This window comes from Nelumbo nucifera, chromosome 2 (assembly GCF_055504915.1).
Source record: "Nelumbo nucifera cultivar China Antique chromosome 2, China Antique-T2T, whole genome shotgun sequence".
Classification (NCBI taxonomy): domain Eukaryota; kingdom Viridiplantae; phylum Streptophyta; class Magnoliopsida; order Proteales; family Nelumbonaceae; genus Nelumbo; species Nelumbo nucifera.
In genome coordinates, this window is record NC_142650.1 from 103,465,215 (window position 1) to 103,574,588 (window position 109,374).

Genomic DNA, 109,374 nt, shown 5'->3' on the forward strand with positions numbered 1-109,374 from the left:
TAAACCCAAGTTAAAAAGAAAATTTTCAATTTTCACATGTGGCAAACCTTCCAAATGTAATAAATCACAACTTTTTTATGATAAAATATTGTTATTAATAGCTTTTCTAGCATCGGCAATAAATATTGTTAATCATCATTGTTTGCCTTTGCGTGCTTTCTACTTGTAACTTCACTATTTTATCAACAATATAAAAGAATGGCAAATTAGTGTCAATCTTATTACTTGTACATATTGTCAACTTTTTACTTTATTAAGACGGAAGGAGGGTCAGTACAAGAAAATAGAGTTCTAGCGGCAGTTTTCGACCCGGCTGTTTGGCGACTGCCGCTACAATTGACGCCTCTCCCGCTGAAAATATTCACGCCTCTCCCGCCCTTCTCTCTCTCTCTCTCTCTGAATCATCCCTCTCTCGCTCTGTCTCTCACTCAGTCGTCTCTCTCCTTTTCTCTCTCTCTTAGTCTGAATCATTCCTCTCGCGCTCTCTCTCGCTCTCAGTCGTCTCTCTATTTCTCTCCCTCAGTCGTCTCTCTTTCTCCCGCTCTCTCTCGCTAAGTTCTCTCTCTCTTGCACTCGTGCTCGCTCTATCTCTATCTCTCTCACACACGATTGGACATCAGCGATTCTCTCTGTCTCTCACGGTCTCTCTCTCAGATACATCCACAGCATTTGATTCACAAGTAATTCCTATATATGTTGTTTTTTTTTTCTCTATTTGTTAGGATTTCTTCATTATTTCCACCACTTATGCTCTGTATTCTTTGATAAATGCTAGTTTAGTCTAAGTACTGAGGAACTCTAAAGGACAGCTTCGATTTGCCAAGGAGGTACTAAACTTCTCTCTTGCCGTCTCAGTCGCATTCCTCTATTTTTTTTATTTTGTTCATCTATTTTGATTGAAAATTATACTAGCTGTTATTTTGTTCCTAGTCAGCCAACTACATGTGCGATGGCAATAATTTGGTAAACCTAGCTTGGTGGTAATAATTTGGTAAACCTTTGTTATTGTTATTGTTATTCAATGTATATAAAGTGGCTTGCAACTAACAGAGCACCACTGCCTTATCAACATAATTCTTGTTTCGTAGTTGCTGTTGGAACCCTGTTTTCTGAATTAATTCTTGACAAATTTTCAATTAAATTACGTATTCTGAAAGACAAAACCCTTATTACTGTAGTATTTTTTAATATTTTTGGGAATTTGTGACACTAATCGATTCAGTGAAGTTACCGGTACAAGAATAGTCTTGTACATGGGGTTGGTACCATGTCCATGGATGATTTCTGATACACAAATCTTCTAAACAAATATGTAAGCAAAATCCTTGCTGTTTTCTTTTCTGAAGAAAAGAGGGGGATGACAATATATAGAACCAGTGGAACCACCGCTATATAAATGTGCCTTCAGATCACACAACAAAGATTTTTGGAACCATCCATTGCAGCTTTGTTCATGATTAAAAAATGAGGGAAAGAAGTCTTTCTGAAGTTTCTAACAAGAACAGGTAAAGAATTACTCCAAATATTGATTGCTCTATGAAACCTGCGGTAATGATGTTCCACACAAAAGGAACGGTCCTGCATACAGAAGAAAACAATGAATTCACATGGCCACACTCACACACAAAAATGAAAATTACTAGACTTTAAAGTAGATACTATCATAGGATCGGTGGTGGCTGCTGCCATGGCGGCATCCCCTCCACACAAAAGGAACGGTCCTGCATACAGAAGAAAACAATGAATTCACATGGCCACACTCACACACAAAAATGAAAATTACTAGACTTTAAAGTAGATCCTATCATAGGATCGGTGGTGGCTGCTGCCATGGCGGCATCCCCTCTAATGCAAAATGCTGATTTTGCTCTTCGAGAAGAGGATGCTGTGAAGTCTGGAATAGAGGAAATCAAGAAGAAATTGGGGATTTTTGTCAAGAGCATTGAGGATCTGGGTGAGCATGCTGACAAGTGCAGCAGGGATATAAGAAGGGCAAGAACAGTAGTCCTGCAGAGGATTATTAAGAATCCCAGCAACTGATACAGATTTTTGGTATGCTCTATTGATTTCAAGCTAAATACATGTTAAGTTCTGGATCTTGGATCTAAACTTGGATGGTTTCCAACTTTCATCTCTTCATGTCTAAATGTATTTATTGTTTTAACATTAATATTGTTCTTTGATTCACAAAATTGTGGATGGTGAGTGTTACATTCTTTTACAACCATGTTTATTACTGTTTTTGGTTTGATTCAAGCCTAAAGAATTTATTTGACTGCCATGCAGATGTGAGGTACCTGGCTATAGATCAATAAATGATTAAATCCCTAGAATATGTTATTCCTTCTGTTTATCAACATATCGTTGAAGTTGGAGAAACTTATTGGAAGAAAGCATCCAATCCAATTTCTTAAGTAGTAATTCTCTATGACTTGTATGACAACAAAAGGATTATGAAATGCACTAAATCCATTAAGTGGGACTCTTATTATCATACAACTGCCTAGGCATCTATTCTACATAGCTGAACTCTTAAGTTTGATGAAAAATAGCAAGGAGATTGAAACAGTATGGGCAATTTATTTATGGAAGTGTCATGCCTCAATGCTTGTTCTTCTTGCATTATCATGGAATAAGGAAAAATAGTAGATAATAAAAGAAAAGTAGTGATGATAAAGACAAAACAGTTATAGTAATAATAAGACAAGATTGTCATTCAAATGGTTTCAGAAGCTATCCCTTCTACTTATCTCCAAGTGAATTGGAATGAGAAAAAGAGCTTTAAGACAAGGTTGTATTGATTGTACTATAGGATCATTTGTAGTATGTTCATGATTTGTGATTGCCTAAGTATATCCTAGACCATTGATGGTAGAAAGGTACCCAGTTCCAACTTGATGGTGGCGTTGAGTAGGAGAATAAATGGTCTCTCCAATGGTCAAATAAATGTTGAAGTTAGATACTTAAATTCAGGACTGATGTTAGTTCATTTAACATCTTAGATTCAAGGTCTTTTTCAATAAACCACATGCTACCCAGGAGGCCAATGACCTAGTAGTCGAGATGGTTGCATGGAAAGCCCTCCATTTAGAAGGCACGGAATCAAACCAGCGGATACACAGGCTCTCTGTGCTATGGCCAGTGGGCCTCAAGTGCACCCTGCTCTGCCCCACCCCCAATTCCTCTTCACCAAAATAAATACTACTAAGGAGGAAAAATTATCCCTAATAAATGCAGGTAACTTATAGTCGTGGATAATTGTTTGATTGAATTCATTTAATCCAAGACAATGCCTGATGAGATGATTTCAGTCTCCAAGCTCCTTGACATATAAGTTCACAGAATTCATAAATGAAATGTACCAAAGTCATTATTTTTTTTCCTTTATAAGTGAGGGTGACAAGTCCAATACAGTGGCTTTTACAACTATCAGAAGCATTGGAGAAAAGAAACTTATATTTTCTTATATTTATTGGACCAATAGCTGTCTGAACTTAGCAAGAAGTTCAGATACATGTGTTTATTCAACACAATGACACAAAAGTTGAACAAACGTAAATAATCACGAGAAGAATATTCAAAATCTGTATTTAGCATGTTACATGGAAAAGACTTCTAGTTTACAATACCTCCCAGTATTATAGTCATTTTACTGTTCTTTACAGTCGTATGTCACAGTTTAGTGATTTAATATGTTAAATTTTACAAGGGTCAATCTTTCTCAAAGAAGAAAGAAAATCAACGAGGATACACCAAGCAGATGGACACAGAAAAATGCAGTCAAGAAGCAATATTCCTTCCAAAGATGTGGCCAATAGAGCCACATACACCATGAATTGATAGACACCAGAGTTTGTAAGAACAAAGGCCTGAGAAAGATGGCATTGCAATACGTAACAGTGATGTCTAATAGGAATCATGAGCCATTAAACATTACCTCATCCTCCAGAAAAAAAAAATGCCAATAGACCAGGAAATTGTATGGTTGAAATCACTGTGGCCTTGGCCTTGGTACTTCTAGTGGCAGCTGTAGACCTGTAGTCAAAGAAGGTCTGATCCAGCTGTTGTTTCTGCAATTATTAATGAATGTCTATCTAAAGAGATCAGAGAAGAAACCAAGTGCCAAAAACATTGCTTGGGGGGGGGGGAGAGAGAGAGAGAGAAAGAGAGAGAAATTATAAGCAAACTCACAACTGAATTATTCATAGTTGGATCTTTGACTGGTATTGCTTTCTTTCTATGGTTTTTCTTCCTCTGATCAGTGGAATTCTGCAATACAGGCTTTGTAGCATGTACTGACTTAGGATCTTGAACAGTACTTTGTTGGAGTAGAACCTGCTTCTTTGTGATGATCAACTCAGTTTCAGGTTTTATCAACTTTGCAAAGGTTGATTTGGCCTGGTTTTGACCAGTATGTTCTAAACATTACTGAATTTGTCAAAAAAAAAAGTTTAATATTAACAACCCAGTAAACAAATGACTGATCAAATGGTTCAATGATTTGACCAGTTGGGTCACCAGGCTGTTGACTTAACATCACTGGAAGCTCTTCGCAGGCCTCACTAGTCAGTACCTGGGAGCTAATTCTGTATTTGTCACATCGTTCATAGACCTTGGTATTGAATATTAGCCACTTGCTCTGCAACCAACAAATTGCCAGCAGTCACATCATTCAAATGGTTTTACACTTTTTTTATTGATGTCTATATCATACATCTTATATTTTGTTTCTTTTTGTTTTACGACTTTTATCTTTTTGTCTTTATGAGTTGTGAAAAAGTTCTTTACATTGTGCAGCTTTGGGATGGGTTCACACTTTTTATATTGATATCATTCTTGTTCATTTGTTATTTTGTATTCTTTCTCATACTATTAATCCAATGCCTCGGATTGTTACCATTAAAAATTTTATGTTTCTTACCTAGATTTTATAAGTATTTGAGATGTTTTACTTTCATGTTATAGACATGCCAAAGGTTGATCAATCTATATGCTTGTTGTAACATGATTTGTTTATTAGTTTCAAAGAGTTCATGTAACACAGCTGAGGGGGTCTATAACCAGAGGCTTCAGAATTTGGCTCTTACTCTTGGTAAGGTGCTTACCTTTCTATTTTTACTTAAGAGGGAGGTTCTCTCTCTCTCTCTCTCTCTCTCTCTCTCTCTCTCTCTCTCTCTCTCCCCCCCCCCCCCCCATTGCTTGTCTTTCATTGTGATCTGAATTTTATTGATATGATTAAGTTATTAAATTCTGGGATCAATTTGGCCTTCTTCTGAATGTAATTCATGTTAATAGGTAAGGTATGTAATGAGAAGTGTATTTGGTGACCCAAATAAAGCTCCACCCCCACTGGAGAAGCTTAGTCCTGAAGCAGTAGTTTCAGTCCTATGGAAAGGGGAAGGATCACTTGTTGAAGAGTTAGTCCGGTGCATGGCTCCTCATATGGAAGAGGGCTTGCTAGATGACTTAAAAGAGAAGATTTGAGAGCATGACCCTTCTGGATCTGTAGATCTCCAGAGAGAACTGCAGAAATCTTTATTATGGTAAGCAGTGTGGTTTACTGTCTCTTACAGCCGATGTTTATAATGATTTATGATTGTCACTCATTACTTCCCACCCCCCTTCTTTTACAAGGTTGAAGGATGAGGTTCGTACATACAAGTGTCGGCATGATGCAGCTGCTGATTTGATCCACCTTTATGCTTATACAAAATATTATTTTAGAGTTTGGGTTAGTTGAAATTTCGTAGCAGTGTTCTCCTGTATTTGATTAATATGGAGGTGATTTTCTTTGCTTTGACTAAAAAGAGTTCTTCACATGCATGCATACAGGACTGTAACTTCTCCTCCTGTATACATTAGTCCTCTAGACTTGGGCCCCAAGTATACTGATAAGTTGGGGTCAGGTTTCCAGGAGTATTGCAAGACATATGGTGAAAATTATTGTTTGGGGCAGTTGATTTATTGGCATAACCAAGCTAATGCTGATCCAGATTGCAGCCTAGGGAGGGCGAGAAGGGGCTGTTTGTTGTTGCCTGATAGTGCCTCCTTCTATGCCAAGGTTCAGAAGCCATTGCATCGTCAACGTGTCTATGGCCCAAGAACCTCAGATTTATGCTTGCAAGAATTCCTGATGGAAATCATGCAAAAGATCCTGATGGAAAGATCCCTCATAAATTCCATATATAAGACCTTACACTTGTGGTATGTGGATATTGATAAAATAACACTTATCCATTGAGCCACAAACTTGGGTCCCTATTCTTGAGTCTTTTGTTTTTTGGGGCAAAGCTGAAAACTTTATTCACATGAAGAAGGGTCATATAGATCTACCACTGGGAATACCTATAATGTCAGGCAATATCTGTAGTACTTTGGGAGGGCTCATCCGGGAAGCCCAAAGTAAACAAAAAAGATTCATTTACATCATTGAAAAGCTTAGATAAAAGATTGTTAGCCTTATTGGATTCCCTTGATATGTATTCCATTATTCATATATAGTTCAAAACATTATTTTCTCTTCTAGATTCTGGTCTTTGAGTTTGAGCCAGCCAAATTTCTTGGAGACTCAATGCTTTTACCATTTATTCTAAAGGCTGGCAGATAAATAATTGATTCTTAATTTTTGTATAGGAACTTACATTCTTATAATTACTTCTCGTAAGGAAGTTGGCAGCTATCTTGGTTTTCCCGTTTACCGGGTGATGTCTATGAGGTTTCTATCGTGCAATGATGCTTTGCAGCTTTCAACTGCTCAAGAAGTAAGGGTTTCTTTTGCCAATTTCCCTGGAACTAGAATCTACAAGTTTTCCTTGTAAAGATTGAATTGCATTTGTTTGGGCTTCATATGCAGAGAATGTGCATATATGATTTTGAAAATCCAGAAGGCTGTTGCAAGGGGACCATTGAAAGTAACATATGAAAAATACTTGCATCCTGATCAAAGTAGTGTTGCAGCAATAGAAGCAAATGACAGGCTTCCTCCGTGACATCAAGTCCTATGGGAGCTCAGATTATGTCACAATACGGTACAATGAGGACATGAAATTCAGGAAGATGGCATTAGGCAGGCAGGAGTACACAAGACTTTCTTTCCCTCATAAGAATATATGGATCTTGAGTTTATAAGAAGAGAGAAAGTGCGAAGAAAAGTTTCACTTGCAGATCAAATCCGGGCTTCCAAAAGCAAAAGAGTGGAATGTGTAGCAGTCACAAACTCTTTGGTTCAGACCCTATTGAATTTTTGTACAAACCAAGAAATTATCAAATTGAAAATACGATGTATTTGTGATTCAAATTGTTTGAATGGAGAATGTCTTTTTAAAATTTATTGTAATTGATGCTTTTTCATCTTTTGTATTTTATTTCAGTTTAAATGAATATATAGAGAAAACAGGTAATTTGAAGAAAATTAAATATAAATAGGTCATTTGGAAAACAACCTTTAGCAATAGTCGCCGCTAAAAGTAGTTTTTAGCGACAGTCGCGAAAACTACTGCTAGAACGTCTAGCGACAGTTCTTTTAGCGATAGTTTGCCGGTTGTTGCGAAAACTGCCTCTAAAAGTCTTTTTTTTTTTGTAGTGGGCTAAGGGTTCACACATGTATATGTATGTGACTATAATTGGGTCGTTTCAGTTTTGATCGGTTTATACACGATTGTTAGCACTCGATTTTTGCTCGGTCCCTTCTTTGGCCCATCTCCCACATTTTGGATGCTCGATCGAACCACACCAGTCACTTTAAAACATGCCAAAACCCTAAGAAGCCAAATTTTAGCCCAAATGCCCATAAATCCATCGTTAAATCTACATTATTCCCTTTCGATGGTCTTGATTATGCCACATCACCAAACTTCATCCCCGATCGAACTCCATCACCTAAAACAAAATCCTCAGACAACCAATCACGCAAAGTTTCAACCCTAAATTCCTGGATCTAGCCGATCATTCAACAGAGATCCAATTTTGATGCATATAACACTATGACGCTCCTCAAACCTAAAACCCGTGATCTACACATACCCCACACGATCAAACCCTTCTAACAACCTCATAATCCCAATCCATACCTACCCACCAAATTTTATCCCAAAATTCCCTTGTTTGACCCAACACCAAGCCTGGATTCTATTTTGACGAATCTTATTAAACAAAAGCTCACCTGTCATGAATCTCCATCATCCAAGCCTTATTTGAACAATCAGACCCCGCCACCATGCTCAAGGACCCAAAGAACCCCAGTACATTAAATTTCACGACCAAACACTTCTATTTGACCATTGAAAAAACAAGATTCCATTTCAGACACTCTTAATGATTAGAAAACCATAAGCTAAGATCGTGATTTGAACTAGAAACCAGTCAATCTACACTTCCGATCAAAGATTCATCATTTCCATCAGATTCGAGATGTTCAAAACGGCCTACCCACCAAATTTCATCCCAAAATTCCCCCATTTGACCCTTCATCAAACAAAGATTCTATTTCAGTAAATCTTATTGATTTTAACGTGTCAGTCGTAAATCTCAATTATCTCGACCCTATTTGTCCGATCAGACCTGACCATTGTGTTCAAAGACCCAAAAAACCCCCAACACGCCAAATCTCATGACCAAATTCATCCATTTGATCGTTAAACTAAAGAAATACCATCTTGACGCACCAGATTGAATTACCACATCAGCTTTCCAGCTTAGAATCTTAAGAGGGTGGGGACTGACGTAAGCTCCTTACTTAACCCCATTAAAACAACTAGACCAATGGATTTGAGCCTAATAGGCTTAAAAGGCTCAAAATACCAAACAAGCCCCCACTTAAAATTAAGAAAGGACAAAACCTCATTTAAAATTTCATCAAATTTACGTTTTTTGCCACTATTAGCCCCAAATAAGGGGCTGCAATGTCTGACACGCCCCAATCCCTCATTGGATGCACAAAATCCATGAGAAACCACCCAAAATCGAGAAAATTTGTTGCACAAAGAAGGTATGGTCAACTACAGTTTCTTCTTTCTCAAAATCCTTGCCTATTTCAGTAAAAAAAAAAACTCTACTAAATCATAGACATTGTAGCTGGATGAGTTTCAAACCCACCTCCCTCCATTTTCTCTATAAATAGAGGCCCAACTTGAGCTTAAAGGAGAGGGGGTAGTTTTCCCAGCTTCTGTGATACACCCATCTTGCTTGAAATCCCGAAATCTCTAAAATGAAGCTCAAGTCTCATCCCCTGTTTTCCAACTTAACACCAGAAAGGCTCAGCCCAACTCTTGCCTTGCTCAAGTTTCCTTTCAACTCCTTTTAGTTGCTAGAAAGTTTCCTTCAATGTTGTACATGAGAGGTATGACTCTTATTCCACCATCTCTTTGCTTTTAGTTTAGTTTCATATTACTTAAAACCCTAAAATACTAGGAAACTTGCATTCCCAGATTCCTCCAGATTGAGAAAAAGAGGTAGAGTGGCGATGGTCTTAGGGAAACCAATACCTAAGACCCAATAACATCATCTCAAATCAATTTTGTATGAAGTTGGGAACATTTTCGCCATATTTCATGAGCTTTAAGCAATCCTGTTAATTAGTGTTTTGCCAGAATTTGAGCCTGAACTTCTCCCATTTTGGGCTACTACAGCAGCTTGAGAGAGGGGTGCCTAAAACCTTCCCTCTCCTAATCCTTTAAATCCAAAATCTCTCGGTTAAGTGCTTTCCTTGGTGAAGCACGGAATCACTATCAAAGACTCAATTCGAATCTTTCAATCCTGAAAATGAAGGCCCATTTCCTCTAAAAAATGGGTGGCGACTCCAACTCTTTGAGTTGACCATGAGTTTCCTAGAGCTCACAACGATCAAACTGAAACTAACCCAATCTATTGGGTTTTCTTAATTTAGATACCAAAATTGACCGACACTATTTGAAAACTGGCCAATTCAAATTGAATTGGGTCAGATTGATCGGTTTAATCATTTTCATGAACAACCCTAATTGTTTTGCATTTGATGTGGAAAGGTAGAAGAAAGATAAAATCTATATCTATACTACTTTAAAAAGCATGAATGACCTCAAAAATATTTCTCGATTTTTTTAGGACAAAATTTACCTCTCTATATTTAAATTTATTGATAAAAATGAGAGCAAATAGGGTAATTGGTTATTGATATTAAATGAGTTGAAAAAAAGGTAATTTTAAGATATTCAATGTATTTAATTCCCTCTATTTAAATCCAACATTTAAGTTATTAACTTGCATTCATGTTCATTGAATCATATATTTAAAACATTTTTGTTTCTTTTCATCATTAAGTTCTATTAATTAAATTCATACTTAATAAATTAATAATTTCAATAACATAAAAGCTTATACTTTTAAATTCTACCTAGAAAAAATAGTGTTTTCATCTAAGTGGTGGTAAGAAATTAAACCATTTTTAATATATGGGTCAATCCATGTTGCCACGATTAAATAATGAAAAAAAATATAAATAAAAAAAATTGGAATTATTTTTAACATACATATTAAACAATAATAAATATGATAAATAAGAAATGTTTTTATTAATGATGGAAATGGAATGTTGTTGCCATGATTAAATAATAAAATTAAAAAAATTGATAAAATGAAAAAAAATGGAAACATTTTTAAAATACATATTAAACAATAATAAGTATGATAAAGAAAAACGTTTTTATTAATGATGGAAATGGAATGTAAAATTTAAAACAAATTGGATAAAAATGTTTTCTTATTCTCTTTCATTAAAATCTATATTTAAAATATATTTTTCTCATCATTAAATTCTTGTAATTAAATCCATAATATTACTTTTAATAGTATAAAAATAAATATTTTGAAAAGTAATTTGCAAACAAAACCATTTCCTTCCCTCCTAGTGGTAGGCAAGCAATTCGACCATTTGGGGTCAAATGGATAAATAAATAATGTCATAATTAAATAATAAAAGATAAAATAAATGAGTATGAAATGTAAGAAGCGTTTTTATTAATGATGAAAATGAAATGCCAAATTTAAAATCTACCTAGAAATGAAATGGCGCCATTGTCAAATAATAAAATTTGTAAAAATAGAAAATACAAAGAATCACAAAAAAAAAAAAGATAGAGAAAATTTTGGGCACATATCTAATGTTATATATTTATAAAAATAAAATATTGAGTACATCTCTAATATTATGCGTTCATTATATTGAACAAAAATAAGTAGTATACATAAGAAAAAATTTTATCAATATTGGAAATGTAATACAAAATTTATTGTCAAACTAGAAATCAAACTATTTTTGTGGTGGGTTAGTGGTTTGGGTTAAATGATATCATAAACAAACAAAAATTATTTTATAAAATATAAATGAAATATATAATTTAAATGGAAAATTATAGTTAAAGTCAATTGTACATTTTAAATTAGGTTGTAGGTTGGTCCAGAAACCAACAAAACTTTGACAACCAGCTCTACATTTCAAATTATAAAAACCCCCGCCATGTCATCGAAGGCTTATGTGGCTATTTCCAACATGGGACTCTTAATCCATGTTAGACACAACAAAAAGCCTATACTGAAAATAGGTTTTCAGTTTCTCTCACACTCCCTCTGTCTTTTGATCTCCCTCCCTTCTCTCTCACTCTCATAGTCATCTCTTGATCTCTCGTTCCCTTTATCTCTCCCACTCTCAGATTCAATATGTAGCCAAATCAAAACCTCTCTCTCTCTCTCTCAGTGTATCGTTCTCTCTTAGTCTTTCTCCCACTCCCTCTTTTTCCCTTTCTTTATTTTTCTTACAAATTTATACAATATTAATAAGATCGTATATAAGAACTAGAGTGACCAACCACTTGTACAATCAAGTTATAATTTCTATCAAGTTGGTGTAAATTTCATAGCCAAGAGTTTCTTGTGAATTTTTATCAAATTGGTGTAATGATTTTTTAACCATACAAAATTGGTCCCATGCTCTTTTATACGATCTAATTAATACCATATAAGTGTGTAATTAAAATAAAAAAAAAAGAATGAGAAAGGGAGCATGAGAGAAAGAGATTGAGGGAGAACAATCAGTAGAGAGAGAATAAGAGAATTTGATAAAAAGAATGTAAATACAGAAACCAAAAGATCATTTTTATATATTTTCAAATCACATTGTCGTTGAGGACAAAGAGACGACTCTAAGAATGAGAAAGAGAGAGAGGGGGAGAGAGAGAGAGAAAGAGAGACTAAAAACCTTTTTTCTTAATTTTTCAATTGCCCAACATTAAAGGGCAATTTCAATATAAGCTTTTTGTTGTGTCAAACATGGATAAAGTCCCATATTGGCAACAACCACATAAGCCTTCAATAACATGACGGGGGTTTTTACAATTTGAAATGTAAAGTCAGTTGTTAGAGTTTTGTTGGTTTTTCAACCAACCTGTAACCTAATTTTAAATGTACAACTGGCTCTAACTATAATTATCCCTAATTTAAAACTAATTCGAAAGCAAAGCTAATTTCTTATCTAGATGGTGGGTCAACAATCCAACTTTTCAAAGAAACTCTTGATGTCATAATTAAATATTAAATATAAAAAAAAGATAGAACACAAAAAATGAAGATATACAAAATTTTGTCGAAAACATTTGAGAACATTTCTAATGTTATGTATTCATTATATTAAATAAAAATAATTGTTAAAATAAAAGTTATTTTTATTTATGATAGAAATGGAATACAAATTTAATAATAATAATAATAATAATAATAATAATAATAATAATAATAATAATAATAATAATAATAACAATTGTTACTTGCTATAAGCATTTAAGTTTATTTTGAATTATATTTTACTTTTGTTAATTTTCAATTTCTATATTAACTATGGTGTATCTAAAATTCAATTCATTAATATGAAAAAAATTTCACATGTGCAACGCATGTGCTTAATTACTAGTAGCATAAAAAGAGGCATTTTCATAAAGCAGAATTGAACTAAAATGATATTGATGTTGCTCGATCCGAGGTAGTGCACGAACCAAGGAAGGTAGTCAGATAGTCCTTGCCAATAGGGTGGTGCCGAGGTGGAAGGACAAGGTCGCGATTCAAGACCTGTGATCAAGAAAGGAAGTCAGAGGCTTGAGGAGTTGTCCCCAGGTAGGCACTCCGACGCTCAAGTCAATAGAAGGTAGTGGATGGTCAGGCCGAGCAATAAGGGTGCTGGTCTGAGCAGAGTAACAGTATGGGTCTCAGAAATTGGATCCCTTACTTTGAGCGGGGAATACCTCTTTATAGCCGAAGATCTGTGTCCTGATCGGATTAAGCTTCCAGGGTTGCCGGGATGAGGTTAATCGCCGAGGTCCTTGGGATAGAGTCCTATTCCCCAGTAGAGTTGTCATCCTCTCTCCTCTTATCCGTAGTTGTGCTTATCTGCGTGACGTGTTGCTGATGTGGTTGAGAGGATAAGATGGGGGGTCACAGTAATAGCGTAGCTTGGTCGAGGCCACAGAGCCAGTGTGTATCGTGGAGTTGGTCAAGCTATGACGATGTGGCCGGGATGACCAGGCGATGACTGGGCAGCCACGAGTCTCTTAAGACCAACTCGGCCATGACCCGAACACCACTCCCCCAGTTCTGAAGTCAAGGAATAAAGTGTTTGGCCGAGGTGTAGCACGACAGGATGCTTTGTTCCTCGGTTGAGGAACTTCCAAGTTGAAGTCTGATTGAGCATCTGGTCCCCTTGGTGTTCCTCAGTGCTTGCCAAAATTTGGGATCCGTACAATGTGGGTTGTGGTCGAGGAGTCTTTCAATTGTTGGATGCGGAACTCCAAGAATTCTAATTTCAGAATCCGAACACCATTCCCCTAGTTCTGGAGCCGAGGAGGGGGAGTGCTCGGTCGAGGTATTGCGCAGTCATTTAGCCTGGCCGAGCACTGAGGTCTTGAGTTGAGTTTTGAGGTCTGGGTCTCCCTGATGCTTGGTGGTGTTGTGTCGAGGTGTTGAGTTGAGCATTGAAGTCTGGGCCTCTCTAATGCTCGGCAATGCTGCACCGAGGAAGGTGTCGAGGTGTTGAGTTGAGCTCCGAAGTCTAGGCCTCTTTGATGATCGGTAGTGTTGTGTCAAGGAAGATGCCAAGGTGTTGAGTTGAGCTCAGAATCCTGGGCCTCTCTAATGCTCGGCAACGCTGCACCGAGGAAGGGCTCTCTGTTTTTCGGCTGAGGAACTTGTTCTTGAAATTTCAGAATCCGAACACCACTCTCCCAGTTCTGAAAGTCGAAGAGTAGAGTGCCCGATTGGGGTGCAGCGCGACCTCCTTTGGTCGGCGTTCGTTGTTGGGCGTCCTGAGGAGACCTGAGAAGTTAATCAGACCGATGGTCCTGGGCGGACCTCGGGCATCTGCATTGCTGGTTGAATCGGCGCTTTAGGGCGGACTAGGGCAATTAATGCCCTTACCGCTGTTTGTCAAGATCATCGCTTCGGTTCCCGAGGCCTCGCATGTATGGTGACATTTGCATTGATTGTTCTCGAGCTTTGTCAAAGCAGTGCTTAATCTCCGTCGATCTAGCTTCGGTTCGCGCTCCTAGGGGTTATAAGAGTGGGTGGACGGGCTTTTCTCCTTTGCCATTTGTGAGAGGAACTGCTTAGATAGCTCGACGAAGGGTTGTCACGTTGCTCAACTTTCGTTTTTTATTCTACGGCTTCAAGTTCGGTAAGATATCTTCCCCATCTTTCTATTCCTCTTCTTCCTCTTCTGGTTCCTCTTCTAGTTCTAGTGGCTCTGATTATGAGTCTGAGGTCGGGGAATTTGAGGCTACCGAGGTTGGTCCTTCTAGAGTAGAGGTAGAGCGTTCCTTGCGGACTGGTCGTCGATTTGGGACCACCCCCTACGTTTTGACCCCTGGGGACATGGCTCGGATCCGGGCTATGTACGACATCCCCGAGGAGTTCAGGATGAGGTGTCCACAACCCAACAAGATGCCAATGGATGCTCGGTTGGGCGAAGTATGCATGTACGAGAGCAGCTTTGGAGGCCAGGTTGAGGTTTCCTCTGAATGAAGGGGTCGTCGGGGTGTTTGGATGGTACCGAGTGTTTTTTTGTGCAGCTGATGCCGAATTCCTTTAGATTTTTGTTCAGACTTATGTCTTATTGTGCGGTCTGTGACATCGAGTTGACCTTGGTATGGTGAGCTTCCTCCTCCAATTGAAACATCACTAGCAGGGCTACTATTATTTCTTGACTAGGAAGAACACCAAGTTGTTGGTTGGGGCCCCCTCTTCTATGAAGCATTGGAAGGAGACCTTCTTTGTGCATTGTGGCCTCCCCTTCCCGGTTGTGCTGCAGCTGCCGAGGACGAAGGTGTCACAGCCCTAGTGGTCTATGCTCACCTAGGAGGAGAGGTTGGCCCTGAGCATGATTGGTGAGATAGACGTAGCGGTGTACACCTGCTTTGAGATGTTGATGCACAGGGTGGCCGGTCAATTTTTCATCACTTCGGTTTACTTGTCGAAACATCTTTTTCCTCTTCTCTTTTTTTTTATATCTCCTGCTTACTGTTGCAATTCCGTGGTGCAAGTGTAGAGATGGTAAGCGAGGAGGAGATTGTCCACCTGATGAAGGAAAATCGGTAGAGGCAGAACTGGGTTGGTGCACAGTCGTAGGCTCGTCCGGAGGTGGTTCCCCCGTCGAGGTCCTCTGATAGGGCGTCTCGTCGCCAGAAGTTGGATTTGACAGCGGGGCAAGGATGACGAGGACGTGGTGGTGATGGACTCAAAAGAAGTTCACCGGGATGCCATTCATCCGCAGACTAAAGTCAGGGGCAGTAGCTCAGGCATACACATGTCGCGGTGGTCAGTCCATAGCGAGGATGGCCTTGAGACGCCTGGGGTTCCCGAGCAGCTGCTCCGCAGAATGCTGACGGCGTCCATTGCTTAGGAAGGCAGGGGCACTAACAGCGGCGCCCTAGAATGCTCACTCATCCGGGCTTCGGCTGAAGTAAGTTTGTACTTGTTTCCTTTGTCTTAAGTAGTTTTTTTCTTGTGCTAACATCGTTCCTTGTCTGCAGAATGCATGCCCGGCGATTGCTTTGGTTGACCGACTCTGAGACCTATGGGGGATGTACGAGAGAGAGCACTCCGAGTATCTGAGCTTGAAGGCTCAACTGGCCGAGCTTCGGGCGGCTGGGAAGTGAACAACAGCATTGGAAGCGGAGGTGGCCGAGCTAAAGGCCCAGATAGCCGAGTAGGCGAATGTCGTGCGCAGCCTGAAGCAACAAATTACCGAGCTAAAGGCAGAGAGGGACCAGCTAAAACAAGAGGCCGTTGAAGCAGTAGTGATGCAGTACAAGGGCTCGGTAGAATATCGACAGGAGGTCAATATGCCTCGAGATCCTACAAGGCAGGGTTCAACGTCTTCCGGTGGAGAGCACTATGCCATTGTCCCGAGATGGCCGAGGTTGCGCAAATCTGGGATGCTTATGATGACAAGATGCCTCCCGCCTCAGACAACCTTGTTGATGAGGAGTGCAATGGGTACGAGGATGGTGAGGAGGGGGATGAGGGCGTTGGTCCTCCCACCAAGGATTGAGTTGTTGCAGGGTTGCTTTTGTTTCTTTGTTCTCCTTGTAACGGCCCGGTATGTCGAGCCTTGGATTATGTACCGAGCATGCTTAACTTAATGAAAATTTGCTCTTTTTGTTCTGAACTTGTGTACCACTTCTTTCTCTCCTTTATTTTCTTTATTGGGTTTCTCAGTCTTGTTGTGGCCCAGGTTTGGGGTTGGCCGAGATCTTCAGTCTCCGGTTAACGATGCCGGAGTATGCTCCGAGCTCTCATCTTTTGAGTACTCGGTTATGGTCTCGAGAGCTTTTTGGCTCTTTAAGGGCTAACCGTTGCTCGGCTAGCTCTAACTGAGTATTAGTCAGTGGGTGTGTGGAGTTTAATGACCGCCCTCAGGCCTTGATGGGCAGGGGCGTTCTTCTCCATCTTAGGCTCGGGCCATCGATAGCCAAGTTGATTTACTTGGTCGGCGATATGCTGCCGATCTATGCGTCATTGGCTTAGGCCGTTCGAAGATCAGTCGAGTCAATGAGGTGTGTCGAGTTACGCATGCACTGCGCGGTATGTGTTGTGAGATGTGTGTTGCGCGACATGTGTTGTGTAGTGTGCGTTGCACGGTTTGCATGATGTGTGTGCAGTGTCGCGCCGTATAGGGTGTGTGTGCGTGCGGTGTGTCGAGCAATCAACATATAGCTTGAATAAGGTACTCTTCTTTAACATCAAATCATTAATAGTACATTCAAAGGTTTCCTGTGTTCTAACTCTGTAGTATTGGTCGGCCATCAAGGTCTTCAAGTCTGTAGGTGCCCGGTCCAAGAACTCTGGTGACTCTGTATGGTCCTTCCTAGTTTGGTCCGAGTTTTCCTTCTCCTTGCGCGGTTACACTGACTTTGCGGAGGACGAGGTCACATGTCTTGAACTCGCGTCTTTGAACTTTGTAGTTGTAGTATTTCACCATCCTCGGCTGCTGTGCTACTATCTTGACATGTTTTCGGTCCCGAGCTTCTTCTACCAGGTTTAGCTCTGCGCGGAGGTCTTTGTCGTTTTGGTCTTCATCATAAAGCTTGGTCTAGAGAGTTAAGGAGCCTATTTTTACGGGTACCATGCCTCGGCCCCATAGGTCAGGCTAAAGGGTGTCTCTTCGATAGCCATCCGTAGAGTAGTCATGTATGCCTACAGTATGCTCGGTAGTTCCTCGACCCACCTTCCCTTGGCCAAGTCCAACTGGGTTTTCAGGACGTGAAATAAGGTTTGGTTGGTCACCTCGGCCTGCCCATTGCTCTGGGGTTGATATATGGCGGTGGTTCAGTGGTCAATCCTTAAGTTGGTGTAGAGAGCCTCAAACTTTCAGTTGGTGAACTACGTCCCATTGTCTATGATGAGGACTCGTGGAATACCAAACCGACAGACAATACCTTGCCAGAGAATGTTTCAGGCACTGTGCGCGGTAATGCGTACTAGTGCTTCGGTTTCCACCCATTTGGTGAAGTAGTCCACTGCAACTAAGAGGAAATTCTTTTGTGCAACCGCGGTGGGACAGTGACCGAGGATGTCCATGCCCCATTGTGTGAATGGCCACGGGCTAGTATTGGCTTCAAGGGGACTGCAGGCTGATAATGGAGGTTGGAATGTCGCTGACAACTGTTGTATTTCCGAACAAGTTGGGCTGCGTCTTGCTTCATCGTCAACCAGAAGTAACCTTGTCGAGTGCCTTATGTGCCAGGGTGTGCGCGCCGGGGTGGTCTCTGCAAATGCCTTCATGGATATCCTTGAGGAGAGACACTCCAGGTAGGGGAGAGTATGCAAGCAACGGTAGAGCTGACCTTGGATAAGGCAGTACTAGACTGATCTATGCTGGAGTCTCTTTGCTTCTATTCGATCTTCAAGAAGTGTGTCTTCCCGAAGATACTGCGTGATGGGGTCCATCCAAGATGGACCGTGCTATACCGAGAGGATGAGGAGGGTCGTTAGTGCGATGCTTGGCTAAGCCAGCGTGTCTATCCGCACCATTGTGTCGAGGTTATTTTTTGGGGAGCTAGCTAGCTTTGACAACGCATCGGCTCATATGTTTTTGGCTTGAGGAATCTACTGGATGTTGAAATGCTCAAGCCGGTGAATGAGCTCTTTTACCTTCTGTAGATAGTTCGCCATCATAGGCGTCCACGTCTCGAACTGGTTGAGGATCTGGTTGACTACCAGTTGGGAGTCGCTGAAGGCTTCAATTCTCTGAGCTCCCAGGTCTAGGGCGAGGCGAAGTCCAGCGATCAAGATCTCATACTCAACCTCGTTGTTGGATGCTTTAAACTCGAACCTGAGGGCATGCTCTAACACCATTCTAGGCCGAGGGGGATGAGGCCGGCTCCGTTGCCTTGCTGATTTTATGAGCTATCCACATGCATAGTCCATACTTGTGGCGGCGAGGCCGGGTCCTCAGTGGTGAATGTTCATTCGACGTTAAAGTGGGTCAGGGACTAAGCCTTGATCACGGGCCGGGTGTGTACTTGATGTTGAACTCACTCAGCTCTATGCTCCACTTGATTAGGCGGTCAGATGCTTCCGGCCTCTGGAGGACTTGCTTGAGGGGTTGGTCAGTGAGCACTCGAATACTGTGGGCCTAGAAGTATAACCTGAACTTTCTGACTGAGGTGACTAGTGCCAGGGCCATTTTTTTCCGAGTTGGAGTATCGGGTTTCCGTGCTGCTGAGGACCTTGTTGGTATGGTATATCAGCCTCTATACCTAGTCTTCCTCTTTAACCAGCACCAAGCTGACGACCTCATCCCCAGTCGAGTGGTAGAGCAGTAGCTCGTCCCCTGGGCTCGGTTTGGTGAGGAGAGGTGGCAACTTCAGGTACTGTTTTAGTTCTTGAAAGGATCGTTCGCTTTCTTCGGTCCACTAGAAGTCCTTTAGTGGCTTAAGGGCTTTGAAGAAGGGCAGGCACCGGTCTGCGGATTTGGACATGAACCTACTGAGGGCGCCTGCTCTACCAGTGATGCGTTGCACTTCTTTGTGAGTCTAGGGTGATTGCATGTTGAGGATGGCCTATATTTTCTCTAGATTGGCTTCAATCCCCCTCTATGTCACCATGAACCCCAGGAATTTACTGGAGCCAACCCCGAAGGCACATTTGGTTGGGTTCAACTTCATCTTATATTTCTTGAGGGTACCGAAGACTTCCTTTAGGTCAGCAAGTTGGTGCTTGGCCTTCTTACTTTTCACGAGCATATCGTTGACATATGCTTCCACATTTCGACCGAGTTGATCCTTGAACATTCACCAGCCGCTGATAGGTAGCGCCGACGTTCTTAAGGCCGAAGGGCATCACCTTGTAGCAGTATAGGCCACAGTCGGTGATGAAAGCCATTTTCTCCTGGTCATCAGGGTGCATTCAAATCTGGTTGTACCTCGAGAAGGCATCCATGAAACTCAAGAGTTCATGCCCTACTGTTGCATCGACGAGTTGGTCGATCCTTGGTAGAGGGAAGCTGTCTTTGGGGCAAACTTTGTTTAGGTCGGTGAAGTTGATGCATATCCTCTACTTCCCATTGGCCTTCTCCATCATCACCACATTGGCTAGCCAGTCGGGGTATTTGACTTCTTGAATGACATCAACGACGAGCAACTTTTGCACCTCATTAGTGATCACTTGCCACCACTCTGTAGCGAAGCTTCTCTTCTTATGCTTGATAGGTCAGTAGTGAGGGTCGGCATTCAAGCGGTGTGTGATGACTTCGGGGTCAATCCCCGGCATATCTATCGCCGACCAAGTGAACACGTTAGCGTGATCCCTTAACAGCTGCGCTCGTTCTTCCCGGAGGTGGTCATCTAGGAGAGAGCCAACCTGGACCATCCCCTCGAGGTCTTCCTTGTTGAGCGGCACCTGGATGAGGTCTTCGATAGGTTGGCTGCGCTGCGTTTTCACCTCATCTCCAGATCATAGGGTTCAACCATCAATGTTTTCGCAGCCGAGCGCGGTCCTTGGCAAGAGAGCAAATAGCACTGTCGTGCAGTTCTTTGGTCTCTACATGCTACACCTATGTCGTACTCGGTGGGAATGTGGAGACCGTAGCCTATAGAGCATTAAGGGCCGGCCTGCCAAGGATGGCGTTGTAAGATGAGGGCAACGGACCACAATGAAATTCACCATGGTCATCGTAGTGCTATCGCTGTCTCCAATAAGGAGGGGAAGGGTTATCCTCCTAGTGGGCAAGAGGGACTCCCTGAAGAAGCCCATCAGGGGAGTGTTGATGGGGTGAGGTGCTCTTTGTCGATGTCGAGCTTCTCGAATGCGTCCTCGAAGAGCACATTAGTGGAGCTACCTTATCAACCATAATTCGCCACATCTTGAAGTTGGCAACCTCGGCTATGATCACCAAGGCAGCATAGTGTGGGGTTCGAACCCCTCGAGGGTCGTCTTCGGTGAAAGTGATTGATTGGTTGCACTTCATCTTGTGTCCCCGGTTGTCGATCTCGCACATCCATATGTACTTTTTGCGCCCCGAGTTGCTCTCCCCTCCTGCGGTGATCCCTCCTGATATCACACGGATCACACCGACAGGAGGAACTCGAGGCAGCGACCGAGCATTCTCTGCGCACGGTTCTTCTTATGCCAGCTTCTCATTTTTGTTGATGAATCTACTGAGGTACCCACACCTGATCAGGTCCTCGATGTGGTTGTGGAGGTCAAAGCAGTTCTCCGTGTCGTGGCCGTGGTCCCTGTGGAATTCACAATACTTGTTGTGGTTCCTCTTGTTGCCTTGTGTTTTCATCTTCTCGAGCAACCGGATGTAGCTGCGGTCACGAATTTGCATCAGAACTTCAGACCGGGGTGTATTCAACGGTGTGAAGTTCTGATAGGTCGGTGGTCCCGATCTGATCTTTTTGACTTCAGCTCCTCGGTGTCTCTCCTCTTCTTGTCAGGCCTTTCTTCTTCATCCCGCAGTTGTGCTTGTGCTTCTTCTGCATTGATGTATTTTTGCGCATGGCTTATCAGTATAGTTAGGGTCTGCGGAGGGTTCTTGGAGATGGAGAAGTTGAATGGTGAGGGGCGAAGGTCGTGTTGAATAGTGGTGATAGCCACAGACTGGTTCAAGTTTCTAACCTGTAGTGCTTCTTTGTTGAATCTCGCCAGGTAGTCTCTGAGAGATTCTGTCTTCCTCTACCGTACTTGCATAAGGCTGGCCGAGATTTTCAAGTTCTTCTAGCTCGCCGTGAATTATGAGCGGAATTGGGTTTCCAGCTACTCCCACGACGCTATGAAACGTGGAGACAGAGAGGAATACCAAGTTAGGGTTGGACTTGTGAGGGTGGCCACTAGGGATTTGTATATCAGACCCTCAAAGGCTCCATGCAACATCAGCTGGGCCTTTAACGCTTTGATGTGGTCAGCGGGATCAGTATTCTCGTCATACTTGTTGAGCTGAGGTGCCTGTGGTAGGCACCTCGTCCACAATCTCTTGGGTGAATGGTGATTCCTTGGCGGCTGGTGCAACTGGCTGATCTATAGCAAGTGTCGTGCTTCTCTAGCCTTGGCTGCGCTCCAACTCTTCCAAACGTTGCCGAATGTCTCGGATTTTTGCATCCCTGTTATTCGGGACCGTGGTACGCACAACTTTCTCCTTCTTGGGCTGTGCTGAACGATCTTTCACCTAGCTGGACTCGACGAGACCACGCGAGGTGGCGTCCGCCTGCTGAGCCTCTCTTGGGCGGGGATCCACGGGGTTTGGTGCATCCTACTGCAGTTGTCGGGCTCGCGAGAGCGGGCCGTGGAGGCGGACTTCCTCGTCGTGTCTTGCTTCTCATGGTCGGACCACGCTCCCCTATTTTTCGGCCGACACGTTTTGGGGTCCTCGGGGTGAGGATCGTCCTTTGTACGCATCGGAGTGTGAGGGGGGACGGCCCGGTTGGGTGGTGTCGCGGATCCTAGCGTCTGCATCATCTCGAAGATCTTATCGACCTTCTCTTGCATTGCTCAGAACTCTGCAAGATCAACCGCAGCTGGAGGCTGCAGGATTTCTTGGTGTCGAGGGTTGCGATGCCGAGATTCCCGAGATGGGGATCAACTTGTTGATCATTCGGACTGGTTCTTGGGCATCTTGATCATTTTCTTGATTGCACGGTGAGGAAGGAAAGATTTTGGGAAATTTCCCAGAGACGGCGCCAATCTGATGCTATTCGATCCGAGGTAGTGCACAAACCAAGGAAGGCAGTCGGATAGTCCTTGCCAACAGGGCGGTGTCGAGGTGGAAGGACGAGGCCACGATTCAAGACCTGTGATCAAGAAAGGAAGTCAGAGGCTCGAGGATTTGTCCTCGGGTAGGCACTCCGACACTCAAGTCAATGGAAGGTAGTGGACGGTTGGGCCGAGCAATAAGGGTGCTAGTCCGAGAAGAGTAACAGTATGGGTCTCAGAAATTGGATCCCTTAGCTTGAGCGGGGAAATACCTCTTTATAGTCGAAGATCCGTGTCCTGGTCGGATTGGGCTTCCGAGGTTGCTAGGATGAGGTTAACTACCAAGGTCCTTGGGATAGGGTCCTATTCCCCGATGGAGTTGTCTTCCTCTCTCCTCTTATCCGCAATTGTGCTTATCCACGTGATGTGTGGTTGATGTGGCTGAAAGGATAAGATGGGGGGACACAGTAATAACGTAGCCTGGTCGAGGCCACGAAGTCAGTGTGTATCACAGAGTTTGCCGAGCTATGCCGACGTGGTCGGGATGACTGGGCGGCTATATGTCTCTTAAGACCATCTCAGCCATGAGTCGACAGATACTATCCTAAATTACATGGTACTTATCACAATTTACCTTTCTTATAAAATATAGGGTAAATTACAAAGACCTCCCTATACTATGGAGCTTGTGACAAGGACCCCCCTATACTTTGTTTGCGACAAAGACCCCCCTTGTATTATGACCGTGAGACAAAGACCCCCTTCCGTTAGCTTTCTGTTGAAATCCACCATTGCAATATTTTTTAATCCCCATACTACCCTTATAATAACAATTGGGAGAAAAACATTATTCATCTTCCCCGACCTCAAGATACACAAACAACAGCGGCAGTAATCCCTTCTACCTCATATTCCTTCACATTTCTCCCTCTCTCTCTCCCCCTGATCTCTCTTCTTCTCCTTCCCCTTTCTCTCCTCCCCTTTCTTCTTCTTGCTTTCCTCTGTTTTCTGTTCCTCTCGTCCGTAGAAGAAATTACAATTCTTCCCCTTTTCTCTTCTTTTTCTTTTTTAAATTATTTAGTTTTAATCTATCTTTGGTTTAGAGAGAGAGAGACTTGCAGAACTGAAATCCCCGAGAGCCAGGGTGAATGGAATTTTCTCCTTTAGACAGAATAAGTGGTGATCTGTGTGATCTATTCTCAGCTTGGTAGGAGTTTATCAGTTTAGACTAGGCGTTGGTGCATGGCAATCGCCATCCATCCATGTCGGGTCTAACAAGGTTGCCCTGACCTCTCTATCTACTTTTCATGCCGCCGCTGTTGTTCATGTATTACGAAGTCGGGGAAGATGAATTGGTTTTTCTCCCAATTGTCAATGGTTATTACAAGGATAGGGATTAAAAAATAAAGCCAACTTGTCTCACGTCATAGTAAGTGGGGTCTTTATCACAAAAGAAAGGGAGGTCTTTATAATTTACCTGAAATGAAAGCTCCCGGCGAGGATCGAACTCGCGACCTTTCGCTTACGAAGCGAACGCACTACCACTATGCTACGGAAGCAATTGTCTTTGTTAGGCCTTTGTGGGTTTTCATGTTGGTGGCTCAACCTGGGCAAAACAGAATTTACATGGGCTTCGGGCTTTCCACCTACATGCACATCCAATCGTGTATTTGGAACATTTTCGTCACAAATACGGAAGATATTTCCGATACACGGTTGGATGTGTATGTAGGGCGCGTTTTGTGGGGAGCCGGAACTCGGCAAAACATAACTCTTGTTACTTGTTAGATCATGGCCAAGATGGATTTCCGATTCCCACAAGTTCATATTCCCTTTCCTACCGAAAATGCCCTCGATAAGTCGATATTGCCTCGGTGGTGCAACCGTGCGACATTTTTGGTCTTTCCCTCCCGTCCTCACTTCCTTCCTTTAGCCCTCACTCTCCTCTTTGCCTATCGCTCTGCTGAACAAACAATGGCCAGGAAAACAACAGAAGAAGATAAAGAAGAAGAAGAAGAAGAAGAGGAAGAAACCATAAAAGCAGAGGCTCTGAAACTGAAAACCCTAGCAGATGAGAAGTACCAGCTCTCCAACCCCAAGTCCGCGCTAAAATACGCCAGGAGAGCCCAGCGCCTCTGTCCTCACCTCAACGGCATCGACGAAATGATCACCGCTTTACAAATTCTCCGCGTCGTCTCCTCCAAGAAAGCCTCCGACGACGACGACGACGACGACGAAGCTCCCCCTGTCGACTGGTACAGGATCCTCCAGGTAGAGCCTTTCTCTCACATTAACTCAATTAAGAAACAGTACAAGAAGCTCGCCCTAATTTTGCATCCCGACAAGAGTTCATGCATTGCCTCCGAAGAGGCCTTCAAACGTGTTGGCGAAGCCTTTCGTGTCCTCTCCGACAAAGTTAAGCGAAAGGAGTACGATCTTAAGCTTCGCATGGCGTTACAGTTGCGGGAGGCCGCAGCGACGACGGAAGCAGCGGCAACGGAGAAGACAGTTGGGACTTTCTGGACTGCTTGCTCCACTTGCAGGTTGTTTCATCAATTCGAGAGGCGGTATGTTGGGCATAGTCTTGTTTGCCCTAGCTGTAGGAAGAGCTTTTTGGCTGTTGAAGTTACTCCTGTTGGTGAAGCGGAGGAAGATGTGGAAGTCGACGCTAGTAGGGTTAGGACTAGGACTAGTGCCAGGGTTTCTTCTTCACAGAAGCAGAAGAAAGAGAAGGAGATTGAGAGGAAGGTTTCTTCTGAAAGGGTGGGACGCGGAAGTGAGAAGCGGAAAATTAGTGTTGGCGATAAAATACTAGAGTCTCCCAGTCCTAAAAAACCAAAAACCAGGGGCGAAATGACTTTGGCGGAAATGCAATTGGTGGTTAAGAGGAAAACCCAAGAGGAAAGGATGAAGTTGAAGGACAAGTCAGAGGAGAAGGATAACAACGTGAAAGGCAGGGCTGCGGGGTCAAGGAATACAGATTTGGAAATGCTAAAAACAGAGCAATCGGATTTCTCTGATATTGAACTTAGTGCTATGAAACGGAAAGCCCATATAGAAAAGTTGAAGTTGGAGGGAAAGACACAGAGGAAAGATAAGAAGGAGAAAGAGCAGACCAAGGCGAAGGAGAAAGAGACAGAGAAGGATAAGTCAGAGGAGAAGGAGAAAGAGAAGAATTGGACAAAAGGGAAGGGAAAAGATGTGGGTTCAAAGGGTAGTGATCTGGAAATTATAACACAAGTCGATTCTGATTCCTATGATATTCAAACCAGATCGAAGCGGAAAGTCCATGAGGAGAACATGAAGAAAAATGAGAAAGACAAGGAAGAGAATGCAAAGGCAAAGGTGAGAAGCATGTCTTTAAAGAGTGGTGCTTTGGAAAGTATGACACCAGAGGATTCTCATACTTGTGATATTGAAACTAGGACAAAGCGGAAAGTTCATGAAGAGAACATGAAGAAAAAAGAGAAAGACAAGAAGGAGAAAGCAAAGGCAAAGGTGAGAAGCATGTCTTTGAGTAGTGGTGCTTCAGAAAGTACAACACCAGAGGATTCTCATACTCGTGGTATTGAAACTAGAACAAAGCGAAAAGTACATGGTGAAAAGATGAAGACAAAGGGAAAGACCAAAAATAAAGATAAGGAGGACAATGCAAAAGCAAAGAGTAGATCTTTGTGCTTGAAGAGCAGCAATTTGGAAATAATGGCAGTGGATGATTCAGATTTCTATGATTTTGACAAGGACAGGACAGAGCGCAGTTTTAAAAAAGGTCAGGTATGGGCTGTTTATGATGACGATGATGGAATGCCTCGACATTATGGCCTGATTGATGAAGTTGTGTCAGTGAATCCTTTTGAGGTAAAGATGAGTTGGTTAGATCTGCAGAGTAATGGAGATGGAGCTTTGAATTGTTGGGGGAAATTGGATTTCCATACCTCATGTGGAAGATTCAAGGTTTCCAGGAAGGATTCCATTGGTTCTGTGAATATCTTTTCTCATCTTGTGGAGTGCGAAAGAGCGGCAAAGGAAATTTACAGGATATACCCTAAAAAGGGTTCAATATGGGCAGTTTATAATGATGGAGTTTTTGGTGGGAGTGAAGGGAACATGTTGCCTTTGGACAAGCGATATTACAGCATTGTTATATTTCTCACAAGTTACAGTGAGATGCATGGGCTGAGCATGGCCTACCTTGAAAAGGTTGAAGGGTTTAAGACAATCTTTAAGAGGCGAGAGATTGGGTGTCATGCCATTAGATGGCTTGAGAAAGATGATATCCATTTGTTCTCGCACCAGATTCCAGCAAGGAAGATTTCAGGTAAGGAGTCCCCAGACCTACCAAAAGACTGTTGGGAGCTTGATCCTGCTTCACTTCCTTCAGATTTGCTTAGCAGTGAGGGAGAAAATTTTTTATTGGAGAACTGTGGTTTACCTTAGTATCACTGCTTTTTTAGTCAATGGATGGAAAAAGAAACATAAACTTGTTTGGAATGCATACAATTTTGTCCATTGTGTAACAAAAACTAAAGGTGGTTTTCCTCAATTCTCATAAAATTGTCAATTTTTCCGTTTATGATTTTACTTTTTATAGTATCTGATCGTCGATTGATCTTTGATGATTAATATATACTGCTTCTTTGTAAGCTTTTGTCAATGATATTAACGTATCTTTTTTTCATGCTTTGTTCTTTATGCATTTCTTTATCTGTGTTTCTGATTCAATGGGACTATGGCAGTATGTTTTTTTTTCCTTTTATGAAATTCTTGTTTGTAATTTGCTGATTTTTTCAATTAATATATTTATTTTTTCTATGAATAAAATAGAGAAGGTAATAAACTAGTCTGGCGACCCTATGAGTAGTATTATTAGATTGCTCCAGTTGATCCTTAACTTCTTAATCAACTAAGAAACAAAACTTGGACATGTAAGATTGCTGTTCTGAATATATTTAGCAATAGACAACTATTAGCTAGGTCTGAATCATTTCACTGAACTTGGACCATTTCTGTTGAAGCTCCTATTACAATAATCTATAGTTTGCCTTAAGTTGGTATATCAGAAAAAAAAAGTTCAGTAATCTGAGAGTATGTATTGAAGTGGAAGATTCATATGACCATTATCAGGAATGTTGTGGTTGAGGTTGTGCATTGGGTCAAGACATTGGATATGCTTGCACCCTTCTCTACGGATGATATTTTGAGAAGATGACCGGGGGGCTAACACATCTACAGCAAGAAGAGGTCAAATTCAACGGTACCACCAAGAAGAAACCAAACTAAGTTGAACTTTGAAGAATGAGAAATCCTAGCACTCAGGGCCAATCGATCATGAGAATTCTGTTAGAGCTGAATTATTGGCATCATTGCAAGGATTGTGATTGGGGAGGTCATTGGGATTTAAGAGTGTAGTGGTAGAAGGGGATTCCAAGTTGGTGGTGGGGTGGGTGAAAGGAAATAGTGAAGGACTTTGGCGCATTATCGACATGTCACGAGGGAGGTAAAGCACTTAGCCAGCAGAAATGGAAGAGGCTTTTCATTGGTTCTTCGATTTGGCCAAGCAAGTGGTGATCATATCTCAACTATTGGACACAAGTGTAATGTAATTAAATCTGGGGGTAGGTTAGTCCTACATTTTATTATGATGCTTGGCATACTCTGTATATAATTTGTTCTTCGATTTCTTAATAAAATGTTGCAGTTAATCATAAGAAAAAGATTTGTATGACTATTATTGAAAGGAAAAGATTCATGTGACCATTCAGCATAGTTTTCAAGGTGCCAAGGAGAGGCTAGGCGACAGGGGGTTGCCTTGTCACCTAGTCGCCTAGGCGATGGATTTTTTTTTTTTATGTAGAAAACATAGATACTAGGGTAGTTCCCTAGGTACCATAATCATATTTCCTTAATAATTATTCATAATTTTTATAAGAAAAGTATAGAGTTCATGTTAAAGTATAGAAAATCAACATATTAATGAGAAGAAAAAAAAGAAGGAAAAGAAAATTAAAAAAAAATATAGGGGCTGAACCCTTATTTTTGTTATAGGAAAAGAAGAAAAGAAAAAGCAGTAGTAGTAGAAAATGTGTTGATTAAACAAAATTTTAAGTTCTTATTGGTTCTGGTTTTAAAGTCTTTGTGGGTTCAATACAGCATTTAACAATGTTTGTATTGATTAAAGCCTAACAAATAAGAAAATAATAAAAAGAAATTAGTATATAAACATACAAAATGAATATTTTAGTTTAATAGTGCCTATTTTGTAATTATAATGTCAAAAAATAAAGAATAAAAAAGTATTAATACATAGTACAAAACTGCTTGGTGATTAGGTGAGGCAAGCCTCAAAGGGTGCCTTGTCGCCTTGACAACTATGCCATTCAGCAAGCTCCTAAGCCTTCAACTTCTTGGGCTTGAATCATCATGATCATGTTAAACTGCCATCTATAAGGAACCATGAGGGTTTAGAATTTTGTACTCTTTATCTCTTGGTCTCAAATTTGTTCAGTTATTTGCAAATTTCTTCAAGAGAAAAGTTGTCCACAGCCCTTCAAAAGCGATGAAAATGCCATGTATAGGTTAGGGGCGAGCACTATTTGGTTAAAACCAAAAAACCAAACAAAAAATTTTGGTTTTCGGTTTTTGGTTAAATCGGTTCGGTTAATTCGGTTTTTAGAATTAGAAATTCGGTTAACCAAATTAACTGAACTTTCTATTTTTATATATAATATGTAAGATATAACATATAATAGAGTATATATTATTAAAATTCAGTTTTAACCGAAAACTTTGGTTTTTCTATAATTAGGTTTTGGTTCAGTTTTTAGGTTCTTTAGTTTGGTTTTTAAAATTTTGGTTTATTTGGTTCGGTTTTTAACCAAATAAACCGAATTCTCACCCCTGTAGGTGCAAGTTTGCAAGATGTGTGTGGTTTGGATGTTCTCTTAGTCTCAAATTGGTGGAATTCTCAAATCAGAATGTGGTTAATTGAATAAAGGGGTGGTTAGATATAGAATGGGCAAATAAACCTTCCAAGGTTGAAGAACTATCCCTTTAAAATGAAAGTTCTTGGCAAATATTACAGGCTTGTAATAATAAGATCTTCAACCAGGTTGTTTCTAACCTTTGTTATATGTAATGCTTGCAAGATTTTTCAGGAAACAGGAAAAATAATATTGTGACAAGAATTGCTAAACTATGACAAAACATCCAAGGGTAGGTAGAAGAACAGTTTTTTTGCAAGCCAATTGTGTAAAGATTTTGACCCTTTTTGGCAAGTCTTTTCGGAAGATATAGTGAGCTTTCAGAAGCCCACTAGCTCAAACAATGGCCTTTTCCCATTTGGCTCATGAAATCTCAATAGACCAGAATATGATACATAAAAAGAGACTTTAAAAGCCCAAAGTAGTCTAAATCCGAGAAGCTTCAAGTGAAGCTTATGGTCTATTCGGTCCTTCTCAGCTTCCTGATACGTGTGCAAAGAGCCACACGTTTGGTAAAACAATTCAAAAAGGGGTTGATTGAAACCCCCTTCATTCTCCACTTTTGACTGAGAGAAACTCTGCTCCCAGTGATCAAGAAGCATCGACATAGGTATTTTGTTCTCCTTTTCTTCCTTCCATTTTTCTTCATCATTCCATGTATTTCTTCTCTCTTCAAAGGTATTAATTGAGATTTTTGTCTTGTAGGAGATTAAATACTCGTTGTTCTTCACTGTGTTCAGGTACAATCAATTGCCATTGCTCATTTTTTTTTTCATATTCCATTGATGTAGGGTTTTAAATGTCTATTTCTTCCTGCCCAAATAGTTCCTTACGGTTGTTAATGTTCCAAGAGGTCTGGCTTGATAGTCAACCCTGCAACATAAAACATAAATGGAGTGCAAAGATTTAAATCACACTATGTTTCCAATTTCCATCTTGAACAGTAGAGATACATTAAACTCCCGAGGAAATACTTTTTTTTTGAAGAATCAGAATAAAAAAATTTCATTAAAAGAAAAAAGATTCATACAACCCGGGGAGTGTTAAGATGACACTGACACCCAGTCACAGCCTTACACACATATGTAGTTTACACTACAATAATTCAATCAAGATACAAGGAACTGATAAAGATTACAAGCATGTAACTCAGGCTGAGTTTGGAAGGAGTACAAATGCAAATATGCAGAGTGCAAAACCTTCCAAACTGAGCCTCAAGAAAATTCCAAAAATTCTTCCCCAACTCTGCTCTGATAATCTGATGGAAGTCTGGATGCACCAGAATCCAATCGGACACCAAATTTTCAACCATAGCTAACATCATGGTTTTTAAAACCAAACTGGAGACTGAACCGGTCCGGGGTCCGGTTACCAGGTCAAACGGTTGGCCCGTTCTGACAAAATAAATAAAAAAAAATAGAAAAAAATGAAAACCGGTCAAAACCGTTCAAACGGTTAACTGCCTGGGTCAGCGGTTTGCTGTCCAAAATCAATGTTTTTTATGGAAAATCTGGTTTTGAGGAAAACCGGAACCGGTCACCTGACCAGTTCCCGGTTTTTCCGGTCTGACCGTCCGGTCCGGTCCGGTTTTGAAAACCATGGCTAACATCCTTCTGATGTTCTTCTGTTTGTTCTCAAATAGTCTTCTATTTCTCTCATTCCATAAAATCCAGCAGACTGCAAAAGGGATGCAGCTGCACAAGATTTTTGCTTTCTTGCTCCCATTAAATCTTGGCCAAGAGGGGAATGTCATAGTCCTTTACTCCTCTATGAACTTTACGTTTTCCCAATGAGAAATTTCTATCTTTCTCACCAATTATTGAGCAACCACAAAGGGTTGATTATTCTCAAAATGAGCAACTATAGGTGAATATGAGAAGGGAAGATGATTCTCATAGGGTCCATATCTGATCTCTGAACCTACAAGCTTGGTGTTATGAATTTTTGTATAAAATTTATATCTTGCATTAGTCAGTACAACACTGAGTGACTAGACTTGGTTTCATAAGGAGATTGATAGTAAGCACCATCTTGGAACATGACAAGCTGTGCATCAGCCTGGGTAATCTCCTCAGGGAATGGTTGCAACGAATGGGTTAACACAGCCAAAATGTCCAAAGTGAATCTTTCCTTCTTACCCAATCCCTTGGGTAAAGTCACTGAGTACAGAGTCAAAGCTGGAGGCATTCCTTCAGGATGGACAATTTTAACAGAGCCTAGCAGAAGTTTTGGATCTCCCTTTTCCTTCATTAGCTGCTACTTTTAAATATGCCAAGTTTTTGGCCTTGTAATCAGGAAATGCCAATAGAACCTCTGATACAACATCATTGCTCATGTTCTCAACCTAGAAAATCAAAAGAACTTCAGAAGACACAAAGCACTTTTCATGCAAAAGAAAATTCATGAATGGTATTAGATTTTCAAGTTAATATATTCACAAGAGTGTGACAAGCAAAAGCATCATTTACAGCACTCACACCTAGGAGTTTTTCCCAGACATACAAGTCATTCAAATTTGTGAATCTTTTAATTTAAAAATGTTCACAAATAAAGGCTTATATTTAACATGTGACAAGGTTTTCATGGACTGGAACCCAAAACATAGTGATCTACAAGAGGGTGGTTGTCAGTTCTAGCTCTAGCTGGGGCTTCGGCTCCTCTGCTTCCATTTTAAGAGAATTCAGCAGGACTTTTCCATGATATTCTATGACATGATTCCATTCTCGCAGGTTGTCTTCACCATCAACTGGGATCTGTACAAATCATTTTGTACGCTTTGAGAAGTGCAAATGGAAGAAGGGCATTGCTTTTACAAAGCCAAAACTAAAAGGAAATAACTACCTAGTCTTATTTACAATATATAGAGAAAACTATGAAGTTATAAACAAGTTCAAAGTCTTAGTTGCAATAGTTGCAATCTATAAAAGCTGAGATGCTACAGGCAGGAAAATTGCAAAGGAACTATATTATTAAACCACCATTTTATTGGTCCCATTTAAGATATCTTTTAGCAGGAGCCAAATAGCTTTTCAACTCCACCCTCTGATTTCATAAGTTTGAACTTCAAAGCATAGGATATTGCTTCCAATTATCTACATGCTAATCCTGGGAGAGTGGGAGGTCTATAGTTCATACTTGAAGCATAGAAAACTTTCTCTGATTTCATAAATATTGATTCTGTCTAGTATTTACAATGGAGGAATATGTTGTTCATGGTACCTTCTACTGACAATGACAGGCTGCAAGAGATATAGATGCAACATATAGGCTACCCACTACCTAAGCATGATATTTTGTCGTGCAGGCTACATACATGTATGAACACTTCAGCAGTACCTTAAATAAGCTCATACTGAATGTATGTGTGTGTGAGAGAGATTTTTCTTACTTGGTTTCATAGTGTTTAAATAATAATCTAATATCTACCAGTTAGTAATTGCTTCAGTTATTTGCAGATGGTAGTGATATATTATTAATTACTTAAGCAGCTATTTCTATTATGACATGTATGAACACTTCAAACACACCAAAGACCTCCAAATGCAGGAGGCAAAAACCTTGAGACTTAAAGCATCAAGATCATCATGAACCATCAATTTTTTTTTAACTGTAGAGTTCAACAGAAAACTCAAACTCATATCTACCAAAGAAAAATATATAAATCTATCCAATCATCATAAAAAATAAAACTAAGACAAGGAAAATCCCTTAATTAACACATTGGCCTTTTTCTGGAGTGTAACCTCAACTAAGGCCCCCTTCGCATTTTGGTAAGCTACTTACCTAGGTAAATACACTTACCCAGGTAATTGTTTTCTAGGAAAGATTTATCCCGGTAAGTGCATTTACTCATTTTTTTATTTTCCATGTAAATAAAGGAATGGCCATTTTATCCATAAAAATTCATTATTATAAGGAGTATTTTTGTCCCTTTCAAGTGTTGGCAACTTTTTCCTAAGGTGAGAAAGTTATTTATTTGCCTTGGAATAAGTGATACCCAGGAAAATAAACTTTATCCGTCTTCACATAAATCTAAAAAAGTAATATGGAATTCTTGGTCAATGGAATCAAAATCTTATTGACCAGCTTTTCTTCTCTCAAAATCCAGAAAAAAAAACGCCCCAAGTTATAATGTTTATTTGCGTGTAGAAAGCGATTATATTTGGAATCAGTCTATCAGACTATCAGTTCATATCAAAATGTCATAAAAAGATCCGCTACTCGGTGTGTATTCTCATTTTACTTTTACTCTTTGTAGATTCATGATTGGGATATGGGACATGCTACGTAGCCATTAAATCTCATCTAAGTTTTTGTTTTTGCATTGGTCAAGTCCCATCTGACACCAGTTCACTCATTATAACAACTTTTCTTGTGAAGGATTCCTTACTAAATTGCAGCCCAAGTACAATAGCTCTTTTACGAGTTCGCATCTCCGCCCCACAAACGCTGGAACGCCCCCAAACAACGTTTTACTGTCACATGTCCAATCACACGCGGTGGGGTTCCCTGTGGGGCTAATGGGACGGCTGTTAGTGAACTCTATGATTTCCTTCTATGGCTAATCTTTCGTGTAATGAGAAAGTTTCTCTGTAACAGGTGTCACTTTCTTAATGGATGGACACCATGGCTGATAACAGTTGTCTCTCTTTCATTAAAAAGAAATCGTGGCAGATGAAAGAGCATTTTGTCGTCCCTTTGTCTTCCCATTTTCCAACTTTCTTTCTTCACCTCTGGCGTCAAGCACCCTCCGGTGTTGTCTCTTTTCTATCCCTACTTCGTCCTCACTTCATTCCTTTCATTGCCGACGCCATCATCTTCTTTGGCCATGGCCACAGGACGCAGTTCCACCCATTCTTTCCTCCTGTTGCTACCTTTCCCATTATTTTTCTCTCTATTTCCCTATTCTCTCTGCTATCTTTTGCTCATAGTCACTCCACGCCTCTTTTTTCTACTCCGTTCATCTCCACCAACCAAACTGGTCCCGTTACCATCTCGACCATTCTTACTCTCTCTCTAATGAACTACTTATTCTCCATCTCTCCGGTTGCTATTCTCTGCCTCAACCGGCACCGTCGCAATTACACCTTCTTCTCCCCTACTGTCCATCATTCGCCACCTTCAGTCACTCCCCATTTCTCTCTCCCTCTCTCCCCTATATTCTTGTAGGTTGCATAATGCTTGCTACAATTGTCTCCATTTTCCATCACCACCTATCCTTACTGTAGCCCACCATTTTCTCAATCTACAACCATGCAAACATAGAGTTGTCGTCCCTTGCAACTTCTTCATTTCCACCCTTGTCAACCCTTCTCCCACCATGCAGTGTTATCTCTCACCGCAACCACCACCGCTGCTGTTCACCAATGTAGTTATACTAGAACACCATTGAACCACTGTTAACCCACCACTCTGATCACCAAAGGCTTAGTTTGGAAAGAGTACAAATGCAAATATGTACAATATAAATACATACAAAATAATACAAAATAGAAGGTTTTGCACTCTACATATTTGCATTTGTACCAAGGTTTTTAAAACCGACTCAAGCGAACCCAGTTAGGGATTCGGTTCTCAAGTCGAATGGTTAGTTTGTTCTAACAAAAAAATAAAAACAGTCAAAACGGTTCGAATGGTTAATCGCCCGGGTCGGCAATTTGCTGACCAAAATCAACAATTTTTAGAAAAAATCCAGTTTTTTTTGGAAAAATGAAACCGGTCACCTAACTAGTTCTTGGTTTTTCTGGTTCGCCCGTCTGGTTCAGTCCGGTTTTAAAAACCATGATTTGTACTCCTTCCAAACGTAGCCGAACATTAATGATGGAGTCACCTTCCACCAATCAATCAACTACAATGGAGAAGCTGAAAGTGATGAACAGAATTGTTACCCAATTGTCATCTCTCACTGTAATCATCAATTCTTATATTAAACAATTCTTCTGTTCGTTGGTCTGTCAAGTAAGGGATTAAAAGGGGTCGATTTTTAAAACGTTGATTTGAGGTTGTGGGGGCGGAAATATAGGAAAAAAGAGGTTTGGGCTTGTTTTGGGCTAACGGGATGAGTTAACGGCCGTCCCATTAACCCCGCATGTAGAAACACCCCACCATGTGCGATTGAACATGTGGCAGTCGCACATTGTGTGGGGCGGAGATGCGGACTCATCTTTTACCATCAAGTTTTGTCATGAGAACCATATGAAATCAAGTATTGTTGGACCACTGAGGTTGAGGAATAGTGATTTTTTTTTATAATTGTTGAGGAATAGTGATTAGTTGACGTAAATTTTCATTGGTCATAATTGGAAATGTTTATGGTAATGTTCATTATTAACTATTTGTCCAAAATAGTTAATAAATCATCCATTCATTCATTCATCCAATCAAAAAATGGATTGATTGATAACTACAAGTACTAGGAAATTGATGTCTTGGCTTCTAGCTCTGTCATGAAGACATCGAGAAGTGTAGAATTTGAAACTCTAGGTATTTCCTTGAAGGTATCCACCATGAAGGTATCCATGAAAGAATCCGTGAACTTCATGGCCTTCTTTTAAACCGCAAAAAAATTAACAGCATCTGGATTCAACTTGCAGGATTTAAGGAACAACAAAATTAACAACATTAAAAACAGAGCTACTTTCTAGTTTCCACTCTACTATTTACAATATGCTTAAGGCATTCCACTACCACTTCCAATCTTGGGGCCCTTGGATCTAGCAGACTTGGGCAATTTGCTCTTTGAGTCTTCTACGCCTTTGGCATCACTTTTGCTTGCTTTGCCTTTTGGCTTTTTCATTCTTAGTCTTCTAGATTCTTTCCTTGATTTCTTAAAGAACAACCTCATGGTTTTAAAAAATGACCTGGAAGTGGAATCGTTTTGGCCACCGATTTTTGGGTTGACGGTTCGAATGAACGGCCATCTGACAACAAAATTAAAAAAATAAAAATTAATTAAAAATAAAAAATGATCAAAAACCATTGAATTGGTTGACAGTTCAATCGCCTGGGTCAATAAATCGTTGATCGATTCAATGATTTTTTTGCCAGGAATTGAGTTTGGGATAAAACGGACCAGTTGTTTGAACGGTTCCCAGGCTGAACAGTCTGATCATCCGGGTCAACGACGATTTAAAAACATTGAACAACCTCCTTTAGCAGCATCTCGAACGTTAACTTTCTCAGTTCTCTTCTGAATCACCTCCAAGCAACTGCAATTTAACATTCAGTAATGTTTTTTAGTAGTTTAATGCCTCTTCTTTATATTCACAACGCCCTTATTATGCTACTTTCCATACACGGCTATCCAGGGATCACTTCAATCGCTTGTAGAAATATCACTTACACTTTGCAAGGAGATTAAATTCAGTCCTCACAAACTTTGTCCTCGCACGTCTTTACAACACATGCCGACATGCATTTTGGAACATCTGGTACTATTATTTTTTTAATGATGGGTGATGTTCCCAATGTAGGGCTTTAAATGTTGTGAGGACCGAATCAATATTCCTTTGGAACAGCTGAAGCGGCAGAGAATTTAATATGAACTTTACTACGTACTGTTGTGAAGGCCGAACCTAGATTCCTTTGGAACCGCTGAAGCGGATATGAACTTTACCACTGTAAAGGTTCTAAATATCAATATATTCGATACGTCGGTAGAGATGTATCGAACTCAGAGGGCTGGGTTAAGATTCTTTCATCTCCTGAACCGGTTAAAATTCTGATACACATTTTGTACGGGTATATCAGGATGTTCTCGATATAATATGTATCAACCGATATATAATAATTTTTTGAACCTTGGTTGATGCTCTACTCCACCTGTCCGAACAACTCTATGAACTTTATGGCCTCGATAGATAAAATTCCTTGATTTGGCCATAAAGACCACAAATAATGGAGATTTTGTTTCCTGCAACCATCGTCCACAAACCCGAGACCCCCGGTGATTTTTAACCATGCCAGTGTTTGGACCAGTTTGATTAAAACAGTGGCGTGTTCAAAAATCAATGGGGTCTCGGGTTTGTCATGCAACGATGTGGTATCCAAAATTCCAAATAATACACCCACACCACCTTGAATTTCTCTTGGTAATTTATAAAATCTCAATCAACTCCTTTGTTTGAAAGATCCTAACAAAGTTGATTGATACCATTAGTGGTGTAAATGGGGTCGGGACCGGCCTGGCATGGCATGGCACGATCGCATGTGGGTCATGTCAGTCCCGACATGATGGTCTGGGCCATGCTAGGCCTGAGTTTTTAGGTCAATAGGCCGGCATGACATGCACAGTCCAGCCTGTGGCCTGCGGGCCCATAGCAGGCTGTGCTTGGCCCACCCGATGAATTATCCCTCCCCCCCCCCAACAGTTAGTTTCAGCTTTTTGGGTTTTATTTATTTTTTATAGAAATACCCCTCCAACAACTATAAACAGCTATATAGGGGGGTATTTATGAATTTTGGTTTTGGGGGGAGAACGAATGACACAAATGCCCCCCAATAGTCATATAACTAGTTTAGGGGGCATTTTGGGTAAAGTGATAAATAACTTTATAATGACCAAAATACCCTAACAACTAAAAACGACTAGGCTTTAGGGTATTTTGGGCAATTGAATTATTTTCAATTCCTATAAATAGCCCTATCCTCCACTATTCTCATCACACTAATTCAACAATTCTTTTAATCTCTTCTATAATTCTCATATTCTCTCAAGTCTCAATCTCTTAATTTCTCATACATTTTTTTATTCTCCAATTCTCAACTTTATTGAAGTTTCAATAGGAAGGCTTGCTCAACAGCTCAAGTATCTCAAGCTAATAACTTGGGAGGCTTGGATTCTTGGAGTTGAAAGGCTTCAACTGTTAAAATCAAGTTGGGATTCTGAACCGACAGTCCGAGTAAGTGAAATTAAATTAATTTTTATTTTTTAGAACTTAAAAAATGGTCAACTCCTCCCTAAATCAATTCCCCAACATGTTCAATATTGATGCTATTAATATTGACGAAACTTCCACCCCTAGTACTGATACTAGGGGAAAGAAAAAGAAAGCCACTAAGTTGATTAGCCCGATTTGGAAAATATTTAAAGTAGAGGGGGTTCAAGGGAAGGAAAAAGAGTTGTTTGCCAAAATGTAGGAAAAACTTTAGTAGCAAGGGTGGTACTGGCCATTTGGGCAAACTAGAGAAACAACACAAACACAAGTTGGGCGGGGGGTTTTGGTACTTTTAAATATTCTCAAGAAAAATGAGACAAGAATTAGCAAAATACATTGTACACGATGAACAACCATTTTTATTAGTTGAAAATAGTAAACTTGAAAAGTGGTTGCGTAATTTTGTAAATCCACCATTTAAAAAAGTTTATAGGAATACTATTAGATCAGTTGCTTTAAAAATTTTTTATTCATATAAACAAAATTTAATTTATATGTTATCAAATCTTAATTCTAAAGTTGCAATTACTTCTGATATTTGGACTTCTAAATTTAACATAAGTTATATTCGTGTTGCCATTCATTTTATTGATGAAAATTGGCTTTTAAATTAAAGAATTTTAAGTTTTACTAGGATTGAATGGCCACATATTGGCTCAACTATTGCCACAAGTATTTTAAATACTTTATATGCTTATGGAATTGATAATAAATTATTTTCTTTTAATTTTGATAATGCTACTAATAATGATTCAACAATAAATATTTTAAAATCTCAATTAAAACCATGTTTAAATGGTAAATTATTTCATATTAGATGTGCATGCCACATCTTAAATTTATATATTCAGGATGCTTTAAATATTATTTCTACTCGTATTTCTAAAATTAGAAATTGTATTATATATATTAAAAGTTATGGAGCAAGAAAACAAGAATTTAAATATTTATGTCAAAATTATGGTTTAAAATATAAACATTTATATTAGATGTTAAACATAGATGAAATTCTACCTATGCTATGTATTTCTCACAAACAAATTCTTTAGTGATTTTTGTAATGCAAAAATGCCTACTGATATTATATCTGAGGAAAATTGGGAAATGACAATTTGTATAAGAGAGAACTCGTGCAAATCTTTTATTCTTTTCAATATGATCACTGCCTCACTTTGAGTGGTGAAGCGACCTTCTTTGAAGCCACAATTGGAGGAACCATGGTTTTTTAACTGTCATTAACCTTGATGATCGGACCATTCAGCTCGAGACCATCTATGCAACCGGATCTATTTTACTCCAAACATGGTCCTTGGTCAAAACTTGTTGAATCAGTCAACGATCCATTGATCTGGGTGGTCGAACTGTCAATCCATTCAACGGTTTTTAGCTGTTTTTATTTTAATTTTTTGTTAAGGCAAAATATCTATCTTTTGGAAGTAGGGTTACATTGATTAAGAGCACCCTTTTCCAACCTCCTTACTTATTTTCTCTTTCTTTTCCTCATTCCAAACAAAATTGCAAATAGGTTGGAGCAACTCTAAAGGAATTTCTTATGGAGGGGTTGGGATGATGAAAAGAAGACTTACATTGTAAAGTGGGAGTCGGTGTGCCTTCCTAAGGAAGTTGGTGGGATATGAATAAGAAAGTTGAAGGAATTTAACTCTGCCCTTCTTAGTAAATGGTTATAGAGATTTGCTTTTGAGAGGAATGCATGGTGGAGAAGTCTTATTGCAACAAAGTATGGAGTGGTATGGGGTGATTAGAGATCTAAGGAGCCCCATCCAAATGGGGGTAAATCTCTGTGGGCAGGTATCTCAAAGAACATTCCTCTCTTCCTGAATGGGATCAGATTTAAGGTTGGTAAGGAGGATAGAATCAAATTTTGGAAGGATCCCTGGTTTTTAGAGGGTTCCTTGGCTGATGCTTTTCCCCTTTTGTTCCAAATTTCTGCGAATCAAGACTCTTCAGTTGCTGATAACTTTAGCATTTGTTGTGACTCCACTATTTGGACTCCTCTATGTAGGGGAAGTTTGTTTGATTGGGAGGTGGAAGAGTATGTGGTGTTTTCGGGGTTGCTTCAAAATTAGAGGATTGATTTGAGTTTAGATGATGAATGGTTTTGGAAATGGAATGCAGATGGTAGCTTCTCAGTTAAATCCCTGTTTCTTAAGTTGTGCGGATCAGGTCAAGAGAACTTTCCTGCCATACATATTTGGAATCCAACTAGTCCCTCCAAGATCAATTTCCTGGTCTGGACAATGACTCTTGATAAATGTCTAACCAAGACTAATCTGGAGAGACGTGGTATTCAAATTATGGATCTCTCCTATGGTTTGAGTGGAAAGATTGCAAAAACTATAAAGCACTTGTGTATCCATTGTTCGACTTCTTCTTCGGTCTGGGGGCATTTTCTAAAGGTTTTGGAGATTAGGTGGACTATGCCAAAATCTATGAAGGACCTATTGATGTGTTGGAGAATTGAGGGTCTCAACAAGAAAGGAAAGCTTGTTTGGAATACCATTCCGCTAGTTGTGCTTTGGTCCATTTGGACCGAAAGAAATAACAGAATCTTCTGTGGTCAATTCAAAAGTTTGGATGAAGTTGTGCAGAGAGCCGTGGGCAAGCTATGTTCTTGGGTGCCGGTGAATGATGAATTTAAAAACCAGATTGTATCTCTTTTTTTCTCTAAATCATGGATGAACTTGTAATCTGTATTGGGCCCATAGTATTAGTGGTGTGGACCTTGTTGTATCTCTCTTTTATGTTCTGAATAAATTATTTTACCTTTCTAAAAGAAAAATCCGAAAATATAATATATATAATTATAAAACATAATTTTATATATTTACCATATAAATTAATAAATATATATAATATAAAAAATAAACTCAATATTTCATATTTATATATTAATTTATTATATATAAGTTAAAAAAGTAATTAGTTTTTAAAATTTTCTTTAGTTTAAACAAAATAAAGGAGGGATTACATCCGAATCCGATCCGAGTTCTTCACATATCGAATCGAACTCGGGTTCGGATGTTGCTGCATCCGATCCGTTTACGCCCCTAACCGGGCGTCGTGACCTGGGTCCCTTCCCTAGTACCTACACGTGCCTTTTTCTGGAGCGATGACTGTTGGCTGTAGCCGGCCTCTGTCGGTGTCCACTGACCAGTGTCCACCACTCGAGTACTTGGTTGTTTCATCAATCAATAAATAAAAACAAATCAAGCTCCCTGACTCGTGAGATCAACGTAGCTGCTTACGAATCTTGACGATAAGTCAGTGTACCCACTACCCACTACCCAGTAGTCACCCATCGATGGCTGCGAACAGAAGATAAGACTATTATAAGGACTCTCTCGGTCTCTCCTTTCGCCCACTCAAAATTTCTGTTGCTGAGATCGAATAGAGATAGATACAAGAAATTGATAAATTCAAAGTGAAACTCAGTTCAAAAAGCGTTATCTGGTTTTTTGGAAAATGGGTTCATCGAAAACACTGAGGAAATTGCAGGTTGTGTCACCTGTCCCTGCAGACATCGACATTGCCAACTCGGTTGAACCTTTCCACATATCAGAGATTGCGCAGCAGCTCAATCTCAGCAGCAACCACTATGATCTCTACGGAAAATACAAGGCCAAGGTGATTTACGTGCGCCCCACGAGTTCGTTGTTTTCTCTCTTGTCTTATTTCGCTCTCTGTTTTTTTTTTTTTTTTTGGGCTTGAGTCTTGAGACTGATCTATTGCAATGATCTGGGTGCTTCTGTTTTCCTCTTGAAGGTCCTTCTGTCTGTGCTCGATGAGCTTCAAGGATCTGGAGATGGGTACTATGTTGTGGTTGGAGGCATCACTCCTACCCCTCTTGGAGAAGGCAAGTCTACTACTACAGTCGGTCTTTGTCAAGCATTGGGAGCTTTTCTTGATAAAAAGGTATTCTGTTCTGCCTTGTTTATTAAAACCCATTTTATAGCTTTTCATGTACTAGTCCAATCTACTTCGTAATATCTCTTCTCTTCTAATTACCGAAATGTAAAAACGAAGATTGATTTCGGGTGTACTAGAGTTGGGTCCTGAAAGTAGGATTTAGTCTTTGCTATATGTTTGATCAGCTATGAGATGTAGTGGCATCAATTGTCCAAACTCATATTAATTAGTTGTAATGGAAGTCTTGTTTTCAATATCCCACTCCCAGTGAAATGATTAACTATAAGGCCTCTCTTGCAGCTTGAAGCGAAGCATGATTTTCATTCATAGTATCAGATCTTGATGCTTTCGGTTCCTACTTTACGCTTCTAGACATTTCCATGAAATGAATGAAATTATTGAACTCTCTAATAAATGTAAAGGTCGTTGTCATTATTTATTTTTGTGGCGGGAAATAGGGGGAACCTCTTATCATTAAGGAACAGAAATTAAGCCCTGAAGTTCCCTGTCCTACAGAATTCCATAATGACATGAAATGTTTAATGTGGTAAAAGATGTTACTTCAAATAAATGATGTCTACTTGATACAAAGAGATAAAAAAGAAGAAAATTTAGAAGGGGGTATTTTCAAGGTAAGTCACACAAGCCATTAGGAGACTGCATGGGTGGCAACGGGAAAAATAGGAGAGGAGAAAGAGTTCCGCCATGGGTAGCAACGGAGCCAATTCATCAGCTCTGCCCCTAATTCCAGTCTTTAAAGGGGAAAATTCTCACTTTTGGAGCCTCAAAATGAAGACCATGTTCAAGTCTCAAGAGCTATGGGACTTGGTGGAGAAGGGATTTGAAGACACAAGTCCGATTGAGCCTGATCAACGGTTGCGAGAAACCCGTAAGAAGGATGCAAAGGCTCTGTTTCTCATTCAAAAGGCTCTGTTTATTTTTGTGGCGGGAAATAGGGGGAACCTCTTATCATTAAGGAACAGAAATTAAGCCCTGAAGTTCCCTGTCCTACAGAATTCCATAATGACATGAAATGTTTAATGTGGTAAAAGATGTTACTTCAAATAAATGATGTCTACTTGATACAAAGAGATAAAAAAGAAGAAAATTTAGAAGGGGGTATTTTCAAGGTAAGTCCCACAAGCCATTAGGAGACTGCATGGGTGGCAACGGGAAAAATAGGAGAGGAGAAAGAGTTCCGCCATGGGTAGCAACGGAGCCAATTCATCAGCTCTGCCCCTAATTCCAGTCTTTAAAGGGGAAAATTATCACTTTTGGAGCCTCAAAATGAAGACCATGTTCAAGTCTCAAGAGCTATGGGACTTGGTGGAGAAGGGATTTGAAGACACAAGTCCGATTGAGCCTGATCAACGGTTGCGAGAAACCCGTAAGAAGGATGCAAAGGCTCTGTTTCTCATTCAACAGGCCCTTGATGAAGAAATTTTTCCAAGAATTGCAGCAGCTAGCACCTCCACTCAAGCATGGGAGATTTTGAAGCAAGAATTCTTGGGTGACAAGAAGGTAATTACTGTTAAATTACAAACTCTTCGTCGTGATTTTGAAACATTGGCCATGAAAGAAAAAGAATCTGTGCAAGTATTTTTATCTAAGGTGTCTAGGATTGTTAATCATATGAAGTCATATGGTGAAAGTGTTAGTAATGGAACTGTTGTGAGTAAGGTTTTGAGGAGCTTAACCTCAAAATTCGATCATGTAGTTGCTGCAATTGAAGAGTCTAAGGACTTGTCTATTTATACTTTTGATGAATTAATGAGTTTTCTGTTAGGCCATGAAGCTAGACTGAGCATATCCTATGAAAAGGTTGAGGAGAAGGCTTTTCATGTTAAGGGGGAGTCTTCCTACAAGGGAAAGTAAAAAAATTCTGGAGGCCGGGGACAAAGCCGAGGTCGCGGTGGCAGCAGAGGAAGAAGCCAATTTGGTGATCAACGCCAATACAAGAACACCATCCAATGCCGATATTGCAAGAAATTGGGTCACAAAGAAGTAGATTGTTGGACCAAGCAGAAAGATGAGCAGAAACAAGCTAATTTTACAGAGAAAGTTGAAGAGGAGAGCAAGTTATTCATGGCTCATTCTCCTATTGATACTGCTTCCAATGGAGTTTGGTTTCTGGACAGTGGATGCTCCAACCATATGTCCGGAACAAAGTCTCTTTTTAAAGAACTTGACGAGTCATAGAAAAGTGAAGTTCGACTCGGAGACAACAAGCAAATGCAAGTTGAAGGGAAAGGTATAATTGCCATCAAAACCTCACAAGGTAATGTAAAACTTCTCCATGATGTGCAATATGTTCCTAATTTAGCTCATAATTTGTTAAGTGTTGGGCAATTGATGGATGGTGGATACTCTATTTTGTTTGATGATGGTTGTTGTTATGTCCAAGATAAGAAAACAAGGCACAAAATAGTTAGCATTCCTGTGGCACAAAATAAAATGTTTCCGTTAGAAGTCTCTGAAGTAAGAAATTGTGTCTTGATTGCTAGAGCTAGTGATGCAAAAATGTGGCATTTGTGTTATGGGCATTTAAATGTGAAAGGGCTGAAATTGTTGGCTCAAAAAAATATGGTTGTTGGGTTGCCGAAAATTGGTGATCTTGATTTTTGTGAAGGCTGTGTCTGTGGAAAACAAAGGAGAAATTCATTTCCTGTAGACAAGTCATGGAGGGCTTTTGATTGTCTTGAATTGGTACATGCTGATGTGTGTGGACCAATGAGTATTGAATCATTTGGTTGAAGCAAATATTTTTTGTTATTTACTGATGATTACAGCAGCATGAGTTGGGTGTATTTCTTGAAATTCAAATCAGAAACTTTTGAAACTTTCAAGAAATTCAAAGCATTAGCGGAGAAGCAAAGTGGGCGTTGTATAAAGGCACTCCGCTCCGATAGGGGTGGTGAATTTACCTCTAATGAATTTAATGTTTTCTGTGAGGAAAATGGCATTCACAGGGAGTTGGCAACACCGTACACATTGGAGCAAAATGGTGTGGTTGAACGGAAGAATCGAATGGTGGTTGAAATGGTAAGAAGCATGATGAAAGCAAGTGGTGTTCCAAATCAGTTCTGGGCAGAAGCAGTGGCAACAACAGTTTATCTTTTCAATATCTCACCTACAAAGGCTGTCATGAACCGGACCCCATATGAAACTTGGAAGGGCAGGAAACCACTTGAAAATTTTTGGTTGTATAGCCTATGCCTTGGTTACTTCTCCAACCCGCAACAAACTTGATGAAAAATAAAAAAAATGCATTTTTGTTGGCTATAGCCCTCAATCCAAAGCATATAGGTTGTATAACCCTGTGAGTGGCAAAGTAATTATTAGCAGGAATGTTAAGTTTAATGAAGAAGAAACTTGGGTCTGGAACAACGACAATGCAACACCTACAACACCACAAGTTGCAGAAGATGCTAGTATAACTCCTGTGACAGAACCTCCAGAACCAGCTAGTCCATATGCTAGTAGCAGCTCAACCATTTACTCATCTCCCCCTAGCAACAGTAGCGCATCTACTCCAACAAGTTTGCAGTCCTCATCTTCAAGTTCCTCTAGTGAAACACCTCCAAGAAAATTAAGATCATTGAGGGATATTTATGCTTCATGTAGCTTTGCTTTGTATGTTTTTGACCCCACTTGTTATGATGAAGCTGTAGAAAGTCAAGTTTGGTAGGACGCAATGAAAGGAGAGATGTCGGCTATTGAAAGAAATGAAACTTGGGAGTTGATCAACCTACTGGAAGGCAAGAATGTTATTGGGCTCAAGTGGGTGTACAGAACAAAGTATCATGCTGACGGTACTATACAGAAACACAAAGCTCGGTTGGTGGCGAAAGGGTACTCTCAGCAGCAAGGTGTTGACTTCGAAGAAACATTTTCTCCGGTTGCTCGCTTTGAAACGGTGAGAACCTTTCTAGCCTTGGCTGCACAATTAAATTGGGTTGTGTACCAGTTTGATGTTAAATCCGCCTTTTTGAATGGAGAACTAGATGAAGAGGTGTATGTTTCTCAACCTGAAGGTTATGTTAGTGGCGATGACAATCAAGTTTACTGGTTAAAGAAGGCTTTATATGGCCTAAAGCAAGCCCCGTGAGCATGGTATAGCAAGATAGACTCCTACTTTCAGGAGAATGGATTTGAAAGAAGTAAAAATGAGACAACACTTTATGTGAAGAAGCGTGGTAACTCTGATTTTTTGGTGGTGTGTCTTTATGTTGATGACATAATTTATATGGGATCTTGTGAGTCTCTTGTTGAGGAATTTAAGTCTTGCATGTTGAAAAAATTCGAGATGTCAGATTTGGGCTTGTTGCATTATTTTCTTGGTTTAGAGGTCAACCAAAGTGCAGATGGGATTTTTATTTCCCAAAGAAAATATGCTAATGATTTGTTGAAAAGGTTCAATATGTTAAACTGTAAAGCAACTCCAACTCCCATGAATGTGAATGAGACACTCATAGCTAATGATGGCACCGGAATGGCAAGTGCGAGATATTTTAGAAGTATGGTTGGTGGTTTGAACTACTTGTCTTACACAAGGCCTGATATAGCATTCCCTGTCAGCGTTGTCTCTAGATTTATGCATAGCCCAACAATGCATCACCTCGGGGCAGCAAAGAGGATCCTTCGTTATGTTGGTTGGAACTGTTGATTTTGGAATTTGGTACTCAAAAGTATCAGATTTCAAACTTTTGGGTTTTATTGACAGTGACTGGGCAGGTTGCTTGGATGATAGAAAAAGCACTTCCGGCTATGTTTTCTCCCTTGGTTCGAGTGCTATTTCATGGAGTTCAAAGAAGCAAGAAATCGTGGCCTTGTCATCATTAGAAGCAGAATATGTTGCTGCAACGGCACCAGTTTGTCAAGTAGTTTGGCTAAGGAGATTGTTAGTTGATTTTTGCCAAGTTCAAGAAGGTGCAACTCAAGTGTTTTGTGACAACAAGGCAACAATCGCTATGGCGAAAAATCCAGCTTTCCACAGCAGAATAAAGCACATCGACATCCGCTATCATTTCATCTGAAATCTGGTTGCTAAAGGAACAATAGCAATGAAGCATTGTGGGACCAATGGGCAAGTAGCTGATGTTCTTACTAAGTCACTGCCACGTGCCAAACATGAGTACTTCAGACTGCAGATGGGAGTAACAAGTTTTGAAGCAAGGGGGAGTGTTGATAGTGCTTCAACCTAAGTGGACTTAGTGGGTGATTTACAGATATTTAATTGATTGGATCAATTTATCCTTGCATGTGATGTATGGATGTGTAATGTGCTTCGAGCATAGATCATAAGAATTTGGTCCATGCAGTTTCGACAGTGGCTCTTGCGCACACCATGGCTGAATGCACATCATTGCATAGGTGTCCCTTTTGGCCATTGGATGACCTCCCTCAGTGGTGGGCCCTACACCTCCTGGAGAGGATACGTGCGGAACCCTAGCCGATTTGGGCCCACCGAAATTTTGCTTTATGAAAGTCAGTGGAATCCACTTTGGTTTGACCTAGATTAAACTAGGGCGTAATTACTGTTCCCTTCAGCTAATATAAGTGCATGTGATAGGGAGATACATATGATGAACTCTCTAAAGGCCTTCCATCATTAGCATGAGGATGGGTCCTTCAGTAATGAGGAAACGCACCAGAAAATGGGCTATCCATTTGCTGTTGGGCTTGTCTGAGTGTTTCATAAGATGATAGGGGCGTCATAGACCGATGTGGGAGGGGCTTCACTAGAAAATGGGAACTCTTTCACGGTACCTTGGCGTTCACGAATATGATGGGTAAGCACTCACTGGACAGAAAGGTTTACCTGAAAATGATTCTGAACCTTGTCTGACAAAGGCCAAAGGGAAAGCTCATATGATCCTTTACAGAAAAGTGGTGGGGTTATGCAGCTAAAACAGTTGGTTCCATGCACCCTATGTGATTTCCCACATTTCTAGAGACAACTCGTAGTCTCCGTCGCTGAGATGGGAGGGAAATCTCAGAGATGAATAAATGGGAATGGAACGTAGATTAAAAGCCATATCTATGTAATGAACATGAATCAAATTAGGTTGTGGATTGATGTTTGTTTTTTTATCAGAAAATGACAAACGGACAATTCGCAAAGCTTCTTGATGACAACAAGCTGAAAGGCCCGAACTATGCCGACTGGTATAGGAACCTTATGCTGGTCCTAACTTTCGGAAAGTTAGACAAAGTGGCTAAAAATCCTGCCCCGGAGCGTCCGGGTGATAGGGCTTCTGAGGCTCGGAGGAGAAACTATCAGGACTGGGAGGAGAAAAACTCCCTTGCCCGGTGTTACATCATTGCCTCGTCAAACAATCCGATACAGAGGCAGTTCGATCAGATCGAGCTCGCCAAGAACATATTGGATAGTTTGAGAACGATGTATGAAGAGCAGAATCGTTCTACTCGCCAAAAGGTCTTGAAACAGTTCATGACTGCTCAAATGTCCAAAGGGCAACAAGTTCATGACCATTGTCTTCGGATGATGGGCTACATCAATGAGCTTTAAGCTCTTGGATCCGGGTTGGATCTTGCGACCCAGATAGACGCCATCCTTAATTCTTTGCCTTCTTCCTTTAATCCGTTCATCATGAATTATAACATGAATAAGCTGAATGTCAGCCTACAAGAGCTCAACAACATGTTGCAACGAGTGGAAGAACTGATTAAAAAGGATGAGCCTGTAGCTATGCTTGTTGAAGCTAGCAAGATAGGCAAGAAAAAGAGGAAGGCAAAGAAGACTCAGAAGAAAGCCACTAAGGGTAAGAAGCAAAAGAAAAACAAAGCATCAGATGCTTGTCACTTCTGCAAACAGACCAACCACTGGAAAAGGTGCCTACCTAGAATCCAAGAAAGGTAATTTCGAATCTTGTGTTATAGAAACCAATTTATTGGTTGCTTCTGCGTCCTGGTGTATTGACTCCGGGGCTTCAACTCATGCGTGTAACTCACTGCAGGGGTTCAAGGTAAGCAGAAGGCTGAGTAAGGGATAAGTTACACTCTACTTGGGGACTTCTGCAAGTGTTGCAGCCGCGGCCATAGGAACCGTGGAGTTAATTTTTAGAGAAGGAACAATTGTACTCAAAGATTGTCTTTATGTACAAAATTTAAGAAGAAATTTGATTTCTGTCTCAAAACTGTGTGCGGATGGTTATTCTGTCTTCTTTGATAATGCGATTATTATTAAAAGAAACAACAGATTCATCGCATATGAGGAACTAGAGAACGGTCTCTATGTTCTACATCCTTCTCTAGAAACTAACATAACCGAAACTACGTTGGCTGAAATCCCCAAGAAAAGAGTCTGTGATACAGTTAATCCTACATGCCTGTGGCATTACCGACTTGGCCATATCGGTGTTGACCGAATCACAAGACTGGTAAAGGATGGTCCTTTGGATTTTCTAATTGTAGAAGATCTTCCCACTTGTGAGCCTTGCCTACAAGGTAAGATGACAAAACGACCATTTAAACGGTAAGCCTGAAAGATGTGCAGGCACGCTTGACCTTATACATACTGATGTATGTGGTTCCATGAGTGTTGGGACTCGTAACCAGCACGTGTATTTCATCACTTTCACCGATGAGTATTCTCGGTATGGGTACGTGTACCTAATGAGACATTAGTCTGAATCCTTTAAAAAGTTCAAAGAGTTTAGACAAGAGGTCGAGAAACAGTTAGGGAGAGAAATTAAAACCCTTCGATTAGATCGAGGTGGCGAGCATCTCTCTGACAAATTCATGGACTACTTAAAGGACAATGGGATAGTATCACAGTTGGCTCCCCCTGCTACACCACAACTTAACGGTGTTTCAGAGAGGAGGAATAAGACCTTATTAGATATGGTCCGGCCACTTCTCATACACTCAGAGTTACCCACATCCTTTTGGGGTTACGCATTAGAGACTGCGATTTACGTGCTGAATCGGGTTCCAACCAAATCGGTTCCGAACACTCCATATGAACTTTGGATCAGAAAGAAACCAAGTGTCAGACACTTGAAGATTTGGGGTTGTCCCGCACACGTTAAAAGAACGAGTGCGGACAAGTTGGAATCCAAGACCAACCGTTGCCTATTTGTAGGCTACCCGAAAGGCTCTGTGGGTTACATATTCTATGACCCAAGTGAGAAGAAAGTGTTCTGCAGCCGGAATGCACAATTCTTGGAAATTGATTACATCTTGGACACCCATCGTCAGGAAGTAGTTCTTGATGAGGAGAGCTCAGGAGCAGTGGGAGATATCCCACAAGTTCCAGATAGTGACCAACCTAGAAGATCCACTCGGGTATCCAGGCCACCAGTCCGTTATGGTTATGACCAGGATAGTTACCTGGTTGAAACCTTGACTAGTGAAGAGGATCCCGTGACTTACGCGGAAGCTATGTTGGACATAGATTCCCAGAAGTGGGTGGAGGCCATGAGAGCTGAGATGGACTCAATGGAGACCAATGGAGTCTGGACTCTAGTAGATCTGCCCTCCGGGGTAAAAGCAATTGGTTGCAAATGGATTTACAAGAGGAAGAAGGGCCCCGATGGTAGGGTTTAGACCTACAAAGCTCGTCTGGTGGCTCAAGGGTACACTCAGAAAGAGGGCATCGATTATGAGGAAACCTTTTCGCCTGTGGCCATGCTTAAATCCATTAGGATCCTGCTAGCTGTAGCAGCATACCATGACTGTGAGATTTGGCAAATGGATGTCAAAACTGCGTTCCTGAATGGAGATCTTACTGAAGATATCTATATGCAGCAGCCGCAAAGCTTCATTGCTCTTACTGAAGATATCTGGATATGTTTTCACGATAGGATCGTGTGCTGTTTGCTGAAAAAGCAGCAAACAGGGGTCCACGGCAGATTCCACTACCGAAGCCGAATACATTGCCGCAAGCGAGGCTGCCAAAGAAGCCGTATGGATGAAGAAGTTCGTTCACGAGTTGGGAGTAGTTCCATCCAACACATCACCCATCCCGTTGTTGTGTGACAACAATGGAGCAATTGCTCAGGCTAAGGAGCCACGAACCCACTCGAAGTCAAAGCACATCGAGAGGAAGTACCATGTACTGCGGGAGATTGTTGGTAGAGGGGACGTCCTGATTCAGAAGGTAGCGTCAGCGGAAAATGTAGCAAACCCATTGACGAAGCCACTATCACAGAAAGTGTTTGAGAAACACGTGGAAAGCATGGGACTCCGGCTTATACCAGATTGGACCTAAGTGCAAGTGGGAGCTGTTAGACAGTCTTTGTATGCCCTTAGCTTCAATCAGAATGATGTACTTTTGACATTTATTGTAAATGAATAAAGTGCATATTCGATTCATGTTCTTGTGATTTGTTTCTATGTTATACCCTTAAACTGGACACTTAATGAGACTCGTGTTAGTTTAGAATGTTCATAGCCGGTGGGTCGGTCTGGGGAGACCTATCCTGATAAGGCTGACACTGATGTGCCACCAAGTCGGTTGGGGTGGCGTGTCTCAGCCGCAAGGGTGAGACCCAAGGCATATGCAGTGTAGGATTAATTAAATCTTTGAATCGGACCAGATTTCCAGTATTGCCCTGGACTTTGGAGATTGATGGGAAAAACTGGAAAGTGACACCCGACCCCTAGACTCGATTATGATATTGCACTAGGTGCCGGATTGGGCTGTCTTTGATATGCCAATCAGTGAGATCCTTAGCGGGGGTCAAAACCTGGGTATGTTGGGACAGTTTGAGAATTCATCTGAGTGGGTGATCATAGTGACAGGATCAGCCCCTTTGTCGGACAAAGGTAATGATCGGGGATGCACTCTCTCTGATGGAAACCAAGACTGCCGGCAGCCGATTTCAATCGTTGAGATTTGTTTTGCAAAATATATTTTGTATGAGATATAAAAGTATATATATATTACGGTTTCTAAAATGTTTGCAGAAGGTTTTAATTCCTGGGATCCACATAAGCAGAGAGTGCAACACTGTTCCTTGCAGCCGAGGGAGAGGTCCTCTCTTGTCGGGCAGTGTTTGATCATTATGGGCTGAGAGGTTAAGTGTAAGGCCACTGAGGGTAATACCTGATGGACTAATCTTGCATCTGCCCACAGTCCCTGGGTTTTTATAAGGTGGCTTGGCCCAGGGACCACTTAATGTAAGTGTTGGGCTCAATAGAAGCCCATGTGATGGGTTTCAGGGGGTGCACTGTCCACAACAGTGTATTCGGCCAGGCCTTGTAACAAAGGCTGGGCCGAACCCATGTGGCTGATGTGTAGATCAATGCTTGGGTCCCACGCCATACAAAGAAGCCCAACTGGGCAGCAGTTTGAGCACATAGACTTATTGGGCTTAAAGCCCATTTCGAACTGGCCCGTTTTAATTAGTTAAATAGAGGGGGGCGGATCTGGGATTAAATCAACAGATAGGATAGAGTCCTACCCTATCCACTCAGAGAGACCAGATCTGAATTCAGATGTGGAAACCTCCTGATAAGATCAGGAGAAGGCTGATCTAATCTGCAGATAAGATAAGGGTCTTATCCTTATCATTAAAAGAGAGTCCAAATTCAGATAATGATCTGAATTAGGAAACTCCTGATAGGATCAGGAGCTGATCTCTCTAAGACTGTGAAACCAGGAGGGGGCGAACCATCCAGATCATCCAAGCATCCAGAGATCAAATCTCAGATAACCAAGAGAGAAGACACCTACGCCATCTTCTGCTCTTGCGTTCTCCTCCAGTTGCCGCCTCACTGCTAGTTCGATCTCCTTGGTGGGAGAAGATCAATAAGTGTTCTTGATATCAGTCTTTGGAGAAAGGCTGATAGGAAGTTGTGCTCACTGCCTCCATTGGATTCTTCCTGAAGAGTTTGGTTCGTGGGACTGACCCTACTGATTCTGCTTCTCCATCCACTGTGTCATCTTCAGTGGGAGCAGTCTTTGGTGATCTTCTTTGTGCGTGAACACCTCCATTGAGAGATACTATTTCTTTGTGTCAGGTATATCCCTCTCCTACTGTTTCGTTTCAAATCTGGTTTGGTTTATGGTTCAAGATTGATCATTGAAAAACATGATTTTTCTAAAATAGGGAATGCGATTTCCAGTTGAAGGGAGAAAAATTTTAAAATTCGCCCACCCTATTCCGCAAGTTTTGGGCGTCCATTTGATGGATCTCTCACTCCCCTTCATCTGTCACAGGAGTTATACTAGCATCTTCTGCAACTTGTGGTGTTGTAGGTGTTGCATTGTCGTTGTTCCAGGCCCAAGTTTCTTCTTCATTAAACTTAACATCCCTGCTAATAATTACTTTGCCACTCACTGGGTTATACAACCTATATGCTTTGGATTAAGGGCTATAGCCAACAAAAATGCATTTTTTTTTTCATCAAGTTTGTTGCGGGTTGGAGAAGTAACCAAGGCATAGGCTATACAACCAAAAATTTTCAAGTGGCTTACCCCTGGCTTCCTGCCCTTCCAAGTTTCATATGGGGTCCGGTTCATGACAGCCTTTGCCTTTGTAGGTGAGATATTGAGAAGATAAACTGTTGCTGCCACTGCTTTTGCCCAGAACTGATTTGGAACACCACTTGCTTTTATCATGCTTCTTGCCATTTCAACCACCGTTCGATTCTTCCGTTCAGCCACACCATTTTGCTGCGGTGTGTACGATGCTGTCAACTCCCTGTGAATGTCATTTTCCTCACAGAAACATTGAATTCATTAGAGGTAAATTCACCACCCCTATCAGCACATTTTTCCTACTTTTCTCAGATTGATCAAGTGCATATACCTCTTGGATGGAAGGAAGATCCTTGCTGTCCAAAATCTGTACCCAAATGGGTTCATAAATGGGGTTAAAGCCCAGAAGAAAAGCAAGCACTCTTTGTTGTGAGACTAGCTCTTTATAAGCTTTAGCATCTTTCTTACTTTCCCATTCAATGCTTTGATAGTAATCTAATTCCTTCCAAACTGAAGTGAGGGCAGAAAAGTAAATTGATAAGCTCCTTTCTCCTTGTTTACAAGTTGAAGATTCTTCTTGCAACTGATAGATTCTAGCATAGTGTTGTTGGTTTGAATATGTTGCCTTCGCTTGTTCCCATATTTCTTTTGCTGTCTCGGCCCACATAAAGTTTTGCTTGATAGATGGTAACATAGATTTCAAGTGCCAGGACATAATCATGAATTTCTTTCAATCCCACTTATCGTATTCAGCAGTACCAGCCCTAGGCTCCTTTATTTTCCCATTAATATATCCAGTCTTACCCCTGGATGTAATATACAACCACATCTCCTTAGACCATGCCAAATAATTCTTCCATCCAAGAGGGTAATGGTCATCGGAAAATTCAAGGAATCATGACCATTGTTCATTCCACCTTGATTAGAGGTGGTTCCTGAAGTTGCAGAGTCTTCAGAATTCATGAGTAACACTTCCAAGAAGACAACAACCCTTTTCTAGATCCAATTTCATTTTCTCCTAATAGTGTGGGAGTTGAGTCATCTCTAATAGATCATGACCAACTTTATATATATATATATATATATATATATATATATATATATACACACATTTATTGTTTTTTCTGAAATATGAAAATCTTATTTATAATAAAGTGGGGAGAGGTTACCTTGTGTGTTGTATTGCCCAACAATTCTATTCTGACTAATCTAAGGTTGGCAGCCTTACAATTTTTTTTCACCTGAAATTGTATTGAAAAGAGGTTACTCTATGTAACATTCTACTCTCTAGGTAACATTAAGAGAAACATATGATGCCATGAGATACTGTTCCCAAGATGTCTAGACAGCCCTGGGCAATGGTCTTCCCTGTTTGCCCAGGTGCCTTGGCTATCCCAGGATGTAGGTAACTAAATGGCAAATCAATTCCTACCATTGCAGCCAAAGATGATCATTTGATGCAGAGATATTTCACTTGTCAAAGCCCTCAGCCTTAGAGGGAACCTAGGTAAGAACAACCTTTCATGTTGTGTTAATCCTAGTAACAAAAAAGTTACAAAGGGACTTGCAAGCCAAGGTAAAGTTATCATATTTATTAATAACCTGCACAGACTCTGGACTTTATATGGACTTTTCCAAAAACCCCTAAATTTAGAAAACTGCAAAGGACAATAAAACTCTAAAAAAAAAGAAATTGAAGGGAAGATTTTTTTTTTATCTTATTTGAAGGTGGAAATCAGGGCTCTCAATTTGAAGAATTTCAACTACATTGAGCTTATGTTCAGGCTCAGACCCATTCAAATTTTAACAAATCTTCAACAATATGTATGCCTAATAAACCTAATAAAACTTAAATCAAAGCTCAAATAACCAAGAGAAGACCACATGCTCAAACAATGATTCAAGTTGCTAAGATCATATTCAATATCATGGAAACTTAGGCTTATAAATATACTTAAATGAAATTTCCAGTGATATCAAAGTTAGACTAAACCAGTCTTTAGAACCAGTAAATCCACATAGGCTAGTTATGATTAAATAGACAGAAATTTTACCTAGGAAAACTAGAAACTGAACATGATTTGGTTCTTACTGTTCTGTGGTTCCAAAAGCTATGACAAGATGAAATATTTCCTTCCTCTCATGTTCATCTGTTTGATAGACTTAACAATCATCTAGTTGTCTTTGCACATGTACTTGGCTACTCGCTAAGAATTTCTAACAGAGTCTATTCTGTATTGTATGCAAGGGATTCTTGGGAGTACATTGGTATAATGAAATATTGAATTGCATCATCTGTATAATAATTTTAATCTATTCATCATGATTAGAAGAGAAGTGTTTGGGAAAAAATAATATTTTCTTCTGACATAGGAAATTTTGTATGCTTTTGCCCTTTTAGATTTATGTGAAAAGTTGGTAATATTCTCCCAAATGATATTATTGTTTTTATGTGATCAGTCATTAGTTATATTTCTACTTGTGCTATTAGGTTGTTACCTGCCTTCGTCAACCATCTCAAGGACCAACCTTTGGGATCAAAGGAGGTGCTGCGGGTGGTGGTTACAGTCAAGTGATCCCAATGGATGAGTTTAATCTACACTTAACAGGAGATATCCATGCAATTACTGCAGCTAATAATCTTTTGGCAGCTGCCATTGATACTAGGATTTTCCATGAAGCAACTCAATCAGATAAGGCCCTTTTAAACAGGTTATGCCCACCTAAGAAAGAAGGAGAAAGGAGTTTTGCAGACATCATGTTTAGACGCCTCAAGAAGCTTGGTATCTCAAAGAACAACCCTAATGATCTTACTCCAGAAGAAGTCAAGAAGTTTGTGAGACTGGATATTGATCCTGAATCCATCACCTGGAGGAGAGTTATGGATGTAAATGATCGTTTCCTCAGGAAGATTACCATTGGACAAGGTCCCGAAGAAAAAGGAATGGTGAGAGAAACAGGCTTTGACATATCAGTTGCTAGTGAGATCATGGCAGTGCTGGCCCTGACAACATCCCTGTCTGATATGAGAGAGAGACTAGGAAAAATGGTGATTGGGAATAGCAAGGGTGGTGAACCAATAACAGCAGATGATCTCGGTGTTGGAGGTGCCTTGACTGTGCTGATGAAAGATGCCATCAACCCTACACTGATGCAGACTCTTGAGGGGACTCCAGTTCTTGTACATGCTGGACCTTTTGCCAATATTGCTCATGGGAATTCTTCCATTGTAGCTGATAAGATCGCACTGAAACTGGTAGGACCTGGTGGTTTTGTAGTCACAGAGGCAGGTTTTGGTGCAGATATTGGCACAGAGAAATTTATGAACATAAAATGCCGGTACAGTGGTTTAGTACCTCAGTGTGCTGTTATTGTGGCAACAATTAGGGCCCTGAAAATGCATGGTGGAGGGCCTGAGGTGGTAGCTGGGAAGCCTCTGGACCGTGCCTACTTATCTGAAAATGTAGCTCTTGTGGAAGCTGGCTGTGTGAATTTGGCCAGGCATATCATCAACACAAAGGCTTATGGAGTGAATGTTGTGGTTGCTGTGAACATGTTCTCAACTGACACTGAAGCAGAACTGAATGCAGTAAGAACTGCAGCGTTGGCTGCTGGTGCATTTGATGCCATTGTTTGCACTCATCACGCCCATGGTGGAAAGGGAGCAGTAAGTAAATTCTTCCTTATAAGACTTCAGTCTAGTTATTCATGGAGGTAATGGACAATAAACCATCTTTTCCTTGATTGATCTGGATCTACAGGGGACCATATTATGTAAGGGTATACAGGACCTTGGATAGGGCTGTTTATATGCAACAGCCCTACCCAGTCTACCCCTCCCAAAGTGGGCTGTTTAGAACCTTCCATGCACATACATTAGGTCAGGATATACAGGAACTTGATAAGGATACACAGTAGCGCATGGAAGGTTCCTCAATCATTTGCTGATTTCACTAAATGATTCAACTAGAAAACCCATGTGCTTCGAAAATTGAATCTTTTGATGGCTAATCTCATTTGAGGAGAGATCTAATTAATTGTGAGGTATAGCTTTAACATGGACCAGGGGAGTGAAATGGCTAATCAAAAGGATTCCAATCCAATGATTGGTTTGGATTCACAACATTACCTTCCCCCTTTGGGCATAGGTTGGCAACATTATCTCTCCATGTGGCAGAAATGGATTGGACCAAAATCCCTTTTGGTCCACATCAGCTAGTTATAGCCCCACATTGGATATTTCCTTCCATAAAAGGTAGTGATTCTATCAGTGTTGCATGGACACCCCATGATGTAGGAATGTTGTGATCGAAGGCTGGATGGTAACAAATTTGAGGAAAATCTAAGAACTAAAGGATGATGGCAAGGGATTAGGTCCAAGGTTTGGGGTTGAGAGGCTAGGAGTAGGCAGGCCTAGGGAAGGGGGATGAATCTTTCTAAGGCTATATAGCTGTATGAAGTGATTAGGAAGCTAGTTTGGTGCCAAAATTCCTGCAATATGCAGAAATTTCTTGAGAGAGAAAACAAAAAGAAAAATCAATATCTCAAGATTGGAAAGGAATTTCTTCATACTCTTTTATAGAAAGGGTTAGGTAAATGAACCATATCATGGGAACGAATTTGGAGATTGAGAGGAGACTTACCCGGGGGTGGAGAGGAGATGACCTACATCTGGTTTTCACCAAGATATGGTAAGGGAGTTTAGAGAGACGAGTTTCTCTCTAGAAAAGGTGCATAGATGTTAAAAACTTGAGATTCAAAGGGGGTGGAGAGGAGACTTACCCGGGGTTAAACTCAGGCCTTTAGATGATGATGAATGTTTGCATTTGATTGTATTTTCCCAGGTCTTTGATTGCCTAGGAATCACTCCTAGGGTTCCTGGAATCACTCTAGGGCTTTGGGAATCACTCACCACAAGCCACACAAGCATAAAATAAAATCCAATATTCATTCCCCACACTTTGCTAATTTACAGACACACACACACACAATTCTGCCACTCATAAAACAGCTTAAAGAAAACTAATAACTCTAAACTATTTAAACAATGACTGAAAATTTAAATATGGCTAAACTATGACTAGACAAATCAAACTAGCAGGCTAGACACCATAGACACATGTCAAAATGATCAAAATTTCCATATTCCAAAAATATGGAAATACCTAAAAATTCAGAAAATTCCAATTTTGACTCTTCAGCTCCTGCATCACCCCAGTTCTGGAGAGGACTCGTGAGTCAACACTTGTTCATGAGTTCTGGAGAGGACTCGTGAGTCAACACTTGTTCATGAGTTGACTCCTGTCTGATTCTACAAAATAGGTATCAAGACTCAACTACAGTGCAAATCAGGCAGATCTACCAAAATTTCTTCCATGTCAACTCTCCAAAATTACTTATTCTTACTTTAAACGCTTCTATATGACTATATGAAAGTGATCAACCATTTAAGCTGCCCAATAGGTCACTCTAGTATTTATATTTTTCCAATTTATACAACTAATGATACATTGTTTACTAGACCTTTTCCAATTAACATCGAAATTAGGAAAACAATGGAAGGAAAACAACTAGTGTGACAATGTGGAAAATAGGCAAAGGCTGAGTTTAATTTGTCAATTGTAAAAGTAATTTAACTATTTAAGTTGTTATGCTTATATAGTTGTATGAATTTTATAAATTTATATCAAATATCGTAATGTTTAATATATAATAAAATATTATTTATGTGATCCATGTCCACGAATCTTAGTTTTTTGGGCTCAGCGAGTTGGACTCCCGGGCACATGTCAGACTCTGAGTCCTGTGTCCTAATCCATGCAACACTGGATTCTAAAATTACTAACTTCAATCATCTGCATTTTTTGATTGCCATGCAGTTATCTAGGTAAAATTTTCAGATGTAAACAGAGACTGTTGACTATTGAGTTGTAAATGCTTGGGCAGCACATTTCCTTGGTGGAATCCATTGCTTGATTTTGACTCTTCTCAATTTATACTATATATGCATCATTTTTTGATAATGGGCTTAAATGTCTCAGTTCAAAATTTTCATTCTTATGGAATAGTTAAGGCCCAGTTTGGAAAGAGTACAAATACAAATATCTAGAGTGCAAAACCTTATATTGTGTACTATTTTGTATGTATTTGTACTGTGCATATTTGTATTTGTACTCCTTCCAAACGGAGCCTCAAGGTGCATAACTTTAAGTGCAATTAGCTAATATTGTTGAGATGTGAAAGCAAGTGCATACTGATAACAACCAAAAAATCTTGGGCATTCCAAATAGTTCCTTTTGTCCTAGGAGTTGAGTATTTGATCCATGTGAGGAGTATGATCTTTACATGGGTTTGATACTGCACCAACATCAGTATTCAAAGGATGTAATTCTCAACAAGATAGAGAAGTGGGATAATTGACGCATATGTGAATCTCAGCCTTCTAGAAATTGCATGAAGATTCTTTTGGTTGTTTGAGGATGAGTATTTATTGGACAACTAGCATTTCTGAAGAATAGAACCCCATGGAAACCAAAATTTACTTTGCTCTTAACAATGTCACTTGGGAAATCTTGTAGGGAAGTAGCAACCCAATCAGATAATCCCATCATCTACATTGCCTGCCTTAATGCATATAGTTACCAAAAGTATTTTGGTCCAACCAGTTCTGTCAATGACCTTAGATCTTTAGGCGGTAGTTTATTTTTATTTATTATTTATTGTTTATTTTTTGAGCTATGAAAATGGACTACATAATTGGGAGGCACCGAGGCATTGGTATCCCATCCCCCAAAATCCCCCAACTCCAAATAAGGCAGGATTTGGTTACAGGTCTCTGCTACAACCGGCAGGAGACTTGACCAACTGAGCCAGCTAGTAACTTCCTGTTACTGCACCACTTATTCCTGAACCAGAACATTATGCATGTTAATTATTGCTTTATTGGTTTTTAAGGTTAGAATGTATTTATATTGTAGCTTATTCATGCTAGAGATGGATTCATTGGTTAACTGTCGAACTTTTAATCTTCAGGTTGATCTAGGCATCGCTGTTCAAAGAGCATGTGAGAATGTGACACAGCCATTGAAGTTTTTATACCCATTGGACATTAGTATCAAAGAGAAAATAGAGGCAATAGCAAGGTCCTATGGTGCTAGCGGTGTTGAATACTCAAAGCAGGTAAAAGCCTGTTTGCCTTTCCAATTCCTTCTCTGACGAAATTATTTGGTTTCTCTCTGCTGTTGTTAAATATAATCCTTACTTTAATGTTTAGGCTGAGAAGCAGATTGAGATGTACAGCAGGCAGGGATTTTCTGGTCTACCCATTTGCATGGCAAAAACCCAGTACTCTTTCTCGCACATCCCATCTGAGAAGGGAGCTCCTGTTGGATTTGTATTGCCCATCAGGGATGTCAGGGCCAGCATTGGAGCTGGGTTCATCTATCCCCTTGTTGGGACCATGAGTACCATGCCTGGGCTCCCAACCCGACCTTGCTTTTTTGACATAGATGTTGACACCACCACTGGAAGGGTCCTTGGCCTTTCTTGAAGAACTAGGAGATCATTTTCTTTTCTGTACTGTTGCATTCCTAATCCATATTTGCATGAAGGCTGGTGGGTATTCTTCTCTTGTGAGTTGACTCCTTAGCGAAGCCTTTTTCTCTCACTTTGTTAGGACAAATGGTATGAGAAAGGCTGGATAGAAGTTCTCTGTCATGCTCTTCAAATGTTTGTCGTCATTGCAACCCCATGTGGTTTGTGCTCCGTATCAGATGCATAACATAAACTAAGAATAAAAATTATATATGTAATTGTTTTTGTTGCCATTCCAGGATGTGAAGTCTAATCTCAGTGTTGATTCCTTGACAACCGAAGCTCTGCATCACATTACAAAGAAACAAACAAAAGTGGAACAAAATATAAAATCTGGTGCCACCCAAAGCCAGAAAAGGTTCAATCAAACTCAAGACATGAGCTGGAAGATGGAATGGACCTTCCTTTTCAAGGTCTTATTCTCATTTCTTCTTTTAACTCGGTCTCATCTTTAGTCTCACCCTACTACCATGTGAAACCCTTCTACCGTTTTCTAGTAAGGCACTCCCATTTTAGCAAGCAGTGGCCAGGCAAGCAAGCAACCTATATTATAACGACCTGCTCCGACTCTCAGTTTTACCAAAACAGCACTCGTTTTGGTAATTAAGATAACATCATCTGACTTCCTTTTTTCTTTTCTGATTACAATCCAAACAAATGCTGAAAAGCTAGATGGAGATTTGCACCTTAACCCACTACATCCAGATCGTCCAATCATAGGTGGAACAAATACTCTGCCATGATAAGCTGCTTGAAATGATTCATTGAAGTAAAGAATATATGGACTCCCTTCCATATCCAAACCTTTCCGGTTCGCCCAAGTCTGATTTTTTGTTTAAGATAAAAAATCATAACAAAGTGAGAAACCTTGCAAGAAAGTTAATAAAAGGGAAAATTCCCCGATCAGTATCATGTACTTTGGCTCGAGTGACAACTTGGTCCCCAAACTTTAAAATGCAACAATCCAGTACTTGAACTTTCAAAATGTGACAATCCAATATCCAAATTTTCAAAATGTGACAATCTAGTATATGTCGTTAATCAGCCATTAAGTAACATTTGAAAAGTCAAAAATGCCCTTCGAATGTCACCTAATTCTCTTTATCAACCATCTAAATGTTGACAAAAAAATAAATAGTCCTAAATCCTAGCCTTTTCTGTTCAAAAAAGTTGGTGACTGTTTAGAATAATATAGAATTTGGGACTGTTTATTTTGTTGTCAATGTTTGGATAGTTGATAAAGAAAATTAGATGGCATTCCTAAGGTATTTTTAACTTTTCAAATGTCACTTACCGCTGGTTAGCGGCAAATACTGAATTGTCACATTTTGAAAGTCCAAGTTAAAAGTTTGGATACTGAATTATGGCATTATAAAGTTTGAAACCAAATTATCACTCGAGTCACAAATTATCACTCGAGTCAAAGTAGGGGTACTGAGTAATTTTCCTTTAACAAAAAATCTAGGTGGTGATTATGAGTATCACGTCACTTGATTAGGTCCACTTAACCAAAAAAAGAAGATAGAAGAATATATTGTTTCACGGATATCTTTACTTACTCTTCAGAACATAAAGCCATCTCATCGCATGACTGCAGGAGGGACGTCACCACTCATCCCCATCCATTAACATGGCCAAGGTAAATGGTGGTTTCTTTGAAACAGAACACACACACACAGAGGTGGCCAGGTGGGTGAAGTAGTGCATGGTCATGAAAATGGGATGACATGACATGATCATTCCATGGGATGATAGGACTGAGCGGTTTGGGTAAACCTTCTCTCTAAAACAGAAGACAACCCATACTCTGAGTGATATTGGTCACGCTTTCTCTCTCCTCCCTGAGAACAAGAATAAAAAAGCCATCAACTTTGAACCTTTGACCATAACAAAGAAGAAAGAACGTAGCAAACCAAACCCTTGTAGCTGGCCATGTACATAAGAATCAGATCACCCATCATACAATGTTATCTCTCAATTCTACTCTCTTTTTTGAATATTAAAGCATCGACCGGTCCGTGGCTCCCCCACTTGTTTAATATTAAATCATCGATCTATCCAGTAATCGTTTAGGGAATTGCACTCTTTGCAATGGTCGAGTCCAATTTGTAATAAGCATTCACAGGCACGTTAACCTATATATACACACTTTAGCTTCTCTCTCTCTCTCTCTCTCTCTGTGGCTGCTGAAGCACTTGATTAATTAAGCTTTTCAGTTGAGAGTCGGGGATTGATAGACCCATGCAGCATTGAAGGAATGATGTGAGGACGTTAATATTGCAATCTTTTCTAAGGGGTTTGCCTGTTTGTCCCCCACCGTCCCCCGCCCCAAGGACGCCCTCACAGGCCACTGTTTAAGCTCATCAAGGACGACGAGCGCTCTGTCCCATGTCCTCCGAGCACTTAGAAATTTTGATTATTAAGTTCAGATTTCCTGGTCATAGTTTTGGGTATGGACTATGGACATTGGGGAGTACATCCCTCGGATTCAGAATCCGTATCACATATTCTAAAAAAAAAAGAATCCGTATCACATAAAAAGTATTTTAGATGAGGAGAGAATAAATAAAAAGAGACGATCAGACGAATCCTTCAAGGCGATTTTTTTTCTCAGAAATTTACGATAAAAACTATATGTTGCTGACTGCGATCTTCTCTTTTGTTGCCTGTTGAGTCGGGTTTTCTAGAGTTGAAATCATCATTTGAGACCCAGATGACCGTGAATCTCTAATGAAGAAGATCAAGAGAAAGAACAATTAGCAACTCTTCAACAATCACTAGTGTATATAAACTCTATATGTTCTTGTTCTTGCTTGCTGCTTGGTGTAATCACCAAACAGAAATTATAGAACTGAAAAAAAGGAATGCACCAATCGAGCTAGATCAGTATATCTCAAGAAAGATTGATCTTACAATTTAGAGACGAACATCGTAATCACCCAGTTGGTTTCATGCCATGACGTTGCTACTAATACTAGGATGAGGATCGCTAGGAGTAGATGGCTGTAGAATTATCGCTGGTGCATATTGCGTTTGGCCAAGCAGACTGCTGATAGATCGAGCCTTCACCATACCAATCTTCTTTCTCTTCTTTCTGATTGTCAGTGGCTTCTCCTCTTCTTCTTCTTCTTCTTCTTCTTCTTCTTCTTCGTCTTCTACCTCCATCTCCTCTTTGAAGCTATTCAGCTGCTGCTGTTGCTGCTGCGACATCGACGACGATAACCCACGCTGTTCTTTTTCCTTCTTGGGTCTAGCTCTACCCATGGCGGAAGCCTGATTGCGAACGCTGCTCATGCTTCTCAGCCTTCCCTTACCCAAGTGGTGCTCGCATAGAGAGTAACCCACAAGCGTCTGTTGGCAACATCTCCATCCTCTCCCATTTACACGACTGCACCTCGAACCCTCCATCACCACTCCGCCGCCCCCTCTCTTCTTTCCACTCGTACCATTGATCAGTCTCACAACATCTTCTCTTTGTCTTTGCTGCTCTCCATCATCACCGATACCTTCTTCTTCCTCTTCTCGTTTATCATCACCATCACCATCATCGTCTTCCTCTTCTTCTTCATGGACCCATTTATTCGCTGCCTTTGTTTTCACTCTACTCTTCATTCTCTTCTCTTTCTCCACTATCGCGTCATCACTCACCTTCCTCTCGAAGCTCCCTCTTCTCTTCTTCAACGGAAACGCTCTCTCTCCTTCAACCCATCTCCCTGAAAATATCAACAAAATCAAAAACCAAAGCAACAGCAACCCATATCGTAACATAAAGTAATCTCTCTCTCTCTCTCTCTCTCTCCCATGTTCACCTAATGAATACCTGTAAAAGAAGATGACAACGATACTGAGATCCCAACTCCAGAAGATGTTCCTGCACCCGGGTTGCTCTCGTTTCTGGCCACAAGCAAACAAGCATACAAAATGCACAAGGCCCATTACATCTTGCTGAAGCGTATCGGTACCAAGATGCACATCTTGGCAGTTAGTTACTCCACAGATAAACAACCCACTCCAACGCCACAACGACCACCACCACCACCTCCGACTCTTGGTAATTTATTTATTTATTCCACTCGATGGGTTAAAATAATTTTAATCCCATTAAATATTAATAAAAAAACATAAATATGGGTGGGCAGATAAGAGTAGAAAGAGATGGATGGGACGGGATGGATGATGTGAGGAGGGGCACATGGTGATGGGTAAAGGAAGCAACATCATACTCGTACACCCAAAATAGCATTCTACTTAATAGTAATTTACCATTAATAATAATTATTATTATTAATATGATTTTTCACTCCGGCGAGGAAAGAAAAAAATTTTGACTGGTTTACCTCCGATTAGTCGCAGCAGCAAATCTCTTGTCGTCGGCAACTTCTTCTTCTCCGGCTTGGGAGTCCTGCAAGAGGAGCCAATGAAATGGGGTCTGAGTGCACAAAAAAATCGTTGCACCAAGACAGAAAAGAAAAAGGAAATAAAAGAACGAGAGGGGAGAATCAGCTAATGTGCGCCGGGGTGAGTACCGGTTAAAAAGGGGGCCGGTTTAGATCACCGGCAACATCGGAAAGCTGGTGCAGTTTTTGAATAAAATTTGAAGAAAAAAAGAAAAGAGAGAGAGAAGAAGAAGAAGAAGAAGAGAAGAAGAAGAAGAAGAAGACAAGGAGAAATAACGAATGAGAAAAATGGAAAAAACGGAGAAATGATTTGACTAATCTTCAGTCTTCACCTGGGTAGAAGTAGGACTGCTGTGCATGCAATCGAGCTGATGAGATGAATGGTGGGATTCATCTATCTCGGTGTTTGAGAAAATCCAGCCGTCGGTTCCTTTAGTCATGGTGAGCTGCAGATCGGAGCGTTGTCGATCCTCCAGCTTGGGTCGACGGAGGGGTGGGCTGGGTGCTGAATCGGAAGGTGGACGGAGGTGGTGGTGGTTGTCTTCTGCAAGGGGAAGATCGGAGTGGGGGTGCAATGACCGTTTTGGTTCTGAAGATGGTACAAGAGAAGGTGGCGGTGATTGGGGCGTGGAAGAGGTGAGATCTGGTGCTACTGGTGTAAGTTGAGGAGGGGACAACGACGATGACCAGAGCGGTGGAGGATGAGGAGACGGTGGTGCTGGCCATCGCTTTCTGATCCTCATCGTCGACGGAGTGGATGGAGAGAGAAAGTGAGGGAGAAGATGAGAGACGAGAGATGGGTCGGTCCTTTGTTGCAGGATTTGGGCTTTTTGGGCTTTTGGGGAAGAACACAGAAAGTGCAAAACCCCCCTAAAAAGGAATAATAGAAGAGACGAGACGACCCATCTTTCTCTCTCCTCTCTCACATCTTCTTCTCTTTCTCTCTCCAGTCCTTTTGGGCATGGGCATGGCTACCACAGTTTTGATCTTTTTCTATTTGTTGTTGCACCACACAAACGTACACATAAGATATAGGTATTAGGTACACGCAACGGAGGTCGGATCTGCTCCTCACAATTGACGCCTCACAAGTGCCTCATACGCACATTTAATAATGTATTGAAAACATTTTCCGTATTTTTTAAGTTATCTTTTTACGGAAGATATTCTTAATGCACGATGAATGTGCATGTGAGACGCTTATTTGTGAGGAGCAGATCCCGTCACCATGCGACGCGCGTGTAGAGAGAAGAGTGGTGGAGAGAGAGAGAAAGTGGGACTGGGGGGCAGCCGGGCAGAGGCAAGTAGTGAGACTGGATGACTGGATGGACCGGTGGAGGAGTACGGAAGAGCAAGTGATAGTGAGCGTCCAAGTTGGATTGTTGGAAGATTATTATTATTAGATTACAAATAATAAGCAATATGTGGGGTTGGGTGTTGTTGGTATCTTTTATGGGCTGGGGCTGGTGGGCCCTGGACCACGACATGCACGTCCCAGGTCCTAATTCCTCTTGACACCACCGCTGGTCCCATTCCAATTCACAACCACAACCAATCTCTCTCTCTCATGGTGGTGATATGGGTCTATTAAAGTATATCATTAGTTAGATGAATTGACCCTTAGCCAGGTTTTTATGGTCCATTTAGCCCCAAAATCATTTTGTTTGAAAATAAAAATGTTGGTTCACTCAATAATTTAATTGTAAAATCCAGATGTGGCGAATTGAGGGGTGGCTCAGTTGGTTCGCTCTAACATAGATTTAGATTCGATTCTTGCAATCACCGAATTGTTGGGATGCATTAGTATGATGTGTATGACTAAATATCAAAACAAAAAAATAAAAAATAAAAAAAGGAAAGGTATGGTTCCTAAAGTACCCTGTGTATTTTGATGAGTATCCTTTGATTGGTCATCCTTTTTATGATATCGGGCAATTGATTGTAAGTTTTCCGGTATCATAGTTGAACCCTAATCTAATAATCTGACCAGTTGGACCATGGAGCCATTTGACATGATCATTAAGTAATGGGTTAGATATAAATTCTCTTTTTTCTATGCATTTTTAGTTATTTTCATCATTAATGATGGATCATTTTCCATTTTAAACACATCATCATCATTGATGAAGGAAGATTTGGTCCAACCTCGCAATCATTCCATGTGGCAAAAGCAAATAGCTCGACACTTAAAATAGCGCACCCAGGGCGCAAGCACCAAAGGGAGGAAACTAGCAGTCTGAACTCCCTTTGAGGAGCCTGAACTCCCTACGAGGAGCCCGACCTCCCTATGAGGAGCCCGACCTCCCTACTAAGAGCTCGAACTCCCTACGAGGAGCCCGACCTCCCTACGAGGAGCCCGAACTCTCCCTTAGGCCCCGAGCCACACAAGGCAGTGACCCGAACTGGCCCGCCTCATGGCAGTTCGGGACACTCCCCTATCCGAACTCAAGACTTCACCTCGTTCGCCACTCCAGCACTTTTCCTCTGAGACGCCGAACTGAACAAACGTACCATACCTGACACCAAGGAGGTTCGTATACAAGGGCGGTGCATCTGACTGACTTGGGATCTGATTCTTGATAGCCGCACTTCAACGGTCACCTACCACCGCCACCTGCCACCGTCATCACCAGTCGCAGAGACGGCTCCGACAAAAGGGAGTAGTGGCAGTTTTGACCAGCAGAGGGGATGACACCCGAACTGGCAGGAGACCAGAGGTGATCGTGCCCGACCTGATAGAAGCTTAGGAGTGAGTGCACGAGGTGGCTATAAAAGGCTCCCTACCCCCAAGAACAAGGTATGCAAACTTTGCGCTATCTGGTTTTATCTTGCCTTTGAAGGATTCTGACTTGAGCTTCAGAGCCTCCACACCGGGTTCCCCCCGGAGCTTCCTCATCTTCTCCGTTTCAGGTTCCCCACAATTCCGTTCAGAGGCAAGGTCATTGATAGCTAAGACCGGCCAGATTGCGCACCATCAATTGGCGCCGTCTGTGGGAAACGATTCAAAAAACCTCCCTCCAAACTCTCATAACCTCTTTTCTTCAAAAAACCCAACACTCATGGCTTCTTCCAGCAACGCCGGACGTGGCACGGAGACAAACACCACCGGGGAACAACTTCAAGTCCCTGTGGTGTGCGTCGAACAGTTCACCATCCCCCTTTCGGTGGATGGGATCCCCAGCTTGAATGCGCCGCAAGCAGTGGCGCCCGTAAACCTTCCTGCCATGAGCATCCCCTTTCCTCCCCCTATCGAGACAACCTTTACTGAACCAACTGCCGTCCCCCTGGCAACCAGCCAAAACCGGTTGGACAACCTGATGCAGTGCATGCGGGCAATGCAAGCCCAAATGCAACATTTCCAGCAACACCAGCTCCAGCAGCACCAAGTACTGCACAACATCTCCTAGTATCACTATCAACAGCAGTTCCCCCAACTGCCGCAGAACCAACCACTACTTCCACCTCGACACCCTGCTCCGAGGCCGGTTAAGGCCTCACAGGATGGACGCCCCCACCAGGGAAAAGCCTCCCGGCCCCAGAACCCCCCTAACAGCCAGGCCTCGTCCCCAGGCCGAAGAGAGAGAAAAATCATCCCCGCCTCGCAGCTCTCAGGCAGGTCAGGAACCTCGCCCGCAAAGTCGGCACCTCGGCGCTCCAAGCCCGAGTTCCCGCTCACGGAAAACCGATTCGGCGCCCTGGCAGCAGACTACGAGCATTCCGGGCCCATCGAGCTCGGCAACACAGAGGCCAGTAGCGCCAGTACCAGGCCCACTCAACAACGAAGGCGCTGGCGAAGTCGCCGAACTGCCACCCGTGTCCTGCCAGAGCTCAGAGGCAAGGAAGAGACGAGCTCGGACGAGGTAGGAGCTGCCCCGATTCTCTCAGTTCCTTCCCCCCTCGCATCAGAACTCCTGGCGGTCCCCTTGCCCAGAGATTTCTAGCTCCCACCTTTGGACAAGTATGATGGGTCCTTCGACCCCAACGACCACGTTGATGCTTTTCAGTCCCAAATGCACCTCGCCAGGGCCAGTGAATCGTGCATGTGCGTGGCCTTCACCACCACCTTCAGGGGGGTCACTCGCACTTGGTACAAGAACCTGGCCCCCGGGTCGATAAAATGCTGGGCCCAGTTCGTGCAGGTCATCACCGCACACTTTGTCACCAGCAAGCGGTGCCCTAGAACAGAGGAAAGCATCTTCGGAGTAGTCCAGAGGGAAGGAGAATCCATCCGGGGCTACATCAAGCGGTTCAATGAAGCATGCTTACAGATACCGCGATTAGACCCCGCGGTGCAACTCGCGGCGGCCAAGAGAGGAGTAACACACAAAGAGTTCAAATGGCACATGGTAGCTAACCAACCCGCAACCGTGGCCGAATTCCTCAAGCTCGCAGATAAGTTCATGAGAATAGAGGAAGAAATCAACCAACGAACCGAAAGCAGGAACGAGAAAAGAAAGAGGGAAGGCGAGCCCTCCAACCAAGTCGACAGAAAAAACCCGGCCCGGGAGCCGAAGCCGAACCAGTCGTTCCGAGCTCCCCTAGTAGTTCGGACGGATTACACGCCGTTAAACACGAGAGAAATAAGAGTTTGTACTATAGTTTCCATAGAAACTACGGTCATAGTACCGAACAGTGTAATAATCTCCGGGACGAGATAGAGGGACTCATCCGTCGCGGATACTTAAGGAATTTTGTACAGCATGACAATAATAACAACAAAAAGGCAGGTCGGCAAGGGGAGCACGTAAAGGATGCCCCCGAATCTAGTAGCAGACCAGCCGAACCGTTGCAGCGATAGCCTCCGGAAGAGAGGCCAGTTCGGGGAACCATCCATGTGATTGTGGGAGGTTCGGTGGTAGCAGGGTGTACTTCGGCAACGGCCCGGACGTCAGTTCGCGAAGCAACCCTCGAGGAACAGAACCCCCCAAAAAGACCAAAACTGAAGAACCGATCTTCTTCATGGAAGACGATGCGCGAGGGGTCCACTACCCCCACGATGACGCGCTTGTCATTAAACTAAGGATCAGCGATTTCGAGGTCAGGCGCGTACTCGTAGATTCGGGCAGCTCAGCGGACGTCCTCTTCAAGTCAACATTTGACCAGCTACAGTTACAAAGGAGCGAGCTGAAGCCCGCAAACACTCCTCTAGTGGGTTTTAGCGGAGAGGAAGTCAGGCCCCTCGGAAAAATAACAATACTTGTGGAAGTCGGCACATGGCCTTGTGCGGTCAGACTCAACCATGATTTCCTGGTGGTCACGACCCCCTCCCCATACAATGCCATAATAGGGCGGCCAATTACGCATATCCTGCGGGTAGTGGTCTCCACATACTATTTGGCAATGAAGTTCCCTACAGACTTCGGTGTGGGGTAGCACGGGACGACCATCTTGAGTCCCACAAGTGTTATGTTGCCGCCCTGAAGGGAAAAACCAAGGTGGCCGACGACCTTGAACTAGAGCGGCCTACGGAGCAAGGCGAGGAACGAGCTTCACCTATAGAGGAAACGGTCGCAGTCCTGACTTCGGCTACAGACCCATCTCGCACACTACAGATCGGTGCTTCCGTCGAAGAACCACTACGAACCGAACTGGTGAGTTTTTTACTTCAAAATTTAGATATTTTTGCCTAATCTGCGGCCGACATGCCCGGTATTAACCCCAGCTTGATAACTCACAAACTTAATACTGACCATGTAGTCAGACCCGATAGACAGAAGAAACGCAACTTAGCCCCAAAGCGTTGGAGGGCAGTCGACGAGGAGGTCGAAAAGCTCCTCGCAGCAGATTTCATAAGGGAAGTCCATTACCCGAGCTGGGTAGCCAACCCAGTGCTGGTGAAAATGGCAAACAGCAAGTGGCGCATGTGTGTCGACTACACCGACCTGAACCGAGCTTGCCCAAAAGATTGCTTCCCCCTCCCCAGAATTGACCACTTAGTGGACGCGACCTCGGGACATGAGTTGCTAAGCTTCCTGGACGCCTACTCGGGCTACAACCAAATCTGGATGGACCAGTCCGATGAGGAAAAAACTAGCTTCATAACCGAGTTTGGCCTGTACTGCTACAAGGTCATGCCCTTCGGATTAAAAAATGCTGGGGCAACCTTCCAAAGACTTGTAAATAGGCTGTTTCGGCCCTTGATTGGCACGAAGATAGAATGTTATGTAGACGACATGGTCGTCAAGACACAGTTTTCACAGGAATTAATACAAGACTTAGATTCTGTCTTCTAAATCCTACGTCAATTTAGCATGAAACTGAACCCTAACAAATGTGTCTTCGGTGTCACCTCGGGCAAGTTCCTAGGGTACATTGTCAACCGGCGCGGTATTGAGGCCAACCGGACAAGATAATAGCCATCCTAGATATGAGACCACCCCGGAAAGTAAAAGAAGTTCAGAGGCTAAACGGCCGCATAGCCGCTCTAAGCCGCTTCATGTCCAAATCAGCAGACTGCTGCCTGCCCTTCTTCAAAGCAGTCAAAGGCAAAGGGTTCGAATGGACCCGAGGCTACCAGCTCGCGTTCGACGAGCTAAAAAGCTACCTCGCTAGTGTGCCAACCTTAGCCCGGCCCGAGGAGGGCGAGGTCTTAGAACTGTACCTCTCGGCAAGCGACGAGGTGGTCGGTTTGGTACTAATAAAAGAAGCAGACCGGGTCCAACCATCTATTATGTTAGTAAAATTTTGCAGGGAGCAGAGACAAGGTACCCGTAGATAGCTAGCATACGCACTGGTGATAGCAGCTCGGAAACTCCGCCTGTACTTCCAGGCTCACACCGTCATCGTCTTGACTGACAAACCTCTGAGGCAAGTCTTACTTAAGCCTAAGGTTTCCGGTTGACTGACAAAATGGGCCATCGAACTCAGCGAGTATGACCTCCAGTACAAGCCAAGAACTGCTATTAAGGCCCAAGCCTTGGCAGATTTTATCGCCGGGTGCACGTTTAGCCTCGAAGCCCCTGAGCTGGTCGAGCCCGAGATCCCCAGTTCAGGTGAGCTCGGAGCTCCCAAGCCAATAGAGTCTGAACCCCGTGAAGTAGCAGCCAGTGTAGCATCTCTCCTGGTTAGGCCAAACGCGAACTGGGATGAGGAGCCCTGGATCCTTCACGTAGATGGCTCCTCGAACTAGCAGGGCAGCGGGGCTGGAATAGTGCTATGCGGCTCGAGCGAAATGAAATTGGAATACGCACTACGCTTTGAGTTCGCGACATCCAACAACGAGGCGGAGTACGAGGCACTGATAGCCGGACTGAACCTAGCGCACAAGGTCGGAGCAAAGCACGTAGTTATATGTAGTGATTCCCAGCTTGTGGTCAACCAGGTTACAGGCGAGTACGAAGCACGCGAGCTCACTATGATTGCATACTTGGCAAAAGTAAAGGAGGCTCTGCTCAACTCCAGTCACACTTCATTAGGCAAATCCCGAGATCAGAGAACACTGAGGCCGACGCCCTGTCCTGGTTAGCCAGCATGAGTCACAACGCCATGAGAACCATGTACATGGAGGACTTACCTCGGCCCAGCATTCTCGATGGGGCAGAAGAGGTCGCTCCCGTTCTTGAAGCAGAGCCAAGCTGGATGGACCCACTCGCGAGCTTCCTGCTAGATGAAACCCTCCCTGCGGATCGCAATGCAGCCAAGAGGGTGCAGCGCCAGGCAGCCAAATACATCATAATAGACGAACGGTTGTACGGGCGATCCTACACGCTCCCCTACCTGCGTTGCTTGCGACCTGCCAAAGCTGAACTTGTACTCCGCGACACTCATGAAGGTCTGTGCGGCGGACACCTGGGGGCAGAGCCCTCGCTCAAAAGGCACTTCGGAAAGGATACTACTGGCCAACGATGAAGGTAGAAGTCGTCGAGCTCATCAGAAAATGCGACAAGTGTCAGAAGCATGCCAATATCCACCATCAGCCTGCTGCTGACCTCAAGTACCTCACCAGTCTATGGCCCTTTGCACAATGGGGCATCGACCTTCTGGGGCCATTCCCACCAGCAACAGGTGGGAGAAAGTTCCTAGTGGTGGCAGTAGATTACTTCACAAAGTGGATAGAAGCTGAACCTCTAGCAACAGTTGTAGCTCGAACATACAGAACTTCTTCTGGAAGAACATTGTATGTTGCTTTGGGCTACCTCGGGTACTGATCTCCGACAACGGCAAACAGTTCGAGGATATCAAGTTCCAAGAATGGTGCCAAAATATGGGAATTCGTCAGAACTTCACATCGGTCGCACACCCGCAGGCAAACGGTCAGACAGAAGTAATGAACAGAGCCATCCTCCACGGACTGAAAGCACGACTAGACCGAGCTAAAGGGTTGTGGGCGGATGAGCTACCAAGTGTCCTGTGGGCTCACCGAACCATGGAAAAAACCGTTACGGGAGAGACCCCCTTTAACCTCACCTACGGCACCGAAGCGGAAATTCCGGCAGAAATCGAAATACCTACACTGTGACTAGAAGCATACAACAACCAGACAAACGGAGATGAGTTACGCACCAACCTCGACCTACTGGATGAGGTAAGAGACCTCGCGCACATCCGAACAGCGGCCTACCAGAAAAAAGTAGCTCGGTACTATAACGTCAGAGTAAAGAAGAGGAGCTTCCGCGTCGGCGACCTGGTTCTCCGTAAGATCATGGTACCCGAACCCGGCGTGGGCAAACTTGGACCAAATTGGGAAGGACCCTACAGAGTAAAGAAAGCACTCGGGGGGGCATACGAGCTCGAAACCTTAGAGGGTAAGCAAGTACCCCAAGCATGGAACATCGTCAACCTAAGGCGATACTACCTATAGACCACCAAGCAAGTGGATAAAATCACCACCAAAACAGGCCGCGCGAGTGCGGTAACCCGGGCAGGAAACAGATCGGGCGTATGGTCAGTTCGGCAAGTACGCTCAATTCGGGAGAAAGAACAACCAACACTTAACCAAAAGAAAGTCATTCCATTTCAAAGTAAGGTAGTACATTTCAAAAAAAAAAATTACAAGCCCGGAGCTACTTCTTCATTATCAGAAGGCACTTTAACGATACCCGAAGGCCCCGCCTCGCCCTCGGAGTCTGGCTCACTATCAGCAGCATTGGCCATCTCCTGAGTTATGCGCGAAGTGGATGTGGCGCTATTATCGAGCTCAGGGTACGTATTCCGGATCATCCACCGGCTTAGTTTAAAACCCCTCCTGTATGAATCCACCATCAAATCATCAAAGCCCGGCGAAGCAATGTACTCATTGACAGCCTTCTTCTTGTTATCTTCAATACCTTGAGAAAATATTTGCGTCCTTTCCCTGATGTCCTCCTAAAGGTACTCAACCTGATGCTGCAGATCCAGCCTCAAGTCCGCCATGTGCTTCACCACCAATCCCATAGCCTCGGCATCTCTCTGAGACCTCGCCTGCCTGATCCGTGCAAAACGAGCAGCCTCCTCAGCGGCACGAGCAACAGCCTTGGCAGCACGAGCAGCCCCTTCAGCAGCTCGCGAAGTCGTCTCAGCAGCGCGAAGCCTCTTCGGCAGCTCGCGCCTGCCTCGAGCTCCTCTCCACCTGGGCCGCCAAGGCGTGAATAGAAGAGTTCACCTACCAAAAAAAACTGAGTGATCAAAAGAACCAACAAAACGAAAGCCAAAGAGCTCTAAAAAGGGAGATCACTTACCACCATGGCATGGGTAACGGCACGACAGGCCACTTGATGCAGAGGGAGATCAGTCCACGCCACGACCTCCTCGGGGAAAATGGCCTCCTTACTCTTATGAAGAGCATGGGTCGGCGACAGCACACTCCTGAAATCCCCCAGGGCCCCCGAGCCTGAGGGCCCAGCTCGCGTATGAGCAGACCCAGAGTTAGCAGGAACATCGGAGTATGTAGGAGCCCCTGTGTAAGTAGTCTCAGCATAAGGGACCTTTGTCGGCTCCTGCATTGGAGGAACCATCTCGGGCTCCCTGGGCAGATCTTCGGACGGATAGTCCGGCACCTCGGGCTCCGCATCCTATGGCAGCTCGGCGCGAGTTCTCTTGGCAACCCGCTTCCTCCTCTTCATCCCTTGGAACAAGTGCCCACCACGGGTCCCTCGAGAGTCCATCACACTTGCGAAAAGAAGTTCGCCATCAGTAAGAAGCAAGAAAGACAGCAAGACAGAATCTCTAAGTGAAGAACCTACCCGAGCTCAGGCCGGCCGCAATGAGCTTGGCCTCCGTTAGATACTGTTGACACTTCAGCCCAAGCCGCGCCCATTGCCGGAGGCCCTTCGTCGTCTCTTTGTCAAGCGTGACCCCGGAGTCAGGAGCGGCCATCCCCCACCCGGTTTGAAACGGCCACCCCAGCACACTTCGCACCCCGAAATAAGTCCCGCTTCCACGCCGGGACCTTGTTGGGGAGTTCATGTAAAAGCTTAAAGCTTGGGCGAGGAGACAGGTAATATGCTCGCCTACGGCCGGGGAGGGGACCCGCTTGCTTCTTAAGCATTAAGATTGAAGAGAAGATCTCCAAGTCCAAAGGAAAGCTCTCTTCGCAAAATAAGGAGATTGTCCCCACCAAATTTCGAATGGAGTTCGGGTGAAGCTGGCCGACCGTCACGTCGAAGTGGTTCAAGACTTCGACAAGGAGGGGATGGAAAGGCAATCGCAGCCCCATGGCGAGCTGCTCCCGGAATATCACGATCTCATCAGGACCGTGTTCCCAAGGAAAGCTACCCGAAGGTATGAAATAAGCGTACTCCCCGGGCAAGTTATAGTAGGTAATAAGGGATTGGAGCCCCTCAGGCGTCATGGTCGAAGGGTCAAACTTGTCTAACATCCGACCCCGACGAGAGGTGGACACCAAACTACCCAAAATGCCTCGGCCTACGAGTTCGAACTCTTCCTCGAGCTCTACCTCCGGCTTGCTAGAGCTATCAGGGGATGCAACTCGGTTCGTAGAACCTGCATCAGACCCACTGGAAGGACTATCTGAGCTATCCAAGCTAGACATCGGGGAGTAAGATGGATTCCAGGAAAGTACTCACCCAGAAAAAGGCTGTAGACCATGGGAGCTCGGACGAGCAAAAAACCTTGAGCGTGAACTGAAAAAACCTGGACGCGAACTGAAAAAACCTAGATGCAAGCTGAAACTCGGACGCGAGCTCGAGAGAAATACAGAAGTGACAGCGACTGGGGTCCCCCCCCCCCCGCTATTTATACTCACAGTGATCGAAAATTGATGGATTAGATCAAAGCCAATCCGACGGCCCACAGTCGCACTGCCCGCATGTCTCCTGAGACCGAGACGTGATTGGTGCACGTCTTTCTGAAATTGACAGAGCGTCGGCGCACGTCTTTACGAAACTGACAGAGCGCCGGTGCATGTCTTTTTGAAACTGACAGAGCGCCGGCGCATGTCTTTTCGAAACTAACGAAACGCCAGTGCACGTCTCCTCACAATAAAAGCGGTAGCGGCACGTTTTCAAATTTGAAAAGACGCCTGTTGTCGCGTCTCCCAAGTGGCGCGCTTTTTTGAAATTTCGAAATAAAGCGCGCCGTCGCATCTATCAGCGTTCAGGCAGGTCGGCACGTTTCCCGCCTTTTGGGCGCTCGAAGAAACCCAAGGAACCCTGACAAACGCACCTCGCGCCATTAGAACCAAGATTCAAAGTATAGGGCAAATCCACCTGACACCTTGCAAACTCCCCGCGCCAGGGCAAGACCCTTAGTGCGAGGAGTGGGGGGCAATTGATGAAGGAAGATTTGGCCCAACCTCGCAATCACTCCACGTGGCAAAAGCAAATAGCTCGACACTTAAAATAGCGCACCCAGGGCGCAAGCACCAAAGGGAAGAAACCAGCAATCCGAACTCCCTTCGAGGAGCCTGAACTCCCTACGAGGAGCCCGACCTCCCTACTAAGAGCTCGAACTCCCTATGAGGAGCCCGACCTCCCTACGAGGAGCCCGAACTCTCCCTTAGGCCCCGAGCCACACAAGGCAGTGACCCGAACTGGCCCGCCTCATGGCAGTTCGGGACACTCCCCTATCCGAACTCAAGACTTCACCTCGTTCGCCACTCCAGCACTTCGCCTCCGAGATGTCGAACTGAACAAACGTACCATACCTGACACCAAGGAGGTCCGTATACAAGGGCGCCGCATCTGACTGACTTGGGATCTGACACTTGACAGCCGCACTTCAACGGTCACCTACCACCACCACCTGCCACCGTCATCACCAGTCGCAGAGACGGCTCCGACAAAAGGGAGCAGTGGTGGTTCTGACCAGCAGAGGGGATGACACCCGAACTAGCAGGAGACCAGAGGTGATCGTGCCCGACCTGATAGAAGCTTAGGAGTGAGTGCACGAGGTGGCTATAAAAGGCTCCCTACCCCCAAGAACAAGGTATGCAAACTTTGCGCTATCTGGTTTTATCTTGCCTTTGAAGGATTCTGACTTGAGCTTCGGAGCCTCCACACCGGGTTCCCCCCGGAACTTCCTCATCTTCTCCGTTTCAGGTTCCTCGCAATTCCGTTCAGAGGTAAGGTCATTGACAGCTAAAACCGGCCGGATTGCGCACCATCAATCATCATCACCAAATAGCCTTATCCCAAGTATATGGGGTCGACTACATCAATCTTATTTCGCCACTCCATTTTGTTCAATGTCTATCCACTATTAAATTATGATCCCTTAAATAATTTCTTACTACCTCAACCCATGCCGCTTTCTCTACATCTCCTTGAGCTCTTTCAACTTGTAATAGATAACTTCTTATGGATGTTGTTGATGATTTTCTCTGCATGTTTGCATGCCATCTTAGTTTGATTTCCATCATTTTATCACCTGTTGGATTGAATGAATTCATTTCTACTCATCCATCCCAATATTTATATTTCTACTTCACTCATTTTTTTTGGATATGATTCTTTTCTATAGTCCAGCATTTTATTCCATACAATATTGTTGGCCTTGCAACCCTTTTATGAAAATTTCCTAAGACTCTAGATGCACCACTCCATTTCTAACATGTATTTTTAATTTGTTTAATATGATGAATGTATAATGCCAAAAACATGCCAACTTTTTTATAGTATTTTTTTAATTTTTGTATGTTTGCATTTTTATATTTATATTATTTGATTTATGAAATTATGGGTTGACTAATTTTACCTGAAAGGTTGAACTTGAACATTGACCCACTACTTTGAGGGAAAAGTGGTTCCATTTCCTCGGTTGTTTTTTGAAATATTGATTTTCATATCTTTTATTAACTGTTGCATATCAAATTTTGATTAAAATTTATATATGCAGTATAATACATGCAAAATAATACAAAACACAAGGTTTTACACTCTACATATTTGTATTTATACTCCTTCCAAACTTAGTATTGTATATATAAATTTTAATCAATTTATATTGTATATATCAAATTTTAATCAATTTATACTATATATATAAATTTTAATCAATTATGTATTTGCATAGTATATAATTGTATTTGTACTCTTTCCAAACTGAGCCTAAAGAGAAAAGAAGATGAAAGAGAATTAAAAGAATCCAATTTTGGCCTTATTATAATCTGAGGTTGCATGGACATTTTCTGAGTTATAACTCCCACATGCAACTCGAGTTCAGCTTCCGTCAGGGCAAAGCCCATAAGAGCAGCCTTTACAGCCTTGCATTGAGAATATCTCCATACTTGTGTGCTTTATTTCTTTGTGATCCGTTAATTACCATTTCTAAAACTTGAATCATTGAGCTGGGATACCAACAAGTGTTAACAAACAAGTCAGAATTATTTTATGGATTCAGACTTTATCAAATAAATAAAATTAGAATTTAATGGTGGATATGGCACTGCCCAGAACAGGACGGCGAAACATGATTCATGTAGCTGACCTCATATAGTTGTGACAAGTCTTAGATGGTGATGATGAAGATGGTATTCAATCCTAAGTCTCCGCTACAACCAACTTGAGGTTAGTTAATTGGCACCTTCTAGATGATATGATGATGATGATGATTCCGGCTTTGTCAAGTTATCTTTAACCCATAAGTAATTATATGCTGAAAATTGTGGAAATGCTTCTATATTTCTAAAACAAAATTATAGTTAGTTTTTTGTTCCTTTTGTTTAGAAATATTTTTCATGCATGGTAAATTTGTTAATGTCCTGCAAATTTTGCAAAGATTTCAAGAGAGAGAACATTCAGTAACCATGCACTGGGCTTCCACAAGGACAGAAGTACTGGGTTGAGACAAGTGGAAAATCTTTTCAAGCATAACTGTAAAGATAATAAGGACATCTAAACAGGCTAAGAACAAGCTTTGGATGCCTTTAGCTACCAAACCAAATTTATCATTTTCTGGACATATGATCCATGCATGTTTTTTAGTATATATTCAATAAAAAGGATTCAATTTTGTAGTTGGTTTTGAACTGGAAGCTGCCCATTTGGATTGATTTTGGGGTTAAAAATCTTCAAGGCAGAGATTGTAAGTTGAATTCTTTGGATTAGTAAATGATAAAGTATTTACTACTACAGTACAGTATTGGCAGTGAGATACAACCCTTTTCAATACAATGAGAGAACCAAATGAAAAGGAAAAGAAAGGATTGATTAATTTAGATGCTTTGATATTAATGAAAATACAAGGTGGGCCCTGCAGAATTCCTCTTAATTTGAAACCCTTTTCTTCATTTTTTTTTATCAATTCTATGGTACATATATAAGAACATTTTGCGGTATTGGTACCCAAAATGCATCTCAAGCTGTACATGTTGCACTTATGGCTTTATTGTAACCAACGTACGGTGCTCTCAGGATGCATAGTTACAAAACCGTGAAACATATTTGTCTTGTACGCATATGGAATTGTGAAGACCGGATTTCCTACACCTCCTAAATTAACCAATCACTGTGTAACATATGTCTAGAATTTGGTGTCAAATGTAGGTACTCTGACATATACAAAGTCTTTATAATTATGTAAAAGAACACTTGTCACACAATGAGTGGTCAGTGTAGGAAGTACAGGAGAGCAGACTCGGAGTTGCTCCCTATTTAGGGTATTTAGGGTTTTTTTAGGCTTAGTATAGGAAGATTAGGTACAGAAGTTTCTTAACCTGATTTTTCTGGCCTCTCTAGCCAACTTATGATCATCCCATTTCAGCCATAAATGAGAGATAGTGCGATTAATTCAAACAGTTCATAAGGGGGTGTTTGGTACATTGGTGTTGTGTTGTCATTATGTTTTGTACTTTTCAATACAAATTTATATGAAAAAATATATTTCTACCTCAAACATTTTGAGTTTATCAATATAAATTGTTATTTCTACCTAAAGCATCAAATTTGATGTTTCTTATACATGAATTTTCTAATTGAAATGAATTTATCAACAAAAAAATTCTAATTGAAATGACACTCATTTATGATGTGGCAATGCAGGCCATATTTGGTTCAATTCTCATTCTTACCCAAGATGAAATTCTAAAAGGGAAAAGAATGGGTAAAAATAGGTAGAATAAGAAAATATTGATATGAACCAAACACTTTCTTCCTAAAAATGAATTCTTTTCAAACTAACAAGTGTCTTATGTTGCTCATTTTCATTCTTCAAAAACAAAAAAAAAAAAAATTGTGCTGGTACTTACAAACTGCTAGCCTAGGTCTCTAATAGTCAATGTTTATCAATTGGCTTAGATGTTTTGTAAAAGTACTTTCGTAAAAGTGTTTTTATAAAAGTACTTTCCTAAAAGTGCTCTTGTAGTTTCGTAAAAGTGTTTTCACAAAATAACTTCCATAAAAGTACTTTCGTAAAAGTGCTTTTACAAAAATACTTCTATAAAAGTACTTCCGTAAAAATGATTTTGTAAAAGTACTTCCATAAAAGTGCTTTTATAAAAATACTTTCGCAAAAGTGATTTTATAAAAGTACTTTCATAAGTAATTCCACAAAAGTACTTTTGAAAAGTGTTTTCATAAAAGTGTAGGTGCATAGTGTTCGCCTAGTCCCTCAGAGCATAGTAAACACTAGATTGATACAACACGGACGTTTGCGACCAGCCTGCAACTCATCTTTTCTTTGCAATGAACCTACAATGCATCGCAAGTTTGCGATGAACCCACGATTCATCACATGCTTGCAATGAACCCACTCTTAGCGCAAGCCCAAAGCAAACTTAGGTCGAACTCGCAATGAGGTTTTACACGCGTCTAGCCCCGCAAACAACCCCGTACTGCCATAGAACCCCGGTTCATTAAGAACTAGGCTCGAGCATTAGCTGCACATGTAATGATGAAATGACGAGCATGACAGGGCGCCACGTAGGTCTAATAAGATGTCGCCCGCCAAAGAGGGATGTCATCAATGCCACGTCAGTTAAATAAGGTGCAAAAGGGTAGTAGCACACGTGAGCTATGAGAATCTTCAAGTGAAAGGAAAGTCAATCCTCAGAAAGATCCCCATAGGGACACGTGGCAAAACCCCAGCAATGCCCTTAATGATTGATGGCGAATCCAATATTCCCATTCCTAGTAGAAAACAAACTTTTTTAGTTCCTTCCTTTCAAGATGTCGGGATCTCCCTCGTAAATAGAGATCATTCTCATAACGAAAGTCATCCATTCAATCACTGATTACACTTATCATTGACATCCTCGCTCAGCTGTCTCATTACCCTCCTTTTGCCCTAGCCTCCCCGTTTGATTCCCGGTCATCGGTCTTCTTTTGTCCTTCAAAGAGACCACCTCTCTTGCCTAGCCACCACCCAACCTACAAAAAGTACTTCCATAGCTTCCATAAAAGTGCTTTTATAAAAGTACTTTTGTAAAAGTGTTTTTATAAAAGTACTTTCGTAAAAGTGTTTTCATAAAAGTGCACATTGCAACTGCAGGCCCATCACAAGACATTGTTGATGGGATCAATTTTGTGTAACTACAGACATTGCAACTGCACATTGCACTATATCCTACATTTGTGTTCTATCATTGTCTTATGGGTAAGTATGAATAGCGCTCTTATGGGTATTGATGCGGCGCGATCCGGGCACTCCTAGCTGGCTGCTGACTGGCTCCTTGTGGATTTGCCCGGTGGGAATACTCCGATGCTTAAGTTAGTACTGTGTATGGGAAGTAAAGAGAGAAACGAAGGCTAAGAGTGTAGGTCGCGCTTTATCACTATACTCGAGAGATTAGAGGTCTCAAGAAGCCGTTTCTCCTTTGCCCTGAGGGCTTTTATAGGAGCGCTCTTGGGAGATCAGGCATAACCGTCACAGGGTCCCTACCACAGCCGTTACTTGCCAGGGCTGCGCAGGTGGCCATTGGGACGTACTCCTTACTCGGGCGAGTGACACGTCCCCAAAGTGACAGGCACGCCTCTGCCTACTGAGAGACGTGGGCGCAGACTGTCGAAAGGACAGAGACTGCGCCTCAATTAGGGACGTGGCCCAGTCTGACAGGTACGGCTTATTAAATAGAAGCTTCCTGATGAGTGCTCGTGCGGCCCATTCGCAAGCTACTTTGCAACGAGCTTCGAATACTTCAGAAGTACCCTTAGAAGAATTGGTCCTCGGATGACTTGCCTTGTTCGGGAGCTCGGGCGAGCTGGCTTTCTTAGCTCGCAAGTTAAAGTTTGCCTCGAAATATCCCTTGAGGTAGCTCGGGGGACCCGGAACTCGCATTGTGGCGAGCCCCTCCTTTACCCCGCTACCATGTTGCGAGCTGCTTTATGGACTTATCACTTAACCGTACTGGACCACAATGCTGAGCTGTCGCTTACGCTGAGTCAACGTCCACGTGTCACCGTTTCATAGGTCGGGTCAAATAATCCTTCATCAGGTATAATTGTTCATGGGTTGGGCTTGGCTTTTACCAAAATTTGAATGAACCTAGCCTGAAGCCCAAACATGATGTAGTGTAAAGTCAAACCTAAAACTCGGCCTATGAATAGGTCTACTTGTGGGTGATAAATCCAGAATCCTCAGCTACTACTGGATCATCAACGGATATGATCGAGGAAGACAAGAACACCCTTAAAACAATGTCAATAACGAAATACATGTTGACAGCCCACAATGTAACTGCCTTGTGCTCCAAGGTGTGAAAGGAAAACCATAACGGAATCCAAACGGGGCCTAATTGAAGGATGATTCCCATTTTCCCTTGTGCATGCATTGTATAGGAGCTTATTTATGCCATAATCTCTTTGTTTTGACAACCCAAAAAAGTGATTTGGCCTATTGCTGGGTTAATTGGATTTTAGGCCGCCTAGATAATACAACTGGTCTAATGGTGGTGGCTCCCAGTCTCACCTTAATTTACACACTCATGGCTGGTCCTTCTGCCATTAGCTCTTCCTATTTCGTTTTCAAATCATGAAGGCCCCCCGTTATTGCTGTCAGTGGGCCAAATCTGGTCCAGGTCAGTGTAAAACCAGTTCTCAATAAATAAATAAATGTACAGAACCAGTTATAGACAAGAGACAAGACAAAGAACCTTCTGGGTCTGTATTAGCAGACCTAGAACCAATCAACGTTATGAGTTTTGACCCAACAAGCGACTATTACTTTTAAACATTCGGGATCCGTTTATGATGTTGGAAATACATGATATCGCAAAAACTTATAATCAATCAAACAGCATCATAAAAGTGATAATCAACCAGGTGGGGTTTTATCACAATTCATGAGGAGTTTTGATTGGTCATGATATTGTGTCAATGATACAAGTATACAATGAAAAGACATGTATCAGACCAATAGCATATCTCCAGTTTGAGTCTTAATAGGTTTAGATCAACAAAAACCAATCCTGACCCAATTATAATTAATTCGAACACATAATTTAGACCCAGAAGTTCAGTTTGATTCTATCAGGTCCACCCAATTCATTGACTGCCCTACCCTACCGTAGCATTAGAATATTTTAGATTTTCTCCTTACATCTACCTCAAGCCTATTGCTATACATTGGGAACATCTCCTATACTTAGTATATTTCCATCCATATGGAGATGTTTTTAATGCACGGCTACAAGGAGTTTGGCTTCATTCAGGGCAAACTCTGTTTGGGCAGCCTTTACTGCTTTGCATTGAGAATATCTTCATACTAATATATTTTATTTCATGATGAGATATTCATTGAGAATATCTTAAGCCAGTCTGGCTAAAGTACCATTCTGTGAGAAGGAAATCGGGATTCAAATTTGCAAGGATTATTATCATGTTACCATATGTGAGAGGGGAGATATATAACCCTACATAAATCAAAGGTGACCCAAGTTGTGAAATAGCAACCAGGAGTCAGATAATTAACGAGTCATGAAAGCAGCACGACTGAAAGTAGATTAGTGGTTAACCACTGACCACCGCCTACGCCTATGCTATTGAGAACATTTTTGGGAATGCCATGTTATCACGAGAGTGGGGTAAAATAGTAATTATCCCTATTTCGTTTTGACCAAAAAGATGAATATGAGCGTAAAAGGGTAAACGTGTCCAGCCCATAAATTCTCTCAACAGCGTAGGCTGTTGGCCCCCAACAGCCGAAGTTATATGCCAACCAGCATAACAAGTTGCCAACTTGTGCTGATGTGGCATAACTACTTAACAAACAGAAGATTCTGGAAGAATATTTGGAAAGGGATAGTAAAACTATATAAAGCGGCCTTGGAATATTATATGGAAGCCAATTAAACTTATCTTTTGGTAACCACTGTAATGACTGAACTGAATAATTTATTGCTTAATTTGTCTTTTTAATGGATATAAAATAGTGTGATTTCCCTGTAGTCCATCATTCAGCCATTAACGAGTTCATAATCTATTTATAATAATATAATAATTAAAAATCAAAGCAATAAGCCATTCATTTCAGTCACTTCAGTCGTTATCAGATAGACCCTTGAAGATAAGGCTTGTCTGCTGCACGATATCCACAAGGAAAAAAGAAAAAAAAAAGGAAGCGAAAAAGGGAAAATTAAAGAATATAGCAAATTTTGAAGACCCTTTTTCTTCTGAATTTCCTTTCTAACTTTTTGTTTTTATTTTATTTGTGATATTGTAGCTTTTGTACAACATAAAAGCACCTGATCCGGTCCCCATATCCTTTGGAATCAATTCATTAAGGCATTGTCCGACTGGTTCACCTCCTTCTCATTCTAGTCTAGCCTAGTCTGGTTTGTATGACTAGATTGGCATCTTCTATCATATAACCACGCTCATCCACAGGTGCGATCATAGGAGTGCAATTTGGGCAGGCCAAACCCGAGTTCACTCTGTCTATTTTTGTACGGGTTAGGCTTGGATTTTTTATTCTCGATTTGGATTTGGATCCAAAGCTTCGGGCATTTTTAATTTTTGGGCTAAACTTGAACTTAGTCCCCAAGTAAACCAAGCCCATCCCGAACCCAATTCAACCTTATCCTCACCTGAGTTTGGCCCAATTACACATATATGCATTATATATTTAAATACATATATGCATGCATAAATACATACATACACACATGCATGCATGTTTATATGCAAAATATACAAATTTCCTATTTAAAATCTTTAAATTAATAATACTAAATAAGTAAATAGATATATACAAATTTTATTACATTGGGCCTAACGGGCCCACTTGAGACTAATTGACAAATCCAAGCCCGGACCAGGCCCGGGCCCAACCAGAATATGTCAACTTTTAGTTCGGGCTGGACCTGGGATGCAAAGATTGGGATTGACCTCGAGTCAGGTCCGGTCTTGGGCTTTAGACCCAATATTTAGGATTGGGCTTAAGTTGACCTTAAACCCAGCCCAACCCAACCGATCTGCAATCTTGTACCCCTAGGTGATCATGGGCCTGGTCAGACCATGCTTACTGCCTATAATAAAGGACATAGCATGGGCCTAAGCCCCCCCAACCCACTCTATACCCCCGGCCTGAAATATAAGCCCATGCATGGGCTACTTTAAGCATATAATTTTACTTTTTAAATATACTGAGTGCAGCCTAGCCTGCAAATTTTTGAGCTTGAGGCAAACTGGAATTGGATCTGAACACAAAACCTAGGCCAAATCCATAAATTTGTGGGATGGGCCCAGGCAGAAATGATCACCCCTACCCATCCAGAGTGATCAGAGTCTGAATGTTCATCTATCAATAAAAAAATTTTGTTTGCGTCTAACATTTTCTCTAAGGCTCCTTTATAGAGTTGAGCTTTTCTACTCTACATTCAACTTTTGATCACAGTGATTGATCAATTACTTCTGACTATAAGATTAATGGTTCTCTAAATTAGTTGCTTCTTTATACTTCATAGTATCACAATAGCACTAATGCCTTGAATAACATAATAAAGAATGTGCCAAGGAAAAATATCACTAGTCATAGGCCGGGCTTGGGGCCTAATTTTCCACTGTATCGGGTTTGGGCTTTGGGCCGGGCCCATTCAAATTTTGACAAAAGTCAAATCTAAGCCCGGCCCATGAACAAGTCTAGTCACTAGCAAGGATGATAATTGGGTGAGTATAGTGTGGAAAGTAGCCACAGTTCAAAGTATTAATACTCTCGATATGCAAAAATTGTGTAGCATGAGTTTTCAAACAGCCAAACTATTTTGTCGTATGTTTTTTAAGTCCAACTATTTCAGAGATAAATGCTTTTAGGAGGGATTTTAATGTTTAAAGTTTAAACATATAGAAACCTTCTAAATCTTGGTAAGTAGCATTTCAATGACCCTGAAAAGCGATACGTACTATAGGATAAAGAAAGGAACAAAAGCAAAACAAGCTGAAGGCTGACATAAAATCATCAATCCTTAATGCCTTAACAATACTTGGTCCTATTTCTTCCAAGGAAAACAAACTTTGTAAAGAGATACCTCAAAACTCAAACTAGAGATCAAAGATGTGTGGATGATAAGGAATTCGGTAACAGAGAAGTAAAACAATGCTAGCTTCACAGGGCTTGTCCATCACAAATCCCTTCAATCACAAAAGAAACGAGCATAAATATGTGTTATGGAGGGTTTGGTCTTCTTGGTTTGTGAATTGTGATTCAAGGGCTGCACTTAAAAAAAACTTTCTTTTCTTAATACCATTGTGGGTTTGTCAACTAAGCTAATATACACTATTACTTTTCTATTTTCTTTTCCTTGATTTCCAGCATTGTACCTTGTAGTGTACAGTCTCTCTAGCTTCTTCCTATCAATGTCAAAGGCTCAACCATATATGGACATTCGTTGAATAAGCAAACTAGAGGTTGTTAATCTATATCCTATCCACCAAGGTATAACCACTATCCTTATAACAATTTAAGTATTTAACCCTTAGCCAATTCAATGACAATCTTAAAAAGCAGGGTATGTGACAACAAAACAGCAACACCATAAATGATATTGTTAGGTTGAATAAGATGTCACACTGCAATCTCAAACTATTTCAGATATTGTTAGGTGGATAAACTGGTCGTTGGTGTTCAAACAGCAATTATTGGGCTTAAGGTGCTCGGTAGGGGTGATTATGGCTGGACTGGGTCGGGCTTGGACTGGGCTTAACACCTATGATAAGGGCTACATCTTGGGCCTATATGGGATAGGGGATAGGGTTGAAGTATGATATGTAATATATGTATTAAATGCATACTATACTATATATAATATAAACTAACACACATACCTACATGGGTCGAAGTAGGAAGAAATGATCTAAGCAGGTACTAATCATTTAGGCTCAGTTATGAAAGAGTACAAATGCAAATATGTGCACTGCAAATATATACAAAATAATACAAAACATAAGGTTTTACATTCTACATATTTGCATTTGTGCTCTTTCTAAACTGAGCCTTAGCAATGGATATGACAATAAATAGAATGGAATGGTAAAATAGGATTCATGTAGTTAACCTTATATACTTGGGATTGGGATAAGGCTTGGATGATGATGATGCATAGCCAAGCTTGGACACAAAAACTAGGTTCAATCAAGGAAATTTAAGGGCCAAATGATCACTCTAATGTTTGGTCGTCTCTTCTTTCTCTGCCATAACTTCCACAAAACACCTGAAAAATGGAAAGGCTTTATTTTCCACAACTAGGCCAGTCTATGATATGAACAAAAGCAAATAATTGCTTGTGATTGATTGCCCAATAGACTAATTTCATTGTATGCTCTTTTGACATCTTTTTCTATTGTATCACATATATATCCAAATATGGTTGAGGCAATATGTCAACAGTAGCCACTGCTTTCCTTACTAGAAACAAGGTTTACAATAGCCGATGACCTAGTAGCCGAGATGGCCAATCAATGTCCCTCCAAATATGGAGGTGCAAGACCAAACCTGCATGAATGCAGGTCTCCATGGCAAGGTCAGTGGACTTCATGTATGCCCTGCTCTGTTCCTAGGGACGGAAATTTCTATCCTACTTGGCATAAGTGTGGAAATGAATCAAGTTTTTCACAAACTATTTGAGCTCAGCTCATGAAAATCCTGATTCGGCTCAGTCTAAGCTGAACTCGAGCTTGATGAAGCTTGGCTCATGAGGCTTGTAGCCCTATATCTATATCTATCTATCTATCTATCTATCTATATATACATACATACATATATATATATAATATTTATTATATGTATAATAATATTTTTAATTTTTATATGTATGATGATAAATATTTTTTATAATTCTTATATATTTGTCTAAAATAAAAAAATAAATTTTCTATTTATAATTTTATTTTTTATAAGAAGCTTGGATTACATTCAAGCTTGAGACAAGTCAAATTCAAGCTAAAATCTCCAGCTCAAATCAAGCTCAAGCCTCATGGATTTTTGGTGAGTTTACTCAAATATGAGTAGGGTATTGGTAGTCTGGTATCAGGCTAAACCCAACCCATATATTGTTAGAAGGAGTATGAACTTATGTACTAGGTGTTGAGTGTAATAATATTTTGAATTGTATGTGAAGGATAATTAATAGTGATGTAACCATTTCCGGTCACGTATCATTTTCTTGGGGTGTATCAATTTTTTTTTTGGCTAAGTACCTCGTCATTTGACCTGCTCCCAGGAGAGGATGGTGGAGATCCTTGGGGGTGAGCTACTTGGTGACGAGCTCCCTAGTGGTGAGCTACCTGGTGACGAGCTCCCTGGTGGTGAGCTACCTGGTGACGAGCTCCTTGGTGGTGAGCTACCTGGTGGCGAGCTCCCTGGTGGTGAGCTACTTGGTGACGAGCTCCTTGGTGGTGAGCTACCTGGTGACGAGCTCCCTGGTGGTGAGCTACTTGGTGACGAGCTCCTTGGTGGTGAGCTACCTGGTGACGACCTCCCTGGTGGTGAGCTACTTGGTGACGAGCTCCTTGGTGGTGAGCTACCTGGTGACGAGCTCCCTGGTGGTGAGCTACTTGGTGACGAGCTCCCTAGTGGTGCGCAACCCGACTGCCCTTTGCATGAGGTGATCTCCTCTCCTTTGTAGGCGGTGGGAGCTGAGGGACCTGCGAGAACTCCATCTTTTCCTCCTCTTTGTTGGCGGCAGGAGCTGAGGAACCTATGAGAATTGAATCAAAGGATCCGGGGGTATTTTCCCGGCGGGGACTCTCCGATGCCTAAGTTAGCATTCTAATTGTAGGGAGCTTGGAGAGAAATGAGAGAGCTAGAGAGCAGGGATTACCTCCATTTTTTCATTCTCTCCTCCTTGTCTTTGGGGGTCGGAGTCCTTATATAGTGGTGTCCTATCAAATCAGGCGTAACAACCTCTGTCAAGTCAGGCGTAACCGCCTCTGTCTCTCTGCCGCAGCCGTTACTGCCAAAGCTAAGGTGGCGGGTGCAGGCGGCTGCTCAGAGTACGGCTCTGCCAGTCAAGGGACAGCTCTCAGGGCTGGCAGGCATGGCGCCGCCTAGCGAGAGAAGTGGGCGCAGGTCTCCGGATCTGTCAGGTACAGTTGTCAGGCAGGAGATCTTCTTGCGATACGCCGAGCTGCCCCTAACTGGCGAGCTACCTATGCCGAGCTACTTGTAAGTGTCGAGCTGCCCCTAAGTGGCGAGCTCTTCGTAAGACGCCAGGCTGCCTGCGGAGTGATCAGTTGCCTGTGGCGAGCTGCCTATGCCGAGCTGCCCCTAGCTATACCGAGCTCCCCGAGCTGCCCAGTTGTCAAGAGGCTGCACTTGGTTTGCATGAGGTATCAGGTGTCACAATTTCACTGGAGGGCCAAATCCGCCCTCATCATTTGCCCCCCACTCTCGAGCTGAGAGTAACTCAGCGAAGGGAGTAGATTTCTTCTTTTGGCCCGTAAGTCGACGAGCTAGTAAGTGCTGATCCAATTCCTTAGGATTTGGGAGCTGCCTGTATGTGGCGAGCTGCTTGTAAGGTGAGGAGGTCTCCGCCAATTCAGTAGTGTAGCCCTTAGGCTCTGGGGGCAACTTATAGTTCACTTTTGTTGATTTTGCTCATGCTGAGGAAGCGACTGGGTATTTAGCAATAGTATGGCCCGTATGCTTTGGGAGCGACTCATAGTCCACTCTTCTTGACTTTGCCCATGCCGAAGAGGCGACTGGGTCTTAAGCAGTAATGTGGCCCGTAGGCTTTGGGAGCGACTCATAGTCCACTCTTCTTTGACTTTGCCCGTTCCGAAGAGGCGACTGGGTCTTAAGTAGTAATGTGGTTCTTAGGCTTTTGAGAGTGATTCGTAGTCCACTCTTTTTTGGCTTTGCCCGTGCCGAAGAGGCGACTGGGTCTTAAGCAGTAATGTGGCCCGTAGGCTTTGCTTGTGAGGTGCCGAGCTGACTAGGTGTCGAGCTACCAATGAGGTGTTGGGCTGACCAGGTGTTGAGCTACCTGTGAGGTGCCGAACTGACCAAGTGTTGAGCTGCCTGCGAGGTGCCAAGTTGACCAGGTACCGAGCTACCAGTGAGGTGCCGAGCTGACCAGGTGCCGAGCTACCTGCGAGGTGTCGAGCTTACCAGGTGTCGAGCTACCTGTAGGGTGCTGAGCCGACTAGGTGGGTGCCTTAGAGCTATGATTGTGCTACATCAGCTTCGTAATTCCGGTCACCCACTCCTACAAGAAGCTACTAGGAGCTCGACCTTCGGGGGCAGTACTAACTTTAGATCGCCAGCTCACTCGGAGCCTTGGAGGGCTCGACCAGTAAGGGTGCCCATGTAGTCTGTTGGCCGCCAACTCCCGCGGAAGCCACGAAGAGCTCATCTTTGTAGGGGGGACCTTGCGAAGAGGACTGATGAGGCTTTATCTGAATTGAAAGTAAACTTAGTCTGTTAGCTCCCTGCGTAGTTTTTGAGTTCATAAAAAATGTAAACTATAAAGCAAGAGCTTCAATTTCTAAAACATGAGGAATTAGCTTTCTAAGAGAAGAGGACTTAGCTTTTGTAGGATGAGAACTTAGCTTTTCGTAGCGTGTTCTCACAGACGGCGCCAATTGATGTAACCATTTCCGGTCACGTATCATTTTTTTGGGGTGTATCAATTTTTATTTTTTTTGCTAAGTACCTCGTCATTTGACCTGCTCACAGGAGAGGATGGTGGAGCTCCCTAGGGGTGAGCTACTTGGTGATGAGCTCCCTGGTGGTGAGCTACCTGGTGACGAGCTCCCTGGTGGTGAGCTACTTGGTGACGAGCTCCCTGGTGGTGTGCAACCCGACTGCCCTCTGCATGAGGTGATCTCCTCTCCTTTGTAGGCGGTGGGAGCTGAGGGACCTGCGAGAACTCCATCTTTTCCTCCTCTTTGTTGGCAGCAGGAGCTGAGGAACCTACGAGAACTGAATCAGAGGATCCGGGGGTATTTTCCCGGCGGGGACTCTCCGATGCCTAAGTTAGCATTCTGATTGTAGGGAGCTTGGAGAGAAATGAGAGAGCTAGAGAGCAGGTATTACCTCCATTTTTTCATTTTCTCCCCCTTGTCTTTGGGGGTCGGAGTCCTTATATAGTGGTGCCCTGTCAAATCAGGTGTAACAACCTCTTTCAAGTCAGGCGTAACCGCCTCTGTCTCTCTGCCGTAGCCGTTACTACTAGAGCTGAGGTGGCAGGTGCAGGCGGTTGCTACAGAGTACGGCTTTGCCAGTCAAGGGACAACTCTCAGGGTTGGCAGGCACGGCGCCGCCTAGTGAGAGACGTGGGCACAGGTCTCCGGATCTGTCAGGTACGGTTGTCAGGCAGGAGATCTTCCTGCGATACGCCGAGCTGCCCCTAACTGGCGAGCTACCTATGCCGAGCTACCTGTAAGTGCTGAGCTGCCCCTAAGTGGCGAGCTCTTCGTAAGACGCCAGAGTGCCTGCAGAGTGGCCAGTTGCCTGTGACGAGCTGCCTATGCTGAGCGGCCCCTAGCTATACCAAGCTCCCCGAACTATGCCGAGCTGCCCAGTTGTCAAGAGGCTGCACTTGGTTTGCATGAGGTGCCAGGTGTCACAATTTCACTAGAGGGCCAAATCCGCCCTCATCAAATAGTTTATGTGTTTTTTATATGTTTAATCAAATAATTGAAAATTAATGTGTTTGTCCATGATATTTTAGTTGCTTATTACTTATATATAACAGAAAATAATTGGAAATTAAATGCAGGTTCTCACCCTCAAATGCTGCCAAAAGGGTAGAATCGAGGAGGGTTTTGCATTTTCATGTGATGAGATAGGTTTGGATTTTGAAAATCTAATCCACTACTTGTTTTGGGAGCGTACGAGTTAGGAGGTGGGTAGGATATAGGATTTACAAAATCCTCCCTAAACTCACCCCATTGTCATCCCTATTTGTTACCACCTCTTACCCCCCCCCCCCGCATGTCACATGTAAGATGTAGTAGTGCATATCCACTATTAGATTTGGCTGGTAAGGTTTTAACCCACATTTGCAATCAGGTTGGATTAAATCAAGAACCTCAGCTTGAAGATGGAATTGGTTGAGTTGAAATTTTAGAAGATCAGATTAGGCTAAGGTTGATATCAATCCAAGCTAGATTTCCCAAGTTACACCCCCTACATTCTTTTTTTCAGTTTTAAAGAAGTAACTTTTAGACTTGTTTTATTCGTCAACAATATCAATTGCAAAGACATTTCCTCTATAATTATGTCCTCAATGGCAAGGGGATGATTATTGTCCCAGAGGTTATTTACGCATGAATTCACATCCAACTTCACCAGCTTGTGTTCTATGGAGTTATAAGTTATGGGTGCATATAAGAAACTGAGATCAAAGAATTACAATTAAGTAGGTGCCTACAATCCCCCCTGTATGGAAGTAGTTAGTGTAGGCATTTCTACCATCCATTATATTATTTGGTTTAAGGCGTTGTTTCAAACCCAAAGTATAGTTTTCAACTGTTGTCATGTTATTCTGGTCCAAACCCCCCCCCCCTCTCTCTCTCTCCCCTGTTCCAGCACCCACCAACGACTGTTGCACCGTTGGTACACACTCCCTCCCTCTCTCTCAACCTATTGTCCCCCATCATTGTTCGTGGTTAGACCTATTCATGGGCCGAGCGGCCCTACGGGCCGGCCCGGCCCCCGGACGGGCTTGAACAGGTACATGGGCCCGTAGGCTTAACCTCGGGCCAAAAAGTCCGGCCCGCAATAAATTCAAGCCGGGCTCGGGATTTGTCAAAGTAGCCCGGCCAGGCCCGACCTATAGTTAAACCTAAGTAAGAACCCTAGTCGAGACCTCTTTGCCTCTTCCCATTCTTTTTCCAGCCGAACCCTTCATCTCCAATCTCCACATCCTCCACACTCCACAGTTCTCATCCTCACACTCTTAGGTAGCCACAACCGGCGAGGCGGCGAACGTTCACCGACGCAAAAACTCCGGCGGCGGCGGTGAGCTCTCTCTCTCTTTCTCAGACGCGAACTGATCAAGTGATCATTGTCAAAATCGCAGGTCAGGCTCGCAGCTCAGAGACCACAGTCACCGACTCACCGCGAACTCTCCGGCGAATACAATCACCGGCGGCGGCGGTGAGTCCTCTTTATCATTTTATTCTATTACAATCTTTAGTGTTTACTGTTTTTATAACTGTTGGAGATAATATATTATAAACTTCTGCAACTTCCAGTCGATTGGGAGTCTGATTCCACCACCAGGTTTGTCTAGCCATGATCCATCCAATGTGAAACATAATCGTTATCTGAATTATGCAGAAAAAAATGGGTGTTATCATAATTGCTTAAAAAATATGAAAATGTGAAACGTAATTCCACCACCAGGTTTGCCTCTGCATTACAAATTCTGTTAGTATCAGAACTGCTATTAAAAAATATGAAAATGCTGTAGCGGCAGAAACTAATTAAGATCTGTGCCCTTTTTCTCTTCTCATTCTTCTTCTATTCTCTTCCCTTCTCTTCCTCTCTTCTTTCTTCTGTTTTTCCCTTATTTCTTTTTGGTTTCCTGTTGAAACTACATCAGAATACTGATCGACTGTGAACAGCACCCGCCATCTATTCTCAAGTAGTTGTTGGTTGATTAGGAAATGATAATGGAGGTTCATGGCAGTATAGACATGCAATGAGAAATATTAAAATGATGACTAGATATTTGAGAATTAACTATAGATGGGTACCAAGATCAGCCAATTGTGTGGCTGATTCTCCTGCAAGAAAAGGGGTGGGAAGGGAGCAAATGTATTGGTAGTTTATTTCCCAAAAAGGCAGTGTATGGGTGGGTAGCAGGTGTTGGCCCAATACGAGGGAAATGTTGGCTTTTCCTATTTGTACAGCATCTTTATCACAATACTAATAAAGTTTGATTGTCATTTTTCTTGAAAATTCTATAACCCATGGGACTTAAGCATCATACCTCAAGGGTTATGCTTCATGCATCTAAAGGCCGGTCCTAGCACCTTGTCTTTTGCCTATGCATATTTAAACATTGGTTGTACGCTATGTATGGATGGGGGGGGGGGGGGGGGGTGGCAATTGGGCAGGCTTGGTGGATTGGATTTAGAAGAAGAGGAAGAGTGAAAATCTGTTAGTGTTCACATGCACAAAGAATATCATCTTGCTTGAATGTTATTGTTTGTCTTGAAATAGAAATTTACTAGGTAATGTTGGTCTTCTCTCCTTTAGAATTTATATAAATTTTGATTTATATTATTTTGTCTTGAATTCCAAATTTATATTATTTTTTTAATGTAAATAAATTTTGATTTATATTGATTACTGAATTCAGAATTTATATTATTTTTTAATGTAAATAAATTTTGATTTATATTGATTATTGAATTTAGAATTTATACTGAATTTATATTCTTTTTTAATGTAAATAAATTCTGATTTATATTGATTATTGAATTTAGAATTTATATTGAATTTATATTCTTTTTTAATGTAAATAAATTCTGATTTATATTGATTATTGAATTCAGAATTTATATTGAACTTATATTCTTTTTTAATGTAAGTAAATTCTGATTTATATTGATTATTGAATTCATAATTTATACTGAATTTATATTCTTTTATAATGTAAATAAATTCTGATTTATATTGATTATTGAATTCAGAATTTATATTGAATTTATATTCTTTTTTAATGTAAAGAAATTATGATTTATATTGATTATTGAATTCAGAATTTATATTGGATAATCTGCAATTGGTTTTTTTTTTTTGCAGATTCAAAAATTATATTCTTTTTTAATGTAAACAAATTGTAGAAATTTCTTTTAGTTTTTTATTTAATATATGCTTGTCTTATTGATAAAATTAGAATTCATTATGCAAGTTATTTCATATTTAATAATTACTATCATGTCAATGGCAAGTGAAAATGCAGCTACTGGAGTAGATATAGTTGATGATGACTATCAAGAGTTTGACCAGATTTCCACTAAGAAAAGATTGACATCTAAGGTGTGGGAAGAAATGAAAAAGATTAATAAGGAGAAGGCACGATGTAAGCACTGCATGAAAATATTACAAGGTAAGTCAAGTAATGGAACTATTCACTTGAAGCGTCATTTAGAGCGTTGCCCTGGACGTAGAATTTAGGATATTAGATAGTACAAAGTAACTACTCAATCAAACACTGATGGGAGTACTTTTTTGAAAAACTACAAGTTTGATCAACAAGAATCTCGTAGGGCATTATCAATTTTTTTGTATGTGAAAAACACCCTTTTACTACTGTTGAAGAACCTGGTTTTAGATTCTTTATTCAATCTATAAATCCTGAATTTTAAAATGTGAGTAGGCATACTGCTAAAAGAGATATCATGTCTAGTTATGTGAAAGAGAGAGAGGATGTGAAAAGTGATTTGTCTAATACACTTGGTCGGATTTGTTTAACTTCCGATAATTGGAGATCTGAGTACACTGATGATGAATTCATGTGTATAACTGGTCATTAGATTGACAACAATTGGAAGTTACAGAAAATAATTATTCGCTTTAAAGCTTTGGCACCTCCTTTTGATGGACTGTCTTTAGCAGATGAGGTGGCCATGTGCTTAAGCGAATGGAATATTGATCAGAAAATTTTTAGCATCACATTAGATAATGCTAGTTACAATGATGTGATGGCTAACTCTTTGAAATTGAGATCTTCAATACATAAATCTTTGGTGTGTGGTGGTGATTTTTTCAAAGTTCGTTGTTGTAGCCATATTTTGAATCTTATTGTGCAAGCTGATTTGAATATTGTTGATGATGTTGTTTGTAAGATTTGGGATGGTGTGAAAAATATAAAGAAGCCCGGAAGCATAGATTTTATGAACTTGCTGAAAAAAGTTTTCACTTAAACACAATTAGAAGATTGAGGTTAGATATGTGTGTGAGATGGAATTCAACTTATTTGATGCTTGGACATGCCATTTATTATAAGCAAGTCTTACAACATTGGGGGAAAAGGGATAATATTTTTAAAATGTTTATGCTTTCGGAAGAAGAATGGGGAAAAGTTGATAAGCTTCACAAGTTCTTAAAGGTTTTTTATGATGTTACTTGCATATTTTCTGCCACTAAGTCCCTACTTCAAACAATTACTTCAAGGGAGTGTGGATGATTCATAGACATTTGATGTTAGTGAGTAAGGAACCTCAAAATTTTATGACTGACATGGTTAGAAAAATGGAGAAATTTGATAAATATTGGGCTGAATATAGTATGATTTTGTCTTGTGCTGCTGTGTTGGATCCTCATTGCAAGATTAGGTTAGTGGAGTATTGTTTTGATAAGCTTTAGGGGGATGAAGCTGAGGAGCATGTTAATGTTATAACTAAAACTGTCCATGATTTGTTTAATGAATACAAAGAAAAATTTTCCTCCACCTCCTTTGTTGGATCTTCTAGTCAATTTGACATGAGTGAGAGAAATGATTATGGTGATGGGTTTGAGGATTATGAGTAATTTTTTAATTAAAAAAAAGATTCAAAGTGAAAAAACTCAATTAGACCTTTACTTGGAGGAATAAAATCTTGATATCAAAGCAGATGTTGATGTTTTGGAGTATTGGAATAAGAGTTCACTTAGGTATCCTGAATTGGTATCAATGGCTTGAGATATTTTGGCTATTCCTATTTCCACAGTTGCATCCGAATCTGCATTTAGCATTGGAAAGAAGGTGATCAATTCTTGGAGAAGTTTACTTAAGTTCAAGACAATTCAAACTTTGGTTTGTCTTGAAGATTGACTTCGTGCACAAGGCCTTGTATTAGGTAATTTTTTTTATTTATTGTTTATTAAAATATATGATTCATTGAATTTTTTCTAATAGATTTTCCAATTGTATGCAGGGGGATCAAGCTTGTTAGGGGCTTCTTTAGGATCAAGTTTGTTAGAAGAGGATGGAGAATCAAATAGTAGTGATGATGATGATGAAAATGTTGAACTTGATGATATGTTTTAGGTATTATAATAACATATATTTCCATTATTTATTTGTCATTTGACATGATAACAAATTACATATGTGACATGGGTACTGAATTTATCTCTTATTTTCTTTTGTAGGATGGCTTGGAACTTGGAAGTTGGAATGTTCAATCTTGTTGGTGAATTCAAGAATGAATGGAGATAGCTAAAAGCCTAGAACATGTTTTATTTGATATGGTCATATGGGCAAGGAAGTCTTTTATTTTATTTTTTAGAATGGCTTGAAACTTGAGAGTTGGAATATTCCATCTTGTTGGTGAATTCAAGAATGGATGGAGAACATGTTTTATGGATTTTGTTTGTCTTATTCAGATTATTTTTTTATGACTTTGGAGGAACATGAACTTGAAGTTATATGAATTTAGTTTTAGTGTGTGATGCTATTTGTAGGAATATGAACCTATATGATTTGCTCTTATGTGTTTTGTTTCATGTTTGCCTTGGTTGTATAGAAATAACCAAACAACAGGGAATATATTAAACAACCTTAAAGAAGGTTGTTGATTCACTTGATTGTAAGAAAAAAATAATGAAATTAAAATGGGTTATGTGATGTCCATTTGAATAATTTTTTTGATTTAAGAATGTAAAATTGTGTTTATTTAAATAGGAGAAAAAATATCTGAATTAAAATAGATAATGTAGGGAAAAATTTTAATTTCTTTTATTAGGTCGGGTTTCGGGCTCGGGCTCAGGCTTCGGGCTTTTTATCAGGGCCGGGCTCGGGCCCAAGTTCTAGGCCCGTTGGTTGGGTCGGGCTTGGGCTCGAACCTATCATTTTTCCGTTAATGAAGACTAAAAGCCCGGCCCGAGCCCAGCCCATGAACAGGTCTATTCGTGGTGGACAAGAGTGGCAACTGTAGGGGCTTCTTCACTGATTGCCCTCTATTATTCTTCACTGTGGATTTCCTAAATGCAGTGGCGATTTGCATAAGCTACGTGTAGGTAATGTTTCTTCTCGGTTGTTAGTGCTAAATATGTATCTTGCTAGCACTCAAAGAGATTAGGAAGATATAAAAAGTCAAACAATCTTTTATTCAAATGGTTCCTTTTGAAAATTTTAAAAAGAATGATGGGTAAAATAGTCTTTTCCATCTTTTCGTTAACAGATGTTAACAGTAAAAGGATTTAGTCAATTGTGAAAAAACTCAAGGGTACTTTAAGTCAATTTCCAAACAGTAGGGGCATAGTTGTCAAGGTGACTAGGCAGTCTTTCTTGGTCGCCTTGCCCAAACGCCAAGAGTTTTGCATACTTGGTGCTTGCCCAAAGACTTAAGCGGGTGCCTACATACATCTAAAAAACTTTTTTTTAATTTATTGTTTTTATAATTTATTGCCTTTTCTTTACTTTATGTCATAAAGGTTTTTTTGGTTTGATTGGAGAGGGAGGACAACCGAAGACTTCAAGATCAAGCCCCAACCCAACTCCATCGCACCTCAGCTCCAATAGGTAAGTTCTTCTTCTTCTTTCTTCTTTTCTAGATTTCAGACATTTTTCCTTTTTTTTCGAAAAAACAGGGACTCCGCTAGTCTTCCCTTTCTGCACTCTTCTTCTTCTTCTTCTTCTTCTTCTTCTTCTTCTTCTTCTTCTTCTTATTATTATTATTATTATTATCAGCTCAAACATTTTTTTCATTTTTTTCAAAAAAATAGGGGCTCTACCCCTATACTCCTCAGTCCTCCCTCTCCACTCATCATCATCATCATCATCATATTCTTCTTCTTCTTCTTCTTCTTCTTCTGCCTCATAGTGGTTAGTAGTCACTCTCACTCATTAGTCATCTGCCCCATGAATCCATTTGTTTGCTTTTTTTTTTTGAAAAATAGGGGCTTCCGCCCTATACACCTTTCCTCCCATCACTGATTCAGTCATTGTTCTCACTTCTCACTTCTCAGTTTTTAACAACTAAACCTACTCTTCTTCTCTTCTTCAATTCTTCTTCTCTTCTTTAATTCTTCTTCTTCTCATTCAAATGTTTTTTTATATCATTAATATATATGATTATATGGCTGAAATTTTTTTACATGGATGAACTACATGTCTGACACTTGATTGTATGGCTTAACTGAAAATCTGAGATTTGAAATGTTTTATTTTGCTCCATTAGTGTTTTTTTTACATGTATGAACTACTCTTTTATTTTTTTATCAGTTTTTTTCAAATGTTTTTTATATCATTATATGGCTAGAATCTTTTTACATGGATAAACTACAAGTCTGAAAATTGATTATATGGCTGAACTGAAAATTTGATATTTGATTATATGGCTGATTTTTTTAATTTCTATTTGTATATTGCAATATTGCATTTGCTGATTTGCATTATTGGTTGCTTGCTTATTTAGGATTTAGGAAATATATGAATATTGCAATACTCAATAAAATTTGCTTGCTTTAAAGTTTTACTTAATTTTCATTTCTAACTGAATTATTGATTATATTATATAGATATAGAGAATGACATCCGAAGAGGAAAGTGGCAGTGTTAGGCGTAAGGCTCAATCAGAGGATCTTGCATGGCAATATGCATTTTGGCATGATTTAAAAGATAAAAATGCAATTTCATGCTCATTATGTGGCAACGTTGTTAAAGGAGGAATAAAAAGGATAAAACAATATTTGATTGGGGGATATGGGGATGTGACTAAATGTCCCAAAACTATTGCAAGTATTGCCAAGGAGATGTAAGAATATATGCAGAAGAATAAGAGGAAGAAACCATTGGATGATTTTACAATTGAAAATAATTGTGGAGCATGGGAGCAGATTGTATTTGAAAGGGGTTCTAACAATCAAAGTATTGCCAAGTGGTAGAAGCACTCCGACTTCAAATTCCTCATTTCCACCGAAAAAGAAGGAAAATGTCAGAGGACCTATGGATAGTTTTGTGAGACCAAGTCCAGAAGAAGTTGTTGAAGTGAGGCATAAAGGACAATTGGTTCAAACTAGCATTGAAAGTCGTTTGAAGATGGAAGAAAGGAAAAAAGTAAATGAATATGTAGCAAAGTGGTTTTATCAAGCTAGGATTCCTTTCAACACAGTGAAATTGAAAAGTTTTAAAGTTATGGTTGAAGCAATTGAACAATTTGGGTTTGGATACAAGCCTCCAAGTTACCATGAGTTACGAAAGCCACTCTTGAAAGAGGAGGTTGAAAAAACAAAGCAAATGCACAAGGAGTATGAGGCTTCTTGGAAGACTTATGGTTGTACCATCATGTTTGATGGATGGACTGATAAAAAGCAAAGATCTTTGATTATTTTTTTGGTGAATTCTTTTGAAGGGACTTTTTTTTCTAAAATCAGTTGATGCATCAAATGAAATCCATAATGCAACTTTTTTGTTTGACTTGATTGATAAAGTTGTTAAGGAAATAGAGGAGGAACATGTGGTGCAAGTGGTTACTGATAACCACTTTGCTTATGTTGTTGTCGGTGATTTTTTAAGATTTAAGAGGAAGAATTTACTTTGGACACCTTGTGCTGCTCGTTTTCTAGACCTTATGTTGGAAAACATTGGAAAATTGAGGTCTACAAAAAGTTGTATTGCCAGGGCAAGACAAGTAACTGCTTTTATTTATTGGCATCCTCTTCTTCTTACACACATGAAGGAAAAAACAAATGGAAGAGATCTTGTATGATGTGTAGTTACAAGGTTTGCCACTTTTTTCTAACTTTACAAAGTCCGTATACTTTCAAGGAGCCCTTGCGTGCTTTATTTGTTGGTGGTGTGAAACAAGAGTAAATGGGCTAACAAATCAGATGGAGTAAGAGAATCAAGCATTGCGCTTTCTGTTGGGTTTTGGAAAAATGTATGAGTTTCTCTTTTGGCTGTCCAACCAATTGTGGAGGTTTTATGATTGGTTGATGGTGATGAAAAACCCACAATGGGTTATTTTTACTATGCAATGGAGCGGGCAAGAGAGAAAATAAAAGAAAATTTTAGTGGGAAAGAAAGGGAGTATAATGTAACAAGGTGACAAAATTGACTCGACCCTACAGAGAAGGAGGCTGATGGAAGAGGTTCCATGAACACTCAAGAACCTTTCGGAAGCCCTATGACGCTTCAAGAGAGTTCAAGGAGATTCCAAAAGCATTCTAGAAGCCTCATGAAGGCCCTTGAACCTTGTACATACTAGCACGTACTTCTAGAGCACTCATGTATCTAGGGGAACTAAGATAGGTCTAGAAGAAGGAGAAGTCTAGAAGTAAGTCTAGAACATTCATGTTTTAGAGAAATCCCTTAAGGAGGTGGAGGTGCCTATAAAAAAGGGACCCCCTTCCTCATTTGAAGCAAGAAAAAATGAATGAAGCAAGCAATAAATCAAGCAAGAAAGCAACCAAGCAATCAAGTGTTGTACCCCTCTCTTGAGTGGATAAATCAAGCAAGATACACACTTAGCAATCAAGTGTTGTACCCGTCCACAAGTCAGCCTTCCCTACACAAGCAATCAAGTGTTGTACCCCTCTCTTTCCTTGTGTATTTTATGCCTTTGTTTCCTAAGTGTGTATCTCAGTGTGAGGGACGAGTGGATAAGCTACTTGGTCTTAAGAGCTAGGAGAGTGCTCTAAGTAGGGAAGGCTGACTTGTGGAGCGACGAACTACTGCCCAAGTGGCGCATGAGACGCTATAGGAGACTAGGTCTGTGACAAGTGGCATCACAGCCTCATAAACACTAAGCACATGCCTAGGGATGGGAAGGACATTGCCTTTGAAGTGGAGGACGCCACAAGGACTTATATGACCAAGATGGAGCCTAAAAAGAAGAGCAAGCATGGTAGCAAGAATCAGGAGGCATCCTTGGATAAGCGACTAACTAAGGTAGAGATGACTCTTGGTAAAGCCCAAGATGAAATGGAGAAGCTTAATGGTAGCCTAGACTTCTTTGAGAAGGAGCTGGCCAAATTCGAGGAGGTCATGAATAGTACTATTACTAGGACCATCAAGGCCTTGTACAAAGAGTATCAAGGCTAAATGGAGGCCCTGCAGAAGACTATTGCCGAGCATCAAGCCAAAATTGAGGAGATGCAAGCAAACCATGCCTTATGGAAGAGGATGATGGCCAATGGAGGACTATCCGCCCCAGCTCGTAAGGTGGTGAAGGTGAAGACCCCTGAACCCAAACCATTCAAGGGAACGCAAGATGCCTATGAGCTAGATAACTTCCTATGGCAGATGGAGCAGTTGGTCTTAAGGACAAGAAGTCCAAAGTACGTACTACAACAATGTACTTTTTAGACACTACCTACCATATTGTAGTGGCGTGGGCGGTGCATGGATATTGAACGTGGCACATGCACCATGAGCACTTGGGAGGATTTTAAGAGAGAAATCAAGAAGTAGTTCTACCCGAAGAATGTTGAGTATCTTGTCAGGAAGAACCTTAGGAACCTCAAACATACGGGTACTCTATGGGACTATGTGAAGGCATTCTCCGTGCTCATGCTGGAGGTACCCGACATGACAAACAAGGACTTATTGTTCCACTTCATGGAAGGCCTTCAGCCATGGGCAGAGTAAGAGTTAAGGCACCGTGGAGTTCAGGACTTGACTAGTGCCATAGCCGCTACTGAGCAATTGATGGAGTATAGGAAGGAAGCCAAAGGCCAACCCACCAAACCGGATCAGGGTAAAGGTGGGGGAAATAAGGCCTACACCAAAGAAGGATTGTCTAAGCCCCAATTCTCTTAAAGCCAAAAGGATGGAAAGAGTGGTAGTTGGAGAGACAAAGTTAAGGGCACAGAGAAGAAGCCATTTAAGTGCTTCTTGTGTGATGGAGCACATATGATCAGGGGTTGCCCCAAGAAATAGATCTTTAACTCCTTGACAGCCAAGGAAGATGAGCAAGGGGAGGAGGCATCAATGGGCTCGATGCAACTCTTCAACGTAGTGAAGAGGGTTGATACGGCCCCAAAGCCTGGTAAGGCTGGTCTCATGTACGTTGAAGTAGCTATCAATGGCAAAATTATTTATGCGATGGTGAACACGGGTGCCTTGCACAACTTTGTCTCGGTAGAGGAGGCAAAGCGACTTGGCCTAAAGGTTACCAAGGAGAATAGCTAGCTTAAGGTCATTAATTCCCAGGCCAAGGCCATAGCCGAAGTGGCTCGAGGAGTCGACCTGCAAGTGGAAACATGGAAAGGCAAGGTCGACATGTCGATAGTACCTATGGATGATTTCAAGGTTGTCTTCGGCTTGGACTTCCTTAATAAAGTGAAGGTTGTTCCCATACCACATGCCAATTTGGTGTGCATCATGGAAGAGAGTGCCCCATGTATGGTCCTTGGTACTCGTGGAATAGGCACTAGCCCAAGAATGTTGTCAGCATTACAACTGGCGAAAGGCTTGAAGAAAGGTGAGGAGACTTACCTAGCAGCCATGGTAGATGAAGAGGCCCAAGCAACAGGAGAGGAATTGCCTAAAGAAATTAAGAGCGTATTGGAAGAATTCAAAGATGTCATGCCGGTTGAGTTGCCTAAAAGCTAAGGCCCCATACCGGATGGCACCACCTGAGCTAGAATAATTGAGGAAACAACTGAAGGAGCTATTGGACGCAGGATACATCCGGCCCTCCAAAGCCCCTTATGGAGCCCATGTCATGCCAGTTGAGTTGCCTAAAAGCTAAGGCCCCATACCGGATGGCACCACCTGAGCTAGAAGAATTGAGGAAACAACTAAAGGAGCTATTGGACGCAGGATACATCCGGCCCTCCAAAGCCCCTTATGGAGCCCTTGTGCTATTCCAGAAGAAGCATGATGGTTCCCTCTGACTATGCATAGATTATCAGACACTAAACAAGGTAATAATAAAAAACAAGTACCCTATTCCCCTCATTGCTTACCTATTTGATCAACTTTGTGGAGCCAATTACTTCTCCAAGCTAGATCTTCACTCAGGATACTACCAAGTTTGCATAGCTAAAGGGGATGAGCCAAAGACCACTTGTGTGACCAGGTATGGCTCCTTCGAATTCTTGGTAATGCCATTCGGTCTGGCAAATTCTCCTGCCACATTCTACACACTAATGAACAGGATATTCCGCTCCTACTTAGATCAATTTGTGGTAGTCTATCTAGATGACATAGTTGTCTACAGTAGGACCATGGAAGAGCATGTGGGCCACGTGAGAAAGGTTTTCCAGTTGTTGAGGGAAAACCAACTATATGTGAAGAGAGAGAGAGAGAGAGAAATGCTCGTTTGCTCAAATGGAAGTAGCTTTCCTTGGCTACAAGATTAGCCAAGGGCAACTAAGTATGGATCAAGCTAAGATCAAGGCCATCCTAGATTGGGAGCCACCAACTAAGGTGACAAAGTTGAGGTCTTTCCTTGGCTTAATGAACTACTATAGGCGATTTATCCAAGGTTACTCGAGGATAGTCGCCCCTCTAACTAATTTGTTGAAGAAGAATACTAAGTGGCATTGGACAAAGCGATGCCAACTTGCTTTCAACCAATTGAAGAAGGCTGTAACGGAGGAACCAATATTACACTTGCCCGACCTTGCTAAGAGTTTTGAAGTACATACAGATGCCTTAGACTATTCCATAGGTGGAGTACTCATCTAGGATGGGCATCCCATAGCATACGAGAGCCAGAAGCTGAATGAGGCTGAGCGGCGGTACACAGTCCAGGAGAAGGAGATGATAGTCGTGGTTTCATTGCTTGAGGACATGGCAGCACTACTTGCTTGGGGCCAAGTTCATAGTGAGAACAGACAATGTTGCCACTAGCTACTTCCAAACACAAAAGAAGCTAAGTCCCAAGAAAGCCCATTGGCAGAACTTCTTGGCCGAGTTCAACATGGAGTTTGCATATAAGCCTGGGCGGACCAACTAAGTAGCTGATGCATTGAGTAGGAAGGCCGAGTTGGTCATATTGCAGATAATAGCAGCCATGAGTGGACCAAAGAGCTCTTTCCTAGACCACATATGAGAAGGGTTGGAGCAAAATGTGTTGTTTAAGGAGCTGCTCAAGGCGTCCCAAGAAGGCAAGACGAGGTGGTATTGGGTGCAAGATGGATTGTTGTACACTAAGGGGAATAGGCCCTACATGCCAAAGTGGGGTAATCTACGGAAGGAGATACTGCGAGAGTGTCACGACACTCCATGGGCTGGGCATCTAGGCCAACGCCGCACATTAGCCTTGGTCGAGCAGCCTATTATTGGCCTCACATGGCAGATGATGTGGAGGCCTATGTTCAGACATGCCTTGTGTGCCAGTAGGACAAAGTAGAGCAATAGGCACCAAGCAGGTTGTTGGAGCCTTTACCCACACCCGAGCGCCCATGGGAGAGCGTCTCCATGGACTTCATCTCAGCCTTGCCAAAGTAAGAAGGGTGTGGGTCTATCATAGTCGTGGTGGATAGGTTTTCCATGTATGCCACATTCATAACCACCCCGACCGACTGTATAGCAGAAGAGGCCGCCTACTTGTTCATGAAGAACATAGTGAAGTATTGGGGAGTACCTAAGAGCATCATTAGTGATCGGGACCCTAGGTTCATAGGCAGGTTTTGCACAGAGTTGTTCAAGCTCTTAGGCATGGAGTTGTGCTTCTCCACCAGCTTTCACCCTTAGACAGATGGTCAGACTGACCGGGTTAATGCCTTACTGGAGCTATATTTGAGGCACTATGTGAGTGCCAACCAAAAGGATTGGGCTAAGAGGCTGGATGTGGCCCAATTCTCATATAACTTACAAAAGCATGAGTCAACCAACCAAAGCCCCTTTGAGCTTGCCATAGGACAACAACCGATGACACCCCAAGCACTTGCGGTTGGCTATGTAGGGAAGAGTCCAGCAGCCTACCATGTTGCCTAGAGTTGAGAGGAACAGGTAGACTTGGCTCGGGCCTACTTAGCTAAAGCCACCAGAAAGATGAAGAAGTGGGCTGATCAAAAGAGGTGGCATGTGGAGTTCAACATTGGGGACTTGGTGCTTGTCAAGCTACTCCCTTAACAGTTAAAGTCCCTAAGGAAAGTGCATAAGAGGTTGGTCAGGAGATATGAAAGACCATTCCCCATTGTCAAGAGGGTGGGCAAAGTGTCTTACCAAGTCCAATTACCTTCTAGGCTGAAGATACATCCTGTCTTCCATGTGAGCTATCTCAAGCTATACCACAAAGACATGGTAGACCAGCCGAAGGCATCCTAACAGCCGTAGTCACATCATTTAACAAAGAAGCTGAAGGCATCCTAACAGACCAGACACAGAGAAGGTGTGGCATGTCACCCTACAAAGAGTACCTCATCAAGTGGAAGAATTTGCCAAACAGTGAAACAAGTTGGGAACGCATAGAAGATCTTTGGCAGTTTGAAGACTTGATTCATCACTACCATGAGGAAGAAGCGATAAGGACGTCACCATATTAGGTGGGGGAGAATGTCACAAGGTGACAAGATTGACTCGATCCTACAAAGAAGGGGGCTGATGGAAGAGGTTCCATGAACACTCTAGAAGCTTTCAGAAGCCCTATGACGCTTCAAGAGAGTTCAAGGAGATTCCAGAAGCATTCTAGAAGCCTCATGAACACCCTTGAACCTTGTACATACTTCTAGAGCATTCGTGTATCTAAGGGAATTAAGATATGTCTAGAACATTCATGTTCTAGAGAAATCCCTTAAGGAGGTGGAGGTGCTTATAAAAAGAGGACCCCTCCCTCATTTGAAGCAAGAAAGAAAGAAGGAAGCAAGCAAGAAAGCAACCACACAATCAAGTGTTGTATCCCTCTCTTAAGCAATACAAAGAGTTCCTTTGAGTTCTCCATCTCTCTTTCCTCGTGTGCTTTGTGCCTTTGTTGCCTAAGTGTGTATCTCAATGTGAGAGACAAGTGGGTAAGCTACTTGGTCTTAGGAACCAGGAGAGTGCTCTAAGTAGGAAAGGCTAACTTGTGGAGTGATGGACTGTTGCCCAAGTGCTGCACGAGGTGCTAGAGGAGACTAGGTCTGTGACAATAAGCCCATTTTAGACATTTCTGATAGGCGTTAGACTAATATGATGCAACATCCATTGCATCTTGCTGGTTTTTTTCTCAATCCAGGCCTTTATTATAAGGCTAAAGCACAAGATGAAGCATCAATCGGAAAGTTTGAAATGGGCTTTCTAGATTGCACTGAATGGTTAGTGATATTGAAATTCAAGACAAGATCTCTCATCAATTGGAGGAGTATAAGCATGCTTGTGGTGCTTTTTCTAAAGAATTGGTAATTAAGCAACGTGAAATGAAGCGACCAAGTAATATAAGCTCTCTTTTCTTGAAACTTATATTTATATTTTATTTCTGTTATTTTAAATTTATATTATTTTAATTCATTTTTTTTATTTTGTAACTAATTGGTGGCATAGCTATGGACATTGCACCCATTCTAAGTAATGGACCTAATGGTTGGTTTTGTGATAAAATTATTTATGAAAGTTAAAATACTTATTTTTATATATTTTCTTATTTTGTTGTGAATGTAGATTCATACAAAAAAGAGGAATAGGCTTGATCAAAAGAGGCACAATGATCTTGTATTTGTTCAATACAATTGATGCTGCGCAATCCGGTTACTCCTAGCTGGCTGCT

General features: G+C 41.6%; 4 protein-coding genes, 1 long non-coding RNA gene and 1 other non-coding gene across 22 annotated transcripts; 4 read left to right on the forward strand and 2 right to left on the reverse strand.

The window, feature by feature from the left end:
- The first annotated feature begins 207 nt into the window (after positions 1–207).
- LOC104587446 (uncharacterized) lies at positions 208–7,350 on the forward strand. Of its 15 annotated transcripts, XR_016081940.1 has the most exons (9): positions 209–680; positions 776–827; positions 931–4,411; positions 4,510–4,616; positions 5,021–5,092; positions 5,296–5,543; positions 5,635–5,781; positions 6,634–6,761; positions 6,854–7,350. It is a non-coding gene; the product is annotated as an uncharacterized LOC104587446 (long non-coding RNA). The 15 variants fall into 15 exon arrangements; XR_016081941.1 differs by having other exon boundaries at positions 208–680; positions 931–4,616; positions 5,021–5,097; XR_016081935.1 differs by having other exon boundaries at positions 931–4,616.
- Positions 7,351–24,194: 16,844 nt separating this feature from the next.
- On the reverse strand, positions 24,195–24,266 carry TRNAT-CGU (transfer RNA threonine (anticodon CGU)). The gene has a single exon. It is a non-coding gene; the product is annotated as a tRNA-Thr (tRNA).
- A 217-nt stretch (positions 24,267–24,483) lies between these two features.
- LOC104587445 (DNAJ heat shock N-terminal domain-containing protein) lies at positions 24,484–27,399 on the forward strand. Its single transcript, XM_010245058.3, has one exon. It carries the CDS (start codon positions 24,499–24,501, stop codon positions 27,142–27,144), a length of 2,646 nt encoding a protein of 881 aa, XP_010243360.2. The 5' UTR covers positions 24,484–24,498; the 3' UTR covers positions 27,145–27,399.
- Positions 27,400–41,873: 14,474 nt separating this feature from the next.
- Positions 41,874–61,825, forward strand: LOC104587442 (formate--tetrahydrofolate ligase). Its single transcript, XM_010245056.3, has 5 exons — positions 41,874–42,268; positions 42,407–42,556; positions 56,491–57,666; positions 61,032–61,178; positions 61,273–61,825. The coding sequence occupies exons 1-5, from the start codon at positions 42,107–42,109 to the stop codon at positions 61,546–61,548; spliced, it is 1,911 nt and encodes a 636-aa protein (XP_010243358.1). The 5' UTR covers positions 41,874–42,106; the 3' UTR covers positions 61,549–61,825.
- Positions 61,455–66,989, reverse strand: LOC104587440 (uncharacterized). 3 transcript variants are annotated; one of them, XR_016082960.1, is made up of 6 exons: positions 66,322–66,989; positions 65,930–65,994; positions 65,413–65,486; positions 64,506–65,305; positions 63,152–63,433; positions 61,455–62,415 (listed from the first exon to the last, which is right to left on the reverse strand). XR_016082960.1 is itself a non-coding variant. In XM_010245054.3 (5 exons), exons 1-4 carry the CDS (start codon positions 66,730–66,732, stop codon positions 64,542–64,544), a joined length of 1,314 nt encoding a protein of 437 aa, XP_010243356.1. In that variant the 5' UTR covers positions 66,733–66,989; the 3' UTR covers positions 64,294–64,319; positions 64,506–64,541. The 3 variants fall into 3 exon arrangements, 2 of the variants coding, with proteins under 2 accessions (XP_010243356.1, XP_010243355.1); XM_010245054.3 differs by lacking the exons at positions 61,455–62,415; positions 63,152–63,433 and adding an exon at positions 64,294–64,319; XM_010245053.3 differs by lacking the exons at positions 61,455–62,415; positions 63,152–63,433 and having other exon boundaries at positions 64,349–65,305.
- A 29,705-nt stretch (positions 66,990–96,694) lies between these two features.
- On the forward strand, positions 96,695–102,447 carry LOC148802644 (uncharacterized). Its single transcript, XM_088897954.1, has 5 exons — positions 96,695–96,860; positions 98,671–98,759; positions 101,264–101,493; positions 101,576–102,012; positions 102,113–102,447. Exons 1-5 carry the CDS (start codon positions 96,695–96,697, stop codon positions 102,445–102,447), a joined length of 1,257 nt encoding a protein of 418 aa, XP_088754080.1.
- The last annotated feature ends 6,927 nt before the right edge of the window (positions 102,448–109,374 follow it).

Excerpts from the sequence above, each read along its gene's own strand:
- LOC104587445 (XM_010245058.3), top strand. The coding sequence starts at position 24,499 with ATGGCCAAGATGGATTTCCGATTCCCACAAGTTCATATTCCCTTTCCT.
- LOC104587442 (XM_010245056.3), top strand. The coding sequence starts at position 42,107 with ATGGGTTCATCGAAAACACTGAGGAAATTGCAGGTTGTGTCACCTGTC. Across the intron at positions 42,557-56,490 it reads GAGCTTTTCTTGATAAAAAG|GTTGTTACCTGCCTTCGTCA; the intron begins GTATTCTGTTCT and ends TTGTGCTATTAG. Across the intron at positions 57,667-61,031 it reads CCCATGGTGGAAAGGGAGCA|GTTGATCTAGGCATCGCTGT; the intron begins GTAAGTAAATTC and ends TTTAATCTTCAG.
- LOC104587440 (XM_010245054.3), bottom strand. The coding sequence starts at position 66,732 with ATGAGGATCAGAAAGCGATGGCCAGCACCACCGTCTCCTCATCCTCCA. Across the intron at positions 65,487-65,929 it reads GCTGCTGCGACTAATCGGAG|AAACGAGAGCAACCCGGGTG; the intron begins GTAAACCAGTCA and ends GCTTGTGGCCAG. Across the intron at positions 65,306-65,412 it reads GTTGTCATCTTCTTTTACAG|GGAGATGGGTTGAAGGAGAG; the intron begins GTATTCATTAGG and ends TGATATTTTCAG.
- LOC148802644 (XM_088897954.1), top strand. The coding sequence starts at position 96,695 with ATGGCAAGTGAAAATGCAGCTACTGGAGTAGATATAGTTGATGATGAC. Across the intron at positions 101,494-101,575 it reads GCAAGTATTGCCAAGGAGAT|ATTGTATTTGAAAGGGGTTC; the intron begins GTAAGAATATAT and ends GCATGGGAGCAG. Across the intron at positions 102,013-102,112 it reads GGCTTCTTGGAAGACTTATG|TTGATGCATCAAATGAAATC; the intron begins GTTGTACCATCA and ends TTCTAAAATCAG.